This window comes from Parasteatoda tepidariorum, chromosome 9 (assembly GCF_982258835.1).
Source record: "Parasteatoda tepidariorum strain Cologne lab strain chromosome 9, Ptep-v5.0, whole genome shotgun sequence".
Taxonomy (NCBI): domain Eukaryota; kingdom Metazoa; phylum Arthropoda; class Arachnida; order Araneae; family Theridiidae; genus Parasteatoda; species Parasteatoda tepidariorum.
In genome coordinates, this window is record NC_141763.1 from 25,560,725 (window position 1) to 25,673,486 (window position 112,762).

General features: G+C 29.7%; 2 protein-coding genes across 14 annotated transcripts; both read left to right on the forward strand.

The window, feature by feature from the left end:
* Window positions 1-10,084: 10,084 nt before the first annotated feature.
* LOC107440114 (uncharacterized) lies at window positions 10,085-107,799 on the forward strand. Of its 13 annotated transcripts, XM_087151093.1 has the most exons (21): window positions 10,085-10,121; window positions 33,254-33,386; window positions 47,400-47,457; window positions 49,032-49,279; window positions 74,462-74,569; window positions 77,463-77,570; window positions 77,919-78,026; window positions 78,126-78,233; window positions 80,400-80,507; window positions 82,282-82,389; window positions 85,777-85,884; window positions 91,567-91,674; window positions 95,767-95,874; window positions 96,508-96,615; window positions 96,727-96,834; window positions 97,755-97,862; window positions 99,202-99,309; window positions 100,851-100,955; window positions 101,447-101,559; window positions 102,698-102,838; window positions 106,442-107,799. In XM_087151093.1, exons 1-21 carry the CDS (start codon window positions 10,110-10,112, stop codon window positions 106,613-106,615), a joined length of 2,388 nt encoding a protein of 795 aa, XP_087007219.1. In that variant the 5' UTR covers window positions 10,085-10,109; the 3' UTR covers window positions 106,616-107,799. The 13 variants fall into 13 exon arrangements, 12 of the variants coding, with proteins under 12 accessions (XP_087007219.1, XP_071042683.2, XP_087007220.1 ...); XM_071186582.2 differs by lacking the exon at window positions 77,463-77,570; XM_087151094.1 differs by lacking the exons at window positions 85,777-85,884; window positions 91,567-91,674.
* LOC147803421 (protein GVQW3-like) lies at window positions 34,074-36,135 on the forward strand. The gene has a single exon (XM_087151099.1). It carries the CDS (start codon window positions 34,995-34,997, stop codon window positions 35,736-35,738), a length of 744 nt encoding a protein of 247 aa, XP_087007225.1. The 5' UTR covers window positions 34,074-34,994; the 3' UTR covers window positions 35,739-36,135.
* Window positions 107,800-112,762: the final 4,963 nt, after the last annotated feature.

A 112,762-nucleotide genomic window follows, 5' to 3' on the forward strand; every position in this document is an offset into this window, starting at 1 on the left:
AAAATCGACTAAATTGAATTTGTTAAACCATGAATCACAATTGATAAACTACCACTTGAAAATATTTATTTGCTGTCCGGAGCAAGTTGGCATCTCTGCAACCAGAGGATCGACCAATTGCAGCCTACTACACATACGATGCCTCAAATCATCATTATCAACATAAATAGAAGCAAACCGTCATAGCCTCATGGTTAGCGCACCCGCATACAGTCATAAAGATCCCTGGTTCGACCACAACTGACATCACTTTTTCAAAATATCATCCATAGTGCACAGAATCATCAATCACTGTAAAAATCATCAACTGTTCAATGCTTCCTGAGTTCCATCAACTTGTGTGTCATCATCCAGTGTTTCCTGAAAATACAAAATCAAAAATACAAACTCTGAACTTTCAATAGAACTTTAAATGTCAGTAAATATTGTAAAATAATTACTAAAATAATCATATATAAGAAGCAATATATTCCAATAATATTCGACTATGTAAGAACAACCTACAATGCCTGTAATTTCCTTTTTATTATTTTTTTAAATTTTTTTTTTTTTTTTTTTTTTTTTGCCACCACAATGATGCATAACACAAAATGTTTTCATACACTGTACATTATTTTATGATGTATGGGTTAGGGGCTGCTGCGCGGCCCAGGCACCCAATTTGTTTTAAATAAAGAAAAGAAAGAGCAACCAGTGGATGGGATAGGGGCCCAGCCCCAGTGTGGCCCCCGATTAAAATTTTCTACAATAGAAGTTTCAACTATTTTCAAAATAATGAGTTCCTTGATGATTTTAACACATTTCAAGCTGGTCACGTAAAATTACGTTTTTGAAAGTTCCACGATCCATACAAAAGTTTAAAAGGTGGTCGCGAAACTACTTCGTTTCCGTTCTGTTTTTCAAAGATTCATGATTATCACAAAAATAAATTATTCAGTATATATGTAATCAGTCGTAATTTTTTTTTAATTGAAGTTGTAGCTATAATGACATGTTTGCTCCAACTTTTATGAAATCTTGCCTACCACTTTTTAAAAGTTTCTATCTCTAATAACAGTAATACATTTTTTGGAGAAGTTACCAGCATGCATCGCTTTAAAATAAACCACCAGTTTAGTAATAGAATTGAAGGAGTCAATCTGAATGAATAGAAATTATTCTGTGACTCCAACACAGTCAGGCAGAGGATATTGTAAAAATTCAGCTCAATATAATATCCGTGTAGCAAAATTTGCAAATTTAAGGTTTTTAAAAATTAGGAATGACGCCTTTATTTTTTCAAGGAACAAATTTCATTACAAGTCTGTAATCAAGAAGTAGAAAAAAATTAATTTTTTTACTTTTTGTTCTTTGCAAAGTTCTGTCAATTCAGCTTCATAGTTTTTTTAGAAACTATAGCTATTTCAAAAAAGAATATCAGCACCTTGCCCCCTTTTGTTTGCTTTTGAAAAAGTAAAAGCATGTTGAGATAAAAAGAATCTGCTATGTCTGTTCTAATTTAACAATTAGTTCGAAGGTTTCTGCTGCCGGACTGATTAAATATTCGTTTATTCACCAGTTTTGTTGGAAATTTTTGTCTTTTCTACGTTTGTCTCATCTACCTATCTCCTCAACACTATTCTACCCTTATCAAATATAGTTAAATAAGGGCAGTGCCAAGAATAAATATAACTAAATTATATCTTTCATTGTTGGCTGTATCTTGGCAACATCCTTCGATTGCGGTCACAGAAAAAAACCCACAAAAATGGAATAGTTAAAGACAGATAAAATGACAATAATTAGGAAAACTGGAATAATAAAAGTAAAAAAAGAAGCGTTGTCACTTAAAATTAGCGTGGGCTACTTGCGTCGGCGTCTTCAGAGGCGTCTCAGTGGGTAAAATAAACGTGTTTTACATGGGACTGCTATTGCACTCTATTTTTTTATAGTAAAAAAAAAAGTTTTAATGGCATTAGTTTAATGTTATTAGTATTGTTAAAGATTTATATTTTTTTAAAGAAATAAACGAGAAGTCGTTTTGTTAGAGGATTAACTATACGCATAAATGTATCCAGATTGTATCATGATTCGTTTGTAATACAAGTGAAGGATTTTGTTTTATTTTATTTTATAACCATCGTTGAACAGCCGACCCAAATTTGAGTTTAAGGCTATTAATGTACCATTCCGTAGCCTTGTAATTTGGAACCCAATCCAGAAGACAAGGTAACTGCTGGATCAGTACCCCCCAGAGGTATTGATTCGTTATGGTAACTCGGAGGACTTTGTGACCCCAACAAATCACCAGTCACCATTCGAGGATTTGGACTCCCGTTCTCATGAACACGAGTCCAACACCCTACCAACCAGGCTATCCCGGCCCTAGTGAAGGATTTGGGGATATAGTCTGAAAACGCAATTTTTCCAAACTGTTATTTAGATACACAAAAATGTCTTAGATACACGGAAATCATATTATAATTTTTACAATAAAAAAAACGTTTGTTTGAGAAGTTTAAAAATGAGGCCCAAGTTGTCCCAAGTTTTTGAAGCTTAGACTTATCAATGATTGATTAATTATTTAAAATCGATATTTTTTTCTGAGAAGTTGGCTACCACTTCATTATTTTGCTTTTAAAATCATAGATTGCATGGTTTTTGATCAAAGTATCATTAAATGGGAGTGTTCGTGAAGTAGAATATATTAGTATTGTTTTCTACTAGTACTATCTAATATATTAGTACTTTTTTCTAACACACGTGAGCCTGTCGTTTGGTTAAAGGATGGTTCCTTTTGTCTATAAAGAAAAAAAAGTGTTTTAATTTCAGAATTTACTTTTGCTGAAATAAGATAATACTACCTACCATAATATATTAATAATATACAAATGTTTATGTTGTTGTTGTTTCTAATTCCACTTGTCAAATATCAGTAAGCCTGCTAGGTGAAACCAAACGAATTTAAGGCAGAGGGTGCGTTTATTGTTTTTCAGTGGCTTTTTCTATGGCCACGAATATGACTTTAATCACACACAAATGTCATAGCTCGTTTCAAAGTGCGGACCCATTCATGCATCCACAGATCGTAATTTTGATCGAACCAGAGAACGATCAATCTCCAATTCAGTACCCCCCCCAGAGGTATCAAATTGGCATGGGAACTTGGAAGACTTTGTAACCTGACAGATTGTTCAAACATACTTATGTCAGGTGTGTCAGTTATTTCATTGCGTTTCGACGATGGCGAAAGGTGAATTAGGTATTTGCACACTAATATCACTTCAATAATTATTTTACCACTGGAAAAAGTTTTTTTGAAAAGTGTCTAAAAGTTGGCAAGAATGCGGCACACATTTTTTTTAATGTAGAACCATCTATATATATATTTCTCTTACACGGCACCAAAAAAAAAGCCTCATTACAACTCCCCGAATGGCAACGTTAGAAAATCGACCAATGATTGCTGCTAAAAATGTCACATGGCAAATCTAGATAAGGTGGCTCAACATATAGCGCTTTTAAAAACGGAAACAATAACCAGAGTGAGCATTATCAGGTTGTTCAATTCAGATTCATGCTCTAAAAACATGATAATATTTAATTTAAACTCAATTGGGTATAATATAAAAAAAAACACAACTACTTCCACTTAGTAGGAATAACATTTACCATGACGCAATGCTAAATTCTATGCCACTATCCACATAAATGCCACTATCCACATAAATCAATTATTAATCAAAAATCGAATATCAATTACTTTTCTTTATAATGCAATAAAATCAGGCGAGCAGCTATTTAAACGATCAAACACTTCGTTTGTTTATTTGTGGCTTGAAGTTAGACTCGCAGAAAATGCCGTTCATGGGTTAAATTTAGTAGGAATAACACAACCTGTGACGTAGGCTATAGTATACCCAATTAGGAATTAATTAATTAAGAGAGTGAGAATACTTTAAAAGGTCACTGTTGAATTGATATTTTTCTACTGGGAGCTACCTAAACGTCTAAGTGTTTGTATTGAATGCATTGAATTATTTTTATATTTCGCGTTTATTTATGCATTGAATTTTCACGCTTTTTTTGTGTTTTTGAAAATGAAAGACTTTTTGAGGGTTATTATCTCACAAGGAAAAGTTAGGGTTTAAAGTTTATATTTTTAAATAATAAAATTTTTTTCTAAAACTTTCAGAATTTCTAGCATTAACTAATTTATTATACACATTTAGTTGAATTTAGGTGAGTAACTGCAATATTTGATAATTTAGCTGATTATGATTATGTTTCTCATTTAACTTATGTTTTGATTTTTTCACCATGTACAATCTAAATAACTAATATACTTTTTTAAAAGCCAATAAGAACATTGATAGAATTCTTCTACATAAGTACAATACTATGTCTTTGATGATAAAATACTATGTCTTTGATGATAATATACTATGTCTTTGTGCTAGAACATTGTGTTTATTGGCGAGCGAGCGCAGCGAGTCATGGTTCACGGCGTGAACCACATAGGATTGTGTAGCAATTCTCGGGGGTTGGCGAGCGTTAGCGAGTAGGGGGCGGAGGCTCCTAGTTCTTAAATGATGCTCGGCATGCGAAAAAATTTATATAAAAAAATTTATAGTGCTATATGACAGTCGTATGACTAACACGTTTCGTAGCATGTGTTGGACAAAGATATATATTTTTTTAAAAAATATCCAAATGGGAAAGAAAAGAGATGAACACATACAAAGTAATTTAACCAATAGGGACAGAGGAACGAGTTTGAACTAGGAAATGAGAAACAGGTGAGAGGGGATTTGGTGCGAACCTCAGGGTGCAACAGACTTAAAAGAGACTTCCAAATATCGAGATGCTAGAAAGACCATTAATTAAATTATTAGAATAAGACACTTAACCTTTAGCTTTTAATTTATTTTAAAAGCAAAGCATTTACGCGTTTGAGAACGAATATAATCCTTATCAATATATCCATGTAATTAAAACATCAACTTTCGTCAAAAAAAGTATTAACAATATTAAAACTCTCTTAGAACAATTTTATTTTTAATTGGACACTGTGGCAGTTGAATTTCGCACCCAATTACACGCGCAAACGATGTCCGAAAACTGACAGCAACGACATGACGTAACAGAACTAGCGAACGATTTATTTCTATTTCGCCAATCGTAAATATTTCTAATCCAATCCTTATCAGGAAAAAATGGCCAGATCGACAAGTTTTTGGAAACAGAAAGTGGGAGTCTGTTAGATAACAGTTGAATCATACGGCACAGAACAGTCAAATTGAGTGAAAGGATTTTTATGGATAAATAAAGCAGTTTTTTATCGTGTGATGACTAATAGACCTTCTTTCTTAACATTTCTTCTTCGAAAGATAAGTTGTTTTTGGTGGGTGTGTATCCTTCCTCAATCGTGACGTGAAATTGATTTACATTCATGAAAATTTTGTCGTAGCTATGTCGTGGTAAAGCTTTTGAAATGTTGGGAAAATAACCGAAAATTCTGAAATTTTGGGTTTTATGTGTCTATCACTCTATAAAATATTTTGCAAAGTTGAATATTTTTGTTATGCATAGCATTGCCAATATAATAAAAATTTTAAATCTGAATAACTTTTGATCGAATAATCGCATTTTTACGTTCTAGGACCAGATCTTAATAATTCGAGAAGATGACCTCAAATATGCAAATTAATCAGTGCAAATGATCTCTGAATAAACATACCTTTTTTTTTGTCAAATTCAAATTTCTGACCCCCAATATATGGGGTAGCTACAATCTGGGAAATATGGTAACCATAGTTTGGTCAGGACATTGGTCCAAAATTTGAACCCAAGTATAATTTTATTTTTAGCGTATTTTGTCATATTCTTCTTTTTCTTACGTCAGACTTTTTTAAGCGAATTGAAAAGCTTTGCACACAATTATAAATTGTTTATCCAAAAATAATTCCATGAAAATAAAAATTTAGTAAATATTTATTATTATTTATTTAATAATGATCAAAAACATTTTGAAATGTAGGGTATAATTTTTTTTTTACATCATTTTGAAGAATGTAATTTTACATGGCAAAATACAAAATTTGAGAGAATTCGGTCGAATAGTTTCTAAGAAATCGAATTTCAAAAATGCGATTTCTTTAAATTGCAAATAAAATAATTGTGTGTAAGAAATTTTTATTCGCTTAAAAACTTTTCGAGATATGGTTGCATTTCATATGATACTTTGAATTTTTGATAGTCAGTGGGGGGAAAATGACTTAAAATAAAAAATACTATATTAAAATACACTAAACTAAAAATAGCTGAAATTTCGTTACCATTAAAAAACATATTTACAAAGCGTAGAAAGTTGGCATCGCTGAAGTGACAGATATGCCAACTTGCTCCGGACAGAAAATAAATATTTTCGATTGGTAGTTTATTAATGTATGATTCTTGATCTAATAAATTGAATTTATTAAGTTTTTATCTAACACTACTTCTAAATAATTCGAAAGCTTATACCATTCGCCATTTTATTCCAAATTAGTCATGATACACCGTTTAAAAAGTAAGCAAAATTAATACATTTGCACATTTTAGTTTGCAGTTGTTTACCGTTTTTTAAATTATTCTGGCGCGCCCGGAGCAGTTGGCATCTCTGAAATGAAATATGTCAGTTCTTGGTGGCTAAATGTTTAAAAGCATTTAGTTTTACATTTCTAGTGGTTCGTAATATTTGTTGAACTAATGTTGTTAGAATGACTACACTGCACCATAAAGGGTTAATTGATTCAGCCTCATTTTCCTAGTTTTAACAGTTTTCAAATTTTTTTAATTCTCGTGGGAACCATAGAAATAAGTAAATAAAAAAAGTGGTAGTGAATTTGTGATTTACAGATAATTTTTTGTTTTGTTTGCCTTCGGACTAACCTCCCACAGTTAGTCCGACGGCAAAGAGATTCTAATCCATGATCCATCTACCACTTATGTGATCAGATCTGCCAACTTTTAATCCCTTCCATTATCATTTTTCCCAGTGGTATTAAAATGGAATTAAAACTTCAATTTTAAGCAAACAAATGCGTTGTATTTGTGAAAAATTAAGTTGACAACCATGATAGTAACGCATATTAATATATAAGCTTAATTTTTGTAAGAATAGTGGTGATCAAAATCATTTAAAAACTAAATTTATAAAAGAAAAAATAGTATATATTTACTACCACTTTAAATATGAAAATAAAATCTCCCGCAAAATGCGGGAGAGTTGGCAGGTATGTGTGATACACCACTTCGTTGCAGCTCAGCCGCGTTGGGCATTTTAAATAGTTGGCAAACTAACCGAAAATCTGCTAACTTTCATTTGTAGTTATCTACTGTTCTTTTTTTTTTAAATATTTTGTCGAATCGAGGGCAGTTGTCATCTCTGGATAAGTATTGTGTCAAGGCTTTGAAAAGTAGTTCAATATCTTAATAAGAACTTTCATTGAGTATAATTTTGGAGCTTCCGCTTCGATTTTTGTTTCAAGAGTAACATTTCCTGTTTAATTAGTTATTTATAGAATTATCAGATTTATTCCTGTGACATTAGAATTTATATTTGCGATATATAACGCATGGCTCATTAATTATACGCATTTGGCATAAAATTTTATTTTTATATTTAAAGTTGTAGAAAAAATTTATGTTTTTATTTGTTTTTCATATTTATATATTTAATTTAAAATGATTTTAAAAACCACTATATTTAAACAAATTAACAATATATATTAAAATAAGGTATAAATTTAATCTTAAATAAATCAAATAATAGAACCGTAACTACCCTGCATACTCATTTTAAGAAGCATCAATGCGAATGAACGATCATATTTAAGACCCTACATATAGAAACGACACATTTCGAGAGGATAATGGAATAATAGAATAAATATAGGAAAGGTTTCCTTAAAAATAAAACACACATTAATAAACTATTCGGGGAAAATATTTCGTGAAAAATTAGAGAAATTAGCATCAACATTATTTTTTTATTCAAATTTTCTAATAAAAAATAATAATAAATTAGGTTCCAATTGCACTTCATACATGAACGCCTGAATTTCAATACTGAGATCATGTGAAAATGCCTCCTATTTAATAAATAGTTATATGTTTACTTTAAATTAAGTTAATATTTCCTAGATTTTTTTAGGAAAAAAAGTATTACTACCACTTTCGATTTAGTTTATTATTTTGGGGTCAGATTTAAATCACCAAAATCAAGTTTTCGCAATTAATAAATAATTCTTGCTACCACTTTTTATTTATTTCATTAACAAGGGGATGGATTTACGTATCCAAATAAATTAAATTTGCGAAATAAAAAACTTTTAAAATCTTACTACCACTTTTCATTTATATTTTGGGTTACATTTACATCACTGTACGAAATTGCAAGCTTGCGCAGTGAATTTCTTAAAGACAAGCACGATTCCAGAGTGATGCTTTATGTAAATCTGTTTCTACCAATGCCGAAAATTATACCCGTCCCGTTCCTAATTGCTAAAATTTTATGAATTTGGTTTAAGGGATTATTTTTGCTCAATAAAAACTCAATAAAAAAATTTATATGTTCCTACAGAAAAAAAAGTTTTTTTTTTCCAATCAAAATATGCATATTTTGCCACAGTTACCGTTAACAGATATACATATTTTAAGAGATTTAGAGATATTACCAAAATACTCTACTGAGTAGCTGTGGCACAGAGGACAGAGCGTTCGCTTCGTATCGACTACAGTGCTTACGTAAAATATCCTCAGTGGTATATAGGTTAAAATATCCTTGCGGTCGCGCTAACCGTGGAAAGTTTTCTTGGTTTTCCTCTCCATGTAACGCAAATGTGGGATAGTTGCAACAAAAAATCTTCCACCAAGGCTAGTTTTTCGCAATGCTTGATTCAGGAGTTTCCTTGTCCTCTGGATTGGATTCAAAATTACAAGGCTACGGAGTTGAGCATTGATAGTTATAAACACACAAATAGATCGGCTGTTCAACATCGGTTATTCAAAAAAAATGAAGAAAAAAATGTAGTTGTTTTTAAACATAAGCAGCAAACTTTTCTCTAATTCTGTTAACTTTTTTCTTCTCTACCATTGGAAAGCATTTTACTCAAAAAGTGTAAATTATGGCACGATTTAACTTGATTTTTTTATGCATAATTTTAAATATTTCATAAAAAAATTTTGTTTCTAAAATCAAATTTTTGCAACCACTTCAGACACATAAGAAAAATGGCGCGAGAGATTTTAACTCATAATATTAGTTGATAATAGTAATAACATGATAAAAGTTAAAATTTAAAAATAAAGTTGTAAAAAACAAATATAATTATAATAGTTTGCAACTAAATAAATTTTTAATGTAAAATTTTTATCCATGTATTTATTTGAATGCAAAATTGGTATTATTGCATTCAGAGGAATTTTTAAAGGCTACAAATATTGTTCTTTTAAAACTTGGCTAACTTTCACACGGTTTGCGGTTGTATTGTAACATAAGAGCATTATTGGGTATTCATATTTTTTCAGAAAATTATCACCATTGCCATTTTTTCTGATAAAGTAACTTTAATTTTGAAAAACTTGAATAGCTTTTCAATTTGTTTGAATATTTATCTATTGCTCCAGAGAACTATTTAGAATACTGTTGTTTAGAATAAAATATTTTCAGACAATTAAATTTAATAATTATCGTTCAGTTGATTCGAACTAGTTTGTTATTACAATATGCCAATAAAAAAGAAAAAGAAGAAAAATACTCATGTAAATAATTCACCATATACGGGCATTGAAAAAATGTAACTCATTTTATAAACAATAACAAAATTAAATTACGTATAGTTTATCTGGTTTGTATACATTTCTACGCCAAACTAAAAACGTTCCACGGATTCCAGCTCATATTTCTAACCATATGTTTAAGGAAGCCCACGCGCGGGCAATAGATTTGCATTTATTTTTTATCGTCTGCGAGAGGATCTGAATCACGTGGTCTCACGGGACCAATAAGCGTAGGTGTTGCAGTGCAACATGTTGATCCTCATCCTGCTTCTCTTCTACTGCAGTTTACTCTGAAGTGCTCGAAGATGAAGATTACGGTGAGTGACTAATCAAAACAGCTGATTCTTAATTCTTAGTTTCTGTTTCATAAACTCTATTTTGTTGAAAATGAATTATTGTTATTAGAAATATTATTGTTTTCTTCAAGCGTTATATCAACTTGTATACACAATCTGTTGAATTTTCACTAGGATATCTAAAACAGATTTTAAATATTTAGATGCATTTTTAAGTCTCATAACGTCTCTCTTTTTTACTATAATAATAAACGTTTTCTGAATTTTTAACTGAATATTTTTTTGAAATTTATAATGACATTTTAAACGATTTATTTATTTATCATTATTTTTTTTTTTTTTTTTTTGTACATTTTGATTTTAGAAACGAAATTTTTAATAAATACGAATGGAAGATAAATTGAATTTGAAAAGAAAATAATATTGAGAAAAAAAAATTGAGAAAATGTTAATTAAAATACATAATAAATCACATCTTATAAAAAATAATGTATACTACATTAATTTTTTAAAAATTATTGAAATATTCGATCTTGAATAAGGTATATAGAACTAATATTGTTTGAAATGTTTCAAAAATATCTATTTAAACGTAAAATAAAAATTTTGAGAATGTTTTTTTTAAAAAGTGACCCAAAATGCGTTACAAATGCATAATTTCATGCAATATTTATACAATACATTATTTTAAAACATAATTAAGAAGTTGTGTTAATCATGTATCTTTAATAAATATGTAAAAAATAAATTGTTTTAAAAATATACTTTTATCGTAAGCAAATTTAAAGTGATACCTAAATAATAATAAAAAAACATTCATTGACATTAAAAGTAAACAAACTACCTTTTTTTTTTAACTATTAACTTTATTTACACCAATCTAATATAATAATTCATACAATTGCAAATTTCTTATTTCTTTTTATTTGCAAAATTGTTATTGGAAATTTAATTTGATTTTTGAGAAAATCAAATTTTGTCTGTAAATACTGCTGAAATTCTTGTGCACGATTTCTTTTTATAGAGATTTCTTTTTATATAGAGTTTCTTTTTATAGAGATTTCTTTTTATAGTTTTTAAAAAGGTGCTAAATTTATGGTTCATCTTAAAATGTGCTTTAAATGTACTTTTAATATATATATTCTTCGATTGTATTCGTAATTCAAGGCAAGTAGTCACCATTCTAAAGCATGTTACGATTAAGCTGCGTAATTGTTCTGCTTTGTTTTTATCAGATAATTAAAAAGATAAAATTTACCCTGAAATAGTATGCGTCGAAAACAAATACGTAACAACAGGTTGATTTTCTATTCATATAATTTATCTTGTTCTTTTTATCAATTTTACGAATACCTAAAAAAAAAAAACCTCTTAAGAATTTTGATAACATCTCTGCACTGTAATATGTAGCGAATTGATTTTACTTTTTAGCCATTCCAGATTACTATTGCGAAAACTAAAAATTTTGAATGCTGTAAAAAGTACATTTATGTTTTAAGTAAATTGATATTTTCTGTTGAGTTGACTGCCTCTTAAGTTTTAAAATATTAAAATTCAGTGCTTTTACTCGTCTGAAAAAGAGAAAGAACTGGTGGTGAATATCAATTTCATTTTTTGCACTTTTTTCCAAGAAGAAGCAAAGTATTCGTTATCCCAAATTCTTCTTTTTTTAAATATTTATATTTACTTGAAATCTACTTCTTTAACCCTTTCGCGCCGACTGTCACAAGTATGTGCTAGCATGAAACCGTATCAATCAAGGTAAAAAGATAAAACTGGTAATCAAAGTAATTCTTTACCAGTTTATTTGTGGGCGGATTTATAATTGTTTGATTTATTTAATTCACCATTACTTTGTTCAAAATAAAACTATTTAGTTACACTTTGAATTAACATTGATTATATATATGATTAAACTAACAATAATTAAAGTAAAAGCAAAGTAAGTCTGTCAAGTTAGCAACGACAACATTTAAGTTACCGTTTTTTATTTAATTACAACTTGATTCTGATTTTGTACGAATGCTTTTCTGAATCACCCGTCCCCAAGGGGTTAAGCATGCTTGCCGACTTATCCCACTTTTGGCGGGAGATTTTGTAATTTTATTCTAAGCTATTTAATAAATTTGATTAACAACCTTTTAAACCACCACTAAGGATAACCATTTTAAACAAATATATAAGACCAGATACTTAATTATAACGGAAAAACAGTAAGTGCTGGCAAAAATATATAAGCTTATAAAAAATTGCTGTTTCGGTACCACGTTAAAAATTGTGGAAGCCTAGGATTTCGGGTTGGCATATACGCTATAACTACAAAGATGCCTACTACTTTGGATTCTTTAAAATATTTAAACAAATCAGTAGAGTACTACAAACTAAAATTTGCTTACAATCTGTTTAAACTGCGAAGTTTGAAATGGACACAGTTAAAGTGGCATTTTAGATAACTCTTTGAATTATTTAGAAATGGTGGTGAGTAAAAATCCTATGAATCGAATTAACTAACCAAGAATCATACATTAAAACACTACCACTAGAAAATGTTTATCCTCAGTCCGGAGCAAGTTGGTATCTCTGCAAAGGATGTTTTATTTCTACACAAAATAAGCAAGAACTGAAATAATCACAATCTTCTTCAGTTTTTGAGAAAAGTTACACCCCCAGAGGCTACATACCCTCCAACTTTTCAGCTTTCTGAGAATTATGTTTTCAGTAGTAGTGCACTTGAACCAAAATTTTTAAAGCAAATAGATTTATGAAACGTTTGTTTCAACTTACGAACGTTACAAATTATCATTCTAACCATTGTTATACTGTTATATTTATTTATTTATTTATTTATTTTTTATTAAAAACAGATTTTAAGCCATAAACTTTACATCCATTTTAAGGTGTATATAAACATAGTTCATTTTCCACAAGATAATATACTAAAATAATCTGTAAGAAAGACAATATACTAAGATATTAAAAAAAGAATATGCTAAAATGTTAAAGAATATGCTAATGAACTGTTGTACTACATCACGAAGGAGCATGTGTTTTATCATATCAATTTTGATAATGGTGTCACGATATATGCAGATGACATTCTTAATTTATCATAATTCTGTACCATTGCCGTTATTTTTCATTCTATTATTGATTAAAAAAACCTATTTACATGCATATTAAATGTTGAGAATTAATTAAATGAATGATAAATAATTTGTGAAGAGGGTGTTAATTTATTTTTAGGAAAGCATGTATAAAAAGATTTTGTTCGAGAGACATATATGTGTTAATTACAGCAACATTTATTTATTTTATTAAATAATTAAAAATTTTAAAAGGTTTAAATTTAAGAATTGAACGTCACATTGTGGTCGAATTTCTTTTAATTATTTGTTAAAATTCTCAATGGAACTTTTTGTTCGTAAGTACCATCATAAATATTATCAAGAAATTAACTTTGTACTAAAATTATCATGGTTACGGGTATTGATCGAAAGTTGTTTGAAAATTTCTTTTTATTATTAACCGAAAAAAATATTTCAGAAAAATTTGCTATTTTTAATCTTTTTGACTGATTTTACATCATTTGTGCTTGAAAATATACATGGATCAAACAAAAAATAGCTATCAAGATGATGTGAATATTGTTTCAGTATTAGCTTTAGTAAAAAAATAAATGAATAATGAAATCGAATAAATAAATGAAATAAGTAATAAAATAAATAAATAATATAATAAATAATAATGATGCTTATTTAATTTTAGTAACTTAGTTAGATTGAAACTTAGCACAATAATAACAATAATTTCTTATGATTTTTTTTTTTTGGAAAATTTTTGTTGCTCTATGTCTTGATAAAATACAAAAGTTAAATTTGAAATGTACTAATCTTAGATTTAGTTATTTTCCTTTCTTTTAATTCTAAGCTTCAAAATATAAAAATTGGAATTTATAACATTTAAAAAATCTAGTTGCAATAATTATTATTAATAGTAATAATTTTAATAATAATATTGTTATTAATAATATAATAATAATAATGTTTAAAAACATTGTCAATTTTATAAATTTATAAAAAAAGTAAAATTTTGGTTTATTTTTTAATTTTACAAAAAATTTAACTTCATAAAACGTGTTTTTTTTTTTTTTGGAAATGTTTTTAAAGATGATGATTGTAAAGTGTCTTAACAATAGCAGCTAAAACAACTCTGAACAATAAAGATTAATACAATATAATTTAACTGTCAAACATTGTAACATTTTAAATACCAAAATTAGTAATTATTCCCTACATTTAATCAAATTGTATTACCATTGTTCATTTGCCATTATTTTTTTAAAAAAAGGTAGTTTTATACAAAGTTCGTTTGCAGTGAAAAAAACTAAAAGATTTCCTCAATTTTCTCAGAAAGAAACTGAAAATTTCATGCTATTTATCTTTTTATTTGGAATTATGCATTTAATTTTACAATTTTTAAGATCTACCTATATTTACTGCGAGATACATAAGTGTTTTAGTAGTTTCAAACATAATAATATTTAATTTTTATTCTTAATATTGCTACAACTTTTTAATTTTTACCAGGTGTTAACGAACCCAAACTTTTACTAAAACAATAATAGTGAGGCATTGTTTAATTTTCGCTATTCTTTTAGTGATTAATTATTCTAAGAACCTTTAGTTTATCTATAGTTATATTGTTATTATATTACTATTATTGTTTTATTATTGTATATTACACAATGTATAATAATCTAAAATTACATGAATTATGTGAATTTTTTAATTTATTCACTGTGTAATGAACTTTGTAGATCGGAAAATAATGCGAAGTATTAGGATTCATAGTAATTAGGGCTGTAAGTACGTCGATAAAGAATAAAAATTGATTGCAAAACGATTTTATTTATGGCAGGTTTTCGTGAAAAGTAGACTAAAGTCTTACTATTCTTGCTTAACTATTCATCACTATTTACTTAACATTGGGGTAAAAAAAAACCAGTTCTATATGTATGTTATAATATTGAAAAAAATCTATGTAGTCAAGGATATTTTAATCTTCCCAAATCGAAGCTATAATGAAATGACTTTCTTACTAGTTTTGCTCTTTTCTGTCTTGATATATAGTAGATTTCAGCCTTTGTTGGTGTTAAAAAACTACTGAATGTATAGCTACTATTTCAGATGTGGGAAAAACATCTAAAAGAAATATAATAAATTAGTCGGAAATTTTCTGAAAATTTTAAAATTAAAATTAATACGAAAATCCTTTGGATAAACGAAAAACGATTTATCCAAAATAGTTTTCTAAATTAAAACTTTTCGTATGGTTGTCAAATACGACAGCGGAATTTTTTGGGTTTATTTGACATTTACCTCACCGGCTGGTAAAACTAAATATACAGTTTCCTATTTACTTGATTAGATGTTCTTTATTCCAGTTTGCATTATGCCAATAAATCGCTTTCATTAGCCTTATTCTTATCTTACCTAGGCATAATTACGCTAGATCTATAAATAATTTACTTTCAATAATGTTTCAGGTCAGCAGCGAAATTATTTTAACCTATTAAGCACCATGTTCCCATTTAAGAATTATGTCCTTTTTTTTCAGAAAGATTAAGTAATTTAATTACATCATTCTTAGCATTTATTTTACGAAATTAAGACTTCCATCTGCACCTTAATATTATAATGTTAATATAAATGTCTCAGCGAAATAAATATATTTTAATGCTCAAAACAAATGCTGAAATATTGTACCACTTTTATTTTACAAAGACAGATTTCTTGTAATAACAAATTGCTGAAGTTTTATTCTGCAGGTAATGAGTTATTCCAGTATATTTGTTTTTGTTCATTATAAGCCTTTCTTCAATCGGTAAAAATACTTATAAATGTTAGATTAGCAGATCAACTCTACCACTTTTCTTGAAAAAATAAAAAAAAAATATTTTAAAATTTCTAACATATTTTCAATATATTTGTGGACAACCACTTTATTCCTGGATTATATGTATATATATGTAGTTAGAAAAATAATTAAAAAAATTGGTGTAAATACGTAAGTTCTCATCAGGACGCATTCCTTTACGACAGCGAAAGATACTTTTCAAAATAAGGGGAAAAAATATATATTTACTTACAGAAACATGATTTTGTCTTCATTTCTTATAAAAACTCAGAAAATATATAGTAAGGGCAGTCATATAAGAGCACTCTATATATCTCAATGCAGGGTTGAAAGTTTATCGATTTAAAAAAAAAGCTGCAATATTTCACTTTTAGTTTTTAATCAATAATTTAATACATTAAAGTGTATATACCAAGGTTATTTTTAAGAATTAGAAATTGTTCATTGTTAGTCTTAAACATTTCAACCGTGCAAACGCTGTTGATCCATTTATGCTTAAGTTTAAAATATATTCCGTAAATGAAAAACTCCAATTTGAAAAAAAAATGAATAGTTAAAATGGTAGTACAAAATTGTTTATACCAAGTGGGTATTTTCTTCTGTTACCTGCCACTTTAGCTTCAAAAAAAGCAATGTTCTTTGACTTCAAGTCCAACTATAGATATTTATGCTATAAATATTTTCTGATCTTGTCCTTACAAAATAAACCCGGTAAATTAAACACTAAAATGAAACGAAATCCAATAAAAGAAAAAGTTCTACCACTTTTTCAATTTATAAAAAATTAACGCTTCTCATAAATGAATTTTAATATCGCCATTTAATCTCAGTTGAATTCATATCTATAGTTATTAAAGCGATGAGGTACTTTCTTAATTAATTGCAATGGATAATAAGTTGAAAAAGATAATTTATTTAATAAAGCAGTTTTTGTACTCAATGAAAAATCGTGATATAATTATTTAACTGTCATCAACTTATTCTTAAATAGATTATTGAAAGTCGTGCTACTGTATCACGATCTGATTACAAACATTGATTTCTTTAAATAATTTTTATATTACATACTTTCACTTTTCGTGAAAATGGCAGGTGAAGGAAATAAGGTTAACCAGGAACTGTTTTTGTATTGGAAATTATAAACAAGATTTTCAAAATGTAAATCAATTTCTAATATAAATCATTTTAACGCCTAAAAAACAAAATTTTTTTCCATTAACAATGAGAATTTAACTCTAAATAAAATTTCTTGCAATAATGATGATCGCTTCGGGCATTCTCATTGAACTGAAAATTCACATGGTATAATTGTTACGAAAAATGCCATTAAATATTTTACAATTATTGAACCAAAAATATACCTTATCACTTACTATAAAATCATTATATACTTTTTGTATAGATTTTATTGTCTTGTAACTAAATAACTTTTAATTTAAAATTTTAAATACTAAAAATTTTAAATGTGTACAAGTTCGTAAAGAAATTCCTTAGTATCAAAGCATGCCGTAATAGATAAAGGTGTTAAATAATTCTATAGGAAATGATATACCGTTATGTGAAAAGCGCTTCTATTTTGTAGTAACCTTGGTTCAAAACTCAATTGATTAATCCATGCGTGAAACCACGCATGGTTCTCCTAGATGTCTTGGATGCGTGCCAGCAGAAGACTTTTCAAGAGAGTAGTAAAAAAATCAAACTTTATTAAACTTTACTTTGAAACAATTTATTCTGTTTTGTAAATAATTGAAAAGCAATAATTTATTTAAATAAATAAATCGTTCGTTCGTTCGCTGTAGCATAACTGGGCGTCTGAGGCCTTACGGCCCTTTTCCTATTCATCCTGAAATTAGACTAAGAAACATACATTACGAAATTAAAGTTTTGGGGCGCAAAATGGAGTTAAATAATAAATCAGAGATGCCAACTTCCTCCGCTTTGTAAAAAAGTACTTTTTAGTGGTAACGAAATTTAAATTTTTTTTTTAGCTAAGTATGTTTCATTTTAAATACTTTTACCGCTATTACTTATCAAACATTTGAAGTATCATATGAAATTCAACTTTATTGCACTTATTTCGTAAAACATTTTACGAAATGTGAGGTAGTTGGCAGATCTATATACATATATCCACTTTGAATTATAAATTCGTTGCCTCTTCAGTTTAACACTTTCACGCTGGGAAAAGTGAAAATACTAGTACGGGAAAAGAGAAAATACTGGTAGAAGAACTATTTCAATATTATGTAATATTCGTGAGGAGTTAATCTATTCTCAACAATAACAATTCACTGTAAGGAAAAGTATCATTGCGAAGAAGTAATTCAATATAAAAATTGCATCCGTTAAAAACAATTGGTGGTTATGGATTTTTATTATTCTCGGGAAAAAAACTAAAAAATAAAATTTATTGTTACCAGTTTTTACTCCGGTGCGCTGCCAAGATGAGACAATCTAGCGTGACCCACCGGTGGGTCACCCCGGCGTGAACGTGTTAATCTGGCAAAAGGCGTGTTAATCCCCAGAAAAAAAGGGCATGTTTGCTTAACAGTTATTAATATTACACTTAATCCTATTCAGCAGCTTTGTTCTATTGTACTTATCATAAGAAATTTTATTTTATTTCAGTTAATCGACGAAACACACAGATAAATTTATAGGTAGACATAACAAAATAAAAGCTTCAATTAAATATTTCTGCATTTGTTGCTGCGTTCAATTTCATAATTATGTGATCAGGCAAGGAAATAAATGTGAGAATCTGCAATTAACGCGCTTGCTGAGAAAAAGTCTCCTAGCTAAATTATTCACCACAGGTCGCTTGGATGATTGAGAAATTTTACCAACTCCCGTTGATAAAAGTCTTTTAATTCTTCATTAACAAGCTCTGCATGAAATATACCATGGTTTCAGTCTGCTGTTGACCACCCACGAATTGAGATGCAGACACAATAATATGGTGATTAAAATCAGCCCAATTCGAGTAAGACAGCAGATGCTTACAAATGATCATTTAAAACGGTTAAAGAACCTTTTTTACGCTTAAAAGTTGCTTATAAGCAAACCACGTTTAAATGTAACGTTTCAATCCTATCTGTCCTACACATAACTGCAAAAATAGCTATCAACATATGCACTTTAAGAGGAGTTGAGTGACGTACAATTACATTGATAATCTTGATTAACCCCTTAATGGGCCATTTATTTCTAGTAAATGTAAATTAAAGTATTTTTGGAATTGAAATTGTTTTAAGAATAGTAGTTGATGTAAGGAAAAAAAAACTCATTTAGTTTACAAAAATGCCACTTTTTTGGTGGTAAATATATTTAACACGAACTTTTAGGAACTTATTGACTTTTATTTTTCTTTATTTATAAAATAAATTTTATAAATGCTACAAACTTCAAAAGGAATTATGTATTTTATAACTTTTATACATTTTTTTAAACTAACAAATGTTTACCAATTTTATTCAAACGCACTTTAAGAAAGCTGAAGTTATTAACAAATGGAAACCTAAATTAAAAGTGGTGGCAAGTATATTTCCCACGGCCTTCAAAAGGGTTAAAACATTGATAATCACATCGAAATATTGCAATATATATAATATGGCAGTCGAAATTATTATACTCACAATTTATTAATTGAATCATTCATTTTGCTATCACAACTAAAAGAATAAAAAAGTTGCAGCTATTTTGTGATGAGTGCAGAAGGTACTTTCACGTTTTAATAATTTATTAATGGCAATGCCAATTTTATTTTAAAATGAAACATCTTATTTACATTTAAGGTAATTTTACTTACTCGGTTCCTTTTTTTGCCTAATTCTTCTTTGCTTTTTTCCTTCCTAAAAATGATAAAAGTGATTGAAACTTTATTTTTTTCTTTAATTTTTCTTAATTTAATTTTTCATTCTTAAGTACCCACATGATCTACGAAAATCTTTCTTGCATTCCTTTTTAATGATAAACTGAAACAAATATGTTAGAAAGTGTTGCTAATTTTAATCTCTTTTAATAGAGTTTTGCTTTCTATTAAACATCACTTACAAGTACTTTTTAAGAGCTCGTATCATCCCTGCTTAACATAAAATGGTTTAACCCTTTGACGCAGAATTTATAATAAACATGTTTTTCATAATTTTCTCATCATTAATTTAGATTGAAATAAGTAAAAAATATTATATTTAGCTGTTTTAATAATCCATGATTATGGTAATACAGCATGAAACACCGGTGTCTTTTTACGTGTTAAAGGTAAAATCTTCTAAACACAACTCACTTTCAGGCAATAATTCTTTTTACACTTACTTTACACTTATTTGCAGTTATTTAGATCTAAGAGAAACAGTTATTCATCATTTAAATTTCTTCAAGTTGCAAAATCAATCACTGATACATTTTTGAATATGAATGAAAAAAATATTTCGAACTACTTTCTTTTTGGATTTTATATTTTAATACAAATATAATTCCGATAATCTAACCGATTTTTCAGTAACTAATAAAAGGTTTTGTATCATTAAGGTTAGTCTGTATGGCATATATCTATAATGCTAAAACTGACCTTTTTCGGTGTACCTTTTCTCAGCATCTAAACAAGGTATTGCTTCAGTTTTTTTGCACAGAATATTTAACATATGCATGTTTACACTGTGATAAATGTTAATGCATATTTTTGGCAGATTTTATTAAAAAATATAAATTGAGAACTTTGAATTTTTTTAAAAAAAATATTTATTTTTGAGAGAAAATCTTTCATAACTCAAAAATTATTGCTGTTAAAGCTAAAACACTATCACAACACACAACTGGCATAATCTCAAATATCCCCAAAACATTTCAAAGCGATATCATAAGTAGTTTCTTAGAAAAGGTACATCGAAGAAAAATGTCAGTTTTAGCATTATTGGTATATGCCTTGTCGACTGCCTTTAAAAAAATACCAAAATATATTTTTGCTTGTAATTAGAGAGTCAGAAAAAAAAATAAGTGTGTGGAGTCCCTCCGCGCGGAAGAAGTTAAACTTCGCAACCTGCGACGTTAATTGTAGAAGAATCAGCAGTCGTAGAAGGATCACTAGTTCTATTCAACGACTCTTTTTCCTGCTCCGCTCGCTTCCGTGCTCTGTAATCACGGTAATATTGTGCATTTTTCCCTCGTCGACCTCTTGAACCAGTGGAAGCGCTTGTGGTTGCCTCATCGTCTCGCCCTGGAAAATGTATTTGTATTAATAATGTATGTGAATGCGTCATAATGTAATTTCGAAAGAGAAAACCTAACAATCAATTGATATTCACAAGAGACGTACCTTGACATAACCTTAAATCCGTCGCATTGTCCGTGGGATTGTTTTCACTCATTTTTTAAAATTGTTATCCACTAAATTTGAAAATAAAAAATACTACCCTATTAAACTATATGTGTATCAAAACAAACTCAAAAAATATTTATAGAAAAACAATACTTTTATGACTTTTATTATTTTTATGCTAGTGAGAACCAAAACAATATGGAAATGAATGAGGGAAAACTGGATCCTACCACGTGATTTCCCGGCCAATAAAAATGTGGCGTTATACGTTTAACGCAACCTTGTTGGAAGTCGCATAAGAAGTTATAACTTCAATATAAGGAATATAAAAGAGACTTGTTATATAAAGAGACACCGGCGTCCCATCTGCTGCGTCAAAAAGTTAAATAGTCTATAAAATACGTACTCATTTTTTAAGCACATCATCAATTGGAATTGAATTCTATATTTTCTACTATTTCAAGGTTGCTTTTCTAACCCCGCCCATATTTACGCCATCCTAATTGCAGCAGCGGCTCCTTGTTACATTTAACGGCTCATGTTTTTTTTATGAGTGTTTGTCTTTGTGGCTAATCGTCGTTCCCTCTTTATTACTTCCCATTCAGTAAAGGTATTCATAAAACGCCAAAAGGTCGACCTATTCTTTCCTTTTTTTCAAGGTACTTTTGGTTTTGTTATTGAGTTCGACTTATGTCAAAATTATGCTGCCAGCAGTCGTTATATCTTTGTAACTTATTACAATTTACACACAAATGTTTTTTCCCTTCGATTGTTTGGGCATTCAGAAATATTGAATATATTAATACAAAGATAACCGTCAGGTTTTCAATTGGAGTTTCAGCATAAAATCCAATGGAAGTTTTGAAATTGTTTCTAACATTTTATTATGTGATGTAATATAAGTTTTATATTGGAATGATTTTGTTACATAACTGGCCGTGGTTGTTTCACGTAGTGAGTAAAAGATTACGTACGAGATTGATTATAAATAAATAAGTAAGCAATATACTTATTGAAATATTTTTTTAATTTTATAGTTCAGATTTTAGTTCAATAGTCCAGTTTCATAGTTCAGATTATAGTTATTTAATATTATAGCTCAGATTAACCAATAGTATAAAGTTTCAAATACTGAAAATTGTTTTTCGAAATATCAGGATTTTAAGGTAAGATTACTTCTCCACTGAGTAATCCTGTGATAATTTATTTGAAATTTGATATTTTAAAAAAAACATAATGAATTGGTCAATGAACAATGAATTGGTAAAATAGTTTGTCAACGGTAAGAACTCCCTAAACAATGATCCCTCGCCCATACTTGAAATAGTTATACTTAGTTACCGCCACAGGTCTAGACAAATGGCTAGGGGAGCTCTTACTTTAGACAAACTATATAGGCAGTTGGTTTGTTCGGTAAGAGTAGTTGAGGATTAATAGACCCATCCACCTACACGTGATGAAATGTACGTAAAATTAAGTTTTCTAATGAATTATTTTCCATCGATTTTCTTCCTTTTGGAGTATTTCTGGAATAGTTTCTGCTTTTTCATTTCTGGAATAGATGTTTTCAAATGCTGTTTCTTTGAAATGAAATACTTTACAAAATATTTGATAATAACATCGTGATGGATTTAAAGTAATTGTACAAAATTACTACTTTCAAGGTGCACTACACGCTAATCTGTGCATCGGCTAAACACTTAAAATACAGAAACAAACGCAAAATCACTATCAACTAAGCATCGTACACTTTCTAAAAAGTTTGAATAAATATTATAAAGAATTTCTTCTACTTTTAATGGTTACTTATTAACTGCTGTTACAGAGCTGTCGACTTGAAATTTTTTGGCTTTTCGCAATGTTTAAAAGTGGCAGTGAGTTAACAATTAGATAAATATATTTTAAAACTTCGCCTGTACCTAAAAATATTACAAATGGTTTGTTCTTTTATCTCCCTGCTTCAAACATCATTGTTGTAAAAATCTTTTTAAACTAATTCTCAAAATATAAAATTCCATACTACTATAAATAAACCACAAAATCTCATCAAATTTGCTGTCATAAACAAATATTCTTCCATTTAAAAAAATATGAATAAAACAATCATTTATATCTAGTTATTAAAATGAGCTAGCAATAAAATCATTATTTATTTAGCAAAAACCACATAATTAAGTTTAAGCTATGTTTAATCCATACAGCATGTTATTAATTAAAACATCAGAATACCCACGTGTTGCCACCCACAGTCAGTTCAATGATCGTTTGTTTGCACCTTTAAGATCATCTGACATTCGAATTCGTTTTTCTTTCACAGAAAAGCGAGTAGGCAGTTAGATACCTTTTAAGGAAATGGAAAACACCGTTGGGACTTAACCTACTTTACTCGAACAGGTCACCCAGTGTGGGCAAATTTCAAACAATTACTAAAAAAGAATCGTTTCTAATCCTGATGATTGTTTTTTTTTTCTCGCTTTCTTTGTAATTAGTTTCTGCGATTGGCAACGTATTGAAATGTTTTCTTTTCAATGAATGCGTTAACTTGTAATTGAGGAAAATAGGTTGAATTAATGACTTCTTTAATTATTCAAAACGGGACAATTTACATGTAATCTTCCACTAAAAACTCAGCTACAAGCTTGTATCATTATGCAAATTTTCTGAAATAAAATAAAATCATTTCATTTCCTTTTGTGGTAGAGCTTTGAATCTGACAGAATATATCTACAACATTAGTTTAAATAAAGTAATTTCGACGATAATTGAAATAATTGCTTTAGCCATTTTCTTATAACTAGGAATACAAAGTTACTTAAAAATAATTGTCTATGAATTATTAACAACAAACTTTGATTTTTTTGGCATGAGTTGAATTTTTGAAATCCAATTCAAATGTAAAACGCATAGTTGCCAACTTGTATGGTTGTTTTGAAAAAATTTATGAGTAGTAGTAATAATAATATGCTGTAGAAATAATTTTATAAAAATTAAGCTACTACGCTAACACTTAAAAGTGTTATAGCCTAACTATTAGATGTTATATGTTGTTAGCTACGTGTTCTTTTTTGAACTTTCTACCATTAACAGAGCTGCCAATTTGCTCCGGAAAACGGATAAATATTTTCGAGTGATAGTTTTTTAATGTATGATTCTTGGTTTAGTAAATTCGATTTATCGGCGTTTAACTCACCTTTACTTCTTAAAGATTTCAAAGGCTTATGTGATATGCCATTTTGTTACAATTAAGCCGGGTTTATTCTTTAAAAAAGCTTGAAATAATGTTGATCTTGCAGTTACTTCTTAGATATAGTTACTTCTAAAGAAATACATGTATCAGAGAAGCTAAGAGTGTTCAAAATTTCATAAATGAATCATTTTTTGCCACGGATTTTTCTGTTTAATTCCATACTTAACATTGATAAGGTTTTAGAACCCATATAAGTTTGTTATCCGCTGTAATGTTTTAATTTTCTTATTTCTTGTGCTTATAAGGTTTCATTTTGCAAATGAAACAAAAAATTGATCATAAGATCAAATTTAGTTTCATTCTTTTTCCTTCTTTTCATTTTAAATTGAATATAAATTTTAAATTCTGATTTTACCATTCTTTCGAACATGTAATTTGTTAAGAAATAAAGGTATAAAATACTTAATATTTGTCATATAATAAAGTTACTAACTGTTTCATTTATGTTACCACATGAATGTAAAACATTTTTTCTTCCAATTATAATCAATTTTAAGGAGAAGTTAGTTAATTTTAATTAGTTTTACCAGATTCTACCATACATTAAAAACAAACATTATTATAATTTTATAAAAATTATAAGATTGTTAAGGTAATGAATGTTCTGTGTTCTACAATAGCGTGTTTTTTCGTCTTTTCTAAAATTATGAAACAGTTATTTAAGATAAAATAAAAACAGAAGCATATGATTAGATCCTGGCTCAAAAGAACCTCGTGTGCAAAATCAGATGTTATATCTTTTTTAAACCTGCTAACATGTCCGGGTACAGCCCGGTCATTTATTACGTATATTCAAAGTCAGGGGATAAAATTTCAGTTCTAAGGCAGACCTGCCAACTTTTAATCCCTTCCATTTTCATTTTTCCCAGTGGTATTAAAATGGAATTAAAACTTCAATTTTAAGCAAACAAATACGTTGTATTTGAAAAAAATTAAGTTGACAACCATGATAGTAACGCATACCCTCCAACTGCTACGGAATTTCCGTAGTTTCAGAAATCTTCTTTTCAGACGGTAGCAAAATTAATGTCTTAATATTTAAAAAAAATTAATTTTAGCGTAACTTGTCCACTATTACTTATAAAAGTGCAGGCCATATGGCTAGATTCTTAAGTTCTGATAAAAGTTTTATGAGAGATCCATTTGCTATAAAAATTCATACCTGCCAACTCTCCCGGATTTTGAGGGAGATTTTATTTTCATATTTAAAGTGGTAGTAAATATATACTATTTTTTCTTTTATAAATTTAATTTTTAAATGATTTTGATCACCACTATTCTTACAAAAATTAAGCTTATATATTAACATGCGTTACTATTATCCCCAACTAATTCTTATATTTTATCATGATTTGAACTGCATATGCAGATATCTCGAGCCGTTACTGCCTCGTACTCCTCCAAATTTCCCGTCCTCATTACTTCCAATGCCATTTGTTTCAGTCGCCCTAGGGCATAACACAGATCAGAGGTCTAGTGCCCGCTTGCGCGGGCAGGTACCTTGCCAAAATTACACGATCCAGTCATGGTTGTCAACTTAATTTCTTTTCAAATACAACGTATTTGTTTGCTTAAAATTGAAATTTTAATTCCATTTTAATACCACTGGGAAAAATGATAATGGAAGGGATTAAAAGTTGGCAGGTCTGAAAATTTCTACTTTGGTTCGCTACCACTAGAAAGAATTATTTTCAAAATCCTCATAAGTTGGAGGGTACCTATACCTATATAACGTTTGGACCTGAGTACCAGCCGCAGGCTGCGGCTTTAGCTCATTCATCTGAGTGAAAAAATTGTGATATTACGTAAGAACGTATCAATAAAAGCGAGAGGGGGTTGGGGGTTAGCCCTAAGTCCCGGAGACCTGCTTAATTATATAAGCTTAATTTTTGTAAGAATAGTGGTGATCAAAATCATTTAAAAATTAAATTTATAAAAGAAACAATAGTATATATTTACTACCACTTTAAATATGAAAATAAAATCTCCCGCAAAATCCGGGAGAGCTGGCAGGTATGTCTAAGGGTATTAACCAGACTAAAATGTTTTGTTCCCCACTACTTCTCTAAAAAAGTGAACAATTTTTAAAATGTTAACCATCAGACAAAGAATATTTAGGTGATAAAAACCATAAAAAAACTTCGAAAAATTGAAACATAGTTATTGCAAAAATATAACAACAATTTAAAATATGGTTCCTATAAGGTTTCAAATGTTTCCAATATCATTGGGTTGGATAAAAACATGGAAACACTTCGATACCAACATTATTCTTTTCGTAGCAAATGTTTCGTAAGATTTTACATGGCAAAACTGTTGCCACATCTTGAAAGATCATGATTGAAGTTTTTAGAAATAGTGCCATTTGCCAAGTTTGGATCTACCGAAATGGGAAGAGGAAGTTAATAACTTATGTTTAGCTTTAGTACCAGCAATTCTAGAGTCTGGTCTGGTCTGTTTGATCAAGCTGTGCTCCTGAGGCCAACAATGGCCCTTTTCCCATTCATCCTGTAATGAGAACATAAGCAAAAACAATACACAGATTACAAAAAATGCAACAAATGATGCCACACGTTAAGGTAGAGAAAAAAGAATGGCACTTTGCCATGGTAATAAGTAACAAATAATTGAACGTATAGAAACGTTCAAGACATATTTACAGGTTAGGAAACGAAAATTACTCGAAGGAAAAATATTTACAAAAAAATGGGATGATTTAACAAATATTCATAATGAATAACGTTAAGATCATAAAAAACTTCATTAACAAAAAAGTTTACCTCTGTTAAAGTAGAGACCCGACCGTCCTGGTTATTACCACTCGTGTTCGGTTGCTCTCTAATCCTAGATTCATTAATAAGGATTGCAATATTTATATTAGAATACTTTTTCAATTATAGTGGCATTAAAAAAGAGGAGAAGCTGTTAACTATTCATTTTGATGGATGCAAATTTTGCATGGGTAAAAATGACACCATTTCTAAAAGCTTCAAGCGTGATCATTCAAATTGGGTCAACAGTTTTGTCATGTAAAATCTTCCAAAAGATTTGCAGTTAAAAGAAAGATTGTGTTCATAGAGTTAATATTGAAGCATTTCCAATTTTTTTTTCAACACCTGTATCATTAAAAGTCATTAAAATAAGAAACGTATATGAATTAAGTCAGTATACCGCTGTCTTTCGGCTGTAAAATACTATTTGTTAATTGCAGCATGAGCATCTGACTCTGTTAGGAGAGGCAGCATTTATAGAAATTCTAAGCAAATCATTCTAGAAAATTTTGAGTCCCGTTGTCTCGAACGTTTGTCAAATTTGCGATCCGTTCTATTGTACGTAAACTCTAAGGAAAATATGGTAATTTGATATAAACATAACATTTTACATGACAAAACCTACTCTCCAGATCTAAATATTCTGTCATTAATGACGAGCTGATATAATTGTCTAATTTTTTGATTATTATAACTTGAATCATGCGATATCGAAAAACAAATCGATAACATTATGTTACTTATATAATTTGAGAAATGAAACGATTTTCGACGTTTTAACGGATCCCTCTAATCTATCTGCATATTAACGAAACTAATCTGCAGAATGAAGTATTTCCACACTTAAGTTGTAATAGATATACGAGTAACTGAATGATTTAAAAAAATCTAATGTTGATAATAAAGGAAATAAGCCAACCCGGAAATACTCAATATTTATCGTAGTAAAGAAATAAAAAGTAAGCAAGTATGCTCAAAATTTTTCTATCATTATAAACATTTGGGCATTTTTGGTAGTTTTACATATATTTCAATTTCTTAAATGCCCTGCTTCTTTTTTAAATCATTTTAGTTTAAACGTAACGAAATACATTTTGATACTGTTTTAAATAATTGTGAAAAATCTCCAGCTTAAATGTGGAAAAGTTGGTTGACCTGATAGAGATTTATCCACGAACTTAATAAAGCACATAAGCTAAAGTGTATTCGAAAGGTTAACTAAGAAGGGTTATCGAAGCAGGCTTAAATTAACAGGTCTGATAGAGATTAATCCACCTACTTAATAAAGCATATAAGCTAAAATGTAGTCGAAAGGTTAATTATAAGAAGGGTTATCGAAGCAGGCTTATATTGGCAGGTCTGATAGAGATATATCCACCTACTTAATAAAGCATATAAGCTAAAGTGTATGCGAAAGGTTAACTAAGAAGGGTTATCGAAGCAGGCTCAAGTTGGCAGGTCTGATAGAGATTTATCCACTTACTTAATAAAGCACATAAACTAAAGTGTATTCGAAAGGTTAACTACAAAGGGTTATCGAAACAGGCTGATGAAGAATCCGCGAATGATACGTACATACATTTAATATTCGCCTGTTATATTCCATCCATTTTTTTTTTTAAATTTTCTTTTTCTTCACTTTTATAGAAATTTAATTTTTTTTAAAAAAAGTGAAACTTTTACTGGTTCTTTCAAGCTTAAAATCCAAACAGTTATCTTCTGTAAATGATTATCTGAAGAAGAAGAAGATAAAAAAGAGAGTAAAATCGATGATTCACTCTTGAAAGGTAGTGTCAAGGCCGTAACGCGTGATGAATTAAAGATGATAAAAAAATGCGAAGGTGTTCTACTCCTTAATCGAAATTTCTTCTAACCAGGGATGTTCTTAATTTTTAAGAGGATTAATGATATTTCGGCACTTCACTGACAGCTGCCATGCTTATTGGGATGAGTGACAGTAGAAAAAGATGAGATTTTGGCGTGTTCTGGGGCAATTTCGGCTAATTTTGACCTTGACTTAATTTTGTAATGGTTCGTATTGCCAAGTTAAACGCTTCTGGAAAGAAAGAAGAAGAAACAATTTAACCCTTTGGTCTCATATTATGAGATCAAGGGGAATAACGAAGATGTAATGTAATTTCCGTCTTGTAGTTTCTTTAAATAATGCAGTTTTTATGCAAAAAAAGAAAATAGATTTGCATATTCACTACTTTTTTTTTTTAATTAACCTTTTACTCGAATAATTTTGTAAGGTAAGCGGTTGAAGTTATTATTACTCACACTTTTTTCGTATTTTTCTATATCTCTGAAACTAACTATTCTAGTGAATTAAAAAAAATCCGCACTCATCTTAAAGGTTATTTGATATTTATATAGTTTTAAGCAGCCTTTTTAAGAGAATATCTAATGTTTTTTCAGGGATATATATATATATAATTTGTTCTGACAATCAGTGTTCGCTTTTTATATCTGAAATAGCAGCCATGCACGTTAATTTATTTTAATCTCAGGTGATTAATTAAAAATTAGAAAATTATGGTTTTAAACTTTAATATGTCTCAATAATAGATCTCATATTATAATCACATGTTCTTAAAATTTAGCTACGTTCTTAATATCTAGCGCTAGATGTTCTTAAAAATTATCATTCTCAAATAAAATTTGGTGTTAATTATGTTGGTGAAATGCATAATTTTTATCTTGAATAATTTTGTGACGTAAAATTGATAACATGTATAAAACTTCTAACCATGAATAGATAACACATTAAAGTTTTCTGTCTCAGACGCAATTGAAATCAAAACATCTTTTGATTTCTTTTATTTTTTTTTTGTTGCTTTCCAACGATTAACCGAATTCCTTAGTAGGACGTTGCAAAACTTTTCTGATGTGGAATTTCATGAATCAATCAGGACGAGCAATGAGTGTCGTCTGCTTTATCAGTTCTCCCTTATTTGCATATTTTTGACACGTTAATCGTGTGAACATTTACCGGAAATTGTTTTTCATCATTCTGATGTTTTGTCTGGCCAGTGCTTCCTTTTCACGCTGTTTCCGTTTCAATCATATGATCAAAACAACACTTAGTAGATGAATTTGTTGGTCTTACGGTTCTTGAAGGCATTCTACTAATTTTATTAAGACTAATTTATCAATCCCTAAATTTGTCATTCTTTAAAACTAGTAAAAAAAAATATTGTGTTATCTTTAACCCATTAACGAAGAATTTTTATTAAACATATTTTTCACACTTTTTTCGTTATTTGTACTAGTTTAGATCAAAATAAATAATGAATGTTATATTTTGCATTTAAATAATATATGGTTATGAAATACAGCATGAAACGTTGGCAACTTTTCAGTGTTAAAAGCAAAATCTTGCAAATATGGCTCACTTCCAAAAAATAATGTTTCGAATTTGCAGTTATTCATCATTGAATTTTATTTTAATTCACAAACTTAACCCCTTGGGGGCGGTTGATTCAGGAAAGCATTCGTACAAAATTAGAATCAAGTTGTAATTAAATAAAAAACGGTAACTTAAATGTAGCCGTTGCTAATTTGACAGACTTACTTTGCTTTTACTTTAATTATTGTTAGTTTAATGATATATATAATCAATGTTAATTCAAAGTATAACTAAATAGTTTTATTTTGAACAAAGTAATAGTGAATTAAATAAATCAAACAATTATAACTCCGCCCACAAATAATCTGCTAAAGAAATACTTTGATTACCAGTTTTATCTTTTTACCCTGATTGATACGGTTCTTTGCTTTCACGTATTTGTGACAGTCGGCTCGAAAGGGTTAACGAAGAATTTTTATTAAACATATTTTTCACTCTTTTTTCGATATTTGTACTATTTTAGATCAAAATAAATAATAAGTGCTATATTTTGCATTTAAATAATTTATGGTTACAGCATGAAACGTTGGCGTCTTTTTCTGTATTAAAAGCAAAATCTTGCAAATATGGCTCGCTTCCAAAAAAGTAATGTTTCAAATTTGTAGTTATTTAGATCTAAGGGAAACAGTTATTCATCATTGAAATTTATTTTAATTCACAAACTTAATTGTTGAATTGTTTGCTTTACCATGCTGATTTTTGCCACGCATTATGAAAAAGCGTGCTTTTCACATTGTTCTATTCAACGTTTTTACAATTCATTCAACCACAATCTATCTCGGTCCATAGCGTATGAAAGCACCAATAATTTTACATGTTTGAATAAAAAATTGACAGTCCGCATGTGTGTCTACTGAGCTGCGTTTGGTGAGATTATTGCACTTTCATGTGCAACTCGGCTGCATTTTGCAAGATATTCTGAATTTCAGGCTTCATTTTCCAGCCTCTGATATCGAATTGAAAAATCTCTTGATCATTTTACAATGGCTAATATAATCAAGAAAAGAGTTCTTTGTCAGAAATTAGTTATTTTATCATGATCATGTAAAGTCTTTGAAAATTATTTTTCATTTTGTTATTGTATATAGTGCTTAAAATTATTTCTTGATTCTTTAATCCTTTCGCGCCGACTGTCACAAATACGTGCCAGCACAAAACCGTATCAACCAGGGTAAAAAGATGAAACTGGTAATCAAAGTAATTCTTTTGCAGTGTGTTTGTGGGCGGAGTTATAATTGTTTGATTTATTTAATTCACCATTACTTTGTTCAAAATAAAACTATATAGTTATACTTTGAATAAACATTGATTATACTAACTTAGAACTGTATATGACCTCTAGACTAAATGCCAAAACAGTATAGATGAATCGGTTAGAAGCGCTTCGCGCTTAACACCGAGATTCCACTCATATCAATCAATCAATCAATCAACATTGATTATATACTTTCTATCCCCCTGACTGGCTCCTCATCTCCTCTATCATCATTACCTTTTTCCACCTTCTAGAGTTGGCCCAATCCTTCGCGGAATTACTGCGGCTCATTCTGATTCAATTTACTAATTCAACTACTAACAATGCTAATCACTCACTGCTTATTTGTCAATAATTATAAATAAAAAAAATTAAATAATGATTTATAATGAATAATAATTTTTTTTCCTCCATTGTTTATGTTATTACCTGTCTGTGTTATCCTTGTTCTATCTTCTTATCCACAATTGGGTATAATATGAAAAAAACACAACTACTTCCATTCCGAAAATTTTACTAGGAATAATATTTACCTTTTAGTTTAATTAATAAGCTGAGTTTTAAATATGTTTACTAAATTCATTAACTTAGATAAAACAACAATATAAATTATTTCAAAAGGAACTAGACTAATACATTTCCAACCTGACGAGTAGCGACTTATAACAACACACTTCGTTTAATGTTTACTTGTTGTTAGAAATTAGGTTCACAGAAAATGTTGTTTACTAGTTAAATTTAGTAGGAATAACATGACCTGTGACGTAGGCTATAGTATACCCAATTTTCTTTAACTGCTAACATTAAGTTTACTAATTCAAATAATTTTAATATCAATGGCCTTTGATTCAGTTTGTAATCAGATAATTTACGGAGGTGGCCTTTTTGGCCAGATACTCCGGTGCACCAATTATTAGTTTCCGCATTGATTATATATATGATTAAGCTAACAATAATTAAAGTAAAAGCAAAGTAAGTCTGTCAAATTAGCAACGACTACATTTAAGTTACCGTTTTTTATTTAATTACAACTTGATTCTGATTTTGTACGAATGTTTTTCTGAAGCAACCGTCCCCAAGGGGTTAAAAAGTACTTAAAAGGTACTTATTTTTGATGAAAGATTTGGTTACGCACCCAGACGACGAATTGTGTTTTTTTTCCTATAATATACCAATTTGACTCTTATTATCAATTTTATACCTTTTGTATTTAAATTTACTGTTTTCTTCATTTCTAGAACGGTAGCCCCCAGCATACTTCAGTTTTTACAGTTCAGCAAAGACCCTGGACACCTACCAAGAGACGAGGACCCATCGCAGCTGAGTGGAATACTCCAGGACCTGCTGACATTACTCTCCCCACCTCCTTCGGTAAAAGATTTTTTTTAATATAATTTTACCGTACAATCCAAGAAAACATAGAAAATTGAACTGTAAAAAGCGGTCGAAACTCAATTCAATGTTACTTAATATTGCTTTGTTTATTCAATTGTAACTACCACTATGACTTGCATTTCAAATTATTCATATTCGGAGCAAAACCAATATTTTGCATTTACTTTCAATTGTAAACTGAAAACAATGTGCTAGAGAAAGTTGCTAATTTTAATCTCTTTTAATAAAATTTAGAATTTTATTAGTTACCACTCTTTGTATTTCAAATCGCCCTGGTTGAATGAATAAATATTTTTATAATTCTGTAACTTGTGGTGCAAGTTTTTGATCTGTTTCTCTGATCTTTTGTCAAAGAATAAAAATGCCCTACTTAAATTTAGAAATTGGTTGTCAATTTATGTTGAAGATAAGTGAAATTATAAGTTTTGTTTTTCAATTTGCATTAAAAATAACTAGCTAAGTATCAAAATATATTAAATTTAAATCACTTACACGGTGTGTTGGCCAATAAATATTCTTCGGTTTATAAATACACTGAAAACTATTAGCTTTACAAAAAAAGTACCAACAATGGGAAAGCAATAAATTTTAAATAAATGTCTTCGAGTTATTCAGTTTAATACTACGCCGTGATATTTTATGCATAGATTTCTTTTGTGTCCAAATAATTTTACCCATGTTAACTATATAGTCAACATTTAATCTAATTGCTCAACTAGAACGTCTATCGATAATTGAATAAGTTAAAATTATTATATATAATTTTAATTTCTCAATAAAAAGTGGTATTGTTTTTATTTTACCTTTAATACATTAGGGCAGTGTTTCCCAAACTTATGACTTTTGTGTACCCTTTCTAAATTTTTCGCAACTCTGTGTACCACCAATAAAAAAATGAATGTATTTTTTTCTATAAAAAAAATGCACAAAAGTTTAAAATCACAACTGGCTGTTGACACCACTAATTATTAACTGTTAACTCTGCAAAAAAATGACCAATAAAAAATTCATAAATGTTCATGGCTAGCTTTGTTTTTAAATAAAAATTTTTGAAATTTTCGTTTGTTGCAAGATATTTCGAATAGGAACCCGTACCCCCGCTAAACTGTCCCCGTACCCCTGGGGGTACGCGTACCACACTTTGAGAAACACTGCATTAGGGCAAAAATTATCAGCTAAAAGAAAAATTAACATATTTCTTATCTAATGGATTGTTTTTTAAGATATTATAAATTAGTAACTCTGGGTCACAAATTTTTTTGCTTTATGTTGCATGAAACTTTCGAATAGACATTTAAGCTTCACTGATTTCAAGTATTTGTATAAATGCACAAAAAATTTGTTTCCTAGTGTTATTATTAACGTTTTAAACGCGATTATACGAGGTATGATCAAAAAGTATCCGACCTTAATTTTTATTGGTCAAACAAACGCAGCTATGGGGGCGGGGCTCGATGTGTGGTTGTGAGCATGCCTAGTGCGCATGCTCATTTTTTTCTACAGCTCCAATACAAGTCAGTCGGCGTCAGGCCATTCATGATTGAACAGGTGCAAGTGAGTGTCGTCGGATTTTTTTTTTTTTAAATGTCAGAAAAAGTCGAACAGCGTTATTGCATAAAATTTTGTTTTAATCTTGGTGATTCGCAAGTGGAAACAATTCGCAAGATTAAACAAGTGTTTGGAAATGAAGCGATGGGCACCACACAGATAAAGGAGTGGTGCAACCGCTTCAAAGATGGCCGCTTATCAGTTGAAAGTGAACCACGCTCAGGGAGGCCCTCAACATCGAAAAATGATGCCATCATTGATCAAGTGAAGAACCTGGTGATGCAGAATCGCCGAATCACGATCAGAGAGCTTGTAGACGAGGTGAGTATTAGTTTTGGTTCCATTCAATCAATTTTGACTGACGACTTGGGCCTCAGGAGAGTCTCAGCAAAGTTTGTACCAAAGCTGCTAACATTTGAGCAAAAAAACCTTCGTCTGGAGATCGCACAAGACATGCTGGAAACTGTGAACGGTGATCCCGACTTTATGAACACAGTGATTACAGGGGACGAGTCATGGGTTTATGGATATGACCCAGAAACCAAGCGCCAGTCAACACAGTGGAAGCATCCTTCATCCCCGAGGCCCAACAAAGCAAGGCAAGTTCGCAGCAATGTCAAGGTCATGCTAACTGCCTTTTTTGACTCCAGTGGCTTAGTACATCACGAGTACGCACCACACGGTACTACAATCACCAAGGAGTACTACCAAGAGGTTCTGCGTCGCCTTCGTGACGCAGTGAGGCGCAAGCGCCCGGATCTGTGGGCAACAGGCAGTTGAAAGCTCCATCATGATAACGCTCCCGCACATTCTTCCCATTTAATTCAGAACTTCTTGACAAAACACAGCACACCAGTGGTTCGTCAACCTCCCTACTCTCCGTACGTGGCTCCATGCGATTTTTGGCTTTTCCCAAGGCTGAAAATGCCACTAAAAGGGACCAGATTTCAGACCAGAGAAGACATTATGCAGAATGCGACAGACCATCTGAGAGCCATACCGAAGGAGGACTTCCAGCGATGCTTTCAACAGTGGCAAAAGCGTTGGGAGAAGTGTGTGGCAGCCCAAGGGGACTACTTTGAAGGGGATTTGTATTAAATAATTATATCATAATAAACGTTTATTTTATGAACAAAAGTCGGATACTTTTTGATCACACCTCGTATTGGATAGTATAGACATGCAGAGTTGCGCTTACTGAACTAAATGATAAAAAGTTACCAAGTTTCATTTTTGGCATGCCATCATATCCAAATATTGTACTTTTAATAATTTCATTCGTTGGTTTATCTAGACATCCACTTGCACATTGTTGGTTGATTTATTTAAAAAGAAAAAAAAAAGTTAATCAGACGGATTGGGGTGCAAAATCTCTATTTTGCAATTTTTCCTTCCGATTAACTCCGTCTTTCCACTTAACTCTGAGCAACATCGCGCATGCACCACTTAAGTAATTACTTCGCGCTTGCGCAGTGTGCATTACTATTATGCGCATTACTGATGCAAAATCTCTATAAATATGAGCCACGCATCCTTAAAAAGAAGTGTAATTAGCCCAATGATTAGTGGAATACTCTTATGTGACAAAAGTGGTAGCATATTTCTTTCTTCAACTTAAGACTTCTGCTTTACAAACGCTCTGTACTTAGACCTCAGATCCAAATATAAATATTAATATCATTAATATAATATGGTAAACATAAGTACTCTTGCTTCTTCAAAACAAATCCTAATAATAAAATGCTTGTGATGCCACTTTTTTCCAAAAAGGATGTAAAATCTCTCTATTTACTTATCTCTCCAGCCGGTTAAGTACTTCCGAGGTTGACTTTGAGCAACGTTGCGCATGCTGTACTTAACACGTTCACGCCGGGGTGACCCACCGGTGGGTCACGCTAGATTGTCTCATCTTGGCAGCGCACCGGAGTAAAAACTGGTAACAATAAATTTCAGTTTTTAGTTTTTTTCCAGGAATAATAAAAATCCTTAACTACCAATTGTTTTTAACGGATGCAACTTTTATATTGAATTGCTTCTTCGCCGTGATAAATTACCTTACAGTGAATTGATATTGTTGATAATAGATTAACTCCTCCCGAATATTATCTAATATTGAAATAGTTCTTGCACCAGTATTCTCTCTTTTCCCGTACCATTATTTTTACCTCACGGCGTGAACGTGTTAAGAGATTTCTTCAAGCTTGCTCAGTGATGATCTACTAGGTGCATTATTGATTCAAAATCTTTATAAATGTGAACCGTGCATCTGCAATTTCGGTAGATTGTTTTTTGCTTACATTGAAGCAAGATGTATATAGCCAGCTGCTTAAGAAAAGAAGAAAAAAAAAACTGGAAGATTTAAAAGAAGTGCAATTAATCTACTAACTGCAGAGATGCCAACTGCTCCGCATTCGACAAAATATTTAAAACAATAAAAAAAACGGTAGAAAACTACGAACAAAAATCTGAAGATTTTCAATAGAGTCTGCCAACGGATCAGCTGTAACAAAGTGTATCACATAAACCTTTGAATCGTTTAGAAGTAGAGTAAAAACACTACAAATCGAATTTACTAAATGAAGAATCATACATTGAAAGACTACCAATTTGACATCTCTATAATCACTGGAATGTGTACACGCACTGTGCTTCCTGATCATGAATTCAAGTTCAGCAGGTAGTGTGGTAAACGTACTGGTCCACACGGTTTTTCATAAGTAGTCCGATCAGACCACTGTGAAGGATATCCACTCACTGAACGAGTCATTTAATACAGAATATAGTTAAAATAAGAAAGTGGTAGTAAATATATGACTAAAAATTTATTTTATTTATGAATATTACTGGTTTGCCTTATTCACTTGTCAACCACTACAGATTCAATTCTCAAATATATAAGATAAACTGCTCTCAATTACTTTTATAAAAGGTTTTGGGTTCATGCGCACAACTGATTCACTTTTTAAACAGTCTGCGCGGACTACCAATAAAAGACCGTGTGGAAGCTTCTTGATGTAGGAGGTGATGACTGTGCCCAGGTTTCCCGCGGTCCTTGAAAAGTTTTAGTAGTGGTAAATTTAAGTTAATGCCAGAAGATATTACCTATTTTAAGATACCACTTGATAGCTAAGTAGTTTAGAAACCTGAATTACTTTCTTTGGAAAACAATTTTTAGTGGTGGTTACTCAGAAATTCAATATTTGCTTTATTTTCATGACCGCTATTTTAAAATTTTCAAGACCCGCGGGAGACCTGGCTTCAGATCCAAAAATAAATATTCATTTCATTAAAATAGTATGGTAGATGTAAGTACATTTGTTTCTTCAAAATAAATCCTAATAATTAAATGCGTGTGATCCCAATTTTTTTCATTTTTGCAAAAAGGAACCTTTTTTTCAAAAGATGTTTGCATTAAAATAGCTTTTTGGAAATTTTCAGTCATAGTTTACAACACTAATTTTGGAATTATTATTATTATTTTTTTATGACGGAAGAAAAACATTGCATGACTTTTTTTAAAATAAGTAAATAAAAAAGTAGATCTTCAGAAGGTAAGAAAAAGGAGGAAAAATAAAATTACACAACCATGTGGAATACTCTAATCCGCCTGTTCAGTCAGTAAACATACATCAATTTAAACACACTTTTACGCTTAAGAGAGCGGTTTTTTCCTCCTAAAGATAAGTTTACAGACTTTTAAAGTGCTCTCTTCGCTGCAGTTTAAATATTGCCTAAGAGTACTCGTAAATGAAATTAAACATTGCATTCAACAACGAACTCGAGTATTGAAGAGACATTGAGAAACAATCAGCAAACATGCACCATCCTTTAAAAGTTTATACTTTCCTCTCCAGCAAACCTTTGCTTTTTTTTAAATACTGGTATTTATGTTGAGATATTTATAAATGTAGTTAGTTTATTCAAATGGAAACCCATTAAGTGTCAAAACTCTCGAGTGTTCTTTTCTAAAAAGTTTAATAACCAATGATAACTTAGTTATTTAATTTTATATATACATTTCTGTAAGATAAAGACACTAGTGTTTACTGGAACACGTAAAATTGGTCAACAATAAATTTAATCTAAAATTATATACATTTGTTAATTTATTTAAAACTAAAGTTGTAATTGCACTAGGAATTATCAATTTTGCTTAAGTGTTCACAGTTTGCGTAGCATAGGCGGTGAATATATTTAAAATACATCCATAATAACTGTAATATTTTAAATTTTAGGGTGATAGAGCTGTCGAGATTTTCTAAAACAATCTTTGGTTTTGTAAGTAGTTTACCCTTAAAGTGTTTTTGAGGCTTATTTGAAGTTGTTTTGAAATGTTAAGTCTGACAAGAAGTTTATCTGAAATTGACTTCAAAAACAACCTCAAAAAAAAATCATCCTACCAAGCAATATAATTAAGGTGAAGTTGTTTTATTTACACATGAGGATGATAGAAATTTACCTTAAAACAACCAGGTTAGAGAGGGTATTTTTGTGGAGTACAGCTTATTTTCTTCGATACTTCGAGCAAAAAACTATATTTAAAAAGTGATAATTTTATCCAAAATAAAAGTAACATAAATTATGTTATTTTTATTTTGTGTTATGCTATTTTTACTTACTGTGTTCTATTTTATTTATTGTAATTTTTTTGTAAAATTTTTTGAGTGCTCCTCACACTATTGTATTGATATATTTTGCTCTTGCTATATTGATACAATATTAGAAAGCACTCTTTTTTGCCGATATAATCGTGTGGGCTGAGGAAAAGATTATATCTTTTATTTACCGGATTTTTAAAAAAAAATTTGTCCTTTTTTTCGGATTCCCCCCCCGTTTCTTAGTTATTTCTATTTTATTATATATATATATATATATATATATATATATATATATATATATATATATATATATATATATATATATATATATATATATATACATATACATATATATATATATATATACATATACATATACATATACATATATATATATATATATATATATATATATATATATATACATATATATATATATATATATATATATATATATATATATATATATATATATATATATATATATATATATATATATATATATATACTAGTAATTCGGTGATTCATGTTGTATTACATAATTATAAATTATTAAAATCCTAAATATGATATTTTTCACTTATTTTTATCTAAATTAAAATAAAATAATTAAAAAATATGGAAAATATGCTTAGTGAAAATTCTGCGTAAAAGGATATTGTTGGGAAGGGAAGGTGTAAAACATTAATTAGAAAAGTGTTGAGCTTTTTTCCTACTGTGGTACTTCATATTATTATCAGATAGCAATACAATAAGAGCTGTTTATAACTTCCTGTGGGTGGTACGAATGCATTGATTTACACTAATCCAAGCAGCTATGACGTCACAAGAGAATTGCAAGACTTCTGGTTTTATTTGTTTGCTTGTTTTTAAAATACTGGGCGAATATTTTGATTCCTACGACAAGGAATCTAGGACTAAAGGAAAATTCTTTTTAATGAAAGTTAAAACAAGTTGACACGAAATAATTTCCTAAACGAACATATTTTTAGAACATTAATTTTTTTTAAAAATAACAATAAATATTAAAAGTACGACTCATAAAACACCGAGCCTAGACTCAAACAAATACCCGTAAATTTGACAATGCCGTGTCCCAGTTTTTATTTTATATATATTTTAGATCGAGCTGTAATCAAATCAAAGAATTCACGTAAGGAAGAAAAAGGTGTTGCCAATCCAGGCACAGAAAATCTATTATCATAATCACTGAATTCTTATTTTATCTATGCAACTCATAAAGAATTGAAGAATTTTTTTAAAAACTGAAATATGGATTCGTGCTTGGATTCAACAGCCAGGACAACAATATTACTATTGTCTTGGCAATAACTTTCGTGCCAATCTGATAAAAATACATCTGATGATTAAATCTTTTCACACGTTACATCGTATTCCAAACTGAAATGAAAAGTGAGCGTGACATATTCCGTAAATGAATTTGAACGTGATTTATGTGTTCATGAAATTGTGCGCGCGTCACCATAAACAAATCCAAGACTAACGACCCAGGATTGCACGCTATGAGGAGTGGTCAAATCATTTGCTCCGACCGTTTTACACCAGGACTCAATCTCCAAATTTCTTGTATTCATTGTTAAAAAATCTGTTTGTCGTAGTGTTTGTGCTATTTTCACGGAAGTTGTAATTTAATTGTGTTATTGGAGTTTTGTAAGAGAGGCAAAAAATTGTAAATGTGATTAGCATCGAATGGCGTACAGACAATAATGTTGAAATTAAGTATTTTTTTATTTATATATTCAAGTGATATACCATATGGAAAAAATATTTTACTCTAATTATTTATCGTGACGAAGGTATATTATGTTTACAAAACTCTTTAACAAAATTTAATGTGTTCTCTAGATTTATAAAAATATTGAACTTATTTAACAACTGTTGTCTGGTTTTTTTTTTATCTATAGACTATTATGTTTTAGCAATAGTTTATTCTTACTGAAATGTTAATATAGTTTATTTTTAATATTAGGATTTATTTTAACTAGCTCAAAATAAATGAATATTGCTTTCCTGTCCTAAAATTTTAAAGGTGAAAATTTTGAAAATATTTTATAACAATATACGTAACATTTTTAAAATTTTATTCAACTAATCGTAGAATATTTTTGATATTTACATTTATTTTTCATGCATTTCTGTTATTCATTAATTGTCTTTCATAAAATTTTGAATTTTTATCATTAACTGTTTTTAAATAAATGAATATTTGTTTTTTTTTCTTATTTCTTAGCGTTTTCAAAGATGAATTTTAAAAATAATATTTTACAACAATACCTGTAATTTTTCAAAATTTTTTTCAGCAAGATACAATATGTTTTTTATATTTAAATTTATTTTATATTTATTTCTGTTATTAATTTAATTGTCATTCATAACAGTTTAAATATTTATCTTTAACTATTCTCAAATAAATGAATTTCGTTTTTCGTTCTTATAGATTTTTTCAAAGTTCTCGTTAAGGAACATTAAAATTTTTATATAGTAATGTGGATATCTGTAAAATATATTTCTCAGTTTTTTTAATAATATATTTAAATATTAGTACCTTTTTGAATAATTAAACTTATTCTTTAATGAAATTATTCATGTAATTTTAATTGAACTATTATAATATTATATTTCAATATTTTTTACATTGTTCATCAAATTAGTACAATAATTTATTATTCAGGTGTCTATTTTATTTGTAAATTAGAATTTATTACTATTTTTATTTAAAACCCATTTAAAAGTAATTGAAAATATAATAACAGGGATGCCAACTTGCTCCACTTTGTAAAATAGTATTTTCGAGTGGTAGCAAAATTTGAGTTACTTTTAGTTTAGTATTTTTCATTTAAAGTAATGTTTTCACCACTAAATATCAAAAATTATAAGTACAGTAAAACTTGTGTAAGTTGACCACTTGTGGTGCATTGTTTTAGTGGTCAACTTATAGAGGGGGTGGGTCATTGTTTACTTTTTCGTTTCCTATATCATGTTGCTGTATATTTAAATTTTTTTTTTTTTACTTGACTTAAAAATTTTATTCAGAAAATATGCAAATGAATATCTTAAGAAATGTGTTTAAACCTGAATGAACTTCAATTTGATACATATAATTCTAATATTTAACTAATTTTTTCTAAAAAAATTATTTCGTTAGTTATGCATGTGAAGTGTTTAATAAATAGAATTTCTTAAAATATCAGAACATGAAAACATGCAATTTGAAAACTTAAACAAAATAAAATTATTTGAACACTTTAAAATTTATTTACTACACTTAAAGATCAAAGACCATAAATAAAGGATCAAAGCATATTTCAGAGCATTCATTTACTCAAATGCTCTACTATTGCAACTGGAAGAGCAACTTTTCAACTAACACACCTGTTTTCAATGAACGAATGAAAGAAATGGTCAAAAGCTGACCCCTTACAGTTTCCCCTGATGGTCAACTCACAAAAGGGTTTAGATTAGCTTTTTAGACTATTTCACCAAACAAGTGAAATTTTAACTTAGATTGCAAAAATGACAGAAAATTTTCTGAATTTTTTTTTCTGGTCAACTTATGAGGGTTTTAGAATAGAATTTCATAATACTCCTAGACAAAATTGACTTATTTCAGTGGTCAACATACAAGATAGACAGGTGGTCAAGCTACAAAGGTTTTGCTTCTTTATATTACATAGGAAAAATTCCGTTCTTGATAATTGAGGTCAACTTATGCAGGTGCCCAACTTACAAGGGTGGTCAACTTGGTAGGTTTCACTGTATCATATTAAATGCAACCTTAAATCATCTATCTACTGGTTACTCTATTAAAAAGTAGGCGTAACTATCTTTCTTTAACGAATTTTACTATATAATTTCCTACCACTTTATTAAAACTATTCCAGAAAGCGGAGCAGTTGGCCAGTTGGCATCCCTGTAATAATAAAAATTTCGAATTTTATAAAATTTAAATAAAATTGTGAAATAGTATCTAAATTTTTTTAATAATGATTATTATTAAAAAAATTTGATTGATTTCTTGATTATATTAAAATATTTAATTAATATTAAAGTGAGTAATAATAAATTAACCGATTGATCGTTTTCGAAAAATAATAACTAAGACAATATATATAAAAAAAACATCAATAATATTACCATAAAAATATGTGTTATTTACATAAAAAGTACAAGGTAAAATCATCTACTTTTCATTCAAAAATATACAGACGGTTAAGATTAATACAAAATAATTTGCAACAGCATGGTTGTGTTTTGAAAGATAAAAACAATTGTCTTAGGGTCTTGCAGAAAGCTTTTATTTGAAAATTATATGATTTATAGACATACATTTTGATTGAAGATAAAAATAAAAATTTAGGAATAAAAATGTGCAGATAGATTTACTGCGTTGAACATAATATGGAAACAAAATAATAAGACAGTAAATTAAAACAAAATTTATCTGTTATTATTTATTTATTTTAATATCTTTTATTTGATGGTATCCTTTTTTTTCCTAAAGATTAACACACATTATCGTGAAACGAAAAACTTCAAGCAACCAGAAATTTTATGAAAACATAAACAGAATTATGATCAGAATTTCCTGCTATAACCGATTTTTTTTATTAACTTTTTAAATTGCATATGAAAATGCGTATATTTTAATATTTTTTTCAGAAACGTATACGCATATTATTGAATTGTAAAAAAAAAGTTATGATTACGCATCCTGATTCTAAAAAAAAAAAAAATATTGGTCAAAAAATATCAGAGAAATTCTGAGGCGATCAATATATTTTTATGAGTTGAGGAAGGACAAGTCACGAAAACTACTGTGCACTTTATGACTCGATGTCTTCTAAAAATGACAGGCTCGTTAATAGCTCTTTTAAATGACTCTTTATGCAATGCTTGATAATAGAAAAGGTAATAAATAAATATATAGGAGAAAGCATTACGTTATTAGAAAGAGAAAAAAAAGAAAGAAACGAAAGTTTTCGAAGATAATAAGCTGATACAGTTTGGGAAAATTTTATTATAATTAACATCATCCGAAACAAATAAATATGATGCTCATAAAAGATAATTGAAGCAATAGTTATTAAGATATACTCTAAAGCAGTGATTCTCAACCTTTTTTGAGGGACGGCACACAATGAAAAAATTTTGTTTCAAAGTTGTTTACTTTCCTATAGTACACTGTGACATACCTGTCAACTCTTCCGGATTTTCCTCAAGATTTTATTTTCATATTTAAAGTGGTAGTAAATTTATACTATTTTTCTTTTATAAACTTAATTTTTAAATGATTTTGATCACCACTATTCTTACAAAAACTAAGCACTTATATTAATATGCGCTACTATTATTGATGTCAACATAAGTTTTCTCAAATACACCGTATTTGTTTGCTTAAAATTGAAGTTTTAATTCCATTTTAATACTACTGGGAAAAATGATAATGGAAGGGATTGCTGTGTTAAATAGATTGTGATAATTTTGAATGTGAAATAAAAAAATATGTACTACAAAAGCACATTTATTAAGAGATTAATTATTTCTTTCGACTAATTTTTTATTAGATAGTAACAATTGTTATTATTTTTTGCTAGTTATAAATTGTTGGTTTGTTTTTTATAGCTATTAATTGTTATTCTTTTGTGATTTATTGTTAACTAGTTCTTTTGCTGATTATTAATTGTTAGCTTATTTTTTTGTTCGTTATCCTTTGTCAATTTGTTTTTGTAACTATTAATTGCAAAGCTTACTTTAATGATTAACTTTTATTTCCGTTTAAAAGTTAATATTTAGCTTGCTTAAATCGTGGAAAAATTATAAAATGTATGTCTATATATACAATATTTTATATATATATACACTTTTCTTTAATTTAAACTTTAATCGTAATAAAAAAAAAAACATTATTATTTTTATTGTGTCATTTCTAATACTTGGCGGCACATTTTGAGAATTTAGCGTCACACAAAAGTGCCGCGGCACAATGGTTGAGAATCACTGCTCTAAAGGGCTAAGCCCCTGTTCACTGTCATATGCTACCACTTTCTAAACTTCTGTGTAGATCACTGAAATTTCAAAAAAAAATTTTTACGTAACCCGCTTAACACGTTCACGCCGGGAAAAGTGAAAATACTGGTACGGGAAAAGAGAAAATACTAGTAGAACTATTTCAATACTAGATAATATTCGGGAGGAGTTAATCTATTCTCAACAATAACAATTCACTGTAAGGAATTGCATACCTGCCAACTTTTAATCCCTTCCATTATCATTTTTCCTAGTGGTATTAAAATGGAATTAAAACTTCAATTTTAAGCAAACAAATACGTTGTATTTGAGAAAACTTAAGTTGACAACCATGATAGTAACGCATATTAATATCTGCGCTTAATTTTTGTAAGAATAGTGGTGACCAATATCATTTAAAAATTAAGATTATAAAAGAAAAAATAGTATCTAGCTACTACCATTTTAAATATGAAAATAAAATCTTCCGGAAAATCCGGAAGAGTTGGCAGGTATGGAATTGTTATTGTTGAGAATAGATTTATCACGGCGAAGATTTATCACGTTGAGAATAGATTTATCATGTATTTATCACGGCGAAGAACCAATTCAGTATAAAATTTGCATCCGTTAAAAACAATTGGTAGTTATGGATTTTTATTATTTCCTGAAAAAAACTAAAAAATAAAATTTATTGTTACCAGTTTTTACTCCGGTGCGCTGACAAGATGAGACAATCTAGCGTGACCCACTGGTGGATCACCCCGGCGTGAACGTGTTAAATTTTGTTATCAAGAATATCCTAAAATTTAAACTTCTTCGCCAACACGGAAAACCATATTCGGCAAAATAATATATTTTGGAACTATTAGAAAAGATCTCTTACGTAAAAAGTGGTATCACATTTGTTATTAAATTAACTAAATATTTCATGCCTTTAGTTATCTAACTGGTTTAAAAGTAAAACGACGGCGATGTTTCAAAATCAAATGCAGATTTAGGTACTTTTGAAATATTTTAGTAAATAGGCATGTCTTTCTCATTAAAAAACTATTGTTGACATTAGAACTTTTTTTTTATCTCGAAAAAGAGACACGCTTCAAATAGGGAGCATTGGCGTTTAAACGGTTAACTCTTTTTTTTCTTCCTTATCGACCATACAGATTAGCAAATATGCATCTCTTTTCTGCTTCGATTGAATATCATTGCGCAATCACAGACCGGGCAGTAATTAATTACCGCTTACGCAGAGCCATAAATGCCACATTTTATAGAAATAATAACTGCTTCTGTGAAAAAAAGGGCGAAATTTTTTGCAGTGATAGATATTTTCGGTTATGAGTAACTCTTTTTACTTTTAAGAAACTGAATGAATTTAGATCAATCTGAAAATATTTTTAGCAATAATATGTTAGGGGGGACATGAAGCTTAAATTTTGAAAAAATGGTAATAATGAAACATTTAAGTTACTATTATTTATCTTTTCTGAAAATTGAAGCACCAAAACCTAGTTTTAAAACCATAAATAGGTTTAATAGAATAGTAAGGGGTTCAAAATTTCTGTAATGATGTAGAATCTATTCCAAGAAGCTCTCAAATATTTATTGCCGGGGTAAACTTTATAACCTAGAATTATTAAATAGCTTTTATTCATACTAGCTGGGTTATTTTAACCATGTTTGGATTCGAACTTAACCATGTTTTTTAAATAGTTTTCTTTCCGTTTTAGTTTTTTTTCTTCTTTCCCTTATCATTCCTGTCATGTTGTTCACTAATTATTTTTTTAATAGATTAAAGAGTTCTATTTTATTTTAGGTCCGAAGCAAAATGACTTCACTAAAGTAAAGTCACCATCATTTACATTTTCTGGAAAGTAAGTTTCATTATAAAGTAAGTTTAAGTATTTTAATCATTAACTTTAACAACTTATTTTATGAGGGCATTAACCATTTAAGAATAGGAAATAGCATACTGATAGTCAGTTTTTTTAGTGTCGTCTAGCTGTTAACTTTTAGTTTTTTTTTTTATTTTTAGAATACAGTTTTTTTAGTGACATCTAGCTTTTAACTTTCAGGTTTTTTTTTTGCAGAAGACTTTTTGCATTGGTAATTTATTTAATTTTCAGTAGTTTATTTTTCATCAGTTTAATGAAGTTGATTTAAAAGGAGTTTCACTATCAATTACTATTTAAAAATATATCGTGTATTACGGAATCACTAATTTTATCATAAATTGTTAGTCAAAAGCTAATTGTTAGTGTAGCTTTTCAAAAAGACAAGTAAAATTATAAACAGGAGGAGAACATTATAGACATTTAAGTGCGGAAACACAAAATAATAATAATAATTAAAACAGGATATTTAATGTGCACACTATATGACTTCTTATTTGAAAAGGATTCAAATATATGTATAAAAGGCAGTCATTGCAGAACATCTTACGCATAAAATGCATTATCATGCTAGGACATTTTTGAGCAGAGTTCGTGCAAGACTTAAAATTTTTTAATTATGACAGTACGATCACGGAAACGATAGGAAAAATTTAATTTTTTAGGATAGTTTCTTAGCTTAAAGATACTTGGTAGAGTCCTGTTCGTTCAAATGGACATTTATTGGTTCCGCTTTCGGGCCTATTCCATTTAGACGTTGTAGTGAAAGCCATTAAATTAAATAGATTCTAAATGTAGTATGAAAAGGAACACTTTGCCTTTGTAATAGAAGGCAGTCGGTATATAGATGAGTGTTAAATCAAATAGATATTTATTAAGGACATATGTGGGTAACTATTGTATAAGTGAAGTTAATTAAATTTTTCGTTACCTAGAAAGAGTTGACGGGGTAAAATTCCTCAAGTGGACATCTGGGCCCGCCTGTGGCCCTCGGATTCATCTCGGAGTGTTAACGTTGTAGTGAGAGTCATTTTTATTAAATGGAAGTCAATGTAATGAGAGTCGTTTAAAACTTTCAACCATTTTAAAGAGATTGAGATAAAAAAAATTCATTTTTTTCGTCTATAGTGTAAACCACAAAAACTGTAAGAATTGTTATATCTTAGCTTTTCAATTTTTAATCTAATAGTTTAAAGTATAAAAGGTAAGATCGCTTCATTTTAGAACGATGACCACAATCTCTTTGACTAAAATTAGGAGTTAACTTTTCCTATATTGAAAAATGTTAAACAATATTTAGCGAACTCCCAAACAAATTCGGAAAACAGTCAAAAAAAAAAAAAAAAAAAAAAACACGAGATAAAAAAATATACTGATAATCTCTGTTGCATCCGAGTTTTTTCGGGATAATAATTAATTTCCACATATGAATGGAATCCCGGATTAATTCCACCGAATTAAAATATTCCACCCGGGATGACACGGGATCCAAAATCTGTTATGCTAAAACAGTTTTTCTGAATAACCTCCAAAAATAAATCTCTCTACTGTTTTAGGCATGAGGACAAAATAAAATTTAAGACACCAGGACCAGGCAGCTACAACGTATCTAGTGTTACACGGACAGGAAAGGACGCACACCACGGCAAAACGATCTCTGGTCGCCCTAAAGATCCCCAATTATTCCAGACACCTTCCCCTGGAGAATATACTCCTGAAAAATGTGAAAAGACTGTGCATGGCAAATCACCTTCTTACACATTTGGATCAAAAGGAAAGGACGCCAAACCAGACAATATACCTGGTAAGATTATAAAAAAAAAGTTATAAATAATTTAGTAAATGAGAGTACAAATAACATATTTATAAATTTAAAAAAGCATTTTAGAAAAAAAAATCTTTCTGTTAAGATTCTTAAAAGCGTATCCAGCAGGCTACTACAGGCTTACTGATGACACTTTAGTTCCCCCTGCCCTGCAGTTTAACACGTTCACGCCGGGAAAAGTGAAAATACTGGTTGAAGAACTCTTTCAATATTAGATAATATTCGGGAGGAGTTAATCTATTCTCAACAATAACAATTCATTGTATGGAAATTTACCACGGCGAAGAAGCAATTCAATATGAAAATTGCATCCGTTAGAAACAATTGGTAGTTATGTATATTTATTATTCCCAGAAAAAAACTAAAAAATTAAATTTATTGTTACCAGTTTTTACTCCGGTGCGCTGCCAAGATGAGACAATCTAGCGTGAACGTGTTAAATCAACAGTACAGATGGTAATGTAAAACACTGCGGAGTGGCAATTATTTCAGTTAACGAAAAAGGCCGTAGAATGGCTATTATTTCTGATGGTAACCAGAAACGCCGTGCAGTAACTATTATTTCAGATGTTAACGAAAAACTCTTTGATATGGTAACGAAATATCAGGGATGAGATTCTTCCGCGGATTCGCGGATTTTCGCTTTTTCTCAGATTTTTCCATTTTTCCCGCTAATTTCCGCTGAATTTTTTTTTTTTTTTGCTGAAGTTAAAATATTTTATGAGGAATTAAATTTTCCGCTGAGCGAAATTATTGAAGTCCTCATTCCTCCCTCTGAAGTTTCTCTAAAAATCATTTCCTTGGGATAAAACTGGTTGATCTATATACAGGGATGAGATGTTTTTCGCTTTTGTCTCTCGAATTTCAGCCTTTTTATCAAAAACTCAGATTCTTTAAAAGTTTCGTTTTTTTTATTTTTTATTTATTTATAAATATCCCGTTTTTTTTAAAAAAAATTCAGTTGTTGAAGTCAAATTATTATATTTATTTACGATTTTCAAAGAAAAACAGAAAATACAAACTACGTCCTAGCTGCTAATCCTTCCGCATGTTTACTTATATTAGCTATTTTCTCCGATTTCATGCACAGAAAATAAGATTTTCCGTATTTTTTATCCGTCGGCGGGATAGCTCGTATTTTCGAAATTTAGACGTCGCTGCTTCTTGTATTCTGGAGAGAAAGCAAACAAAAAAAGCGAAAAAAAAATAGAGGTGGATTTGTGGTGAATATATTTATTTGCTCATTCAATTAATCTTGTAAATTTTTATTTATTGTGTAAACAAAAAACAATTCAAACAAGCCTTTTAGAAATCCCAAGTCCCGACTCTGCAAATATCTCGATTTTGATTCACGCGATTTTAATATCAATCATCGATTTTCGTATTTACCTGATTTAAAAGTTGTGCATTGCAATTCTTATTTACTCTTTTTAAATATCGCACATTATGACTCGTATTTACGAGATTTAAAAATCTAATATCGTGTTTTGTATTTTTGCATTTTTAAAATCGCGATTTTATTATCAAACATCGATTTTCGTATTTACCTGATTTAAAAGTTGAACGTTGCGATTCTTATTCAGGCCATTTAAATATTGTACATTGCGATTCTTATTTACGAGATTTAAAAAACCAATATCGCGATTTGTATTTACGAGCTTTTAAAACCCTATGTAGCTACGCGAGCTTAAAATCCAATGTCGTGATTCGTTTTTGCGGTTGTAATATCGCGCGATTTTAAAATTATGCATCTTGATCTAAAAATTACGCATCATGATTTGTATTTTCGCATTTTTTAAGTTCGATGTAGAGTTTCATATTCACGTGATTTAAAAGCCTCATTCAGGATTTATAATAACATGTATTACAAGTTTAAACAAAAATTTGACAAAAAAAGTGCGATTTATATATCTATATATATTCTTGGATTTCCTCTTTTTTACTCTCTGACTACTCTCATCCCTGGAAATATGCCGTGGAGTGACTATAATATTTCAGATATTAAAGAAAAAGGCCGTAGAATGGTTATAATTGTTGATGGTAACGAAAAACGCCGTGGAGTGACAGTCACTATAGAGTTGCAAATTTCGTCATTGAAGCTTAGAAATATATATTAATATTTATATGGCCATTTGGCACAAAAGGTAGAAGTGTACTTTTTTGCATGATCATTACCTGTTTTATATGATTTGTACTCACAATAAAGACAATGAAAGTTGTGCCTAAATCAACACTAAAAACTGTCAAAAAAGAAATTATGAAAAGTTTTCTTAGCTTCTGTTTTGAAATCTAATATGAAAAGAGCTCTGTAAAATATTTTAGATGCTGTGGTTGAAAGTGTATGCCAATGCTAAAGCTCGTAAGCATTTAATGTGCCCCATTAGCTAGCTAATTTGCAGATTAACTAATCTGTTCCTCTAAAGTACGGACTGTGATACAGAGTTGTTACATATTTGAAATTTTTAATAAGTCATCGTTGATTGTTTTACTGGTTTTATGACCGATACAGCTCTGAATAAGCTCTTCCCTGAGAGTATATTCAGAGCTGTATCGGTTATTATTCGTATGCTGGTTTTAAGGTACAGAGCTGTATCGATTATTAACCGTATGCTGGTTTTAAGGCACAACTGTTAATGTGCCCTAGTGGACTGTTTACTAATTTTATGGCACAACAGTTGTTAATAAACCCTCGTGGATTGTTTACTGCTTTAATAGCACAGCTGTTAAGACGTCGTGAACTTTTTTCTAGTTTTATAGCATAACTGCTAGTAAGATCTCGTATATTGCTTACAGATTTTATGATGCAGCTGTTAAGCATTCTAGGTTAATAAATTTTCAAAATGTGCACTATGTCTTTATAAATGATGCTTTTATCCTTGAAAAATCAAACTTTAATTTTAGTTTTAAAAAAACTGGTTTATTGTGTTTTTTAATTTTACATCTTTTATTTCTCTTGTGCTCATTTAAATTGTCATCAAGATTTCACTTTGCAGAGAACAATATGCTATTTAATTGCTATCCGAGAAGTATAAGTCACCCATTCAGTTTTATACGTAGGCTCATTAAATGTAAGGACAAATTATTTAACCTATCATAACTATTTTTAGTACGACCTTCTTCGATTTAAAGTTCCATTTCCTGTGCTTTTTGGATGACTTCATTTGTTCTTAAAATGGGAATTTCAACTATAAAACTGTCATTATACAATTCTAACTACATATATTACGAACACTTAACTTTTTCTGCCGCTAATGTAAAATTACATTTGTTGGAGTTTTTTTTTTTTTTTTTTTTTTGCTCATTGAATTCTTTTGTAAAATACTTTTAAATTATCAATTTTCCTTTGCTTCGTAAAATAATGTCAGTATTCGCATTTGAAACGAAAGGAAGAGGAAATGATTTATTTAAGAATTGCATAATATCTTCTAACATTTGCATGGAAATTAAGGGAGTAATTTTCCTGGAAAAAACTTTTAGAAAAACCGTTTCATTTATAACTCTTCTTAGTGGGGGGGGGGATAAATATCAGTGACTACCACTAATTATTAATAGCAGGGGTGCCACAAGCGACTAAAAATAAAAAAAGGGTAATTAATAGAAATAAAAATCTATTAAAAAAAGACTAACGTTTGCAACTTTTTCTATCATAATTCTTTCAATTTCCTATTGAAGGGGTTTACAATGAATTTATTCTTTTTAAATAAGAATAATTTACAATGTATATCAAAGTGGTAGCTGCAATTGAATAATTAAATGAAATAAATAAATAAAAAATTTATAACTGTTCATAAATAACTATAATCACGGATAATTTCTGAATAAAAGGTAGGAAAACAAATTATTCCGAATTCCAGTTTTTCTTTCATTTTTCGAAATGAGATTCAGAACTGATAAATACGTAGGGCTGTTTGTATAGTGTGCAAAATTAAAAAAAAGGACCACCGTATAACTTTTGTCCCAATGATCGTATTTTCACGTTCTAGGATTCAAACTTAATAGTTCAAGGAAGAGATCTTAAATATGGAAATAATCTAGTGCGGGCGCTAAGATACCACCTTGGATACCAAGGCATATTAAAAGTTTTAATGCATACAACAATGTTTCCCATGGTGCAAAATAAGAATCTATAAGTCTTGGAAATCACGCACATTTCCTAGAAAAAACAAGCCTGAAAGAAAGTTATTTTACTTTCAGTTAGATGTTTTTTTTCGGTGAACAAACAGCCCTGATACTTCTTAAAATAGTGGAAGCCACGAGCAATTGATAAATAAACAAAAATAATTGAGTTTTAACCACTTTTTACATTTTTCGTCGCCGGCGGTATCCCTTCTAAGTGCAACGTGTTTTCAATGTTTAGCAACATTTTTCTTTACAGTAATCAGCACTGGATGCCTAGATTAAGCAATTTAACACTGTTCAACTTTTTTTTCTGAATAATGTATATGCTAAAATCCCATGACCACTCCCGCTTTAAAGGATGAGATTGAATGCAGTATTGATGAAATGGTTTACGCGAAATTTTACGGGAAAAAATGTTAATGTCATAACAAAGCCTCCTTCTCCATTGCTGGTTCATAACCATATGTTGCATACAGAACGAGTCAATTAAATATCCACAACTTTAATGAATAGAAAATCAAGTTTGAGCATTCTTAACTTGACACTTGATGAATCGCGACATTTGTAGCCAACGTTTGTACAGTGGAAATTTTGATATATTTAAAAATTTTTAATTAATATTTAAAGTGGTAGTGAAATAAAAACCTATCAATAATATTTTTCAATTTAGCTAACATTTAAAGTAGTGAAATAGTAAACCTATCTTTATTATCTTTTAATTAAGCTTACATTTGAAAATTCATCTCATAACTATTGAGTTTTTGCATCAGTGATACCAACTTGCCGCGCTTTGTGGATAATTTTTTTTTAATAATTAGTTTTAATAATAATTTTTTTAATAATACATTGAAGCAAAATTTCTGCTTCAATGTATGATTCTTGCAAATTTATTTGAAAGTTACTCTGCCAACCACTACAGATTAATAATTCAAAAGTTCCAATAAAACGCCACTTTAATTTGTTTTCTTGTGATGAGCCTTTTAATCCTTTGCACTCGAAAATTAATATTTTTTTACAACTGTATAATTAGTAACCACATTATTTAGAGTACTTTAAAAATGATATGAAAATTCTGTATTATGTAAACTAAATTGCAATGTGCTTATATTAGTTCAAAGAGCAATAACTAAATTCCAGCAAGTTTTAGTTTTTAACACTTTTCATCTACAAAATTTTTTTGCACAATGTGGAGTAGTTGGCATACCTGTTCAGCTTATTCATATTATTTTTTTCTGAACCACGTTCAGGGCTGAAAGGTTATATATATCAAGACGGAAAAGTGTGAAAACTGGTGACAAATAAATTTCATTTTTCAGCTAATTATTTTCAGGAATAATTAAAATCCATAACTACTAATCGTTTCTAACGAATGCAATTTTTATATTGAATTGCGTCTTCGCTGAGAATTAATTAATAGTGAATTGTTTATTGTTCACAATAGTTTAACTCCTCCCGAATATTATCTAATATTGAAATAGTTCTCCTACCAGTATTTTCTCTTTTCCGTCTCGCTTTCAGACCTGACCATGTTGATTAAATTGGAATAAATATTGTTGTACATATTTTACTAAAATTAGAAAAACCAATTGGTTAAAACAGAAATCTTGGCAGTTACGATTTATATAGGAGTTGGCATGTTTTTTTTTTTTAATTTTTTTATTAATTAACAAAGAATTTGTAAGTTTACTGACAAATATTCAAAAACTTAAATTTTTTGAAAAATAAGTAAACTTGTAATCAAAAATATGTACTAAAGAAATGGTTGAAATAATTTTTGAGCTTATTAACATGTCAAATGTCGCTAAGCCAACACCTACAAATCGATTATTTGGTCATTGCTATCGCTATTTATGTGATGGCGTGATGCAGGCAATTACGGTAATGTTTGATTGTTGATGTTATTGATTACTTGAACAGTCCTGGTCATTGACTTGGATGTTACTATCTTTTGCAGAAAATTTTTATAAACAATTTTTTTAGTTTTCTGTATTAAAATTTTTTATTCATTTATTCAATTAATATTTTTGAAACTATATTTTTTCAGAATTATTTATTTGTGCTTTTTAAGCCATTCATTTCCTTTTTCATTTCACTTTTGCGTTGTTTCAACCATTTGCATGCCTTAGTGGTTAAAATAATTTTAAATCATATTAATGATAAGAAACAAATATTAGTTCATTGTTACAACTGAAGAATAATTTTTAGGTTGAAATGAATTGGTTGGCTGCTGAGTTTTTATTACTGTGAGCGTGTATTTCTTTACAAAATGAAAATTGTATTTTAATTTAATGATGCATTTTGATTAAGAATTTTTTGGCCATGTACTGACAATTTGTTTTAATATAAAAATGGGTGCTTTTGCTCAAGAAATTCATTCTTACCTTGCGTTTTTCTGTTTCTATTTTTTGAAAGAGTAATTTTAATTAATAAAAAAAAATACAGCAAAATAAAGAATTAAACATCGTTTAAAATAAGAATTACTACTACCTTTCAATTTAAACTACGTAATGCATTATTTTATTTGTATATACTTTTTTGAACAATTAATAAAATGGTTGAAATAGTTGTTATTGCAATCAGAAAGCAGTTTTTATGTCTAAAAATTGTGCAATTCCCAACAACTACTATCATGAGAAAAAACTTTTTTTTCGGTTTTCATTATTAATTTCTTCAACTTTCAGGTAAAATTTTGTTCAAATATCTATAGTGAAAGCAAAATACATACTTTAACATTTAATTATGTTTCTGTTGCCATATTTATTTAATGTTTATATTTAAATAAAAAACAATGTTGATCCTTTTTGAAAACTCTCGCGCGCTTCTTTGAATATTTAAAACGAGAGTAAAGTATGAGTTTTGATATTTTATCTGGATTTAACTGATTTCCGGTTAATTTATCAATTTTTATAATATATTTCGGACAAAAACCATTCAACCTAACTTTATTAGTAGACATATCTTTATTTTCATCTAAAATCGTTGATTTTTTTTTTTTTTGCAAAAGTGATGAGCAACATAAATCAGTTATTGATCAAAAATTGATTAACGCTAACAACACTTTTTTAATGATTTCTTTCAGTTTATCATCAAAAAAGAAACCGTATTAATGATATATAGTTCTTACACTCTTTTACCTTCTTAGTGCATGTCTCACCACTATAAATATTTTTGTGTCTGATTTCGTATCTTAAAATATCATCTAATCAATTTAATCATGTATAGTTAATCTTTTAAACTTATAATAGGGTTCCCACGGGCCTTGTAAATTTTAAAAAGTGGTACCGAAAATTAAAAAAATGTTGATACTTAATTTCTCTGTAACCACCACTTAAAATTGTTTTCCAAAGAAAGTATACATGCATGAAAATTCATGCTTCTAAACTACTTAACGACAAAATAGTATGTTAAAATATGAAACATCTTTTAACATTAACCTGAATTTATTACGACTACTAAAATTTTTCAAGGACCGCGGGAATCCCGTGCGTAATAAATCGCATTCAGGGTTTAAATTATTTATGTATTAGAATGAAAAAGAGTATATACTGGTAAAAATAAATTAATTTCATCTTTTTTTACGGATGAGTAAAATATTTTAATAGTTATTAACGCTAAAAATGTGAAAATGCAACATTTAATTTTGACGTAAAAAGCCCTTTTTGGGAAAAGTGGTGGGTCTTTTATGCTGAGATTAATACGAAATTTTCCAGTGCTGGCTAGCATTTAGCTCTGAAACATTTCTATGATCAATTCCAGGTCAAAATACAGATATTTACGTTATTAATAAATTGCGGTGAATACGACTGTCTTGTTCCTCCTAGATGAACTTCTGGAATGGAATAATTAAACTACCAGTCTTAACCTTTTCGAAAAAATTTCATGAGAACGGTGATACTTCATTTTCCGAACGAGTCATTTAATAAAGAATATAGTTAAAATAAGAAAGTGGTAGCAAATATATGACTAAAAATTTGTTTTATATATGAATATTATTGGTTTGCCTTATTCACATGTCAACCACTACGGATTCAATTCTCAAATATATAAGATAAATTTCTCTCAAGAACTGGTTCACTTTTTAAACAGTCTGCGCGGACTACTTATAAAAGACCGTGTGGAGGCTTCTCACTAAAACCAGTGACCAAAAAAAAAAAAAAAAAAATCGTGTAGCTACCACTATTTTTCTTTGCATTTTAGAATGGAAAAATGATATCACTAAACAAAAATTTTTGTGTTCTGCTTTTTATACAACTGCACGCTCTTAGTAATAATTCTTTTTATTAATTTTATGAATTGACATATTTAGGTTCACGTCCTGAAATCCTAAATAATTGCCATATGTCTAGGTCTATAAAGTCCATGATTGCGTGCTCTATAGAATTTCTTGAAAAATCTTTCAAATTAAGGATTCAGCAGTTTATAGTTTATCAATAGCTAAAGATACACAGCTACGTTCTAAGAAATAAAAACCATAGATTTGGGTGTGGTAATATTCGAGGTTACAATAGGTGTGTTGGCGTGATGGTTGTTGAATGGAGCTCAAATTAAAATGACGGAAAAAAAATAGATCATTAAGAATTGTGGACGGTGATTGGCAAGGCCATACTGTGTGCACGTTATTTCTTTCTCTTCTTTTGAAAAAGTCTGAGTGGAGTAGAGTTGTAAGTGACTTTTCCTGAGCGAGAAATTAAAAAGTCAACTGCCAAGACAAATAAAAAAGTTGCACAATGAAATGCCATCTAACATCACGAAATCGTTTCGTCTTAGAGATAATACCATCTGGACATCCTTTGTGAAAATTTAATTATTTAGTTCTATCTTGTTCCTCTCACATTTTAAGAATGAAGATTTTTTAAATAAGTTGTTCGGTTGATTTTACATATACATGATTTTAATTTTTTCTTTTTTTTGCTATTCCATTGCTGATTTAATAATTTTAACTTAAAAATGGTTTTGCCCATCATTATATCAAACTGATTAAAACAAATATACTGAAGGCTAATATAATCATTTGATGTACAATCTAATGTGATAATTTTATTTGATAATAATATCAGTGAAATTTAAAAAAAGTTTACAATAATGATTGTTAATGTAATAGCTCTTTCATCAGTAATCAGAGAAGCGTTTCTCAAAGCATGTACAGTCCGCAAAAAAAAAAACGAATCACCCTGAATAACTTTCGTTCTAATGATCGGATTTTCACGAACTAAAAGTCAATCTTAATGGTTCCTGGGGGTGACCTCAAATATGCTAATTAATTAGTGCTAACTATTAATTAAGTTACGAAATCAGACACAAAAACGTACTTTCTCTGAATAAACATGCATTTTTTTTTACATATTTGGATTTCTTATCTTCAAAATATAGGGGGTAGCCGCAATCTGGGAAATGTGGTCTCCATAGTTTGGTCAGGAGAGCGATTCAAAGTTCGTACCCCTTAATGTTAATTTCGCTTTTTGCGTTTTCAGTCATATTTTCACAACTAATGAAGCAATTCAAAACAAATTGCACCCACTCATTAAACTCATTTACCCAAAGATAATTTCATGCAAAAAATAATTTTTAATAATTATTTATTATTTTTTATTATTTAATTAAAGTGAGGATGAAAAAAAGTTGAATTATAAGGTATGAATTTTTTTATACCATTTTAATCAACATATTTTTCAATAGGAAAATCTGAAGTTTCAACTGTTTTTATTTATTAGAAGCTGAGAAAAATTAAAATTAATTATTTTTAAAAAAATAATTTGGCGACAATAAAGAAATAACTAATTGGGGCGATTAATATTAAAATGTGATAAACTTGGGACGAATTTGACTTCGCGCGCGTAGCGTAAAATTTCATTCATATTTTTTTCGCTAGTAATCGTTTGCTAATCTTTTTATTTTTATTTCTTTCACACTATAAAATACGATGTTTCTCTTTTAGTCATTTAATAATTTATTTGCAATTTAGTAAAGAATTTTGAATAAAAAACACTTTATTCAACAAATGTCTAGTTTTAAAAAAGCATGCTTCTGATAGAATACACCAGATTGTGCTTATTTAATGTGATTATTTTTTATTTTTTTTATTTTGTTTTTCAATAACTGATACAATTTCAATAATATACATGCGTATGCATAGATTTGGAATAATATATTTATCAATTTCTTGAATATATATTTTATAAATATTAATAAAAATACGTAGTCAACATTTTTAAACATCTCTCACAACATCGCAAATTTCTCAACATCTTATAGGGTAAACTAAACAATGAAGGAACACTTAAGCTTAGCCTGCCTTTAAAAAAAATTCATAAAAATTTCAAAATTTGTAATTTTAGCTAAATGATGGTTTCGACATGTTTGTTATTAAATGCAAATTATGTAAAAAAAAGTTAGATAACTTACATAATATTGTTTTAAGCTTTTGGTGGTTTAAATAATAAGTAGTAAGATGACCAAGTGAAGGAACAGTTCTTACCAGTGAATAAACACTAAATTTTCCAGAGAATGAACACTTAATTTTGATGCTTAATTTTGATGTTTGATGCTCGTTAGGAATCCATAGGCCACACAAATGTCTAAAAACAAGATTTTTCTTGGAATTACGACATATAACCATAGTTAATGTGGAAAATTTTACTTTTTTTTCAGTCATGGAATGGAAAGTAAAATATGTTTGAATACATAATTTTAAAAAAATGTTTTTCATTTTTTTCTCACAGTTTAATAGTCCGTTCTAAATTATGAATGTTTATCATTGTGTAATCTGATGATGTTTTTATTATTATTATAATTCGATCATTTTTTTGTTTAATCTTTTCCTCATATTTTTTAAGCTTTTTTTAAAAATCTTTTTAAGTATTTTTTTTCTCTTCGTCATGAGTAATTTATTTCTTTTTCTTTTGATTTAACCTTCCTCTTTTTTCCAAATTTTTGGCCAATGTAAATGTATCTTCGAAATTTCTTTTGATTTTCCAGTTCCATTTCCAGAATTCCTCACTGGATAATAAATGAGAAAAAGGAGTTTCGAAGTTTGAGTAAAACCCATCTCACATTGACTTATATCTAGTAGTTACTTATGAAACCAATCGTTTTTGCAACTAACAATGCCTCAAGAGGACTTATCTCAAAATCGGTTTTCAAGATACTTTCATTATTAATGTTAGTTGTCTCAGCTTCAGAGCCAAAATTTGATTATACAATTGTTCTTTTTGAAATAAATTCTTCAATATTGCGAAAAGCGCAGGCTATTGGATATTTGGGAGATTAAACTTTTCTGACAATGTTCCTTTAAAAATTTGCAACATAACTTGTGAGATTTCCTTCTCAAGCTTCTGAAGAAATAGCGCATCGTTACTCTCGAAGCATGTGTTTTGTTGATAAGTTGTCTTGCTCATTAACTCTTGGTGTCTGTTTTGCATGCATTTGTTACAGTCAACGTTTTCTACATCGAATGAAAAAATATCGCATTTCATAAAAGCATTTTAACTTCATCAGTTGATGCCTCAAATCTTATTTAAAAATGGATGTAAAATTTTCTAGACATATTGTTTTACAATTCTTTTGTTTTCAAGATCTAACGAGATTTCCAAGAATTACGTAGAAAACTAAACCAGAAAATTAGTTTTGAGGAACAAAACTTGCTCCGTTTCAAATTGATATGAGATTTATACCTATCCAGAAGAAGCAAAATTAGGAATTTGATTGCATTTTTAATTAGCCATGGGTAGAAACATTTGCAATATATTTGTAAAATGTTGCTGCGGTCATCGTTTCATTTCATGAATAGCTTTTTCCAATGAAATATGTAGCAGGGACTGATTCTGTAATATCTCTACGAATTCTTCTGTAAGGAAAAACTACCAATGGAGGTACTTTTTCTTTCCTAGGTACTTTAGAATATAAATCCTTATAATTTTTAAGGCCGAGGATTTTTCCCGTTTAAGGGCAGTATTCAACTCTTGTTTCATTCGCATTGTAAATGCAATCACTTTATAAAAGGATACCAGGGCTACTTCCCTCCTAAAGATTCTCTGAAGTTCTTAAAACCAATATTTCGAATATTATTCTCTAAGGGAAGATTTGCCTTTTGAAATTATCTTCGCATTGCACTGAGTTATCGGTGGATGTCACCTTAAAAAAACTTCACCCATTTTTCACCTAGATAATTGTCTTTAAATGGATTTTTCCTACCAGTTCCCGTTAGGACATTAAAGACGGCAATAGGATAATAATTTAGCTAATTATTGGCACAAAATCCTGCAAAGATTCCATTCAAGCTTTTATTATTATATTTAGTTGTTATATTTAGTTAATAAACATAGTTTATTAAGGAGTCTAAGGTATGATGTAATAACTAATCACTACATTTATAAAGATAAATAATAAATTAATTATTATTATAATTCTTTAAATAAATTTAGCAATTAAATTTGCATATTTAAATGAAATAGTTATAGGAACTATTCATACAACATTTAACTGAATTTTAGGAGTCCTCTATGTCGCTGAACTACTAATTATCCAAGTAAAATCATATTTCACTCATACTATTCATTCACTGGGAAATCTATTCTCAGTGAAGGAACATGCCTGTTCCTTCACCGGTTAGAAGTTTTTTTTTTTATTTTTAACATAATTTTGATTTATAATATGACAAAAGGTACAAGAAAATTAAAATTTTTCTTTTATTTTCATTAACTTGAAAAAATCCCAGTAAAGGAACACTTGTTTATACATTGGTTTTTCATCGTTCTGTAATCCAGTTAATAAACACCCCCTAATCTCAGTACTTGCTTATGTTATGATGCTTAAAATAAATAAAACGTAACTTCAATGACCATATTTTGAATTCTTTTTTTCACAATGAAAAGAAAAAGCATTATTATATGCAATTAATTGTAGTTTAAACGGATAACAACAAACACTGACCTTACAATTTTATCAAAGAAACAAGGCGTTGAACAGATACTAACAAATTCAAAACTTTTTCCAGAGAAGACTCAAAGACCAGATAACTAAATGCATTGCTAAAGGACTTCCTATTGTTAGGTAGTAAGCTACTCTTACCAATCAATCTAAATTAAAACGTTTAAAATCTTATTTCTAAGAAATATCTATGAAATGCTCCTTCATTTGTTGGTTTACCCTATATCATCCTAATCTTAAAAGAAATTTCCGGAAGTGTATCGCAGAACTATTTTACCAACTATTTAATAAAATTTTAACATTTTAAAATTCTTATTCTTTTCCATTTTACTTTTATTATTTCTGCATTAATATACTAATAATTTTTTTAGAACTTTAATTTAGATTTTCTTTAATTTAGGTTTCCTTTTCAAATTATAGTCAAATTTTTTTTAAAGAATTATTGTCTGCTAGCTAAGAATAAAACCTTGTTAAGAAATTAAAAACATTCAGCTGTTTAAAATTATTTAATGCAAAACAGCTGATTATTTACTTAGCATACTATTTTTTTGAAAAAAGAATATAAATTATTGATTGTCTTTTTTTTTTTTTTGTTTCTTGTGACTTCAACTTAGATTATCTAAAATAGTGTTGATGTTTTATAAGTCAGTACAAAGAGGATAAAGATACCGAACATAAAAAGCTGTGGAATACGTAGCCAATTTTTTTAGTGTCTTAAAATATCTCAGTATCTTAAATGTCGTCCTACTATCTTAGTTGTGAAATTAAATTTTTAATTATCCGACCACGTGTGATTCACTAATTATTTCATTATATCTTTTACTCTTTATGATACCAAGTAGATTTTTTTTTCTGATAATATACTAAACTATTTAGTTTAATTTTTTACTTTAGCATGATTTCCAAGATATAATTGTAGTATAATTTGTTATCAGGAAAATGCCTTATTTTGTTAATCAGGAAATACTAAAAATTGAAATTTGTAAGGATTCCGAAGCTGTGCACACAATACACAATTTCCGACCTTATTTTAATAAAAAAAAATTTAAAAAAAAAAACGTGGCAAGTAGGCTAACATACTTTTTACAGAAACTGTGAAAACTAATTTTTCCTATATTTCGTCAAAAGAGGATAAGAATGATATTGCTCCAAGGGACCTACTCAATAATTTCGCTATTTCCAGAATGAAATCTGTTTGATCGAAACATATTATTCCTTGAAAATTACACGAGGGAAAAATTAACTTTTATCATTTATCTAAGCTTATTCCATTTATTTAATGATAGCGGTATTAAGGTTAAGGATATGCGTCGGAAGCTCCGTTTATTATTATACTATAAATGCATTAAATCATGTAGCTTGAATAATTTATTTTAAGTAAATTATTTAATAATTTTAAGCAAATAAGGGTGTAAAAATAAACTCGATCGAAATACTCCGAAAGTATACCCTGAAATATATGTAGAATAAACTTTGGAATCGATATATAAAAAATACCTTTTCAAACAACTTCGAGTAGGACGGAAACGCTAACTTGTTTAAAAAAGTTGTCCTTTGTAACTATTTAATTTCGATTCCTGGTACTAGGGGACATTCCATTTTCACATTCGACTTTTGAAATTTCAATTGTAAACGGAATTTTTTTATGACCTTAAATTAAAATGTTAAGGCTTGCAGCAAAAAAACATTTTTTTTTTTACTGTATTGATTTTTTTACCAAGTAGTGAATTATTATTTTTTCAATCTAAGAACCTGTGCCTATAACATATGTAAAACTTATTTTAATATCGAGTGAAATAATTTAATATGTTGTGTAACTAAATGGATAATCCCAAGAAACTGAATCGAAAATATAAAAACTTCATTGATTTAAAAAAATAATAGATGATAATAAAAATAGACATGCTTTGAGCGTCCAATAATAAAAGTCACAAGTTATCCAAGCCTGATAAGTCTTGAGAATGGGCGATTATATTTGAAAACTCGAAACATGTCGACTTTTACTTCCCTCTTCATATGTTTTGAAGCCAGTTGAGTTTTTATCGTCAATTATACTGTTTTACATTTGAGTCTTGATCATTATTTTGATAAGGATTTTACACTAGTTAAAGTAAACATATGCATTTTAATATTTTATCAGGATTCATATGGTCTTTAAAAATGTAAGAACATCAATATTGTAAAAGTTATATTTAACTTAAAAATTAACATTTTGACACCAGATATTTTGAGTTAATGAAATTAAATATTTTATCTCTTAAGTTTTTGTGCCCTCATTTCAGTATCTTAAGGATCTTACGAGCTCTGTTTAAAAAGAGATCATCAGATATATATAAGAAAGCAAAAATAACCATAGTAGCAGTATTTGTTGGTAAATGTAGCTTATCGTAATTGAAGAATATGCTGTGCGACATTTTATGGTGAATTTGCGAACGTATAAGTTTCAGAATGTATCGAAACATGAGGATGCTATTTGCTAATCATCTTTATCCAAAGGAAACGATGTAACCTAAATATCTAGTAGAATGAAGCGATTTTTTAAGCAATGAATCCTACAATTTGCAACATATTATTTCAATATCTTATTCTTAAACATAACATATTTCAATCTTTTTAAAATGCCACTAAACATTCAGCAATTCCTTGAGTTATAGAAAAAAGAAATATCGTAAATTATAGAAAACCTTGTAAATGTGCATTAGAATTATTATACAATCTACATTTTATTTTTCAAGTACTTTTTTTTTCTTCAAATTTTCTTGCCTAGAAGACTCGATTAAAACTGTAAAAATGATTATCCCTAAAATTTTGTATATAGCTATAATAAGTTATGCTCATTTTATTTTAGTATAAAATCCTCGAATAAATATAGTAAAAACAGTGTAATCTAAACAATATCAGATAAAAAGTTCATGTATTTAAATTCTAAAAACTATCATAAATAATTTATAAATCGATTCAAATTTACTTTTCAAAGGAGATTAAAATAATATTTTTTTTGCTTTTTGGACAGAAATCCCCTAAAAAAATTGTTTATGGCCTGGAAACTTCGAGATATTTTCTATTAACAATAAATTAAGCCCCTCCGAGCAATTACTGAACATTATTTCAATTTTTTTACTATCAGAGTTTGGTTGCGTAGCAACCTAGTAAAATTAAGCACTCCTCTTTTGAATTAGTCAATGGGTTATCTTAAAATATTTATTTGCGCAGGCGACTTTTTTTGGCGGTTTTCTGGACTATCGCCAAATATATAAACATTTATTGCGGCCCAATTTACCACCCAATTTTTTTAAAATTTTGTCTACCCCCACTAATTTAAGGGTCTAGATTCCAAATATGTAAAAAAAAATATATGTTTATTCAGAGAAAGTACGTTTTTGTGTCTGATTTCGTAACTTAATTAATAGTTAGCAATAATTAATTAACATATTTGAGGTCACCCCCAGGAACCATTAAGATTGACACTTAGTTCGTGAAAATCCGATCATTAGAACGAAAGTTATTCAGGGTGATTCGTTTTTTTTTTTGCGGACTGTACATGATGGTGGCTGTTACTGAAAAAGGTATCTCTTTAGATAATATCTTCTTCAGTAAGGTAACTGAAGAAGGTATCATGGGTACTGAAGGTATTAAAGGCACTGAAGGTATTTAGATAATACCTTCAATGATAAGATAGTGATAAAAAAGAATGGTAATAAGTTTATGATTTAGTGCGATGAACCCATTTCTAGATTCTAAAATTTTTCATAGTAAATGTTACACCTATTTATTTTGTTCGAAACAAATTTTTAATGATTATCTTATGTTACGAAAGTAACTAGACATTGATTTGTTTTCATTGTAATTGAAAATTTTTCAATGTAAATGTTACACCTATTTATTTTGTTCGAATTTTTTTTTAATGATTATCTTATGTTACGAAAGTAACTAGACATTGATTTGTAATGGTGCCTTCAACATTAGTATTTTATTTCTCCAAAACTTAATTTAGTATAAACTGTGTAATCTTGTACTGCCTGTGCAATAAAACGAACATTAATTCGATTATTCTAGATGTTTTAGAACAATTTGGGAAAAAAATAATAATGACTCTTAATTACTAGACATAATTTTAAAAATTTGAAAGTAAATAAGCAACGTTTCGATGTAAATAAAAAAGTAAAGAGATCTGCACCTTTCCATTGTTTCAAGCTTGAAAACATTGTCAACCCTTTGATAAAATCAACTTTCAACAATCTATAAAAACCATAAAAGGTGAAAAAGGTCTCAGATATCCCAACACCAGAACCAGATTTTATTAGCGATAAGGAAAGTTAGTTAAGGGTGGAGAATGAAACATGTCTAATAACAGAGCTGCCTCTCCTTCTTGTAATATTATGATAATAATAATTCATTAAAGGAGACTGGAGCCAATATGTTAGTAGCGCCGGAGGCTTGACCAGCTTTCTTACTAAACTTTTATCAGACAGCCTTGTTTATTTGGCGCTAATCGCTATTTATACACTTTCGATTGCGTAAGGCAAGTTTCATAACTGAATTTCAACATTCTAGATTGATTGGTAATATAACGTGAACGGAATGCTTAAAGACGTAAAAAAAATTTTTTGTTTGCTAATTGAGATAATTTGGACAAAGCGCTGATGGTTTTCAAAAAAGATATAATATTGGTAGTAAGAACATTTTATTTTTGCAATTATTTCTTTGCAATTATTCAAATATTTCTATACTAACTCTATGTTAACAGTTTTTTCTTTAAAGGCAAATATTTTAGGAGATTTTAACCCGTTTTGTCCCGAATGTATAAATTGAAATGATACAAAAAGTGATTTTATGGAAAAAGTAGTGTAATATATTATCGAAATTAATTGGGTTTTTTTACTGTTAGGGCAATCAAAAAGTCATTGATAGATCAAAAAGTACTTGCTCCTTATAATTCTAAATCTAATCAGAAATAATTAAATCATTGTGGTATCTGAGAATCTTTTAATTCACCCAGATAAATGAAAATGCTGAAAAAAGTTTCCCAAACACAATGAATGTCTTTGAAAAAAGGAACTGTCCTTAATGTATGACGCTGGGCGTTAACCGGTTAAAAGGGAAAATTGCTGGCACGGACTGAAATATCATGTATGATGCTTTTAGTATTGATGTCATTTCTACTTCTTGAAAATTCAGATCTACCAAAACGAGCATTGGAAGTAATTTTATTTTATAACCATTGTTGAACAGCCGACCCAATTTTGGATTTACGACTACCAATATTCAATTCCGTTCCCTTGTAATTTTGAACCCAATTCGGAAGACAAGGGAACTCTTGGATGAAGTATTGGGATAAATTTGCCTTCGTATAGGACTTTTTTAAGAACTAACCGGCATTAACGTAACATGGAGAAGAAAACCACGAACACCTACCGCGGTTAGCAAGGGGACTCTAACCCACTATCCGTCTACCACTGGGTATATTTTACGTCAGCACTGAGGTCGGTGCGAGCTGGGTCATTACCTCCTACATCAAGAAGCCTCCACACGGTCTTTCATAAGTAGTCCGCGCAGACTGTTTAAAAAGTGAACCAGTTGTGCGCATGAACCCAAAACCTTTTATAAAAGTATTTTTATTTTATTTTATTGAAATTACATACATTTGCTGACTTGTGTGCTCAATATATAGGCTTATAAGTCATTGTCAAGTAGAAAATACAGAAAGAACAATTCAGAGAAAGACATCACAAAGAATACATCCAGGGTTACGGCGGGATTCGAACCCGCTACCTCCACGCTTAACAGAGCGTTTGGACCGGCGATACCGCTCGGCCAGGGAGGCCCCTTTTTTTTATAAAAGTAATTGAGAGAAGTTTATCTTATATATTTGAGAATTGAATCTGTAGTGGTTGACAAGTGAATAAGGCAAACCAGTAATATTCATAAATAAAATAAATTTTTAGTCATATATTTACTACCACTTTCTTATTTTAACTATATTCTGTATTAAATGACTCGTACAGTAAGTGGATATCCTTCACACTGGTCTGATCGGACTACCTATGAAAAACCGTGTGGAGGCTTTCAGTTGTAGGAGGCGTTGCTGGGATTTGAACCCGGTTTGTCCTCTGTCCACCGCGGCTCAATTGGAAGTTATTAGCTTTTTTTCTAGCTTTAATACCAGAAATTTTGAAATCATCATCATCACCCAACCATGATAAAACACCTAGCACCATTTTCAGAACACTATCTACTTAAAATCTTGGTATAAATACCAATTAATTTTAACCCTGGTCAGACGACGTGAATAGAATCTGAGCTGGTACCCCTCTCTTCTTACTTTCACACCACAACCAACGACAGATTTAATGTGCACCTTGCTGCGTATGCAAGCCGATTGTTTTGCCTTAGGGCATTTTTGCTCTTTTTACTACCACTTTGAAGTTTTAACTGCAAAAGAGTATTTTCACAGAAGCGCAAATTGTAGGTTTTGATTTGAATGACCTTTTTTTAATCCTTCCAAACAAGATTGCATTATTTATATAAGAACGCTTATTTTAACTATAGTGGTAAAGAGAAAAACAAAGCTTTTAACTTCCTACCTTCATTTTAGTTTATGTAAACCTTTGTATGGGTGAAACACCATTTCTAAATGTTTCAAGTATGATCTTTCGAACTATGTCAACAGTTTTGTCAAGTAAAATCTTGCAAAATATTTGCTACTAAAAGAAATATTATTTATGCTGAGTTAGTGTAGAAGTGTTTCCATTATTTCGATCAACTCTTACACTTATTAACAATATATGTTCACCATTGTTCAGAAATCTTTAACTGTGAAATCGTGTATTTATTATAGTATAATTTAATCAATGAAAAAATGGGAGACGTGTGATGTAAAACGATTAAGAAGCAACGTCAAGTGATTTCGTTTTTATACTTGTCTGTACATTTTATCAATCAACACGTCAATTTAACTGTTGTGGTTCCTTCGGCTTTATTATTATGAATTTTATTTTAAAAAACTGCATTCTGATATAACAGTTGCACAAAAATGAATTTTGTAATCAAATTTTCTGAGAATAAACTTGGTTTCCTAAGCAGAACGCAGCAATCTGTATATTTCAGTCTATTATGATTCTTCAAGCCGTTGACATTTTTGGGTGGCATTTGCTTAGTCTAATTTTATTATTAATAATTGCCTTTCATTAAAACTTGATTAACTATCGATTAAATTGACTTTAAAACTTCATACCATCAATGGTGATTTTAGCAAGTATTTTAGCAAGTATTTTAGCTTTTAAATTTTACAATAAGATAATTTTAATAAATGATAAGGAATTGTTATGAGAAAGCATACTTTTTTCAAAACTGGTTGGTAATATGCATCTCGCTGCCACTTGATCCGATTTATTAACACAAACTCTAAGAAACTATATCACGTGATATCGTCACGCGATATCACGTGATATGACACTAAATGTGCTAACTGTTAAAATGTTCTGTTCCAATTGAAGAAGAATAAATATGTTATAACTGATGATATCTATTGGTAGTTACGAATAGTTTACTACCAGTCTGACCTTCCCCTCCCCCTGAAGAAAAAAAAGAATTTTTTTTAAAAATTATGGTGCTTTTTTTTAAATAAAAAAATAGACCCGATATAATTCCGTACTACCCTAGGTCCCCTATGATAGGCTCCTATTTATAAGCTAAGGTGCGCTATTTTACCCTTTACAACTTGAGATCAGTTTAATTCCGAGGCTTGTTAGAAAACTTTTAATTCACTTTAAAAAAAATTATTATATTAACACAAAATCGCTATTTTCCATTATTTTTTTTTACTAATTTAGCATAAATTAGTGTATCAGCGGTTGGAAAAATATGATACCAATCGCCACTCTTTTATTCCGGAGTAGAGTTGAAAGTGAATCACCTTGGCATTTTCATACCTAAAATTATGAATGATTTCGTAAATTCTGATAGAATAAAATGCTCATAGATGTCAGCACTAAATGAAATTTCTGACATATTTTTTAAGAAATAATTTTCAAATCAAAAGGAAATTTTATTATTACATAGATATAAATAATACATAATAAATTTAGTTTTTCGTCGTTTGGGAATAGCCGTCTGTTACAAGCATAAACGTTATAGCGCATATTTTTTTTACAGTTAATTTTACAATTTTTTTTAAACTTTTGCCGAAACAGTGATATTAAATGTAGTAAATACATCGACTGAAAGATAGCAGCACTATAGATTTTGAATCTCTAATGTTTTCATTAGTGTGAAGGTGGAGTTCAGCTCAAAGTTACATGAGTTGAAAATAAAAGAATTTTAAAACAATATCCCTACTTTTTTAAATTAAAATTAATGTATAGAGAGTGATATTAATAAATTGAATTGTAAGAGAAACAAAATGTAGAATGTTCTGGCATTTGTTTTTATAGGGCAAAATTGAAAAATTGACAAAATAAATAAATAAAAAAATAAAGCATTGATATTTTAAGTTTTTTTTAATATTTATTTTAATAAATGAAATTTGTCTCTTTATACATATAGAAAATAGGAATATTCTTTAAATATAATAGAAAATAGAGTTTTTATTAACTTAAGTGGAAGCTGTATTTAAACATTTTTCCAGATAAATTAACTTTGCTTAGTGATTTTTTCCATGTTGAAAAAACACATTAACCCTCATTACACATTAACAGTTAAACGTTATTGTAATTTTTTTTAAAAATAAAATGCTTATTATCTACTAATAAACGCTTTTATAGCTTACTATCAAACAAAAAATGAAAATTTTCTGTTTATTTATCTAGGGACCAAGCTCGTAACTGTTTCAGCAAATTATTTAGCTAGCAAGATTTACAATCTAATCCAGCTACCTTTAGTGATTCTCTCTCTCTTTCTTCTTTTTTTTGTACATTGTTCTTTTGAATGTAGTTGGATGGATTGCAAAAGAAATAACAGACTGCTATTTCCTTTGCAATCTGTTACCTGAACTAAAAAAAAAAAAAAAAAAAAGTCAAGAATTACGTTTTTTTTTTTAAAAATTATTATTATGAAACTTTATTAAAATGATAGTCTAACTACTGATCGATTTTATTGTTTATAAGTTTGTTATTATATTTTCTGGCAAAGAATGCTGAAAAACACTTATTTCTTCTGCTATTTATTGTTGGTCCCTCAAACCTCTGAAGGTCTTAAAATTTATTGATAACTATGAGAAATTGCATGTTCTAAACATCTTTAAAGTTATAAAATAATCTTCTCAGTTTTTTTTCTTTTTTTTCTGAAAAATTGAAGAAAAAAAATGTCAAAAACTGAAAAAAGTGTATTTTCCAAAATTGTAGGGAAGTGTACATTAATAGGACGATAGTGTATCTTGGTCTTATTTAATAAATGTCCATTTGCTATAAAATAATTTTGCATTTCAATGAACAAAACACATCAACCTATATTTTAGAAATATCCAACACAAGGTTATCCGAAAACACAGCTCTTCATTACTTTTAGAATTTCTGCATGTTTTTAGAATTTTTTGTTCAATATTTAAGTGAGATAAAAGAAAGGTGATTAAAATTTGATAAACGATTATTCTGATTCCTCACAGTACTATTAAGTACTTAAAATAAAATTTCCTCATTGCAAGAAAGTGAAAAATGGTTTCATTCAAAAAGTAATCACTTTTCAATTTTCTTAAAAAGGAATTACTTTTGATAATTTTTATGCTACATTTGCTGTAATTGATGATTTGTCAATCTTTAATAATTTTATTTTTTAATATGTCATTTTAAGTTCACTAGTGTGCATTTTTTTCCTGCATTTCATTTTTGTGAAAAATTCTAAAAAGCGATGTCAAACTCGATATTATTTAATAACCTACATACAATTAAAATGCTTAGTAAATTAATAATATAAAAAAATAATTGGAGAATAGAATGCTGTTTTTCGTCTCGTTTAATTCCCTGTACGAGACTGCGTTAAATCACAATGATTTACTAATTTACAATTCATTCATTAAATAATCAATAAATAACATTTAATAATTGTCATACTCCCCCCCCCCCTCAAAAAAAAAACTGTCGAAAGAAATTTCTTATGTAACTTACTTTATGTTTTGTAAAATGGTGAGAACAAAAATGCTTAAAAGTATTATAAAATAACTCTAGAATGCAGATTTTTTGATTACAATAAATAATTACTAAATAAATCGCATTAGAAATAACGTAAACTATAAATCGTTCAACTAAAAAACAATGTGTAAAGAAATTCTTCATTTAATTTATTTTACTTTTTTGTAAGACCGATAATTTTTCTAATTGATCAAAAAATAAATATTTAATAATAGTCACATTAAAAAAATTTATTTAATTTTTTGCAAAAATTATTTGTGATATTATATAATTACTGTTTTGTAATATTATGAAATTATTCCGGAATATGACCAAGAGACGTCAATGTCATACCTGCCAACTCTTCCGGATTTTCCGGAAGATTTTATTTTGATATTTAAAGTGGTAGTAAATATATACTATTTTTTCTTTTATAAACTTAATTTTTAAAGGATTTTGATCCCCACTATTCTTACAAAAATGAAGCACATATATTAATATTCGTTACTATCATGGTTTTCAACTTAAGATTTTTCAAATGTAACGTATTTGTTTGCTTAAAATTGAAGTTTTAATTCCATTTTAATACCACTTAGAAAAATGATAATGGAAGGGATTAAAAGTTGGCAGGTATGCAATGTGTTATAAACACATCAGGACTATCAAACCCTATGGAAAAATATTACGTCAACAGGCCTGCGAATGCTTTGAAAATTTTTTTATAGAGTACTATTCTATAAAAGATATTTAAAAAAAAACCGAAGCTTTCAGAATTTTTATTTATTTCCCTAACATTTTAAAATCGTCTCCCCGAAAGAGCTGGATTGATTTATTGGGTTTACATACATTAGTAGGCTTTGTACTCAATTTAGGCTCATAAGCCTTTGTCAAATAGAAGGATAGCATGAAGATACATCCAGAGTAACAGTGGGATTCTAATTCGCTACTTGGATGCTGGATATGGTTTAAATCTCAGTATTTGATGCGAAGCGCCACTAACTGATTCATTGTATTCTATAGGCAGAGATGCCAACTTGCTCCCGACAGCAAATATATATTTTAAAGTGGTAGTTTATCAATTATGAATCTTGGTTTAATAAATTGAATTCAGTAGATTTTTATCCGCCACTATTTCTAAATAATTCGTAGGCTTATATAATTCATCGCTTTAGAGTACTTATGTCATGCTATAACATCAAATATTTGCTAAATTTACTTTGTAGTTAATTACCATTTTTGAAATTATTTCGGTGTGTCCGGAGCAGTTGGCATCTCTGTATAGGTCATAATCTGTACCGCTACTTGGAACAAAGTGGCGTTGCATATGAATTTTTAAATCATTTATATGTAGTGGTATGGAAATAAGTATAAATAAATAATAAATTTAAACATTAGCATAGCTACCACTAGTAAAACATTTTTACAAAAAGCGTAGAAAGTTAGCAGCCCTGTGACAAATAAGAAGAATTAGCATAGTAGCCAAAACCCTTGACTGTAGAGGGGTGTTCATAGTTAGAAGTGATCCCCAAGGGTAACTTCTAGCTCTGAACACCTGTGCTATTTGGGTGAAAACGAATTCTCCCTCTGTTTTTTTTTTTTTTTAAATCAGAATCAGAATTTTTTCTTTATTAACAATTAATAATTACCAATAATTCTATATATTTTTTAACCAAGTAATTTACCAAAATCAGAATTTAAATTTCTCCAAAATTAACCCTAAATTCCCGTAATGCTGTTTACTCTTTTTTCATGTGATTAATTACTTCCGATTTATAAAAAAAAAACATTAACTCATTTTTTTTAGTAACCAATGCGCCATCTTTCATGTTGTCCTTCTTTCCTTTCAGATTGAATATTATGATTCTATTAGAAAGTAAGCAGTTCTTTCAATCTTAGCATAGTTTGATTTAGAAATTAAAATAATAGAGATAGAAAGTAATTCTGATTTGAATTCAACTGATGTTGTTGTGTAAAATTAACTTCAAAATTGCAAACTAGAGTTTGATTTTTGTAGCTCCTGGCGCATACGAGCCGGAGAAGTGTATGAGAATGGTATTTGATTCAACCCCTAGATATTCTTTTCGAATAAAACATAAAGAACCTAAGCCTGATGATGTACCAGGCGAGTATTCATTTTTATTTATGTTTTGTTTTTGTTGTACTTTGTTGAATTTTGCCTCTTTGTTGAATTTTGCTTTGAATTTTGCTGTTGGTTTTGTTGTTTTTGTTGAATTTTGCCTCTTGTGCTGTTGTCCTGTGACGTTTTGCCAAAGATTATACATATGTTCTATATTCGTTGGTTTAGTTATGTTGTGCAATGTTGTACCATAAGAATCACCTTTAATATTATTTTTAGAATCACTGTCAAATAAATGTCGGGCTGTAAATTAAAATCAATCACACCATTGAAATTTATCGAATTCATTGTGAGAAAATCGGGATTGAATATATCAAAACCTGATTGATTGCCGGTGGAAACAGGAAAAAAAAAGCAGTTAATAGAAACCGCTCCATGCATGTCCTGAAGTCTGAATGCCATCAAATTAATTAAAATAAAATTAATCTTAGCTTAAAATTGAAGTGGGGTTTTAAACATAAAGCAAACTGCATTTTTTGATTTCTTGCTTTAGGCTTATGAACGATTTTACAAAATATCATTCTATTATAGCCCTAAGTCCCATATAATTTCAGAAATAATTTTAGAACTAACATAGATCTGAAATGTGTAGCTATTTTAAATAGATGTGACATAACATTTTAGAAATAAAACTGTTGCCTTTTGTAGCTCCTGGTACATACGAACCAGAAAAATGCATCAAGAATATATCATATTCAACACCTCGATATTCTTTTGGATTAAAACCAAAAGACCCTAAGTTAGAAGAGACCCCAGGCAAGTTCAGTTATCTTACATTATGGTAGAATAGTCTTGGAATTTCAAAATCTGATTTTTTTTCTTGCCTGTACCTTTTAGATGCTAAAATTGAAAAACAAAATCCTTCGAACGCGAGATACATAGTATCTCCGCCGGCTAATCTTGATTCCACCACTGAACTTATGTACCAATAAATGCATGGTTTATTTTTAAAAACTTGGTAGTTTTGATTGGTAGCTAGCGATAAGATTTAAAAATGGTACTGTAGGTCAGAAGCTTCACTCTGTAGCTTACGGTAGAATTCAAAAACGGTACTGTAGGACAGAAATCTTCACTCGATAGCTTACGGTAAGATTTAAAAAGGGTACTATAGGACAGAAATTTTCACTTGATAGCTTACGTTAAGATTCAAAAACGGTACTGTAGGACAGAAATCTTCCCTCGGTAGCTTGCGGTAAGATTCAAAAACGGTACTGTAGGACAGAAATCTTCACTCGGTAGCTTACGGTAAGATTCAAAAACGGTACTGTAGGACAGAAATCTTCACTCGATAGCTTACAGTAAGATTCAAAAAACGGTACTGTAGGACAGAAATCTTTACTCGATAAAAAAAAAATAAGATTTAAAAACGGTACTGTAGGTCTGAATCTTCACACGGTAGCTTACGGTAAGATTTAAAAAACACTTATCCTTAAAATTTGCTACGGAACTGGTATGCTTATAAAAATGGCATCACCAAGAAAAATATTATACCTTGAAAAATTGCATTACATAGAAAAATACTATGCCTTGAAAATGTCGTCAATGTAATTTATGTGTATAACTTTCTCTATAAACATGAGAGCTCTTAAAGTGAATGTAAAATCTTATCAGCTATGATTCCGCTAGAACAGAAGAAAACAAAACAACACTATTTTCAATGGCTGTCGGTGATTCAACCGTACCTTTATTCGAAATGTTACACAAAAATCATAACGCTACACAAATATATTTCATTGTGGAGGCGATGTGTAATCAATCCGTTTGCTTGCCCTGTGTATTGTTACATTGGACATCTAACAAAACAGTGGATAATTTCGTGAAGGCCTACGCTCTTCACAAAGAATTGTAAATTTGTTCACATCATTGTGTTATTGTTTGCCCTGAAGAACAAACATCTGACCATAAATGTCTGCATTGCGCTCAACAGTCCACCAATAATTTTACAACAACTGCACATTATTCTGCTTCAGATCTTAGTGGCTCTACACTCATTTCAAATTCTCTGATGTGAACTGGTTGATCAGTAAAACATAATCGGTGGTACACTCTTAATTGCTCTGCTGGTGTCAGTAGACTATTACGTTTGTTTACTTTTCATTATTTAACAAGTTGAGCGCAGCGTCAGCCATCGCTGACTGACACTGGACTTTCCATTTAGGCCGCGTCAGCCACCGGTGGCTGACACTGAAATTACATTTAGGCTGCGTCAACCCGGTGGCCGACACTAAAATTACATTTAGGCTGCGTCTGCCACAGCTTGCTGACACTGACCTTTCACATAGGCCGCGAAAAACAGCTGGCTGACAGCGTATAACATGATATAGAACTATAAAATTTACTCTCTTTTATGGAATTGCAGAAAATTTATTCAAAATTTACTTAATTATTGTGATTCTTGATTTAATAAATTCAATTTAGTAGATTTTTATCCACCACTATTTCTACATAATTCGTATGCATATATTATTCATCACTTCTTTCAGATATTTCATGATAAACCTTCTAAAAAAATAGCAAAATCCGTCTAATATTTGCAAATTTAGTTTGTAGTTATTTACCGTGGCCAGATGGGCAAGCCACGTAAAATTAACGTGGCGCTCAACGTATTAAAATTAAAATTCATGATTTAAGATTACGCTTGTTCACTTAACAACTGCTTTATATTTTTGGAATAAATATAAAGAATAGTACATCTAGTATAATTCATCAATTTCTCATTATTGTCATTCGTTAGACTTAGAATTAACTTAAAAATATTTATTTGAACTAATGTCATAACGCTATATTTAATTTTATCTTATTTATGTCTGACAATAAGTATGCCATATTAAAGCTATATTAATTTTTTTTTACTAATCCTTAATTTTTAATCTCACAGCTCCGGGTGCTTACGATCCAGAGAAAAGTATCAAAGTAGTATTAGATTCAACGCCAAAGTATACATTTGGATCGAAACACAAAGAACCCAAACCAGACGACCTGCCAGGCAAGTTCTGTCTTGTTTTGGATGGTTTCATTTGTTTAAAACATATAAAATACACTGAGATTCAAACACTTTGAGATTGATTTTTCGGTAAACAACACATTTTGTCACTTCACAACATATTTCGATGACGGCTGTTCGCTTTTCCAAGTTTAATCACTTTTTAAACTTTAATAAAGTAATAAAATAATTCAAATTTATTAAATTCGTTTTAAAAATGAAAATATCATTAAAGCATGATAAAATAAACGGTTTTATGTAAAGTAAGTAAACCGTTCTCTCGATTTTTTTTGTCTGACTCATGTTATTAACAATCAAACATTTGTATAAAAATTAATGTTTAACATGCAGCTCCTGGTGCATATGACCCAGATAAAAGCATCAAAGTATTACTAGATTCCACTCCCAAATATACATTTGGAGCAAAACGTAAAGAACCAAAACCAGATAATATACCAGGCGAGTATATTTTTAGTAACGCAAAATTTAATTTAAATCTCCATAAATCAAATAATAGTTAACTTTTATTAATAAGTATTAATATTATTCTTCGTACAGCTCCAGGAGCTTACGATCCCGAAAAAGCCATGAAAACAGTTCTTGATTCCACACCTAAATACACTTTTGGAGTGAAACATAAAGAACATAAACCTGATGACATACCAGGCAAGTGTACTCAATAAACTTCCTTGATTAGGAAAACAATGACGCGAAACAATTGCGCGTCTCGTTTTACGTGTTAAGAATGTACATATATATATATATATATATATATATATATATATATATATATATATATATATATATATATATATATATATATATATATATATATATATATATATATATATATATATATATATATATATATACATACCCTCCAACTGCTACGGAATTTCCGTAGTTTCAGAAATCTTCTTTTCAGCCGGTAGCAAAATTAATGTCTTAATATTTAAAAAAAATTGATTTTAGCGTAACTTGTCCACTATTACTTATAAAAGTGCAGGCCATATGGCTAGATTCTTAAGTTCTGATAAAAGTTTTATGAGAGATCCATTTGCTTTAATAATTTCTACTTTGGTTCGCTACCACTAGAAAGAATTATTTTCAAAATCGTCATAAGTTGGAGGGTATGTATATATATATATATATATATATATATATATATATATATATATATATATATATATATATATATATATATATATATATATATATATATATATCAAGCTCTAAAAATTTTATCTATTTCAATGTCTTTTTTTTATATAAGTTTTACAATTTGAATTAAATATCTTTCTTATTTATTTGATTAACTTTTTAACTTATTATTGTTGCTTAAATTTTTATTAAAGTATTTCTTCACCGATGGCGGCACTGAAATGAAATTTGCTTTATTTATTTGTTTCCAAGTATTTTATACGATAAAACTAAAAGCACACATTCGTTATATATTTTCTTCTTAACATTTTTGTTAACTGTTAGACGCGTATATCTAATTATAACACAAGTTTATTTTTTTTAAATTCATATCGATAAATTTGCTTACTGCTTTTCTTCTTTTATCTTAAACTCATTTAAAATTACATTTTATTCTTTTTTAGAGGCGTAGAAGTATTAAGGAGTGATTTTTTATCTTAGGATAATTATACTTCATTTTGAAATGTATCTTTCGCCGTCGTAAAGGAATGCGTCCTGTTGAGAACCTTTACGTTTTTTTCGTGAAATTGTTTTATTATTTTTCTAATTAAATATATATATATATAACTTTAAAAATTTTTTTTCAGCATCATGATATCATAATAACGATGTTTTAATCTATGCATACATTGAAATATCGTTATTATGATATCATGATGCTAAAAAATTATCGATTTTCCTCGATTTAATATCCTGATCTAGTGTGCCATATTTTATTTTTTACTGACAATTTGTTTGGCTAGAAACTAGTAATATTTGGGGCTTTAAATTTTTTTTAATAAGCTATATTTTGTGGATTTATTATTTTAACGATAATTTCTTCTATTCGATGTAATAAATAAGCGCATGATTTTGAGACCAAATATTTATTCTTTATTATTACGTACTATATTGTTGCCGTCATGCAATTTGTTTCTTTTTTATAGAAATAATTACAGAGATGCCAACTTGCTCCGCTTTGCAAAATAGTATTTTCCAGCGGTAAAGAAATTTAAGTTATTTTTAGTTTAGTATTTTTAATTTTAAATAATTTTTTCACCACTAAATATGAAAAATTATAAAAATCATGTAACATGCAACCTAAGAGCAATTATTATTTGGTTACTGTTTTTCAAAGTAGGCGTAACTATGCTTATTTTGCAAGTTAAGCTATTTAATTCACTACCACTTTATTAAAACTTTTCCAGAGTCCGGAGCAGTTGGCATCCCTGCAATTAAGCTGCTAATTTTGACTATTTTTTTTTGAAGGAAAAAAAAAGAAATACATCTGAGAAGTAATTAGTTTTTAAGTGGTATAAGTGATTACATATTAGTACGTTAATTTTACAAAAAATTGATGCACTAACATGCATTTTGTATTATTTTTACAGCATTTAGTGATAGAAAAGCTTTTTAAAATTGCTACTTTTGGTGCTATTCATAATTTCAATGACAGAATCTTTCAGTTATTTTTAACAGCATTCTGGATTTCAGCATTTTGATTACATAATGTATACATTTGATTTATTGCTATGCGTATACTAAATGTGTAGTCATTCATAATTATTTTTATGTATAGTTATTATGAGACTTATTATGTTAATTCCATAAAGGTTTTTGTAGCAATATTGTTCATGTTGTGTTTGTTAATAGCTCCCGGTGCTTATGATCCCGATAAGAGCATGACGACTGTATTAGACTCTACGCCGAAATATTCGTTTGGTCACAAACCTAAAGATCCTAAACCGGACAATATGCCTGGTGAGTTATTCCGCCCAGATAATTAGCAATTATTTTTATTTCTACAGAATCGAAATATATTTTTTTTTTAAAATTTCAATTCATTTGTTAATGTCGTACTAGAGCAACAGTCACCAAACTTTTAAAGCTTCTGAATTATCCCTGTGTTAGCTATCAGCGAAAAAAGTTTTTTTTATTAAATTTTGAATATGGTTTATTGCTTAATAATTTACATTTTATCAAATAAGAAAACAAATTTTATTTAAACTGCAACAAAGCTAAAAAAAATTTTAATTGAATTGTACTTAAGCAAGAAATTGAAGTGTAGTAAAACAAATAAAATAACTAAAACCGATTTTTTTTAAAAAAAATAGGCTTATTAGTTTAAATGCGAAGGATGAAACTCTTTTTTTTTTTTGGTTGTCATCAGCAAGTTTTGCGCAGAGGAGATATCAAAGTTAGCTAACACGTTGAGCTCCGCGTCAGCCATCGGTGGCTGACACTGGACTTTCCTCTTAGGCCACGTCAACCACCGGTGGCTGACACTGAAATTACAATTAGGCCAAGTCAACCACCGGAGGCTGACACTGAAATTACATTTAGGCCACGTCAACCACCGGTGGCTGATACTGAAATTACATTTAGGCTGCTTCTGCAACCGCTTGCTGACACTGACCTTTCACATAGGCCGCGAAAAACAGCTGGCTGACAGCGTATAACATGATATAGAACTATAAAATTTACACTCTTTTATGGAATTGCAGAAAATTTATTCAAGATTTACTTAATTATTGTGATTCTTGGTTTAACCCGTTTTGTCCCGACTTTATATACTGAAATGATACAAGAAGTGGTTTTATGGAAAAGGAGGTGGTATAATATACTATCGAAATTAATTGGTTTTTCTATTGTTAGGGTTCTCTAAAAGTCTTTGATAGCTCAAAAAGTACTTGCTCCTTTTAATTCTAGATCTAGTCAGAAATAACTAAATCATTGTGGTATCTGTTTATCTTCTAAGTCACCCAGATAAATGAAAATACTGAAAAAAGTTTCCTACCACAATGAATGTCTTTGAAAAAAGGAACTGTCCTAAATATATGACGCTGGGCGTTAACCGGTTAATAAATTCAATTTAGTAGATTTTTATTTTTAAACAATTCGTAGGCTTATATGATTCACCACTTTTGTCAGATATGTCATGCTAAACCTTTTATAAACTAGCAAAATCTGTCTATATTTGCAAATTTAGTTTGTAGTGTGTGGCCAGACGAGCAAGGCATGTAAAATTAGCGTGACATTCAACGTGTTAACCATAGTGTTGACACAATCTACCGAAAATATCTTCACGAATTCAACAAGATATGTATGTCAAAAGATAAAAAATTGAATTGCGACAAATTCCATGACTTCTTCGACTGCTGTATTTTTGATTGTACAGTAAAATTTTTCTTAGAATATTTAGATAATTTGGAATAGAAATATAGAATCTTCTAAATATACTCTGAGTATAGGCAAAGTGCAAACTGTGGTGCTCACAGTTTGGTCAAAAATACCTAAAAAAAAATCAGACGCTTTTCAAAAATTATAAGGATTAGGATAGTATGAAGACGAGTGCTTTTTTTCAAAGTATGATAATTATCTGTGTAACATTTATTAACAAACGCATCTTTAACATCTCAGTTTTTAGACTCTACTTTGAAGTTTTTTTACGAACACCTGTCGTAACTTGATGTATGGAATTAAGATAATATACTAATAGTAAAAATTAAAATATCTTTATTCTTTTCTTCTTTAGCGCCAGGCCAGTATGACCCAGAAAAAAGCATGAAAACGGTTCTGGATTCAACACCTAAATATAGTTTTGGGCAGAAGCATAAAGATCCAAAGCTTGATAACAATCCTGGTATGTTACAATTTTTTTTTACTGATTTAAATCTTATTGCAGTCACTAGTTCATTTAGAAAGAATTTTCGTATTGCGCACAACTTAATAAGTGTTTTTTTTTTTTTTTGCAATAAATATATATATTTTATTTTATATCGAGAAACTTTTCTAATGAATAACGTCTCCTGATCGTTTGTCTTTTTCAACACGAAACTCTTTCTTTAAATTCGTGTTTTTTCCCTTCAAAATTTAAGGTGTTTTTGAGGTTTATTAGAAGTTGACTTAACCAACCAAGGTTTATAATTAAGGTATATGAAGTTGTTTTATTCACTAGGTTGTTTTGAGGTTGATGAAAATTTGACATATAGCAACGAGCTTAGAAAGGTTGATTTTGAGGTTTACAGGTAAACTTTTCTAAACTTCAAGCAACTATAAGCTTATTTAAGGTGTGAATAATTTCACCTGATTTCAACTAAAAGTAATGCTGAGCTATAGATGAGGTTGATTTTATAAGATTTAAATTGAAGTTTATTGATGAGGTTATTTTTAATGCAAAACCTAACCCCTTTTTCTACCTCAGGTGTATTTTTTTTCACCTCTCAACCTCAAAAACATCTTATTTTTTGCAAGGTTTAAATTTATTTCCATATCAATCTGAATTAAATTTTATTTCAGTACCAACTTTCAGGTAGTGCCACTGCCTAACCTTAAAAACAACCTCACTGCCTGCTAACATCAATGTCCAACCTAAAACAGTGCTAAAATTCCATTACGAATGGGATAGGTTTCAACAAAATACTGGTACTAGAATTGCCTGCTAACTACAAACGGCACCCAAATTCATGATGAATGGGAAAAGGGCTTCTTGGCCGCCAGGTGGCCAGATAAATCGACTACTAGGACTACGTTTAATATAGGGATAAATTTAAAATAAGCTTATCTGTTGTGCTTATTTGGCTGCAGGACTGAAAGTAAAACCAAATAGGAAAAACTGATGGCTAAATCATTTCAGTTGCAGTTAGTTTTCGTGATAAGCAAAATAAGCTCTTACTATTCTAAACCCTTTCTGGCGCCAATGAAGCCAGTCTGACAACACTAATTCAACAAATATTAAAAGTCACTGATCGGTTTTAAGCGTTTAGCGACCACTATTCTTAAGACAACAAAGAGCTAAATTATGTCACTGTAGTTAGAAACTATTGTTTGAGGTCGCACTGATCTGAAGAAATATTTTCTAAATGAAATACGCTGATCCAGAAATTGCTAATTAGGAACTTTTACTTAATTTGCTTTTTTGGGGGGATTACTTCACTTTACTTAACAAATAGGGCTGGGTACATGAGCCAAATATGGCCTTAGCCTATTCATCGTGTTGGTTGAAGAATAGCCAGTGAGGTAGTTGAATTGCTTTAACCCGTTTTGTCCCGAATTTATATATTGAAATGATACAAAAAGTGGTTTTATGGAAAAAGCGGTACAATATATTATCGAAATTAATTGGTTTTTCAACTGTTAGAGCATTAAAAAAGTCTTTGATAGATCAAAAAGCACTTGCTCCTTATAACTCTAGATCTAATCAGAAATAACTAAATCACTGTGATATCTGAGAATCATTTAATTCACTCAGATAAATGAAAAAAGATTCACACCACAATGAATGTCTTTGAAAAAAGGAACTGTCCTAAATATATGACGCTGGGCGTTAACTGGTTAAAATGAATGAGAGGATAGCGTTGTTCCTTTTGCTTATTTTTTAAGGCTGACCGTTTTGTGCTGTTAGAAAGTGAGGAAAGTTTCTTGACTGACTTTTGCTCTCTGCACTGACCCGTTGTTGGTCACCTTTGGTTTTCAAATAACTTTTGCAGTCATGAATGCGTAAATAACTTACAAAATGAGTCTTCTATTCCTTCTTAATTAACGAAAACAAGTTGCGTTGTCTACCACTTTATATGAAATATTTTAGAAACAGCGTAGTGGTTGGCAGGCCTACTTAAAACATTTGATCACGGAGTACAGAGATGCCAACTGCTCCGGACATGCCAAAATAATTAAAAAAACGGTAAATAACTACAAAGTAAGCTTTGCAATTATTTAACTATTTTTGCTTGCCTTTTAAAAGTTATAGCATGACTTTAATACTGGTCTGGTCTGGTTGGTTGATCGGGGTCCCTGAACCAAGATGGCCTTTTACCCCTTCATCATGAAGTAAGGATCGTTGAGGTGAAGCCCTGAGGTGATAAGCATAATGCTAAAGTTGAAGTGGGGAGAAAATGGCACATTGCCATGGTGCGGAAGAGCTGTGGTGACTTGAAAAAGAGTTGAGAGTAATCAACAAAAATGAAGTCTACTGTGCTTTGCTTGTGGAAAACATCTCGCTGTTTTTAAGATTACTTATCTCGAATTCATAATTAACATCTCCAGTCTCCGCTAGTAGCTAAACTGGCGAGGACCCGAGGGACAATAGATGTTAGTAAAGCCAGACTCCTACTTGCGATACATGCTTCGACCAGTCGGTTTCAAACGCAAATGACCGCCATTAACATGTCGGACAGGCCTAAATGCTACTAACGAAAGGTCAATGCAATCATCACGTTCACGTACGTCGAGGCTAAACAAGTTACTACTGCCGCTTACACGGTGTGTTCACGTTGGCTGGATTTGAAAACTATTTCATCTTGATATTCTGTCTTTCAAACATTGATCGACGTTGCAGAAGAACTGCAGTCATCAGGCTTGCATCAAACACTCACGAAGAGAGGAAGAGATCATCGCTAAGGCAGGGAGGTGGTGACGATTAGCTGGCCGGAACTCATCGTTGGTCATCCCGCTGACTGGCGACCGAGCTTCCGGCTCGGAGAACTCGCAAGGCACGTTCGTCTCCTAGGGCGTCTTCATCTGGAATCTGGTGACTTTAATACTATAAAGTGGTGAATTATATAGGGCTACGAATTATTTAGAAATAGTGGTAGATAAAAATCTACTAAATTGAATTTATTAAACCATAAATCATACTTCATAAACTACCACTTTAAAATATATATTTGCTCTTCGGAGCAAGTTGGCATCTCTGGGAGTATAATAAATTGTGTGTTCTGAAATATAAGAATATTTTATTTAAATATTTAGAGTGGTAATAATTTTTCAGATTTAGCCCTCTATTATTTAATTAGTTAAATTTAGAATGGTTTTCATCATCACTACGTACAAATGACTTAAACCTATAAATTTTGCAGAGAGATTTGTGTGCGCAAGCATAAACGAATTACATTTAAGATTGTTATTTGACTACCGCTTTATATATTTCTGGGATCTAGGCATAGACTTATTTTTAGAAATGATAACAGTAAAATAAATTGTATAGACTCAATAGCACGAATCGCTATAAGAATTGTTTTTATTTGTCTAGCTCCGGGAGCTTATGATCCTGAAAAAAGTGTCAAATCAGTTTTAGATTCGCATCCTAGTTACTCATTTGGCTTGAAGCACAAAGATCCTAAACCGGACGATACACCAGGTAAATAATAAGCTATGAATTGTTTTCAATTCCAGGGCTCTCACAGGGTTGCACACAACACATTAAGTTAAAATGGCGAAAAAGTAGGTTTTTCAGGTTAGATTTCACAATTTACTTAACAAGCAGCTTCAAAATAGCCAATCGAATTATAATCGAATCTGCTACCACCACACCTGGCAAAGATCCATTATAATCTCGATCTTACACTATAGCAAAAGTACGTTAACACGTTGAATGCCAAGCTAATTTTACATGGTTTGTCCCCCGTCTGGCCAAAATGATATTCTCAGTATGTATTGCATTAATTTTTTCAAACCATTTTGGAAACGATAATAATATAAAAAAATTAAAAGCATTAAAAATTTACTCGAATTATGTTTTTCTAATAATCTTGGTTTCGTCGGTCACCGGTGACCCCCGTGGAGCTACGAACAATCTCAGTGCCAATCACCGGTGACCCTCGTGGCACTACGAACGAACTCATTGCCGGTCACCGGTGACCCCCATGGCATTCAGCGTGTTAACTGTAACGAGCTACATTTTGTTTCGTTTCCAGTGAACACGTAACTAAGCCAAAGTTACGTAAATTTTCGTTTTACCAGTTCAGCTTTTTAAATTCAAAAACATTTTTTGTCTGTGTGAAAAAGTTTCTTCAAGAAACAACTTCTTCGCAAAAACCTAAAGTTTTCTCAGAAAATTATTGTTTTTTTTGGCATGCAGTAACATTAATAACTTGATAAAAGTTAATTATTTCAAAAACAAATGGTTATTTAACATGATTTTGGGTACAAGAATTGGTACAAGTTAGATTAAATTTAATATTGCGACACCATGCAGCTGCAACTTCATGTTAATTCTACAGGTAAATTTTTGCTATCAATTATTCACAAACTGTTACCCATATCGCTGGTTCAAAACTAAAACGACACTTCTGCACCTACTTCTCATTTTATTTGAATGAGAAGTGAGTGCAGAAGTGTCGTTTAACACGTTCACGCCGGGATGACCCACCGGTGGGTCACGCTAGATTTTCTCATCTTGGCGGCGCACTAGAGTAAAAACTGGTAACAAATAAATTTCCTTTTTTAGTTTTTTCCGGGAATAATAAAAATCCATAACTACCAATTGTTTTTATATTGAATTGCTTCTTCACCGTGATAAATTTCTTTACAGTGAATTGATATTGTTGAGAATCGATTAACTCCTCCCGAATATTATGTAATATTGAAATAGTTCTTCTACCAGTATTTTCTCTTTTCCCGTACCAGTATTTTAACTTTTCCCGGCTTGAACGTGTTAAGTTTTGAACCAGTGATATGTCATAACTCTTCGAACTATGTTCAGATATGAAATTTATCCTTGATCAAAATTTATATTTTTAATTAATAAATATCAAGTGGTTAACCATAAAATGAAGGGAAAAATAGACTTATTTCTTCCATCACATACTCTCCTACATTTGAAGTTTTAGCGAAATATTTACCCCAGTTGTAGTGTACTGAATCAGAAATTTTTTTAAAAAATTAAATTTTTATAAAATTTTCTTCTGAACTAAAGTGCATGACCATTTTTCATGCGTAGAGGTGGACAGTATCCTTTTATTTCTAATTTATTTAAATATCAATACATTACTGTTGATATCATTAGGAAAAATAATTTTTGAAGCTACGGAAATGCCGTAGTAGTTAAGTATATGCCGTTTGCTTATTAATAAATGACCTGTCACATTGGTCTATCGATAAAAAACACTTGTTTGAAAATGGTAATAGTATTTGTTTCTACCAAGTAAATATTCTCTTATTTTGCCTATCACTTTTCAGTGTTTAGAATGTACAGTGCATTAATATCCGATACATTTTTATAATATTATTGCCTTATGGTGGACAGAAATATTTCGAATTTGTAAAATAAATCATATTAATATAACACTTATTTTACCACTTCAATAACTAAAAAAATTTTTCCTTAATTTTTTAAAATTTATTTAACTATTTAGTGGAATCTCAATTTATAGAATTATATACTTATGACTACTTAGTTAACTCGTATCTTTCTTATACCTTTCATCTAGTCCTTAATAATTAAATATCTAAGTGTTGATATTATTGTTCTCATATTTATAATGTATGCTTGCCCCTATTTATTCTTCATGTTTATTTCTACTAGATATAAATAAGACTTACTAAAAACTAGACGAAACGGTGGAAAATACACATCAATTAGAACGATCATACATTGTTACGAAAACTCATTTGTAACTATTAACAGCGTCAGTATTTCCATTGATTTTATAGCACTAGGTTATAAGAAGTTATAAGAGTTCTTAATGAACTGGCTCAGTGTTAGACTTTATATCTTTTTTTTAATGTTTTGGCAGTAATTATAGAAGCTGGAATAGACTTAATTTTTTGGTTATTTCTTAAATATTATGAAACAAGATTCTTAATTTTTCTATGGTTTTCTGTAATAAGCATTTTAGCCCCTTCAGTCAGCAGAAAGAAGCGCTTCCTTAGGATCATACGCTTCGAGTTTATAGGTACTTAAGAAAACATATGAGTACTAAGACGAGAGTACCATATGGAACTCACGTCCGAGCGTGAACTTGAGCCGCTATGAGTTAGAAAGGTTCGTTTCATATATGATACCGTTTGGTCACGAAAGGAGAATCACGCGATCACTATTCCGAAAGAGTTAAGGTATTACGAAACTGTCCAGTTTATAAGTTCAGGGACATCGTTGATATTCTCACGCAACCTTTAGCTCATGTTTAGTGAAGTTGAAGTGTGTTAGGAGGAAAATGGACTAATTGAGGGTGGAGAGGGTTATTTGAAGAAAAAATCTTGCATATATGAATGTGGAAGCACAGCTCACTCACCATTACTATTATTATAACTTCCGGTTTGTTGAAATTGTGTGCCTTCAGTTCGTAACTTTAAGCATGAATTGTGTTAGGCATTTACAAAATATTGTTATGTTTAATTATTTATCGCTTTCGCTGTCTCTATGTTTCTTAATAACCAATTCAGTCACAATTAATCTAAATTTTTAATTATTCTATCCTCCCGCTATAATAAAAACATATAAGGGATAAATAACAACAATAATAATAAATGGCTATATACAATCTTATACGGTCTTTGAAAAGTTTAAATTTAGCTTTAATTTGATAATAAAATAATAGTAAGATTTTTTTTAAATAATTTCTTCTATAGAGTAAAAATTTAACTACTTGCTTGTTAATCTATTTACTTGGAATTAATTATAAGTTAAAGAGCATATGAGGAATTTGAGAGATAGTGATAAGTCACATTTTTCTAAAAGTGACATTTTTACATTAATCCATTCCAGATAGACATTTAACAAGTTTCCACGATTCTCATTAGACGAAAAACTACATCAAAATATCTTATTGATTACATGGAAAACATGGTGTTTTTCGCCAACAGTACTGTCGTGAGCAATTTGAAAATGTGACTTATCATTATTCTTCCCCTAGCCTACAATTGCACTTCCGTTGGAAAAACTTAAATGCTTTTTATCCCTTTCCACTCGGAGTACTTTAAACAACCGATGAGTAGTTGTAATTAATGAAGTTTTATTTGAGAATCAGCAGTTTCTTAAGTGTAAAGGGTTAATATTGAGAGTGAGACTTATGAAAAATATCATATTTTCAAATATTTCAGCTCCTGGTTATTATGATCCAGATTCTGCCTATAAGAATCTGCAAGATACAAAGCCAAGCTACACATTCGGACTTAAACCTAAACCTCCAAAAGTTGAAGTAACTCCTGGTATAGCTAAGGATTTATTTCCTATTAAAAACTGTTATTTTTCACCACAACTGCATGTTACACAAGCACTTTTCATTAAACAAAATTCCTAAAATAACAGTCATTTTTCACCAAAATTGATTATTTTCAAATTAGCATTTCTCATTTAAAAGTTCTTTTATGTTAGAATTTTGTACCTAGCGCAAAAGTATAAAGGAGAATAATACTGTGGCTCCATGCTTATATCATTCCTGGCTGACGCTGCCTATACACAATATTTAGCCTTGTAAAAAACCTATACTCCGTTGTAAGTTAAGAAAAGACCATTGCCGTCTAGGATTTCAGTAATCATCCACGACAGCATGTAGTTCCGTTTTATTTCGTTAAAAAAATTGCACAAGTATGCTTTCAAAAACAATACAAAAACACTGCAGATAATTCGTCCTATCCTTTAATCATAGAGTTATTTTTAGTTAAAAAAAAAAAGGTTATAGTTTCGTGTTTATACTGAAGTCCTTGATTTGGCGACATATTTCTCTAAAAATTGGCTCCTCTTATACTGACATGCCCTTAACAAATCAAGTACGAGATAAAGATTTGCTGTAGAAGAAAATCGTATACAAGAAACAATATTTAATATTCTTTCATCAGTTTCGTTAAATGAGAGTTGGCGATGTTGATATACGTTCGAGCTGCGAGATTAGCATCCATTTGGCGCGCAATGTGCAAACAGGCTTTCTCAATGAAACAGAGTATAGTTGCAAATTTTTGCAGAAGAATTTATACGCAAATTTAACCAATATAGCTTTGGGAATGGAATAATCAGTAACTTAGAAAAATCAGCAAAAAAAACTTTTATGGCTAAATTGGGATACTCCTCTTTATGATCAGAATTTTTCTTGTGGTAGCAAAATTAGTATATTGAAATCTAATTCTTGCTTTATTTGATTTGATTAAAAATAGTTTTAATTATTTTGATAAACCACTGCTTGTAACAAAAATTCATATGCAAAGATTTCTTTCTCTGAATGATGTGATGATGATATTAATCATAGCTTTCTGCTAGCTTTAGTTTAGAATTCCCCACTCTTTATAATTTTTTTTGGAGAAAGAGCAGCAGCTAGCAATTGCTGAATGTATAGTATTAACATTTCGTTGCAAAGAATTCTGACCCGAAAATATTACGCACAGCCCATTGGCAGCCATTTTCTTGTTGGATGGTATAATATCCAAGAAATATTGTACACAGCTTTTTCCCCCCATTTTATTACCATTCATACAAATCAGACCGGTGTAACCAGGGAGCAACCCTCCAGAAGCTGCGGGCAGCCATGAGGAAGGTGGATACATCGGCCGTACACCTATATTGCCATTGTTTTTTTTTTCTTTCTGTATTAAAGTTAGTGCCGTCCAAATACTGGACCATATGCTTAGTCATGTATTTAGTACCCAGTCATCTATGACCATGTATCATGTGATGTACTAGGTCATGCATCACGTACCTAGTCTTCTTATCTTTTGGAGTCACATCGGATCTGATGAATCAGTAAGAGTCCACCAGGACTGATACTGAGTAACCAGAGCAATTCCAAGTGTGGTTATTTCCAGGGAACTCTTTTAAAGAGAGGGCGTTATCATCTTTATTCTATAAGTTTTACTATTTAATTCGCTACCAATTTATTAAAACTTCAGCAGAAAGCTGAGCAGTTGGCATCTCTGATAATGTACCCAAAATATTTTTGCACTGATACACACTTATATGCTTTCCGACACGAATGAATCACTTACTAATGTCAACTTGTGTATCACTTTATGTTATACACTTTTTAAAGCACTTTTAAAATCCATTACTTCTGCGCACTTTCACATCTCAAAGCTTTTACTTTCAAATTTAATCATCGTGTTTATATAGCGCCTGGACAGTATGATTCCGATGAAGCCTTAAAGAAATTGAAAGATTCAAAGCCCAGTTACTCATTTGGAGAGAAGCATCACACGCCAAAGATGGATGACATACCGGGTAATCATAACGTCCAATGAAAGAATGCAAAATATAGTTGCATGTTATGATAGAAGCATTTTTTAGATCCAAATTAAGACATTAAAATTATATTAGAATTGCGGTATATTAAGGGGTTGGACAAAATTATGGAAACTCTTCCTTACTAACTGTACGAAAATAACTTTCGTTTACCACTCGTAAATGTTTTGGAAGATTTTACATGGCTATCTCAGTTTATTTAGAAATGGTATCTCTTTAACCATGCAAAATTTGAACCGACCCAATTGAGGAAAGGAAGTTAATAATTTTTTCTAACTTTAATATCAACAAATTTTGAAATTGTGCTATAGGATTGCGATGTTTGAAAGGATAATTGCCCATTTAAATTATGGGTACTGAGTACCTAGTTCAGGGACTATCTGCTCCTTCATCGAAATTTAATAGAAGAAAGGAATGAAGGGGGATGGGAAGATTACGTTAGTAAATTTACATGATAATAAAATGCACTAAGTGGTTAAGTACAATAATAAAAAAATTCTGGGATAGAAAAGTTACTTAACACGTTCACGCCGGGAAAAGTGAAAATACTGGTAGAAGAACTATTTCAATATTAGATAATATTAGGGAGGAGTTAATCTATTCTCAACAATAACAGTTCACTGTAAGGAAATTTATCACGACGACGACGATCTGGATTTGGTGAGGTACCTGCCCGCGTCAGCGGGCACTTGACCTCTTCATCTGAAAATTTGCCCTAGGGCAACGGTGACTAGTGGCGTAAAGTTAAACTGGAACTACATTAATTTTTTGGGGCACCTACACAAATGTGTTTATCCCCAGTAGAAAAGTTGTTGTGCCTGATGAGATAAGATTTCTTCAGGTGGAAAAATTTTACATGAAGTGATGAAAATAAATCTGAGTAGACTTAGGGAGAACTTGAAGAAAGATCTAAAAGTTGATAAAAAAAAACTTAAAAAAAAAAGAGGGGAAAGTCATGGAGATATCTCTAGAATTCATATTGCCCTGGGGGTCAATTTTCCTATGCATCCGAAAAGGGTTAAAAAGTTGAACTTTATCACGGCGAAGAAGCAATTCAATATAAAAATTGCATCCGTTAAAAACAATTGGTAGTTATGGATTTTTATTATTCCCGGAAAAAAACTAAAAAATGAAATTTATTGTTACCAGTTTTTACTCCAGTGCGCTGCCAAGATGAGACAATCTAGCCTGACCCACCGGTGGGTCACCCCGACGTGAATGTGTTAAGAAAATATCGTAAATATATATACTTATTATATACAAATTACAATTATATTTAAAAAAGGAAAAGTTTTCATTTTCCTATGCGCTCATTTCGGTCGATGTAAATTGTGCATGGGTAAAAAGGACACAATTTTTAAATACGATCTTTTAAATTGTGCCAGCTGCATAACCACGTAAAATCTTCTAAAACATCTGCTGCATACCTGCCAACTTGTAATCCTTTCAAGGATGATTTTCCCCAGTGCTAGTAAATTGAAATTTAAAATACAATTTTAGGCAGAATCATTCGCTGTATTATGAACAAACTTATACGGATTACCGCAACTGTTTTGCATAATAATATATAAGCTTAATTTTTTTTAAAAACAGTGGTAGATCAAAAATATTATAAATTAAGTTTATAAATGAAAGGAATATATAGAAAGCATACATTTTACTACCACTTTAAATATAGAAATAAAATTTTACGCCAAATGCGTAAAAGTTGGCAGGTATGCTGCTGCTATAGGAAAGATTGTTTACATAGAGTTCGCATAAAAATATTACAATATTTTTGTCCATCCCCTGAACAAGTACATTAAATTTCCTAATAAATGCTAATAATTAGCCATTTTGTCCCTTATTGCATTAATGTGAGCGTGTTAATCGAGGTATCTGTCTTCCGCCGCTTTCCTTTCTTCTTAGTGATATTGCCTTAGGCAATGAAAGTTAATAACTGGTTATAAGAAAACAAACTTCTGGTAATGTAATGGCACTTTATATAATAATACTTTTTTAAAATTAAATGTGGTGATAAAGTTGTTTATGATTTCTCTATAACTGAGAAAATTATTGTGCTTGACTATCACAGCCAATAAAAGATTTTAAGCACATCAAAAGAGATTTAGCATGTATGAATAATAAAATCGTACAGTTTTTGATTACACTTATTTACACGTCCGCAACGCTTATAATACCACATTTGTCAAGGTTAGCATTGAAGACGCGTTTATCAAATGTTGTACTTTTTTATGCTTCATATTACACTTAATCCCTTATTATAGCTTCTGAGCTGTTGATCCTATTGCTTTTATTTTGGTATCACTCAATTTAGCTTGACAAATGATGAAACAACAGCAGACTTTCCTCGACAGTAATGTTAATTTTTACCTCTTTGACCTCCTCCACCTCCTTGCCAATTTAAGATAGCAAATACTGCTTGCTTCAAATAATGGATAAATTTTAGGTATCCATAATAGGTTCAAACCACCTTTAAAACGATTTCTAGCTTAGGAGAACGCTTCAAAATATAGCTTAAGAGAACGCTAAGCACCGTTTAATTAATCACCAGTATTGCAATAAAATGAGATTAAAATTAAATTTTAATAAAAATAATTTTATTCTTTTTAATTTGATTACAATAATTGGTTAGTCTTTAAAAACGCGTGTATATATATATATATATATATATATATATATATATATATATATATATATATATATATATATATATATGTGTGTATAAAAAGGATGAAGGACTTTAGAAATATATGATATTCTACATATTCATATTGTTCTAGAAAGCGTTTCCTAGCCGTTTTTGAAGGCAAGAAATTCACTCACAGTCAAATGCAACTCTTTGCGAAGCATTAACTGTGGCTATCTTTGATATGAACGACAAAAGTCTTCATTTATTTTAGTTTTCTGATCATGGACCACTACTCGAATTCTCATTTTGCGTCGTAGCTAAGTTAACTGTTAACCGTGCTTAAAAACAAATTATAAATATTTTCCTTATAAAAGCCTCATCATTGCTCTGAATGTAAACAAAACCGGTTTCGAAGCATGCAAAGAGCTTTCTCTTAAATACATAAAGCAAACCTCGGTACATAATAGAATCGGCTAACCCTCTTTCCTTGCTTTTGAGATCGCCTTGTTTATGAGGTAAACATAAACGTTAAACCAAAACAGTTAAGATGCCCTGCAATGTTTGCGTTGTACATGGGACGTCTTTCTAGTGCAAGTGGTTAAGAATATTTCAGTTTTTTATTTCCTTAAGGTGAGAAAAAAAAAACATCGATTTTCTAATAATGCAGTACTGTTTTGAAATATTGCGAATACATCGACCGAAGTTTTTTTTTTTTTTGCAGAATAAGAAAAAGAAAGAAAATTTTTTCTTTCGTAACATTTTTGCTTTTACATCACTACAATGAAAAAACGCACATCATGAAAAAAAATTACGATTTATAAAACAATCGTATAGATGTCTAACTATGTAACTAAGCACAGATGGCGCTAGGGGTTATAACTCGTTGTAACACTTCCGGGTTACTTCTTCCGATTGATTTCTAGATCTAAGCTTGGAAAAGTGCGTCATTCAGTATTATTATATTTGTAGTATTCACATGATTACGCGTTCTTTCAATTTAACTTTTAACAAAACAAGTAACAAATGAATTTGGGGGACCCCGCAAGCAGGTTATGATACAACACAAAAAATAACAACCGGCTATATTTTACATAATTATAGCCAAAAGGAAGGGAAGACACTCAAAACGTGGCAAATGCAACACCTTTATGCATTGATATTAATTTTTTAAATTTGTTTTAAGTTCACGATCTGTTAGAATTTATAAATTACAGAAAACTCTTATGAATTGTAAAATTTCACGTAAAATTGAACAAAAATCACTTTAATAAAACTTCCTAGGTATATTACGCCTGTTCACACATCGCCTCATATGCATGATTTAAGCGGATGAATACATCGGAAGTTTTCCAAATTTCTTCCGGTTTTAGGGCTATTGTTAATGTTCAGTCTACCACCCATATCTAAGCAAGGGTTAAATAAATATTTTTCTCTCTTAGCACCTGGTACATATGATGTAGAAAAAGTCGAAAAGAGCCTAATTCATACGTCACCAGCATTTTCATTCGGTGTTAAACCTAAAGATCAAAAGCTTGACGATATACCTGGTAATTCAAACTATTTCAATCAAAATTCTGTTCTTGTTTGCACGCTATTCCATCGCATGTTTTTCCTTTGCACTATATTCTTTTGCACTTTTTCCATTTTGCACTATATTTTTTTCCACGTTTTTTTTTTAAATTCTTCATCAGACTATCCAATTATTTTAATTTGTTGATTTTTCATTCTTAACACAGAAATTTGAATTGAAAATTTTAATTGTTTGTGTAGCTATTTGTGAATTTGCATTTAAAGTATTTGCACAATAAGTTTGTATTCGAACTTGAATACAGGTAATTTATATATATATATATTATTTAAATTTCTGAAATCGTTTCCATGAATTTCTTGAATAGTTATTTGTTGTGATCGATTTTCTAAACCAATTGGTTGCGAAGTTTGCAGTGAAATTATTTTCATAATTTATTCAGTTGCAGTACAAATTTGTTGTGGAAAAATTGTATGGAAACGGGCCCTCCACGAAATTCTTACTCTAATGCTTTTCGCACTTTTGGAAATCTTTTTGCAAAAATTGTTGTGCTAGATTGATTTGTAGTTTACAGTAGTAATTTGCACACTTGTAGAATTCAGCACTTTCTCATAGCACTTTTTTCTTATTACTGATACTAATGTTATTGCAGCACCTGGCGCTTACGATCCAGACAAAAGTATCAAAACAGTGCTAGATAACACTCCGAGTTACTCATTTGGCATTAAATATAAGGATCCAAAACCAGATGATATACCTGGTAAGTCTTCTAAAAACTCTAATATTTAATCAAAACATTAAAAACTGGACGTCTGATTCATTGAGTTGTAAATTATTCTGCTTTTTAAAGGAGGATAATTTATTTTTGTAGCTCCGGGTGCTTATGATGTTGAGAAAATGGAAAATATGGTTCACCAAAAATCTCCCGCATTTTCGTTTGGTTTAAAATACAAGGACCAAAAACCAGATGACATACCTGGTAAAGCATTTACTTTCCTTTCACTATAGAAGTATCCTGTATGTTATCAAATCATAGCAAACAAATTATTGCATGGTATTACAGGTTATATACATGGCTTTAACGATGTGTCATGGTGTTAGGGTACTTAGTTTAGCAGTCCTGGTGCAAGGAAATGCCATGGTTATTTTAGTGAAAATAATGATTGAGGTATATGTGAACTTATAATCTAAGTGAATAAATTGTTGCAGTATTTAAGGGGGAAAAACACAAAAGTAAATATTTTATACGGAAAAAGATCTATGATATCTTATCTACTTATTTTTTTGTATAAACCATGGCAATTGCTGAAAACTTCCACTATTTTTTGAATGAATTTTAAACAAATGAATTTTTTTATAATATGATTGAAACTATTTTTAAAAAGAACTAAATTTCAATTATTATTATTTTTTCATAACCATCGTTGAACAGCTGACTCAATTTTTTGGGTTAACGACTTTTAATGTTCAACTCCGTAGCCTTGTAATTTTGAACCCAATCCAGAAGTCAAGGGAACGCCTGGATCAAGTATTGAGGAAATTTGCCTTCGAGGAGGATTTTTTGATTCAACTAACCCCATTTGCTTTACATAACCACGTTCAACAGGAAAACCACGAAACCCCTCACGGTTAGCCTGACGGCAAGGAAACTCTAACCATGATCTGCCTACCCCTAAAGATATTTTATGTCAGCACTGTAGTCGGTGCCAGACGAATGCAGAATTCGTATCAATCAGCCATCGCTGGGATTCGAACCCGGTTCACCTCAAATTATTTTATTTGTAAATTTTAACTGAAATTGATTCATATACTCTACCCGAAAACAATAGTACTTCTAAATACATTAGTAATATAACAACTTAGAGACTAATATCATAGATTAAATGTAATATTTTTCAGCTCCTGGGTCATATGATCCTGAAAATAGTGTTAAAAATCTCCTAGATAAAACGCCTAGTTACACATTTGGGGCAAAACACAGAGATCTGAAGCAAGACGAGACACCTGGTAAGTGCTTTTCGCACTTGCACCAGTTCGATGCGCGTATGCACAACATATTAAATTCTCACTGTCAACTTTGTCCACTTTTTATTTAATAAAAATTTACATTAATAATAATAGAAAAAATTTAATCGTAAAGCACTTTTGTCTACTATTTTAGATAGGTATTAGAGCTGTTTAAAACTACTTCTTTTGGATATTTAACGATATACCACTTAATGCAATTTAGGTTTTAAATACTAGTAAATTGGTATTTAATATTTGTAGTGGTATTTACGTCACAGTACCCAGATTCCAATATCATCCTGTACTTAAGTTAAATTTTATAATAACCGATTTGAATATTTAATTTCTAATTACATCACGTATCTGAAATAATTTGCAACTTTCAGGCTACTCAAAGTGTTTCATTAACACATGCTGTATTGCATTTTATAATTTTCTCAACAAAAAATATCTTGTTCGATTAGACGACATATTACTTTGAAATTTCTTCGAATCGATGTTAAATGCAGCTTTTGCAAGAACCATTTGTGTTTCTTTTAACATAGAACACAGTATATTTAATTTTTAGATTATTATAAACCATAAAATATCTAATTCTAGATACATATTTTTTTGATTTATTAATTCAAGATTGTCATCTGGTAATATTATTTTTTTCTATAAACAATTAAAAATTATACAATTTGGTCTCAAATCTTTAAAATTTCTCATGAACGTGCGGAGAATATATCGAGTCTGCAATCAAACTTTTATTTTTCGCGATTTTTCTTGAAAATAAATATAATCCGGGTACTTACAACTCGAGAATAAGTGAGGTGATTTAAATCAGATTTATTTGGATATCTGTAACCGACGTCACGCGATTGTGTTGAACCTAATTGGCTACTAAATCGAAAAATCCTTACCATACTATTTTCCTACGATGACGTCACTTGCATGCATCCAATTAACGCACACTATCTATAATACATATAGTTAATCAATTCATATACAAATTTCTTATCGTTGCCCATTAAATTTTTAAGGTAAAGTTAAAAATAAATTTACTTAATTGATTATAATACATTCTCTATTTTATTGAAATATTTAATATTATTTTTAATGATTCCCTAAAAAAAATTAATTAACAACAAAAATATTTATAAATTTTAAAGATTTATGAAATTATTTTTTAAATTTATTAAATAGAATAGAATTAATGAATAATTTAACAAAAAAAAAAATAAACTACAGTTAATTATAAGTTTGAGTAAAATTATAACTGTACAATAAGATTTATGCATCTTCACAAATTTATTTTATTCCTTTGCTTTACTTTCATCCTTCGGAAATGCATCAGCTCCTGGTTTCTATAATGCTGATCAAGCTCTTCTTATTGTTCTGGATTCAACGCCAAGGTACTCGTTTGGCGGAAAACCCAAACCGCCTAAAATAGAAGATACACCTGGTAATTGAGATACATTTCTTGAGCACGCACAAATGACAGTACTGATGCACGCTTAAAGCTAGAATGTAAATCCATATTTAGTATGGTAAATTCAGTGTACGTAAGAACTGCCCACATGACAAGTGGGCATGCGTGATAGCATCAGAAATACCATAGCAATAACAGTGTAACCCTTCAGGTTTAATAATAACAGTAAAAAGATAGCACATATTAAGTTTAACTTATTAACCAATTCGCATGGGAGCATAAAAAGCGAATGTTAAGTTTAGCTAAGATGGATGCGGGTAGACAAATATAACTCACAATAGTACCTTTTTCAGTGTAACAAGGTGAGCGTCATTTTAATATATATCCTTGAATGGTTGCTGCTTCATACAGTCTAGGACAAATAGTGCAAATAATTTTGACAAACAACATAATTTGCAAGAAATAATTAGTAATAATCGAAGAGTTACGTCTCGTCGCATCCGTACAAATAAACTGATGAATCACCTTTTGCTACTAAAAGTTGTACTACATCTACATTCGAATTTTATGTAACTATTTTTCTTTTATGTTTACGACTTTTACTTTATTCGACATTAATGTTGTTCTGTTCTGGACGCATCCTTCATAGTCATAGTGTTCTTTTTACATTCACTTTAAATGCTCTCATGGGATCCCGCTAATCAGGTACACGCGCATTCCCCTTGTTTTTGTTTGTTGTGTTGCTATTTTTATTGTAATTCTGATGTTAGCACATTTGAGCATTTTCCCGATAGCAACCATTACGCAACTGATCATAACAATCAAAATTATAGAATATGTTTTTCACAGGCACAAAGAATTGATTCAAATTAGGCTTGTTAAATGGAACTATAATGTTTCTCAATAATAGAAAAAAAAATTGGAATTGATTTTTTAGTTGAAATTTATTGAAATAATGTAGTTATTTTTTCCTCCCTTTATTTAAGTTTTATGCATAACGTAAATAGTAATACAATCAAGATTTATGAATGTAATTCAATCAAGATTTGTGTAAAACTGATTGAAATTTGTATTGCATGCTGTTCAAGATTTAAATTGCATACTGATGTGAACTTGTATTGCACGCCACTGTTTAGGTGTAGTTTGTAATATTATTGGGTTCTCAACTAAAGAACATTAAAATATAATCCCTCTGTCCATAATTAGTTGTTACTTTTGAATACTTTTTTATTGATCATTGATAATGATGATTTTATGATTTCGAATGAACATTCTTCAAAGATTTCAGGTAATTTAGTAAAGTGTTAAGCTATGAATCAACAACATTAACTTGCTGATCATTTCCTCCTTAAATAAGTACCGAATTAGTTCCAAAAATCCAAGCTTCATACGCTTGCAAGCCACATTCCTTTTTGTAAGGGCACTTCCACCAGCATTTGCATAAAATTATCTTTAAACTAAAGAGTCGTCTATTCATTAGTAGAGTTCGCATGCATTGAATTTTACGCACATTGTACCACGAACAAAATGAATAGATTGTTTTATTTTTACTTACTTGTTTATTTTTTTTCTAGCTCCAGGAGCTTATTCACCCGAAAAAGTAGAAAAAGCATTCGCCGGAGCTCCAAGTTATACCTTCGGTGCCAAGCATAAAGGTCCAAAACCAGATGATATACCTGGTAATATTTTTTGTCTTTCAATATATTTATTGCAATGCATGAAGAACTTATAATAAAATAGTGATGACCACATTTTTTCAAATGTGACTTATTCACTTTAAACTGTTACTTATTTAAAGATTGTTCTTTAGTATTGCTCACAGATATGTACTTAGTATTGCTCTCAGATATGTATTTAGTATTGCTCACCATATGATAGCATCAACATAAAAACATAATAACTGCCTACATTAAAAGTGCTTTATTTTCCCTATCTAGTTCTCCTTGCTTATTTACAATTTGTAAACTTGGCTTGTGATTATTATCACTAGCTCTTTACATATTAATTACATTTGTTTGTTTAGTCTAACGAATTGGATGTTATGTTTGTAGAATTGCATTGTTTTGCATTTAATAATGTTTTCTATTTTAAAATGTGTTAATATACTTTTAATGTTAAACTCAATGATAATTCTTTACCTTAATTTACGTTTATTCTATTTTTTTTCTAGCTCCCAATTCATACAATATTCCTGAAACTATGGGAACTAAAGATAGCGTCCATTACCAAGCTCCAGCTTTCACAATGGGTGGTAAAGAAGGGGATATCTGGGGTGTGAATAAGGTAGAGTTTTTTTTTTTCGGTTTATATAGCTATCATTTTACAGTAAAATGATGATTTAGTTATGTGGAAAGCGTCCACAAAAAATAGTCAAAACATTTTATCAAAAGAATATGTTGATTTATGATAGTTTTTTAAAACATTTGTACACTACCAAAAAAATTTTTTTTAACCAAACACAATTTTTAAAATAACTCATATAAGATTGATAAAAAATCTTAATTTTGGGATGAAAAAAAAAACTCTCATATATACATCTGTTGTGGTTTGCATATCGAAACCACAACGTTAACGCAAGAAGAAACTTATTCCATAAATACAAAATAAAACAATGAAATAAATTTAGGCGTAAAACATCGACGTAGCAGCGTGTGTTTTGTTCATAGATGAACTCATTGGCGATTGCCAATTATTGCGATAGTAAATTTATGCATACTTGGGCCAAAAATAGATTTATATATACACAATACATAAGAACTTTGAATGGGAAAACGTAAAGGTTTTTATCAGGACACATTCTTTACAATAAATGCGATATTTCTAAATAAAGAATAATTATTCTAATATGTTTTAATTCCGTAAATTAAAATGAATATTTTTTTGGGGGGGGGATTATTTTTTTATCTAATCGCCGCAATAAAGTCTTAAATATTAATCCTGTACATGTAATTGCAATACATGTACAAGATTAATGTTAGTTGTTTTAGTTGAAATTTACTTATGAACAAAAAGAATCTAAACACGAATCTGAATATCTACAGCATCATTAGATACAGAAATTTAACTTCTTAAAACTGGCATCGGAAAGCATGTTATAAAATTAGTTAAAAAAATATTAAAATTAATTAGAAAATATGGAAAAAGTACTTTAAATGTCGTATTGAGTCTAACTTGTTTGATATTTCTTATTCATTTAGTTTATCAAGATCGTGAAGCACATTTATTTTTTAAACAATTTTTGAGAATTTGTATTATGAATGCATTCTTTAAACAATGTTTGAGTATTCATGTTAACAATTTATTATTTAAACAAGTTTTAGTGTATATGTTAAAAATTCATAAAAAAAAAAAAATTTGGAAGTTGTATGTTAAACGAATTTTAAGAGTTTGCACATCATTACGACTTTTTGCTTTGTTCCAGAATCCTGGTCCGGGTTCTTATAATGTCCCTGAAGCAGATAAACTTAAACAGAAATCTCCGGCCTACACAATCAGCTATCGGACTCCCATTCCAAGTGACAAAAGCAAAAAACCTGGACCTGCTGACCACTGCCCAGAAAAAGTGAGTAAATTTAAAGTTTTATTGTTTTAGACCCTACTCATCTCATACGTGGTTGTTATCTTAGCATCAGCCCCGCCAGGGGCTCTAACTAATTTATCTGAGTGGGAATAAATAATAAATCGCCGAAGCGCAAATGAATGTTTTAGACCCTATAAGTTGTGCGAAGTTGTTTAATACATATATCAGTAGAACAAATTGGTACTTAAAAAAAAAAAACATTTTTATTCTTAAAAGATTATGTTCTGTTACTTTTAAATACGTAAAATTATTTTTTGAAAACGTCCAATCTGACAACTTTATGTTTGTATAAAGAGAAAATTGCAAGTTTATTGGAGGAGCATGTTAAATTATTTTTTGAAAACATTCAATCTGATACCTTTACGAGTAGGTTATGTTTACATAACCACATATGTTTACATTACTTCATAATGAGAAGATTGCAAAGTTCTTTGGAAGAACATGTTAAATTATTTTTTGAAAACATTCAATCTGATAGCTTTTAGAGTATGTTATGTTTACATACTTTGATAATAAGAAGATAGATTGCAAAGTTCGTTGGAAGAACATATTAAATTATTATTTGAAAACCTTCAATTTGATAGCTTTAAGAGTATGTTATGATTGTATACATAAAGAGAAGATTGCAAATTTACAGGAAGAACATGTTAAATTATTTTTTGAAGCCGTTATATCTGATAGCTTTAAGAGTATATGATGTTTGTATACTTTACAAAGAAAAGATTGCAAATTCATTGAAAGAGCATGTTAAATTATTTTTTGAAAATATTCAATCTCATAGCTTTAAGATGTTATTATGTTTGTATACTTCGAAAAAAGAAGATCGTAAAGTTTAAATTGTTTCATAATCATGTTAAATTATTTTTCCAAACCGTTTAATCAGATACCTTACAGAGTATGGTTCATTTACTTCATAAAAAGGAGAATCATGTCAACCTTTTCAGGATGAACTACTAGAGCAATATTTCCGAAAATCTGATTATATTCATATTTTGCAAAAATATCAAATCCGTCTAAGAAGAAGAATTATATTTCTGCTGTGAAAGTACAACTTTCTGTCTGATTTCGTAATTTAAATCAAATCACTTAATAATTAATATAATCTTTGAATCCGTACACTGAATCATACTAACTAAAAACCCGATAAATAGATGTAAAACTGCTCAGGGCGATATATTGCTTTATTTATATGTTCACTTACATCTTTAATTAGAATTCAATTTATCAGATTTGAACTGTTAACATTAAACTCTATATAATGAATTTTGTAAAACTTGACAGAATTTATTTCCTCTGAACTTTCCTTTATTTAATAAAACTGTTTCAAGACTTTTAAAAGACTTAAGATTTATTTTTATTAAGTTTTATAATTACGCCCACTCTTTAAAAGATTCACTCCGAGATAACTGCATTAAAGTTGCATTTTATATGATACTATTAATTTTTGAAATGTAGAAATGAAAAAATTACTTAAAGTGAAAAATACTTAATTAAAAATAGCATTTATTTCGTTACCATTAGAAAACATTTTTTTACAAAGTGGAGCAAGTTGCATAATTTTAGAGGTTTCGCTAGTTAAACTTGGTTACATAGTTCTCATTCAACTTGTGTAATTGAATATATATATCTTGGCCAAGATATATATATTAAGTAACCGTTACACAAAACATATGTAAGGAATTACAACATTATGGACGCCTGCGAATCATTTTAATTAAATATAATACAAGCTTCGTGTGGGCTTTATAATATACAAAAATATGAATAAGAGAATGCAATAAATGAATGCTATGAAATGTAAGAAAATGTTGAAACTTGTTACAGGGTCCGTGGTCACACCATTTAGGTGTGAGATCTTCCTCTTCGTACATGGACCTTATACACTTACCTTCCATGAGACCAAGAGGAAGGTGATGTATTCAAACATTATTAAAGACGCTCTGCACTACTTTTTATTAGCACACTGCTTTCACTTGCATCTGTCAACTCGAAGAAGTCTCATTGACTTCTCAGGAACTATTAGACCGAATTTGCTCACATTTTGTATTTTACCTTGTAAAATGACATTCTTTAAAAATATGTAAAAAATCATTTACCTTACTATTAAAAAACTTTTCGACTAATTATTACAAATAAATAAAACTAAAATTAATTTTTTTGAGAATTAGAACGTCCTAGAACGTGAAGATACAATAATTCAATCAAAAGTTATTCAAGGTACATATTTGTATATACCTGAAGGATATTGTTTTAGTTACCACTTAAGCTTCAAGATCGCACTGTGTTCTGATATCGGATCGAAGTATAAATATTTATATTGGTAGTCATATCATGGTAGACAGACATTTCTAGTTTCTTCAAAATAAATCCTAATAATTACGACACTTATGATACCACTTTTTCTATTTTTGAGATCGCCCATTTAAAAAGACGATAAGCACTAGTTGGTAAATCAGCTGAATATTGATCAATATTAGATGCCGATTGATAGCATGTATAGTTTGAATTTTTATGATATAAACGATTGCGTAGTTATTTTATGAGCTTTTGAACAAACAAGTTTCCCGTTATTGTTTTAAAGAAAGTGGGGCTGTGTGCATGAAACGCTGCACATTTACCGAAAATAAAAATTTTATGTGTCTGCGAACAGTGCAATTAACTTATCAGACAACATGTTTTAATATTAACATCACATATTTGTTTTCATATATTTGCGCTGTGAGTATAAGTCACTTACTGTAAGGTAGAAAGAAAACACTCCGCTTACCGTAAGTGCTATATTTCACAGGCATATGCAGCATTGCATGCTTAGAGAAAAACTTCACATACCTGCCTAAAATGCACTCGCATGTTTGATAAAAACTTTACAAGCTTACTTTAAGTACACTTTTATATTTGCACTTTATTCTAAATTAATTTTACTGCTCTTTTTCAGTTCTCCAGTTTTTTCCACTTATTTTAACACGTTGAGAGCCGTCAGCCATCGGTGGCTGACACTGAACTTTCTATTTAGGCCGCGTCAGCCACCGGTGGCTGACACTAAAATTACATTTAGGCCACCTCAACCACCGGTGGCTGACACTGAAATTACAATTAGGCTGCATTTGCCACCGCTTGCTGACACTGACCTTTCACATAGGCAGCAAAAAACAGCTGGCTGACAGCGTATAACATGATATAGAACTATAAAATTTACACTCTTTTATGGAATTGCAGATTCAATTGCAGACAATTTATTCAAAATTTACTTAATTATTGTGATTCTTGGTTTAATAAATTCAATTTACTAGGTCTTTATCCACCACTATTTCTAAACAATTCGTAGGCTTATATACTTCACCACTTTTTTCAGTTATGTCAAGCTAAACCTTTTAAAAACTAGCAAAATCTGTCTAATATTTGCAAATTTAGTTTGTAGTTATTTACCGTTGTGGCCTGAAGGGCAAGACATGTAAAATTAGCGTGGCGTTCAACGTGTTAAGCATCAATTATTTACAATGAAAATAATTTAACTCATAAAACTAATGTTAAGATTTCATTGATAATAGCTCACAATTTAATTATTTCTAATTTATTTACGAACAGGTGGTGATGAAACACAGTCCAGCGTTCTCATTTGGAATACGACACTCTCCTTTCTCCCATCAGTACGCAAAGGACACCACAGCACCCCAATTCACAGAATCAACAGCCTTCAAACAGATCCAGATTATCCAGAAAGTTCAACAGGAAATAATACAGCAGAATGGACACTCATAATTCCCGGTTGAAATTGTGAAATCTTTGAGCAACAATTGCTGTGCAATCGGGGATTTAAGACATGAAGGATACCATAGCAAAATTATCTCCCCGAAACAAATTAAAACTAATATCAAGAAACTAGTAAAATTATATAAATAGAAACGGTTTGAAAAATCCTTAAAAGATAAAAACAAAAGTCTAAACACGATCTTTCTTAAAGAAGTTGAATCTAATTTACTGTGGTTTGTTTAACCCTGAAACTAAATATTTGACTATCAGAGTTTAGGTTTGAAATCGCATTTATCTACTAAGCAACTGTGAGATAAAAAATATTAATTTCAAATAATTGTAATATTTAAACGTTTTTTAAACATCGTTAAAAAATTTATTTCGATTGCAAATCTTGCACGAACGTTAGAATTAAAATGTACTTTCAAAAATAAGGTTTACTTTGTTTTTCTAAAATCGATGAAATAGATCCTAAGAAAAAGGTTAAAGTTATTTGCAATCAAAATAAATTGACTATTTGCACTTAGGCTAAAATAAAAAACATCCGCTTTAACTTGAATAAAATAACAGCTTTCTACTCAAAATGACTAATCCACAGATACTAGTAACTAAACAAACATAGTCTATAGTTTGAAAGTTCTCCATGAAAAAAAGACTTGCGAATGAAAATGTGGTTCATTTTTATTACATGTAATAATTTTCTGGTGTTACCATTTGTAAAGTGTTGTTTTGTATCAATTTTTTGTGACTCAACTGTGTGATATAGTTTTAGATAAATTTAGAGTTTATGTCTACTAACTCTCTGCCAAGAAGCTAATCACTGCGATTTGTGAATACTAGACATGTGAATACTATGTATGTTTCGTAGGCTAGTTGGAACATTCGGGTCTTTACAAACAGCCGACGTCATTTCTTAGGCTTATTGCAGGGAGCAGTATAGATACATTGCAAAGTGACACCGGCAGTTAGCAAAGAGGCGGATTTTCCAATTAGCCTACGAGACATGAAGAGTTATTATGTCTTTATTAAAACATTAAATGTGGAAAACGTGAAATTGCTTATTACTAACGGATTGAAAAAGAATATTCTTTGCAATGGAGGAAAGCCAAACATGTTTTATTATCATCATTGTTTTGATATGCAGTAAATGTAGGTGGCATACTTTATTATGGAATAAAGTTTACTTTTTATTATTTCTGTTATTTATTCTCATTTATAAAATTGTCGTAGCATGATGTGGAACACGTTAATTTGCAGTGTTTGATTTCGATTTAGAACACATTCTTCCCCTGCCAAATATAAATTAAATTAAAAAAAAAACTTTAAAAAAGTACAAAGCAAGGGGTACTCACAATAGCATTTTAGCTTTAGTTTTCTGAAATTAATTAATTTTAGAAGTCTTGGCACTTATTAATATAAGTTAGTGATAGAACAATTATTTTACTTAAATCTAAAAATTGATTTAAAAAATTCAGTAAACAAATTTTATGTCTTTTAAAATTCTAATTAATTAACTGTATCAAATATTAGTTTCTACTTCTTGTGCCATTGACCAAGTCGTTATATCTTGAAATCTATATATATATTTCTCTTACACGGCGACAAAAAAAAGGCTCATTACAACTCCCCGAATGGCCACGCTAGAAAATCGACCAATGATTGCCTCTAAAAATGTCACATGCGAAATCTAGTTGAGGTGGCTCAATATACGGCGCTTTTAAAAACGGAAACTGAAATAACCAGAGAGAGCACTCTTACCAAATGTGATCTCTTCCGAAATTCACCCTATCAGCTGCGGCAATTAAGCTAGGCAGAAGTGAGTAGTCTTTTCGATAGATCTCTACTTTAGTATTTTGTTGAAAGCGCTTTTTTTCACGAATTTATTTGACAATTTTTGATTTATATCACGAATTTATTTGTTTTATTATTGTTATTAGTTATTCATTGAAAAATGAGTCTCAGTCGTGCTGTTACGCTTTAAGATTTTATACTATAGCACATTTCTAATAGGTCTAACGAATTACATATCATTTATTTGAATTCAAAGTTGTTATATGGATTTGAAGGATTGTTTTGAATTCTTAGAATTTTGTGCATTTGCAATGCACCTAAGTCACTAGCGAGCGAAGCAAACCATATATGATTGAGTAGCAATTTTTGGGGGTTGGCGAGCGTTAGCGAGCAGGGGGCGCAGCCCACTAGTGTTATTTATTTTACGTTGTTTCATTCAACATTTTCCAATTAAATTTTTTTAAAAATGAGTGCATCACACATAAGGTTAGAAATTTTTTTTATCTGGAATTTATTATATTGTTATTAAAATTATAATTATAAATAATTAATCAATTCTTAAAGATGAAACGATTAAAAAAATACACCAGCATATCAGTGATTATAATTTGTAATATTAATGAGCTAAATTTAAAAGTGGCACATTTTAAAAAGGTTATGGGATATTTAAACTTTCGTAGATAGAGATTTATAACAATAATATTAAAATAAATTAAATTAAGCACAGTATCGTATTGCGCAGAGTCACGCTTGAAATAAATTAAAATATTGTGAAATATTATATTTTTGTGTAGTCTTGTCTAAAATATTCAAACTAGACTGAATAAAAATATGCACAACAAATTCAAAAGGTTTTTTAATTTAGATGTGTTTAGAAATAATCATAATAATTATGAAAACATAATTATGAATAAACCACTTTTACCAGATTATCAATTTAAAATTCTTAAATTCATTTGAATGTAATAAACAAAACTTTTTACACTTCTATTTATTTTATTTTATTTATTTAATTTGCATATTTAGCAAAATATGGTGAAAAATAATGCAAATATGGAAGCAATAAATGTAGTAGATAGCCCTTTTTTTAAAATTATATTAAATTTCAATACTATTAGGATAAAGTGCAAATCTCATCTCTGGAGAGATATTTTCCAATTATTTTTCAGCGGTTAATATATGGTTATTTCAGAGGGAAAATAAAATTAAACTCTCGGAAAAGCATTTAAAAATACGATATTTTTCCAAAACTCAATGTCAGCCACACTAACTATTTCCTTTCGACTAGTCAAATGATCTCTATGGATTTACTTATTCTAAATTTCAAAGTGTCTCGTGGAATTGAGAGATTTTTATTCTATAGAGCAAAGAAAAAATTTTTTCGACGGTGGCCAGTAGCATTTTTAACAGTGTAGCATTTATCTTTAAGAGAATGTGAATAATTTTTCGAAAGTTTAAAATTTTAAACGATTAAAAAAACAGTTGATTTAAAGCAAGGAATTCAAGTTGATTAAAGCAAGCAAGGAATTCCTTACATTAAAGGATTAATGTAAGGAATTTCACTTTTTAAGCATATTTCAAAATATGATGAACACTACAAGGTCTATTTCTAAAACTATGAAAAATCTTAAGAAAGTAACGTTATCCGAAGTAATTTCTTCAGAATATTATAAAATATTAATAATAATTTCATATTTATTAAAGAGAATTGAGCATGGAGTGCATTATGATTGAAAAAGCTGGCGATCAGATGATGACTGGCAGATTTTTTAAACGCCATTTGTTATTCTTAGTTACCTTGTGGCCGTTAGCGACTATTAAAAACTCCCCGTACATTTTTCTCTATATATTTTTGTGATTTCACATTTTTACAGAAGGAAACGTGAATAGCAGTGAAACTAAACACATTGCAGCAAAGCAAAATCGATGACTACGGCGGATGCGTATTTCTTTTATAGTGGGAAAAATATTTTAGAACAAAAAAAAAAAAAAAAAAATTTCATCATTTTTAAAGTTAAAAAGCTGAAGAGTTTTTAAAAATATTTTATAATTGAAAGGACGGAAAACAATAATTTTTTTTCCTTAATAACTAAATTATAAAAAAAATATATATATATTAAATTTTAAAAAGACGATTCAATTTTAAAGAAAGACCTTATTTTTAAGATATGTAGTTCTTGATAAATAATGATTAACCCAAAAGTAGCACGTACCTATAATTAGATTTTTAGTAGCGAGAACTTTTAAAAGTAACCCAATCTGGCAGCACTAAAAGTAAGTTCATTGTAGTTATCTCAAGTCGGCACTTTGATTCTTACAAGAGTGAGAATCATATTTATTCAACGAGTTTTATCATTCGCTAGCAATTTACAGATATGCCAAAATAATTTTAAAAACGGTTAATAACTACAACTAAAATTGCAAATATTTGACTAATTTGGCTTACTTTTTAAGAAGTTTAACTATAATAAAGTGGCGAATTATATAAGCCTTCGAATTATTTATAAAATAGTGGTGGATGAAAACGTAATCAATTGAGTTTACTAAACCAAGAATCACATTTATTCGCTGTCCGGAGCAAGTTGGCATCTCAGAATTTATTAAAACTTTAGCAGATAATGATCAGATTGCGATAATCAGTATGATTTAATTCTATTTAAATTATATTTTTATTAAACTAGTGGCATCTTATAATGTAAAGTAACATATATTTACTACCACTTTAAATATAAAAATAAAATTTTGCGCCAAATGCGTAAAAGTTGGCAGGTATGTAATAGAGATAATTAAATAGTAAAGCTTGTTGAAAATGGCTAATCACGAGATAACTGCTATGAAGTTGTATTTCATATTATGCTTCGTATTTTTGGTATGTTTTGGTAGAAAATGTCTTAACATGAAAAATATTATACCAAAAATATCTTAAATATCGGTACTGGTAGAAAATATTTTTTACAAAGTGGAGAAAGTTGGCATCTCTGGATTAACAAAAGAAATGTACTGGATACTAAAATTTTACCGAGTAAATTATTATTATTTTATTTATTCTCTTTCACATCCGGTTTCGAGTTTCAGACAAAAATTTCGTTACCCAGTCTGATTTGGATGCCGAGGACAGGTATTAGAAACATTTATGTGTACAAATTGTAAAATTTTCTATCGAACAAATATCATGAAAGATATATTTCAAGAACATTTTTATTGAGCTCCTTCCTGGGACCGGGCAAGGTTGACTCAGCCTTTCATCCCTTCAGAGGGTCGATAAATGAGTACCAAGCATGCTTGGGAACTAAATAGTGGGGGTTCCGCTTTCGGCTGACCACCTGACCGGAACATCTGCTCCTGAACACGAGAGCCCAAGGTCAAGAAAACTGAGATGGGCACAGTAGGCCTTGGCCCTCTATGGGCTGTCGTGCCACTGAGTTTAGTTTTTTATTGAGCTCCTACATAAATAAAAACAAGTGTTTTTATTTTATGATTTTGTTAAAATAAAATTTTCTGAAAGAAATTCGGATTGGCGGGTTGTAGTAGACTTTTCAATTAATTGCATTTTCAATAGTATTTATTAGTGTAGCTTCTGTTAAACGTAGAATTAAAAAAAAATATTTAAAAAAAAATGGCAGTGCATTCATTAACCCGTTTTGTCCCGACTTTATATATTGAAATGATACAAGAAGTGGTTTTATGGAAAAGGTGGTATAATATATTATCGAAATTAATTGGCTTTTCTACTGTTAGGGCATTCAAAAAGTCTTTGATAGATCAAAAAGTACTTGCTCCTTTTAATTCTAGATCTAGTCAGAAATCTAGATCCAGTCTAGAACGCGAAACTAAATCATTGTGGTATCTGAGAATCTTTTAATTCACCCAGATAAATGAAAATTCTGAAAAAAGTTTCCCACCACAATGAATGTCTTTGAGAAAAGGAACTGTCCTAAATATATGACGCTAGGCGTTTACCGGTTAAAAACCTTATTTTTTTAACTATCCAGTGTTTAGTTTTCAATCGCCCAATAACTATAAATAAACGTAATTTACGTGGGGGGAGATCTAACTTAGTACAATCTCTTAAACTTTTTGATATTTGGTGAGTAATGTTGCTTTATTACCTATGTTGAGCTGTTGTTAGATATAGTGGCTTAGCAGTCTTTCATTTTAGATATAGTGGCTTAGCTGTCTTTCATTTAATGATTCAATTTCCGTATTCTAGTAATTTTAAACAGTACAATGATAAAGAAACTTCTTTAGCAAGTAACAAAAATAAGGGCAAATTCGCTTTCATGAAAAACTTAATGAAACTAAGACGTACTTCCGTTACACAGAGGAAAATAACACCCGGAAATTTCCATGGTTAACACGTTGAGT

Excerpts from the sequence above, each read along its gene's own strand:
- LOC107440114 (XM_087151093.1), top strand. Across the intron at positions 33,387-47,399 it reads TACTCTCCCCACCTCCTTCG|GTCCGAAGCAAAATGACTTC; the intron begins GTAAAAGATTTT and ends ATTTTATTTTAG. Across the intron at positions 82,390-85,776 it reads AAAGCTTGATAACAATCCTG|CTCCGGGAGCTTATGATCCT; the intron begins GTATGTTACAAT and ends TTATTTGTCTAG.
- LOC147803421 (XM_087151099.1), top strand. The coding sequence starts at position 34,995 with ATGTCAGAAAAAGTCGAACAGCGTTATTGCATAAAATTTTGTTTTAAT.